The sequence below is a fragment of the Limanda limanda genome, chromosome 18 (genome assembly GCF_963576545.1).
Source record: "Limanda limanda chromosome 18, fLimLim1.1, whole genome shotgun sequence".
NCBI classification, from domain to species: domain Eukaryota; kingdom Metazoa; phylum Chordata; class Actinopteri; order Pleuronectiformes; family Pleuronectidae; genus Limanda; species Limanda limanda.
The window spans coordinates 13,165,674-13,285,573 of NC_083653.1; the positions used below are offsets into that span (position 1 = coordinate 13,165,674).

The 119,900-nt window shown below is 41.1% G+C and overlaps 4 protein-coding genes across 9 annotated transcripts; 3 read left to right on the forward strand and 1 right to left on the reverse strand.

Annotated features, from left to right (window-relative positions):
* The first annotated feature begins 1,090 nt into the window (after positions 1-1,090).
* Positions 1,091-37,089, forward strand: LOC133024025 (uncharacterized). Of its 4 annotated transcripts, none has more exons than XM_061090968.1 (26): positions 1,091-1,264; positions 1,921-1,989; positions 2,481-2,602; positions 2,739-2,796; positions 3,003-3,071; positions 3,691-3,812; positions 4,052-4,145; positions 5,088-5,156; positions 5,714-5,835; positions 5,975-6,032; positions 6,148-6,291; positions 15,489-15,557; positions 16,111-16,232; positions 26,835-26,928; positions 27,824-27,892; positions 28,449-28,570; positions 28,810-28,903; positions 29,800-29,868; positions 30,425-30,546; positions 30,786-30,879; positions 32,011-32,079; positions 32,750-32,842; positions 33,213-33,329; positions 35,442-35,483; positions 35,675-35,872; positions 36,076-37,089. In XM_061090968.1, exons 2-26 carry the CDS (start codon positions 1,929-1,931, stop codon positions 36,381-36,383), a joined length of 2,601 nt encoding a protein of 866 aa, XP_060946951.1. In that variant the 5' UTR covers positions 1,091-1,264; positions 1,921-1,928; the 3' UTR covers positions 36,384-37,089. The 4 variants fall into 4 exon arrangements, with proteins under 4 accessions (XP_060946951.1, XP_060946952.1, XP_060946955.1 ...); XM_061090969.1 differs by having other exon boundaries at positions 33,216-33,329; XM_061090972.1 differs by lacking the exon at positions 33,213-33,329.
* Positions 37,090-37,341: 252 nt separating this feature from the next.
* LOC133024398 (A-kinase anchor protein 7-like) lies at positions 37,342-76,439 on the forward strand. Of its 3 annotated transcripts, XM_061091486.1 has the most exons (11): positions 37,342-37,848; positions 38,633-38,791; positions 38,969-39,117; positions 39,484-39,620; positions 40,464-40,624; positions 43,871-43,983; positions 45,180-45,226; positions 45,585-45,685; positions 68,345-68,380; positions 70,425-70,463; positions 73,165-76,439. In XM_061091486.1, the coding sequence occupies exons 1-11, from the start codon at positions 37,647-37,649 to the stop codon at positions 73,383-73,385; spliced, it is 1,365 nt and encodes a 454-aa protein (XP_060947469.1). In that variant the 5' UTR covers positions 37,342-37,646; the 3' UTR covers positions 73,386-76,439. The 3 variants fall into 3 exon arrangements, with proteins under 3 accessions (XP_060947469.1, XP_060947470.1, XP_060947471.1); XM_061091487.1 differs by lacking the exon at positions 70,425-70,463; XM_061091488.1 differs by lacking the exons at positions 68,345-68,380; positions 70,425-70,463.
* Positions 76,440-95,297: 18,858 nt separating this feature from the next.
* Positions 95,298-111,530, reverse strand: med23 (mediator complex subunit 23). The gene is made up of 30 exons (XM_061091224.1): positions 111,367-111,530; positions 110,832-110,863; positions 110,565-110,652; positions 110,331-110,455; positions 109,957-110,068; positions 109,296-109,394; positions 109,066-109,167; positions 108,875-108,944; positions 108,642-108,754; positions 108,459-108,554; positions 104,056-104,262; positions 103,267-103,410; positions 102,928-103,073; positions 102,512-102,757; positions 102,225-102,367; positions 101,402-101,576; positions 100,845-101,008; positions 100,647-100,771; positions 100,354-100,559; positions 99,851-100,031; positions 99,579-99,749; positions 99,227-99,443; positions 98,946-99,055; positions 98,296-98,422; positions 97,631-97,796; positions 97,463-97,535; positions 97,154-97,368; positions 96,930-97,050; positions 96,337-96,468; positions 95,298-95,876 (listed from the first exon to the last, which is right to left on the reverse strand). The coding sequence occupies exons 1-30, from the start codon at positions 111,415-111,417 to the stop codon at positions 95,643-95,645; spliced, it is 4,191 nt and encodes a 1,396-aa protein (XP_060947207.1). The 5' UTR covers positions 111,418-111,530; the 3' UTR covers positions 95,298-95,642.
* Positions 111,531-112,532: 1,002 nt separating this feature from the next.
* il20ra (interleukin 20 receptor, alpha) lies at positions 112,533-118,890 on the forward strand. Its single transcript, XM_061090946.1, has 7 exons — positions 112,533-112,877; positions 114,352-114,475; positions 114,748-114,956; positions 115,037-115,212; positions 115,350-115,491; positions 116,175-116,311; positions 116,467-118,890. Exons 1-7 carry the CDS (start codon positions 112,829-112,831, stop codon positions 117,376-117,378), a joined length of 1,749 nt encoding a protein of 582 aa, XP_060946929.1. The 5' UTR covers positions 112,533-112,828; the 3' UTR covers positions 117,379-118,890.
* The last annotated feature ends 1,010 nt before the right edge of the window (positions 118,891-119,900 follow it).

Sequence of the window (119,900 nt, forward strand, 5' to 3'; positions counted from 1 at the left end):
AAACAGATAAATACACACAGTGCACACACAAGAGACAGGACGGACATATGAGACAAACTCAGATTCACACCTATGGGCAATTTTGGATCTCCAATCAATGGATGTTCTCCACATGTCTGCACTCCACACAGAAAGACCCTGATCGGCCAGCAGGTTTGGAACCAGAAGCTTTATTCTGTACTAACCAGTAAATCAGCATGTGATCCTTTTGCAGAAAATGTCTCCAACACACAGTTTGGTCTTTGTCATGCGCCCATTAATGATCTTGATTTTTTACAAGCAATCATATATGGTCACATTTTAAAGCAGCACAAAGTTAATAGAGTGGAGAGTAAGTCATTATATAATATGTTAAATGATATATAATATAAATATTAAGTCTTGCAGTAGTTTATCACTGCATCCACACATTGAGAGTCTGTATAGAGAAAGAAGGATATCATTTTTATAAAAGCCTGATAAAATGCAGCAGTGCAATAATATAAATATTACATTACTTCCCATTAGGTATTTTTTCAGTTTTGGCACTATTCCCTTTTGCACTTCTCTCATCCTATAATCCACCATGTGCCGTACGACTGCATACATTGTTGTACTTTGTACTAGCTTATATGTTCTGTACACCGGGGATCAGAGAGAGACAGTATATACATCATGTACATTTGGCAAAATTTACAGTAAAGTTGACTTTGCCTTTGACTTGAAAAGTTGTGCATTGCTGCCCTCTGCTGGTTACACTCAACATGGGAACAGAAACTTGTTACTGAAGATGATATATGATGCCACATTAACTCTTTGACGCACATCTAGGTAAACAATGACAGTGTTTATAATAATAATAATAATCATAATAATTAATTATAAGTAATAATGATAATATAGGTTCACTATGATATGATATATATATATATATACACACACATACACACACACACACACACACACACACACACACACACACACACATAGACATATGAATACAAAGATCGATGTCATAAAGCGAGTGAACGCAGCTGATCTCTGCCCCATTGACCAATGATCGTTTGCAGCGTCGTTAACACTTGACGCAAGTCGACATTCTAACTTTCACTTTCTCTTCTGTTTTGACTGTTACGGTCAGACTCACATTCTGCTGAAACACTTGATGGCCAACGAGACGAACCCTTGATGCCTTAAAGTTATTGGACAGTTATTGATTATTCTTATATTTTATATATATTGATTATTGAAGTCAATCATCTGTCGCGTGACTCGGATCAAAAAGGTCAGTGTTTCTTTTTCCTTTTCTTTTCCGTCCACCATTTTCTCCAGTGTAACGTTGTGAGGTCACAACTGGTTTATGTCTTGTATTTGACACTGAGAGTCTGCATAGAGAAAGAAGGATATAATTTCCAAAAGCCTAACAAAATGCAGCAGTGCCATATTACGAATAATACTACATTACTTCCCATTAGGTATTTTTTCAGTTTTGGCACTATTCCTTTTTGCACTTCTCTCATCGTATAATCCACCAAGTGCCGTAGGACTGCATACATTTTTGTACTATGTTTATATGTGCTATACACCGGGGATCAGAGGGGGGAGAAAGGCGTAGAGAGAGAAAGAGACAGGGGGAGAGAAAAAGAGAGGAAGAGGTTTGGAGAAGAGGGAAAGAGGGAGAAAGAGAAAGGGGGGGAGAGAGAGGGAGGATTAATGAAGGGAGGAAGAGGGGGAGAAAGTAAGGAGGGAGGAAGAGAGAGAGAAATGGAGGTGTGGGGTGGAGGGAGGAGGAGATGGGGAGGTGGAGATAGAAAGAGAAAATATGAGAGAAAGAGGGAGAGAGAAAGAGAGAGGGAGGAAGACGTGAACGGAGAGGTTCATTGTTCTAAAAGTCCCGTTCTTGATATTTATCTGTTTGTTTTTTGTTTGTTTTTTCTTCAGGTGCAGTCATGGGAGATTTACTGAAGGAAATACAGCTCATGTTCCCAAAGGCAGCTGAGGCCCTGACAAGTGAAGTGAAACACACGCACCACCACCATACTGACCGAAAATATATTATCAATATTTTGTTAATAAGTCCAAAAAATGTAGCAGATGCAAGTAACCCAATATATTTATTAAAAGTAAAAATAACATAGCACCATATAACAACACAGGTGCTAAATTAACATTTAAGAGTGTAGACTTGTCCTAATGCTGAAGACGATACATTAAATAGGCTGCTGCTTCTTCTGCCCATTTTTAATACACTAAATTAATACAGGTTGCCACGGCAATCCTGCTAATTAAAGGTAGAAAAGCTCCACCTTATAGTCAGAACTTGACCACAGTATATAGTGAAGCTGTTCCCTCGCTTTAGCTTTATTGTACAAGCACCAGTCAGGGTTTAGTCCTCCCTCAGAAACACTTGAACACCTGAAAGGGAAATTCAAATGGACTGATTTTGTAAAATTATCAACAAAACTACCTGCTCAACACCTGTGTACTGTATTTATTTATAGAAGCAGGTTTTGTAACCGACAGTGACATCCGGTCACTGACTCGAGAGGACCTGAACGAGCTGTTACCCGGATCCGGGGATTTCGATCTGAGAAAGGACGTGTTTGAGATGATTCAAAAATCGGTGAGTTTACAGATTATGAGAAGTTGTGATGAAGAACAGCTAAGTAGAGATACATGACTTGGGAACTAGTAACCAGGAATAATAATGAGTAGAATGCTCGATTAGTATTATTTCTGTTATATTGTTTGCATTTCAGAGCCCACCAAATATGCCGCAAAAAGAAGTGGGTGAGCTGCAAAATAAGTTGGCCAGCTGTAAGTATACGTTGCATTTCTAACACTCTCACTTTTGTTTTGCAGTCACAATTGAAAAGTTGTGAGATCCTCCCTAATGATAATGTTAACCCACTGAAGAACAACAACAGAGGGAGAGGGAGGAAGACTTGAACAGAGAGGTTCATTGTTCTAAAAGTCCCGTTCTTGTTAGTTATCTGTTTGTTTTTTGTTTGTTTTTTCTTCAGGTGCAGTCATGGGAGATTTACTGAAGGAAATATACCTCATGTTCCCAAAGGCAGCAGACGTCCTGACAAGTGAGTGACCTTTTCTAACATGCATATCCACAGGAAACACACGCACAACCACCATCCTGACCGAAATGATATTATCAATATTTTGTTAATAAGTCCAAAAAATTTAGCAGATGCAAGTAACCCAATATATTTATTAGAAGTAAAAATAACATAGCACCATATAACAACACAGGTGCTAAATTAACATTTAAGAGTTTAGACTTGAGCTTGCTAAGGAAGTCACTTCTGAAGACTATGCTAATGCTGAAGACGGTACATTAAATAGCCTGCTGCTTCTTCTGCCACATTTTTAAGACACAAAACTAATACAGGTTGCCACGGTAATCATGCTAATTAAAGGCTAGAAACGCTCCACCTTAAAAAAAGTAATACAGGTTGTCACGGCAATCATGCTAATTTATAGTAGAAAAGCTCCACCTTATAGTCAGAACTTGAACACAGTATATAGTGAAGCTGGAAGCAGGTCCCGCGCTGTAGCTTTATTGTACAAGCAACCGTCAGGGTTTAGTCCTCCCTCAGAAACACTTGAACACCTGAAAGGGAAATTCAAATGGACTGATTCTGTAACATTATCAACCAAACTACCTGCTCAACACCTGCGTACTGTATTTATATATAGAAGCAGGTTTGATAACCGACAGTGACATCCGGTCACTGACTCGAGAGGACCTGAACGAGCTGTTACCCGGAGCCGGGGATTTCAGACTGAGAAAGAACGTGTTTGAGACGATTCAAAAATCGGTGAGTTAACAGGTTATAAAAAGTTGTGATGAAGAAGTGCTAAGTAGAGATACATGACTTGGGAACTAGTAACCAGGAATAATATTGAGTAGAATGCTAGATTAGTATTATTTCTGTTATATTGTTTGCATTTCAGAGACCACCAAATATGCCGCTAAAAGAACTGGGAGAGCTGCAAAATAATTTGGCCAGCTATAAGTATACATGGCATTTCTAACACTTTCACTTTTGTTTTGCAGTCACAATTGACAAGTTCGGAGATCCCCCCTAATGATAATGTTGACCCACTGAAGAACAACAACACAAGGCAGCCGGACTCAAAAGATGACGAAGGTCATACTTCTGTTTTATTTTGGTGTCTTTGTATCTTAAGTGTGTGAGAAACCTCATCATTAACAGGAAGAAGTAATATTCATGTTTATAAACATTATGTTTTTATTATATAATTTGTATTATAGTTATTACTATATCACAATTAAGATTGTACCCAAAAGGATCTTTGTCAACAAGAGAAGGCCATCAACAAGGAGCAGAAGGTACATCTCTGTTTATTCCGTGACCCACTTTTGTGATGTGGTAAATGAGTCGTGCAGGCCCAACTAGTCGATGTGTGTCATTTGATTGATCACTGCAGTTGTCTGACTGACTTTTTGATACTATAAATTCATCCATCCATCCAATGTCTTTACCTTATGGGAGGTTGAGATGGAATTGAGGCATTCCAGACATCCCCCTCCCCAGCCATGGTCTCTAGCTCGTACTGGGGGGGGATCCCAAGGTGTTCCCAGCTCAGATGGGATTGCGTCACAACTGGTTTATGTTGTGTTTTTGTAATATGCTATCAAAACATCAAGTCAAAGAGAGAGGCAGAGGAGGAGGGGGGGCAGAAAAACAGGGAGGGACGGGGGGGGGGGTATAGGGGGGAGACGTAGAGAGATGACGTAGAGAGAGAAAGATACAGGGGGAGAGAAAAAGAGAGAGGAAGAGGGTTTGGGAAGTGGGAACGAGGGAGAAAGTGAAAGGGGGGGGAGAGAGAGGGGGGATTAATGAAGGGAGGAAGAGGGGGAGAAAGTAAGGAGGGAGGAAGAGGAAGAGAGAGAAGGAGGGAGGAAGAGAGGGAAAGGGAGGGGTGAGGGGAGGGAGGAAGAGATTGGGAGGTGGAGATAGAAAGACAGAGAAAGAGAGAGGGAGGAAGACGTGAACAGAGAGGTTCATTGTTCTAAAAGTTCTGTTCTTGTTATTTATCCGTTTTTTTTCTGTTTGTTTTTTCTTCAGGTGCAGTCATGGGAGATTTATGGAAGGAAATACACATCAAGTTCCAAAAGGCAGCAGACGCCCTGAAACGTTAGAGACCTTTTCTAACATGCGTATCCACAGGAAACACACGCACCACCACCATACTGATTAAAATGATATTATCAATATTTTGTTAATAAGTCCAGAAAATGTAGCAGATGCAAGTTACCCAAAATATTTATAAGAAGTAAAAATAACATAGCACCATATAACAACACACGTGCTAAATTAGCATTTAATAGGGTAGACTTGAGCTTGCTAAGGAAGTCACTTCTTAAGATTATGCTAATGCAGAAGACGGCACATTAAATAACCTGCTAGTTCTTCTGCCACATTTTTAAGACACAAAACTAATACAGGTTGCCACGGTAATCAGGCTAATTAAAGGCTAGAAACGCTCCACCTTATAGTCAGAACTTGACCACAGTATATAGTGAAGCTGGAAGCAGTTCCCTCGCTTTAGCTTTATTGTACAAGCACCAGTCAGGGTTTAGTCCTCCCTCAGAGACACTTGAACACCTGAAAGGGAAATTGAAATGGACTGATTTTGTAAAATTATCAACAAAACTACCTGCTCAACACCTGCGTACTGTATTTATATATAGAAGCAGGTTTTGAAACTGACAGTGACATCCGGTCACTGACTCGAGAGGACCTGAACGAGCTGTTACCCGGAGTCGAGGATCTCAGACTGAGAAAGGACGTGTATAATATGATTCACATTCCGGTGAGTTAACAGGTTATACGAAATTGTGATGAAGAAGAGCTAAGTAGAGATACATGACTTTGGAACTAGTAACCAGGAATAATAATGAAGAGTAGAATGCTCGATTAGTATTATTTCTGTTACATTGTTTGCGTTTCAGAGGCCAGCAAATATGCTGCTAAAAGAACTGGGAGAGCTGCGAAATAATCTGGCCAGCTGTAAGTATACATGGCATTTCTAACACTTATACTTTTGTTTTGGCCTGTTTGGTGTGTAAAGTAACTATATTGCCTTTCAAATTCTAACATCCTCAACCTATTACTCTCCCTCAAGCTGCCCAAATTGACTCTGGGGTCAGTATGGACCACATCCGTTTCATTACTGAACAATTGGTAATTGTGCAGGTCCTTCTTAATGATAATGTTGACCTACTGAAGAAGATCAACACATGGCAGCCGGACTCAAAAGCTGACAAAGGTCATACTTCTGTTTTATTTTGGTGTCATTGTATCTTAAGTGCGTGAGAAACCTCATCATTAACAGGAAGAAGCAATATTTCAGTTTCATGTTTATAAACATTATGTTTTTAATATATAATTTGTATTATAGTTATTACTATATCACAGTTATGTTTGTACCCAATATGATCCCACTCTTGTGATGTGGTAAATGAGTCGTGCAGGTCCAACAAGTCGATGTGTGTCATTTGATCGATCATTGCAGTTGTCTGATTGACTTTTTGATACTATGAATTTATCCATCCATCCAATGTCTTTACCTTGTAGATAGGGTCAAAATTGAGGCACCCCAGATGTCCCCATCCCCAGCCATGGACTCTAGCTCTGACTTGGATGGATCCCAAGATGCTTCCGGGTCAAATAGGAAATGCAATTCCTTCAGTGAGTTCTGGATCTACCCTATAGGTTATCCTCCCAGTTGGCTGTGCCCAGTAAACCTCCAGTGGAAGGTGCCCAGGAGGCCTCCTGACCAGATGTCTGAACCACCTCAACTGTCCCCTGCAGCTGGAGTTCTGCTCCAGATGTCTAAACTCTTCATCCTATATCTCTATGACTGAACTGCAGCTAACCTACCGGGGAAACTAATTTTGGCTTCTTGTATTTACAACCTAAATTTTTCAGTCACCGTTTTTGAGCGCAGTTGAAGGTTGGAAAGTAGATCAACTGGTAAATCAAAAGCTTTGCCCTGCGGCTCAGCTCCTTCTTCAACACAAACAGTTGCACTACTGCTGATGCTACACCGACCCACCTGTCATTCTCATGCCCCACCTTACCCTCACTCGTGAACGAGACCCTGAAATAATTAAACTTTTTCACTTGTGGCCAAATCCGGAGAGTTCAAGAAAGTAAATAGGCTCCAAAAATGTGTGTGTGTGTGTGTGTGTACTATGGTATTATTTCAGAACCTCAAAAAGTCAACATTTTGGGAGCATTTGTTTAATATAAACAATCCAATTGGTAAAAAGAATACAACCAACTGTGGTTCTGTCTTTCCGATTAGGAGTCTCAAACGCCAGGACGTCAGCATACAAGTCTCAGGAAGGTAAGTTGAATAATTATATAATCAGCAGTAGCAGCACAGTACTACTCGTAGTAGAAGCAGTAAAAAGGTCTGATTAACTGGGTCTTATTTATAAAAATGGAAGCTTACAATTTATACTTCACTCATAGCAAGATCCCTCGATTCTTGTAATTGCACACGTGTCAACTTCACAACCTTTTTTCTTCCTATAGTCACAGTGAAGTACAAGATGGTTGTTAGAGGTAAAACCTTTGACGCCCATACACAGCTGATGGATGAAGTGAAGCGCGCCACTAAGGGCGACGTTCGGCTTTTGGAAAACTCTCAGGAGAGCCAGATTATTATTGTCTTCTGTCCAATTACTTCACGCGTTGAGTCAGACGTGAAGGCAGTGATGAGTGGTGTCCCAGGTAAGGGCCTTTTTGCAGCAAAATTCATTTGAACAAGAAGCTCAATATAATTTGTTCGAAATGTGAGATGTACGCTATCAACATTTAGTTGCTAAGATATTGATATATTACTAACATAGTCTTTTTAATTCAGAATTCAAAGAAATATAAAAGTCTTGATTATATACTGTATACATAAAATATGTATCCTTTTTTCCCCCTCCACAGGTGACAAACCCGTCATTCTGGTGAAAATGCACCATGTATATGAGTCCAAGCCCTCACTGTGTTTAAATACATTGATTGATGACAGGAATAATGTGGTGCAGGTCAATGTTTTCTACCATGAGAACTTTCCTGGGTTACTGAAGTGCCAACTAAATGAAAAGGCTGTCTATGAGATCCAAAAAGAATTACTGAAGCACAGTGATCATAGAAGTAAAGAGGCCCGTGCAAGAACTTCTGGTCAGGATCCTGAAAATAAGGCAAAAAAAGGCAAAAAAAGCTAAAAAAACCACGATCCTGGACTGTTTTGGGCAAGGATAACAATCTTGTTCACAAACAAACAATAGGGTGAATACATAACCCCTTTGTCGGAAGAAAAAAAAACAAATTTGCAATGGATGGCATGAGCTCCAGCATCAGAAACCAAAACAAAAAATGTATTATTAATGGATCTTGAGCTAAATATATATTATAAGTTAAATATTGGTATAAGAGTTTTTTCCATGTCTGCTGTTCATTTTCTAAAGCTGCCATAATTGAATGTGTTGTGTCTTTGTACCAGTCATGGTTTTTAAGTAAGAGATTTAACAGTGCAGAGGCTACACATTCAGTTATCAGCCAACTTTGTGTATTGACCTACGAGAGACAAAACAATGAATAGATTCGCAAATAAAGTTTGTTTTAATGTATATTTTGCTGCAACTGCTACAATGGAATGCTTCAGAATGCATGATGTGTAATTACTCTACATGATAACACAAAATAAACTTCAAGTATGGGTATGACCATAATGGCCGAATGATTCTTTAGTGTTTATCTTCAGAATGTATTTGTTTCGTATTACGTGCATTTAAGGCTTTGAAGAAGTTCACCTCACATAATGCTTAATACATGTACTTAAATACATGCATACTTACATTAGTGTGTGGTAATATGCATATGTGTAGCTAATGTTTTTAAGAATTGGTGATTATTAGGGCCTACAATTGGATTTACACCACTAGGCTCCAAATTATATAAGATTATATAAGATAAGATTAAATAAGGATGGATGGATGCTTTGTTGATCCCGAAGGAAATGTAGTCATCCAGTAGCAAACACAAGAGCATAAGAATAATAAAAGTTCAAAATTAGTCAAGAATAGGTTCACTGAGGTGAGATGAAAGTCTCGCCACCAGAACTACTACAAAACTGTCACTGTAGAGAAGTAGGTGCTTATGGAGATACTGACAATACAAATATTTTATGTTAAAGGTGATTGAAAGACACAAGTAATCGAGGCAGAGTATTAAGTAAAATATAAATACAGATTTCAAGATAAATAACGACAGCTATACAAAGTTGTGCATTAGACTAACAGCCTCTACAATTATGGTACAGCAGATGGAAGTGTATTTTTTTTGAAAACAGTGAAAACAGTGCAAGAAAAATATAAATTGATCAGTTATTCGAGTATTTGGCGGAACAAGTGCAAAATAAAATATAATAACAGAACTATATTGGAGCAATTAGACACAAAAAAACAATGACACAGAAATGTACAGCATGGCCCTTAAATGAAGCCAATACATCAGAGTGCAGGATAGCTCGTTTTTGAAGTGTATAATGTTGAATTTCTTATTCACTAAATTTAAATAATTATAAATGTGACATTTGTACACGATTAATAAATCACCTTGAGCAGGTTGACAGTCCACAAACTACCAACACAATCACATTCACACCTTTGAACTGTGGGCTGAAGCTAGAGTACTGGGAGAAATTCCACTCAGACACAAGGAGAACATGCAATCTCCACAAAGTAAAAGACACTGGGATTCGGACCAGGAACCATCTAGCTGTGAGGCAACAGTGCCAGCCACCACTTCACCATGCTGCCCAACCAGGCATGTAATCCTGTCACTCATAAACAAGACCAGCAAGTAAGAATGACACATGTTTGTTTTAAATCCTGGCTCCAGCCTTAAATCTGCAGTGAACAGTTAGACTGGAGACCAAACCAGCCTGTTGAGATTCCTGCCTTCACTTGATCAAGCACACCGACTCCTGGTACCCAAAGATCATCTTCCAGCCAAAGATTGCCACTGCTTGTAAAAAAGAAACCACTCTGCTGAACAAGCTTTGCCGTTAAATGTTTTACTAAGTAACCTTATTTTTATGTATTCCCAAAAAGGACGGAGAATATCAAAGAGCTTCTGTTGTTCTCGTTGTAATCTCTTCTTTTGACATAATTAACGTTTGTATTTTCTTCTACTGTAGAGGGTTCAAAGACTGAAGCCAATATCAAAAGCATGTGAGCTGCACAGGGACAACGCTAAGCTGTTGAAGGAGCAGTCGCACATGTTCAGTGCTGCATGTCAACAGGTACAGAGCAAGCGACGCAGAGCGATCTGCACAAAACTGTCTCATATTCCATCACCATACATGACGGAGACTAAGAAGCACCACCGGGAGCTGTCTGGCCCCCTGGGGAAAGTCTGACACAGGAGAGAAAAGCCCTTCACTCACTGACAATGTCACAGCTGCAAGGAAAAAAACTTGGCTTCCAAAACTTGCAGACAAAATCACTGAGTGGCATTAGACTTGAATTCTACATCGCTCCTCGCTTTTCTTTATTCTTCGGCATCGTCATCTGCAATGCTGAGTGTTTCGAAAGAACAGAAAGATCGTCTGAGAAGAGGAACTGACTTAACTATAGACTCACTCATTTCAGGGAGAAACAGATAAATACACACAGTGCACACACAAGAGACAGGACAGACATATGAGACAAACTCAGATTCACACCTATGGGCAATTTTGGATCTCCAATCAATGGATGTTCTCCACATGTCTGCACTCCACACAGAAAGACCCTGATCGGCCAGCAGGTTTGGAACCAGAAGCTTTAATCTGTACTAACTAGTACACCAGCATGTGATCCTTTTGCAGAAAATGTCTCCAACACACAGTATGGTCTTTGTCATGCTCCCATTAATGATCTTGATTTTTACAAGCAACATATATGACCACATTTTAAAGAAGCACAAAGTTAATAAAGTGCAGAGTAAGTCATTAGATAATATGATAAATGATATATAATATAAATATGAAGTCTTGCAGTAGTTTATCACTGCATCCACACACTGAGAGTCTGTATAGTGAAAGAAGAATATAATTTTATAAAATCCTAACAAAATGCAGCAGTGCAATAATATAAATATTACATTACTTCCCATGAAGTCTTTTTTCAGTTTTGGCACTAATCCTTTTTGCACTTCTCTCATCCTATAATCCACCATGTGCCGTATGACTGCATACATTGTTGTACTATGTACTAGCTTATATGTTCTGTACACCCGGGATCAGAGAGAGACGGTATATACAACGTGTACATTTGGCAGAACTGACAATAAAGTTCACTTGGCCTTTGACTTGAAAAGTTGAGCAGTGCTGCCCTCTGCTGGTTACACTCGACATGGGAACATAAACTTGTTACTGAAGATGATATATATCTGGGTAAACAATGACAGTGTTTATAATAACAATAATCATAATAATCAAAATAATTAATTTTTAGTAATAATGATAATAATATGTCACCGGAGATTCACCATGAAGTGAACACTTGACGCAAGTCGACATTCTAACTTTCACTTTCTCTTCTGTTTTGACTGTCACGGTCAGACTCACATTCTGCTGAAACACTTGATCGCCAACGAGACGAACCCTTGATGCTTTAAAATTATTGGACAGTTATTGATTATTCTTATATTTTATATATATTGATTATTGAAGTCAATCATCTGTCGCGTGACTCGGATCAAAAAGGTCAGTGTTTCTTTTTCCTTTTCTTTTCCGTTCACCATTTTCTCCAGTGTAACGTCGTGAGGTTCATTCGGTCGTCACAACTGGTTTATGTCTTGTTTTTGACACTGAGAGTCTGCATAGAGAAAGAAGGATATCATTTCCAAAAGCCTAACAAAATGCAGCAGTGCAATATTACGAATAATACTACATTACTTCCCATTAAGTATTTTTGCAGTTATTGCACTATTCCTGTTTGCACTTCTCTCATCCTATAATCCACCATGTGCCGAATGACTGCATAGATTGTTGTACTATGTACTGGCTCATATGTTCTGTACACCGGGGATCAGAGAGAGACGGTATATACATCGTGTACATTTGGCAGAACTGACAATAAAGTTGACTTGGCCTTTAAATTGAAAAGTTGAGCAGTGCTGCCCTCTGCTGGTTACACTCGACATGGGAACATAAACTTGTTACTGAAGATGATATATGATGCCAAATGAAGTCTGTGACGCACATCTGGGTAAACAATGACAGTGTTGATAATAATAATAATAATAATAATAATAATAATAATAATAATAATAATAATAATAATAATAATAATAATAATTTATAAGTAGTAATAAGGATAATAATATGTCACCGGAGGTTCACCATATGACATATTTATACACACACACACACATAGACATACAAAGATCGAAGTCATAAAGAGAGTGAAGGCAGCTGATCTCTGCCCCGTTGACCAATGATCGTTCAAGTCGTCGTTAACACTTGACGCAAGACGACTTTCTAACTTTCACTTTCTCTTCTGTTTTGCTGTCACGGTCAGACTCACATTCTGCTGAAACACTTGATCGCCAATGTTAGGAATTTCAAACTTTTAACTATAGGTTGTGTCTGAAAGAACTCTTAATAATAAAGCTAGAGGTAGTTTTAGCTAGATATAATGCACATACAAATTAATTTAATAACCGTTGCTGTTTAGTGCCAATAATGTATCTTTTAGTTGTCCTCATAATTAACTGGTTGGATATTAAAGCATATTTTCATTAGCTGTATTCAACATCAGACAGAATTCAAGGAGCTGTCCTTTCTGGGGCAAAGTCAGTATGACATTGTTTAGTTTCGAGGATGCGAATGTTTACACATTCACAGTCAAGATTGTTTTGATGGAGCAGACACACACAATAATAGGTTCTCAAACCATAATGGCACAGACTCTTTTCATAAAGGCGGAAGGGGAGGTAGGAGCAGTGGGTCAATAACATTACCTTATACAAATCATTATTTTCAACCTTTCGCTTAACATATTTAATATTTGGAATTTGCTAATAATGTTTGTACGTCACAAGGATGGTCAGTCTAACAGCTGTCCTGATAGGAGAGTCGAAGAGAGGTTTGTTATGGTTAAGTTGGTGCAGCCAAGATGGCTAGAGCAAGACACTTTCTACTCAAGGCTGAATTACGAGACAACATCAGACTGTCAGGGTAGATAGAGTTGCCCTAGCAACCGGTAGAGTAGCGTAGGTGCATGACGGAGAGCTGCTCGCTGTCACTTCCTGGATTCCAAATATTCATAACCAATCACATCAATTCTACTGTTATAACTATACACGGCCCCTGCTGTTCGGGGCCATTTTCATCTTCCTACTGCTAACTTAATTAGCATAGGCTGTGATAATTGTCCATAGCTATGAATAACTTTTCATTGTATCTTTAAATAAAACATTTGATTGAACCAAAATCTTGGATCGGCTTCTCTCATTATATAGGATAAAAAAACACGCCTTAACACCATCGAGATGAACCCTTGACGCCTTAAAATTATTCGACAGTTATTGATTATTCTTATATTTTATATATATTGATTATTGAAGTCAATCATCTGTCGCGTGACTCGGTTAAAATAGGTCAGTGTTTCTTTTTCCTTTTCTTTTCCGTTCACCATAAACGTTGCGAGGTTCATTCGGTCGTCACAACTGGTTTATGTCTTGTTTTTGTAATATGTTATCAAAAAAATCCAGTCAAAGAGAGAGGCAGAGGGGGAAGGGGGTCAGAAAAACAGGGCGGAAGGGGGGGGGGGGGGGGTAGAGGGGCGAGAAAGGCGTAGAGAGAGAAAGATACAGGGGGAGAGAAAAAGAGAGGAAGAGGTTTGGAGAAGAGGGAAAGAGGGAAAAAGAGAAAGGGGGGGGGGGGAGAGGGAGGATTAATGAAGGGAGGAAGAGGAGGAGAAAGTTAGGAGGGAGGAAGACTCCAATTGGTAAAGAGAATGCAACCAACTGTGGTTCTGTCTTTCCAATTAGGAGACTCAATGGCCGGGACGTCAGCACACAACTCTCAGGAAGGTAAGTTGAATAATTAAACAATCAGCAGCATATAATATGATAATAATATATAATATAAATATTAAGTCTTGCAGTAGTTTATCACTGCATCCACACATTTAGAGTCTGTATAGAGAAAGGATATCATTTTATAAAAGCCTAACAAAATGCAGCAGTGCAATACTTCCAATGAAGTATTTTTTCAGTTTTGCCACTATTCCTTTTTGCACTTCTCTCATCCTATAATCCACCATGTGCCGTATGACTAGGGTTGGGTACCGAGAACCGGTTCCAATATGGAACCGGTTCCAATATGGAACCGGTTCTAATACAACCGATACCTACCCGGACCGAAATGCAACGGAGATTTCGGTGCCTCATTTCGGTACCTGAGCCAATCAAAGCCTGAGGTCTCCGCTCGTCCCGCCTCCTCACACTTCCGCTCCTTCCTTCACGGATGACGGCCGCGGCCGCCGGTGGACAGACTCTTGTCTCCGCTGCCCGCGCCCCGCGTGCGTCAGGGCTTCCGTGCAGGTGGTGGTGGTGGGGGGGGTCTCCTCGCGGGACCTCTCCCCTCCGCCGGGCGCATTTCCTCCGTGGCGGTGCGCCGCGACCGGATCCGGGTCGGCTTGGAAAGGCTTGGGGCGGGAGGAACGAAGGCCACGCCGAGAAATGTTTCAGAAAAGCGACCGCATTTTAGGTGGGCGAAGGCGGGCAGAAGCCTGCCTGCGACAGCCCCCACCGCGGAGACACGGGGGTCTCTGAGTGATGGAAAAGCGACCCTCAGTCTTCATTTGGCTCAGGCACCGGAGTCAGAGTCACGAGTCAGAGTGTGTGTGTTTTGTATTTATTTGTATTTATTTAAGTATAGTGTAAACTTTTGTTAACAGTTCGTATGTTATTCATAGTTTTAAGTTAAAAAGGGTTTTGTATTTATTTATATTTATAATCTACTTTAAACAGTTAACATATTTGGCAATAAAAAAAGCCTTTCTTGGTCAAGCATCGTTTTGTGCACTTTTTTGAAAAAAGTATCGGTTCAGGCACCGTTTAGGCACCGGTATCGTTTTAAAAGTATCGGTTAGGAACCGGTATCGGATAAAAACCAAACGATACCCATCCCTACGTATGACTGCATACATTGTTGTACTATGTACTAGCTTATATGGTCTGTACACCGGGGATCAGCTCTTCTGTTTTGACTGTCACGGTCAAGGAGGGAGAAAGAGAGAGAGAAAGGGAGGGGGGGGGGAAGAGATGGGGGAGGTGGAGATAGAAAGACAGAGTAAGAGGGAGAGAGAAAGAGAGAGGGAGGAAGACGTGAACAGAGAGGTTCATTGTTCTTAAAGTCCTGTTCTTGTTATTTAACCTTTTGTTTTTTGTTTGTCTTTTCTTCAGGTGCAGTCATGGGAGATTTACTGAAGGAAATACACCTCATGTTCCCAAAGGCAGCAGACGTCCTGAAACGTGAGTGAACTTTTCCAACATGCATATCCACAGGAAACACACGCAAAAGCACCCCACTGACCAAAATGATATCATTAATATTTTGTTAAGTCCAGAAAATGTAGCAGATGCAAGTAACCCAATATATTTATGAGAAGTAAAAATAACATAGCACCATATAACAACACACGTGCTGAATTAACATTTAAGAGTTTAGACTTGAGCTTGCTAAGGAAGTCACTTCTGAAGATTATTCTAATGCTGAAGACGGTACATTAAATAGCCTGCTGCTTCTTCTGCCACATTTCTAAGACACAAAACTAATACAGGTTGTCACGGAAATCATGGTAATTAAAGGTAGAAAAGCTCCACCTTATAGTCAGAACTTGACCACAGTATATAGTGAAGCTGGAAGCAGTTCCCTTGCTGTAGCTTTATTGTACAAGCACCCGTCAGGGTTTAGTCCTCCCTCAGAAACACTTGAACACCTGAAAGGGGAATTCAAATGGAATGATTTTGTAACATTATCAACAAAACTATCTGCTCAACACCTGTGTACTGTATTTATATATAGAAGCAGGATTGGAAACCGACAGTGACATCCGGTCATTGACTCGACTGGACCTGTATGAGCTGTTACCCGGAGTCGAGGATTTCAAACTGAGAAAGGACGTGTTTGAGACGATTCAAAAATCGGTGAGTTAACAGGTTATAAGAAGTTCAGTCAGACAACTCACGTTCAATTATTTATTCAACGGTAGAACAGGTTTAGTGTTTGGCGTCTATGCTCCAACTTAATCACTCCCCCTATGATTACACGGGAATGATGGGAGTGATGAGCTAATACTGTAACCCCCCCGTTGGAGCCTACAGGTGGATGCTGGGGTGGTGGAGGGGCTGAGGCAGTTGTCTATAGTAATGCGTAGCAGTTAGGAATCAGAGAGAGAGTGATGGGAATTCCCTCTGCTTAAATAGACCGCCTAATGAGGTGGATGAGGCTATGGCTGGTTGTGGCAAGTGAAGTATGTCACATGGTGTATGTCACGGGATGAATGTCACGGGATGTATGTCACATGATTGAAACGCGCAGCTCGAGTTACCTGCCAGAGCTAGCTCGCCGGCGTCGCTCCATTTGTGATGAAGAAGAGCTTATTAGAGATACATGACTTGGGAACTAGTAACCAGGAATAATAATGAGTAGAATGCTTGATTAGTATTATTTCTGTTATATTTTTTGCGTTTCAGAGGCCACCAAATATGCCACAAAAAGAACTGGAAGAGCTGCTAAATAATTGGGCCAGCTGTAAGTATACATGGCATTTCTAACACTTTCACTTTTGGTTTTGGCCTGTGTGGTATGTAAAGTCATTATGTTGCCTTTCAAATTTTAACATCCTCAACCTGTTACTCTCCCCCCAGCTGCCGAAATTAACCCTGGGGTCAGTATGGACCTCATCCATTTCCTTATTGCAATATTACTAAAAATGCAGAGCCTCCTTGATGATAAAGACCGACTGAAGAACATCAACAAAGGGCAGCAGGACTCAAAAACTGACAAAGGTCATACCTCTGTTTTATTTTGGCGTCATTGTATCTTAAGTGCTTGAGAAACCTCATCAATAACGGGAAGAAGCAATATTTCAGTATCACGTTTGTAAACACTATGCTTTTAAAATATAATGTGTATTATAGTTATTACTATATCACAGTTAAGTTTGTACCCAATATGATCTTTGTCAACAAGAGAAGACCATCCACAAGGAGAACAAGGTACATCTCTGTTTATTCCTTGACCCACTCTTGTGATGTGATAAATGATGATGTGATGTGAGTCGTGCAGGGCAACTAGTCGATGTGTGTCATTTGATTGATCACTGCAGTTGTCTGATTGACTTTTTGATACTATGAATTCATCCATCCATCCAATGTCTTTACCTTGTAGATTGGGTCAAAATTGAGAAAACCCAGATGTCCCCTTACCCAGCCATGAACTCTAAATCTGACTTGGATGGATCCCAATATTCTTCCAGGTCAAAAAGGAAATGCAATGCCTCCAGTGAGTTCTGGATCTACTATAGGTTATACTCCCAGTTGGCTGTGCCCAGTAAACCTCCAGTGGAAGGTGCCCAGGAGGCCTCCTGACCAGATGTCTGAACCACCTCAGCTGTCACCTGCAGCTGCAGTTCTACTCCGAGCTCCAGATGTCTTAACTCTTCACCCTATATCTCTATGGCTGAACCGCAGCTAACCTACCAGGGAAACTCATTTTGGCTTCTTGTATCCACAACCTAATTTGTTCAATCACCGCTCAGAGCTTGTGAGCGCAGGTGAAGGTTGGAATGTAGATCGACTGGTGAATCAAAAGCTTTGCCCTGCGGCTCAGCTCCTTCTTCTCCACAAACAGTCCGGTACACCAGCTGCACTACTGCTGATGCTACACCGACCCACCTGTCAATCTCATGCCCCACCTTACCCTCACTCGTGAACGAGACCCTGAGATACTTAAACTCCTTCACTTGTGGCCAAGTCCGGAGAATTCAAGAAAGTGAATAGGCGAAAAAATGGTGTTAAAGTGTGTGTGTGTGTGTATGTACTATGCATTTGTTTAATATAAACCAACCTGACTCCAATCGGTAAAAATAATACAACCAACTGTGGTTCTGTCTTTCCAATTAGGAGACTCAAACGCCGGGACGTCAGGACACTACTCTCAGGAAGGTAAGATGAATAATTAAACAATCAGCAGTAGCAGCACAGTACTACTCGTAGTAGAAGCAGTAAAAAGGTCTGATTAAATGGGTCTTATTTATAAAAATGGGAGCTTACAATTTATACTTCACTCATAGCAAGATCACCCGATTCTTGTAATTGTACACGTGTCAGCTTAACAACCTTTTTTCTTCCTATAGTCACAGTGAAGTACAAGATGGTTGTCGGAGGTCAAACCTTTGGCGCCCATCTACAGCTGATGGATGAAGTGAATCAAGCCACTATTGGCGTTCGGTTTTTGGAAAACTCTCAGGACAGCCAGATTATTATTGTCTTCTGTCCAATCACTTCACGCGTTGAGTCAGACGTGAAGGCAGTGATGAGTGGTGTCCCAGGTAAGGGCCTTTTTGCAGCCAAATTCATTTAAACAAGAAGCTAAATATAATTTGGATGAAATGTGAGATGTACGCAATCAACATTTAGTTGCTAAGATATTGATATATTAGTAACATAGTCTTTTTAATTCAGAATTCAAAGAAATAAAAATGTCTTGATTATATACTGTGAACATAAAATATATACCCACCCCACCCCCCCCCCACCCCCCCCCCCACAGGTGACAAGCCCATCATTCTGGTGAAAATGCACCATGTATGTGAGTCCAAGTCCTCACTGTGTTTAAATACATTGATTGATGACAGGAATAATGTGGTGCAGGTTAATGTTTTCTACCATGAGAACTTACGTGGGTTACTGAAGTGCGAACTAAATGAAACGGCTGTCTCTCAGATCCAACAAGAATTACTGAAGCACAGTTATCATAGAAGTGAAGAGACCAGTGCAAGTTATTCTCTTTGGAGTATTTTTCCAACAATTCCTTACCTGTTTGATTCGGGCGGGGAAGATGGGCGCGGAGGCACAAAAGGTGGTGCGCGTGACCAGGAGGGGGAAAAGTGAGGCGGAACTAATATTATAGCTGAACTAATGTGTTGACGTCCGCATCTCTTCAACGGCAGAGAAGTAACCAAATCACAGTCAATGCATTAGGACATGAGGAGAGACCAGTGTGTATTTTATGTCTGAAAACTCTATGAGACCCAACATACTAAGAAGAGACTTAGAAACATTACACCCCAGTCGCATGCATGTGTTATTTTTGGTTGAGCTTTATCATATTTTTTCTTTTTTAAAGCGACAAATGTCACAAAAAGTTGTTTGGAAAAGGTTTCTTATCTGCACATCAGAAATTTCTGAAAGTTATGTGGATTTAATGTTCATCTTATGTAAATACACATGTTAAACTTGGCCCATTTTGTCATAATTTTGTTGGGGCGGGTGGGGCATGAAAAATGTTGTAGCTCCAAAGTGGGGCATGACAGAAAAAGTTTGAGAACCACTGGGTTAGGATAGCAATCTTGTTTACAAACAAACAACAGGGTGAATACATAACTACTTTAATGGAGGTAAAAAAATAAATAATGCAATGAATGGTATCAGCTCCAACCTCAGAAACAGAGAAAATGTATAATTAATCTTGAGCTAAATATATATTATCAGTATGTTAAACATTGGTATAACTGTAAAATCACAGAGGAGAAGATGACACTAATTGATGAGTTTGTTTTCCATGTCTGCTGTTCATTTTCTAACCCTATTAATCAGCCAACTTTGTGTATTGACCTATACGAGAGACAAATCAATGAATAGATTCGCAAATAAAGTTTGTTTTAATGTATATTTTGCTGCAACTGCTACAATGTAATGCTTCAGAATGCATGATCTGTAATTACTGTACATGATAACACAAAATAAACTTCAAGTATGGGTATAACCATAATGGCCGAATGATTCTTTAGTGTTTATCTTCAGAATGTATTTGTTTCCTATTACGTGCAACTCATTTAAGGCTTTGAAGAAGTTCACCTCACATAATATTTAATAAATGTACTTAAATACATGCATACTTACATTACTTTGTGGCAATATGCATATGTGTAGCTAATGTTTTTAAGAATTGGTGATGATTAGGGCCTACAACTGGATTAACACCACTATGCTCCGAATTATATAAGATTAGATAAGATAAGATAAAATAAGGATGGATGCTGTGTTGATCCCGAGGATTTAGTCATCCAGTAGCACACACAAGAGCATAAGAATAATAAAACTTCAAAATTAGTGAAGAATAGGTTCACTGCGAGATGAAAGTCTCGCCACCAGAACTACTACAAAACTGTCACTGTAAAGAAGTACGTGCTAATGGAGATACTCACAATACAAATATTTTAAGTAAAAGGTGATTGAAAGACACAAGTAATAGGCTCAGTATTAAGTAAAATATAAATACAGATTGTGGCAGCACAAGTACTAAATAAAATATAATGACTGAACTATATTGGAGCAATTGGACACAAAAAAACAATGACACAGAAATTTACAGCAGTGGCCTTAAATGAAAGCCTCCAGTATGCTTCTACGTTCTCCGTTTCTCGGAGAGGCCTCCACGGGGGGCAATGAGTCTTTTTGATTTTTACTTCTCCAACCACTGTACGTCGAGAAAAATTCACCGCCAAACCCATAGGTGGCGCAACGGAAGACGAGCTCAGAGAAGCCTACCCCATTTGGGAAGAAGAAGTCCACGTGTTTCTGTTTACCTCTGTTAGCTTGCCTCCCACACACTGAACCATGGCAACTAACAGAACTAAATAAAGTGACACCCAGCGGGTCAAGATGCTGATGTTATTGTTTCTTAGCGCAGCGGTTCCCCGGTCTTGTTTCCGAACTGTGTTGCTGATTCCACAGCTTGAATCTGCTTGAGGCTACACGGAGCTAGCTAGCTCCCATCCGAGCTAGCTTTCTCCCCAGCTTCCACACACAGTCAGCAGGACTCCCGACACTAACTACTACTACCCAGTGTTTGCTTCTAACCTGACCGTATTATAGAAACAGTGTCATGATAGAAGTGGAATTAAAGTCGTGACAGCGGGTTTTTGCACTGTTACCACCGCAGTTAGCATGGTTGCTAGCCCGCTACCCTAGCCCGCTAGCGCCGTTTTGAAAGCTCGTTCTAACCATCTGTGACCGTGCACACATGCCGTCAGTGCTCTAAGGAGCCACCGTCAGCCGGACAACTCCGTTGGCTTAACACACACGTCACATTAATCGTAGAATCATAGTTGTGATTGGGTTTGATGTGACAGGGAAGGAAACAGGAAGTTTGAGGTCCGGAAATGACGTCGTAGGGAAATGATGTCGTTCGCGGACCAATCACAGCCAAGAGCTGTCCGTGGGCTCTCCGTCATGAAGACGGAGAGTTAGAAAAATCAGACGTGTACGAAAAGCTCTCCGAGGCGCTCGGAGAGGGCGTTCCACGACGGATAGGGCGGTCTTATCTATCAGTTTTACAAAATACGTAAAAGCATAAATTGGCCTTAAAGCCAATCAGTACATCAGAGTGCAGGATAGCTTGTTTTTTGAAGTGTATAATGTTGAATTTCTAATTCACTGAATTTAAATAATTATAAATGTGACATTTGTACACAATAAATGAATCACCTTGAGCAGGTTGCCACTCCAACAAACTACCATCACAATCACATTCACACCTTTGAACTGTGGGATTAAGCTAGAGTACTGGGAGAAATTCCACTCAGAGAATATCAAAGAGCTTCTGTTGTTCTCGTTGTAAATAAAGCATTCATTTCTTCTTTTGACATAATTAACTTTTGTGTTTTGTTCCACTGTAGAGGGTTCAAAGATTGAAGCGAATATCAAAAGCATGTGAGCTGCACAGGAACAACGCTAAACCGTTGAAGGAGCAGTCGCACATGTTCAGTGGTGCATGTCATCACGTACAGAGCAAGCGACACAGAGTGATCTGCACAAAACTCTCTCATATTCCATCACCATACATGACGGAGACTAAAGGCCGGCGCATGCTTCTGCGTTGTCAGGGGCCCGCAGGCACGCAGCTGTAACGCAGGACTCGTTGTCATTCATGGTTTTCCAACCGTTGCGCGGGTTGCCATGCAATTCCCCGCCAGAACACTAGGCGGAGTAATGTTTTTTGTCGAAGTCGGATCTTCTTCGCGTGTGGCACGAAGAAGAGCGATATATTTACATCGCCGCGGCGGCTCCTCAGAGCCTTTTTCTGGCGGAAAAATCCGCCGGTTAGTGACGGGTTATACTAGTGGACATAGTTTCGGATCTCTTCTGCCAAGTGCTCTTCTATTTGGTCCATATTCGTTCTTCTAAATCTTCCGTGGTTTCCGGGCATGAACCGGAAATGCGACTCCGGAAATGATGTAGTTAGCAGACCAATCACAGCCCTTGCAGGCGGGTGACGCTTGCGGGGCTTTGCCGTCTAGTTAGAAAAATTGGCCGACACACGTAAGGACGTAGGAAGGGGCGTGAGGGGCCCGGCGGGGCTCTTGCGTCTCCGGGCCCCTGAAAACGCAGAAGCATGCGCCGGCCTTAAGAAGCACCACCGGGAGCTGTCTGGCCCCCTGCGGAAAGTCTGACACAGGAGAGAAAAGCCCTTCACTCACTGACAGTGTCACAGCTTCGAGGAAACAAACTCAGCTTCCAACACTTGCAAACAAACCGCTGAGTGACATCAGACTTGGATTCTACATCGCTCCTCGCTTTTCTTTATTCTTCGGCATCGCCATCTGCGATGCTGAGTGTTTCCAAAGAACAGAAAGCTCGTCTGAGAAGAGGAACTGACTGAACTATAGACTCACTCATTTCAGGGAGAAACAGATAAATACACACAGTGCACACACAAGAGACAGGACGGACATATGAGACAAACTCAGATTCACACCTATGGGCAATTTTCGATCTCCAATTAATGGATGTTCTTCCCATGTCTGCACTCCACACAGAAAGACCCTGATCGGCAGTGTTGCCACAGTTACTTTGAAAAAGTAACTTAGTTACTTTACAGACTACTTGATTTTAAAAGTATTTTAGTTACTTTACAGACTACTTGATTTTAAAAGTAACTAAGTTAGATTACTAGTTACTTTCTTAGTTACATTCCGCAGCTGCCGACAACACCCCCGCCGGCTCAACATAAAAATGACAACCGGTTTTGCCAACAGTCACTTTATTAGTGGATTTTTAACAGTAATGTACACAACAACAATGTACAATGTAACTTAAAAACTAATTCTTGAAAAAATACATGTTTTTATAAAAACAAAAGTCTTCCTTGAATTAACTTAACTTAAATACTTATTTTTTTTATAAAACAATAAAAAATAAAATAAAGACAGCCTTTCTTGACTTCACTTGACATAAATACTTGTTTTTCTAAAATAAAATTAAGACAGTCTTTCTTGACCTGACATATTTAACTGTTAACACTGTAATGGCAAAACTTACTATTTATACATTGGTTATAAATGTAACTATTAAATTCTTTTCAACATTTTTCATGAACATTGTACCTGTTGTTCACAGCATTAGAGAAGCAAGGAGTGGTTTTACAAAACAAAACAAGAGTATAAAACCACATGTAGGCTGATAATATGTCTACATGTGTAACTTTGGACTAATCTTATGTTGTTATCGCATGTAATGAGTGAAACAGTGGAGTGGGGCGAGTGGTCCGCAACAGGTCTCAGTCAGCTGCTGGGCGCAGCCGAGGTGCACCGCCGGGGGGGGGGGGGGCGAGCGGAGCGGGCGACGTAGCTGAGGTGATCCGCGAGAAGGGCCCGGAACGCGGCCAGTGTCGCCGCCGCCGACCGGTCCCCTCCGACGGCCCGCCTTCCGCACCGGCGACGGACACAACCCCTCGGTCCAAGAGAAAGGAAGCCCCCGCACCAGAGACGCCGTGAGGCGCGGCGGACGAGGACCCCCCCCCCCAAAATACGTCGCGGCCGGCTGCACACCGAGCCTCCGGCTGCGCGGAGCGGAGGGCGGTTGCTCCCCCATCCGCGGCACGAAATCAAATATATATTTTACTATTAATGACAAAATAGTAATGCACAGTGACTTGGACAAGTAACTTTAATCTGATTACTGGTTTGGAAATAGTAACGCGTTACATTACTCGTTACTGAAAAAAGTAGTCAGATTAGAGTAACACGTTACTAAGTAGCGCGTTACCGGCATCACTGCTGATCGGCCAGCAGGTTTGGAACCAGAAGCTTTAATCTGTACTAACCAGTAAACCAGCATGTGATCCTTTTGCAGAAAATGTCTCCAACACACAGTTTGGTCTTCGTCATGCTCCCATTTATGATCTTGATGTTTACAAGCAATCATATATGATCACATTTTAAAGCAACACAAAGTTAATAGAGTGGAGAGTAAGTCATTATATAATATGATAAATTATATATAATATAAATATTAAGTCTTGCAGTAGTTTATCACTGCATCCACACATTGAGAGTCTGTATAGAGAAAGGATATCATTTTATAAAAGCCTGACAAACACACACACACACACATAAACATATGAATACAAAGGTCGAAGTCATAAAGAGAGTGAACGCAGCTTATCTCTGCCCTATTGACCAATGGTCAATCGCAGCGTTGTTAACAGTTGCTGCAAGTCGACATTCTAACATTCACTTTCTCCTCTGACTGTCACGGTCAGACTCACATTCTGCTGAAACACTTGATCGCCAACGAGACGAACCCTTGATGCCTTAAAGTTATTGGACAGTTATTGATTATTCTTATATTTTATATATATTGATTATTGAAGTCAATCATCTGTCGCGTGACTCGGATCAAAAAGGTCAGTGTTTCTTTTTCCTTTTCTTTGCCGTCCACCATTTTCTCCAGTGTAACTTTGTGAGGTCCATTCGGTCGTCACAACTGGTTTATGTCTTGTATTTGACACTGAGAGTCTGCATAGAGAAAGAAGGATATCATTTCCAAAAGCCTAACAAAATGCAGCAGTGCAATATTACGAATAATACTACATTACTTCCCATTAGGTCTTTTTTCAGTTTTGGCACTATTCCTTTTTGCACTTCTCTCATCCTATAATCCACCATGTGCCTTACGACTGCATACATTGTTGTACTATGTACTAGTTTATATGTGCTGTACACCGGGGATCAGAGAGAGAGACGGTATATACAACGTGTACATTTGGAAAAATTGACAGTAAAGGTGACTTTGCCTTTGACTTGAAAAGTTGTGCAGTGCTGCTCTCTGCTGGTTACACTCGACATGGGAACAGAAACTTGTTACTGAAGATGATATGTATCATCTGTCGCGTGACTTGGATCAAAAAGGTCAGTGTTCCTTTTCTTTTCAGTCCACCATAAAAGTCGCGAGGTTCATTCTGTCGTCACAAATTGTTTATGTCTGTTTTTTGTAATATGTTATCAAAAGCATCAAGTCAGGGGGAGAGAAAAAGAGAGGAAGAGGTTTGGAGAAGAGGGAAAGAGGGAGAAAGAGAAAGGGGGGGAGAGAGGGAGGATTAATGAAGGGAGGAAGAGGGGGAGAAAGTAAGGAGGGAGGAAGAGGGAGAGAGAGAAGGAGGGAGGAAGAGAGAGAGAAAGGGAGGGGTTGGGGGAAGGGAGGAGGAGATGGGGAGGTGGAGATAGAAAGAGAAAGGGAGAGAGAAAGAGGGAGAGAGAAAGAGAGAGGGAGGAATAAGTGAACAGAGAGGTTCATTGTTCTAAAAGTCCTGTTCTTGTTATTTATCTGTTTGTTTTTTGTTTGTTTTTTCTTCAGGTGCAGTCATGGGAGATTTATGGAAGGAAATACAGCTTATGTTCCCAACGGCAGCAGTCGTCCTGAAAAGTGAGAGACCTTTTCTAACATGCATATATATTTATAGAAGTAAAAATAACAAAGCACCATATAACAACACACGTGCTAAATTAACATTTCAGAGTGTAGACTTGAGCTTGCTAAGGAAGTCACTTCTGAAGATTATGCTAATGCTGAAGACGGTACATTAAATAGCCTGCTTCTTCTTCTGGCTATTTTTAATACACAAAACTAATACAGGTTGCCACGGCAATCATGGTAATTAAAGGTAAAAAAGCTCCACCTTATAGTCAGAGCGTGACCACAGTAAATAGTGAAGCTGGAAGCAGTTCCCTCGCTGTAGCTTTATTGTACAAGCACCAGTCAGGGTTTAGTCCTCCCTCAGAAACACTTGAACACCTGAAAGGGAAATTCAAATGGACTGATTTTGTAAAATTATCAACAAAACTACCTGCTCAACACCTGTGTACTGTATTTATTTATAGAAGCAGGTTTTGTAACCGACAGTGACATCCGGTCACTGACTCGAGAGGACCTGAAGGAGCTGTTACCCGGAGTCAGGGATCTCAAACTGAGAAAGAACGTGTTTGAGACAATTCAAAAATCGGTGAGTTAACAGGTTATAAGAAGTTGTGATGAAGAACAGCTAAGTAGAGATACTTGACTTGGGAACTAGTAACCAGGAATAATAATGAGTAGAATGCTTGATTAGTATTATTTCTGCTATATTGTTTGTGTTTCAGAGCCCACCAAATATGCCGCTAAAAGAACTGGGAGAGCTGCAAAATAATTTGGCCAGCTGTAAGTATACATGGCATTTCTAACACTCTCACTTTTGTTTTGCAGTCACAATTGACAAGTTCGGAGACCCCCCCTAATGATAATGTTGACCCACTGAAGAACAACAACACAAGGCAGCCGGACTCAAAAGCTGACGAAGGTCATACTTCTGTTTTATTTTGGTGTCTTTGTATCTTAAGTGCGTGAGAAACATCATCATTAACAGGAAGAAGCAATATTTCAGTTTCATGTTTATAAACATTATGTTTTTAATATATAATGTGTATTATAGTTATTACTATATCACAGTTAAGTTTATACCCAAAATGATCTTTGTCAGAAACAAGAGAAGGCCATCAACAAGGAGAACAAGGTACATCTCTGTTTATTCCGTGACCCACTCTTGTGATGTGGTAAATGAGTCGTGCAGGCCCAACTAGTCGATATGCATCATTTGATTGATCACTGCAGTTGTCTGATTGACTTTTTGATACTATGAATCCATCCATCCATCCAATGTCTTTACCTTATGGGAGATTGGGTCGCAAATGGGGCATTCCAGACGTCCCCCTCCCCAGCCATGGTCTCTAGCTCGTACGGGGCGGGGGGGGGGGGGGGGGGGGGGGAGGTGTTCCCAGGTCAGATTGGATGTCACAACTGGTTTATGTCTTGTTTTTGTAATATGTTATCAAAAACATCAAGTCAAAGAGAGAGGCAGAGGGGGAAGGGGGGCAGAGAAACAGGGAGGAACGGGGGGGGGGAGGGGGGACGTAGAAAAAAGATACAGGGGGAGAGAAAAAGAGAGAGGAAGAGGGTTGGAGAAGGGGGAAAGAGGGAGAAAGAGAGAGGGGGGGATTAATGAAGGGAGGAAGAGGGGGAGAAAGTAAGGAGGGAGGAAGAGGGAGAGAGAAGGAGGGAGAAAGAGAGAGAGAAAGGGAGGGGTTAGGGGGAGGGAGGAAGAGATGGGGGAGGAAGACGTGAACAGAGAGGTTCATTGTTCTAAAAGTCCTGTTCTTGTTATTTATCTGTTTGTTTTTTGTTTGTTTTTTCTTCAGGTGCAGTCATGGGAGATTTACGGAAGGAAATACAGCGCATGTCCGAAGAGGCAGCTGCAGTCCTGAAAAGTGAGAGACCTTTTCTAACATGCGTATCCACAGGAAACACACGCACCACCACCATACTGATCAAAATGATTTTATCAATATTTTGTTAATAAGTCCAGAAAATATAGCAGATGCAAGTAACCCAATATATTTATTAGAAGTAAAAATAACAAAGCACCATATAACAACACACGTGCTAAATTAACATTTAAGAGTGTAGACTTGAGCTTGCTAAGGAAGTCACTTCTGAAGATTATGCTAATGCTGAAGACGGTACATTAAATAGCCTGCTGCTTCTTCTGGCCATTTTTAATACACAAAACTAATACAGGTTGCCACGGCAATCATGGTAATTAAAGGTAGAAAAGCTCCACCTTATAGTCAGAACTTGCACCACGGTAAATAGTGAAGCTGGAAGCAGTTCCCTTGCTGTAGCTTTATTGTACAAGCACCAGTCAGGGTTTAGTCCTCCCTCAGAAACACTTGAACACCTGAAAGGGAAATTCAAATGGACTGATTTTGTAAAATTATCAACAAAACTACCTGCTCAACACCTGTGTACTGTATTTATTTATAGAAGCAGGTTTTGTAACCGACAGTGACATCCGGTCACTGACTCGAGAGGACCTGAACGAGCTGTTACCCAAAACCGGGGATTTCAAACTGAGAAAGAACGTGTTTCAGACGATTCAAAAATCGGTGAGTTAACAGGTTATGAGAAGTTGTGATGAAGAACAGCTAAGTAGAGATACATGACTTGGGAACTAGTAACCAGGAATAATAATGAGTAGAATGCTTGATTAGTATTATTTCTGCTATATTGTTTGTGTTTCAGAGCCCCCCAAATATGCCGCTAAAAGAACTGGGAGAGCTGCAAAATAATTTGGCCAGCTGTAAGTATACATGGCATTTCTAACACTCTCACTTTTGTTTTGCAGTCACAATTGACAAGTTCGGAGACCCCCCCTAATGATAATGTTGACCCACTGAAGAACAACAACACAAGGCAGCCGGACTCAAAAGCTGACGAAGGTCATACTTCTGTTTTATTTTGGTGTCTTTGTATCTTAAGTGCGTGAGAAACATCATCATTAACAGGAAGAAGTAATATTTCAGTTTCATGTTTATAAACATTATGTTTTTAATATATAATGTGTATTATAGTTATTACTATATCACAGTTAAGTTTATACCCAAAATGATCTTTGTCAGAAACAAGAGAAGGCCATCAACAAGGAGAACAAGGTACATCTCTGTTTATTCCGTGACCCACTCTTGTGATGTGGTAAATGAGTCGTGCAGGCCCAACTAGTCGATATGCATCATTTGATTGATCACTGCAGTTGTCTGATTGACTTTTTGATACTATGAATCCATCCATCCATCCAATGTCTTTACCTTATGGGAGATTGGGTCGCAAATGGGGCATTCCAGACGTCCCCCTCCCCAGCCATGGTCTCTAGCTCGTACGGGGCGGGGGGGGGGGGGGGGGGGGGGGAGGTGTTCCCAGGTCAGATTGGATGTCACAACTGGTTTATGTCTTGTTTTTGTAATATGTTATCAAAAACATCAAGTCAAAGAGAGAGGCAGAGGGGGAAGGGGGGCAGAGAAACAGGGAGGAACGGGGGGGGGGAGGGGGGGACGTAGAAAAAAGATACAGGGGGAGAGAAAAAGAGAGAGGAAGAGGGTTGGAGAAGGGGGAAAGAGGGAGAAAGAGAGAGGGGGGGATTAATGAAGGGAGGAAGAGGGGGAGAAAGTAAGGAGGGAGGAAGAGGGAGAGAGAAGGAGGGAGAAAGAGAGAGAGAAAGGGAGGGGTTAGGGGGAGGGAGGAAGAGATGGGGGAGGAAGACGTGAACAGAGAGGTTCATTGTTCTAAAAGTCCTGTTCTTGTTATTTATCTGTTTGTTTTTTGTTTGTTTTTTCTTCAGGTGCAGTCATGGGAGATTTACGGAAGGAAATACAGCGCATGTCCGAAGAGGCAGCTGCAGTCCTGAAAAGTGAGAGACCTTTTCTAACATGCGTATCCACAGGAAACACACGCACCACCACCATACTGATCAAAATGATTTTATCAATATTTTGTTAATAAGTCCAGAAAATATAGCAGATGCAAGTAACCCAATATATTTATTAGAAGTAAAAATAACAAAGCACCATATAACAACACACGTGCTAAATTAACATTTAAGAGTGTAGACTTGAGCTTGCTAAGGAAGTCACTTCTGAAGATTATGCTAATGCTGAAGACGGTACATTAAATAGCCTGCTGCTTCTTCTGGCCATTTTTAATACACAAAACTAATACAGGTTGCCACGGCAATCATGGTAATTAAAGGTAGAAAAGCTCCACCTTATAGTCAGAACTTGCACCACGGTAAATAGTGAAGCTGGAAGCAGTTCCCTTGCTGTAGCTTTATTGTACAAGCACCAGTCAGGGTTTAGTCCTCCCTCAGAAACACTTGAACACCTGAAAGGGAAATTCAAATGGACTGATTTTGTAAAATTATCAACAAAACTACCTGCTCAACACCTGTGTACTGTATTTATTTATAGAAGCAGGTTTTGTAACCGACAGTGACATCCGGTCACTGACTCGAGAGGACCTGAACGAGCTGTTACCCAAAACCGGGGATTTCAAACTGAGAAAGAACGTGTTTCAGACGATTCAAAAATCGGTGAGTTAACAGGTTATGAGAAGTTGTGATGAAGAACAGCTAAGTAGAGATACATGACTTGGGAACTAGTAACCAGGAATAATAATGAGTAGAATGCTTGATTAGTATTATTTCTGCTATATTGTTTGTGTTTCAGAGCCCCCCAAATATGCCGCTAAAAGAACTGGGAGAGCTGCAAAATAATTTGGCCAGCTGTAAGTATACATGGCATTTCTAACACTCTCACTTTTGTTTTGCAGTCACAATTGACAAGTTCGGAGACCCCCCCTAATGATAATGTTGACCCACTGAAGAACAACAACACAAGGCAGCCGGACTCAAAAGCTGACGAAGGTCATACTTCTGTTTTATTTTGGTGTCTTTGTATCTTAAGTGCGTGAGAAACATCATCATTAACAGGAAGAAGTAATATTTCAGTTTCATGTTTATAAACATTATGTTTTTAATATATCATTTGTATTATAGTTATAACTATATCATAGTTAAGTTTGTACCCAATAGTATCTTTGTCAACAAGAGGTCGCCATCAACAAGGAGAACAAGGTACATCTCTGTTAATTCCATGACCCACTCTTGTGATGTGGTAAATGAGTCGTGCAGGCCCAACTAGTCGATATGCGTCATTTGATTGATCACTGCAGTTGTCTGATTGACTTTTTGATACTATGAATTCATCCATCCATCCAATGTCTTTACCTTATGGGAGGTTGGGTCGCAAATGGGGCATTCCAGACGTCCCCCTCCCCAGCCATTGTCTCTATAGCTCGTACGGGGGGGGGGTCCCAAGGTGTTCCCAGGTCAGATGGGATGTCTTCACAACTGGTTTATGTCTTGTTTTTGTAATATGTTATCAAAAACATCAAGTCTAAGAAAGAGGCAGAGGGGGAAGGGGGGCAGAGAAACAGGGAGGAACGGGGGGGGGGGGGTGGGAAGACGTCGAAAAAAGATATGGGGGGAGAGAAAAAGAGAGAGGAAGAGGGTTGAGAAGGGGGAAAGATTGAGAAATAGAGAGGGGGGATTAATGAAGGGAGGAAGAGGGGGAGAAAGTAAGGAGGGAGGAAGAGGGAGAGAAAGAAGGAGGGAGGAAGAGAGAGAAAAAGGGAGGGGCTAGGGGGAGGGAGGAAGAGATGGGGAGGTGGAGATCAGGGCCGGGTCTAGACAGGCATGTATGAGGGGGCAGCCACAAATCTTGAGGGGGCATTGTGCTTTATTATATTATTATTATTATAAATTGGGATTTAGTTTGAGGGGGCACAACATTTATTTGAGGGGGCCAGGCCCCCTCTTGCCCCTGCCTAGACCCGGCCCTGGTGGAGATAGAACGAGAAAGGGAGAGAGAAACAGGAAGAGAGAAAGAGGGAGAGAGAAAGAGAGAGGGAGGAAGACGTGAACAAAGAGGTTCATTGTTCTAAAAGTCCTGTTCCTGTTATTTATCTGTTTGTTTTTTGTTTCTTTTTTCTTCAGGTGCAGTCATGGGAGATTTACTGAAGGAAATACAGCGCATGTCCGAAGAGGCAGCTGCAGTCCTGAAAAGTGAGAGACCTTTTCTAACATGCATAGCCACAGGAAACACACGCACCACCACCATACTGACCAAAATGATATTATCAATATTTTGTTAATAAGTCCAGAAAATGTAGCAGATGCAAGTAACCCAATATATTTATTAGTAGTAAAAATAACATAGCACCATATAACAACACACTTGCTAAATTAACATTTAAGAGTGTAGACTTGAGCTTGCTAAGGAAGTCACTTCTGAAGATTATGCTAATGCTGAAGACGGTACATTAAATAGCCTGCTTCTTCTTCTGGCCATTTTTAATACACAAAACTAATACAGGTTGCTACGGCAATCATGGTAATTAAAGGTAGAAAAGCACCACCTTATAGTCAGAGCTGGACCACAGTATATAGTGAAGCTGGAAGCAGTTCCCTCGCTTAAGCTTTATTGTACAAGCACCAGTCAGGGTTTAGTCCTCCCTCAGAAACACTTGAACACCTGAAAGGGAAATTCAAATGGACTGATTTTGTAAAATTATCAACAAAACTACCTGCTCAACACCTGCGTACTGTATTTATATATAGAAGCAGGTTTTGAAACCGACAGTGACTCTCACTTTTGTGTTGGCCTGTGTGTTGTGTAAAGTAACTATGTTACCTTTCAAATTCTAACACCCTCCACCTGTTACTCTCCCTCCAGCTGCCCAAATTGACCCTGAGGTCATTATGGAAAAAACTCGTCTCATTATTGACATATTGCTAAATATGCAGGATGACTCAAAAGCTGACAAAGGTAATACTTATGTTTTAATTTGGCGCATTGTATCTTAAGTGCTTTAGAAACCTCATCATTAACAGGAAGAAGCAATATTTCAGTTTCATGTTTATAAACATTATGTTTTTTAATATAGAATTTGTATTATAGTTATTACTATATCATATTTAAGTTTGTACCCAATAGTATCTTTGTCAACAAGAGGTCGCCATCAACAAGGAGAACAAGGTACATCTCTGTTAATTCCGTGACCCACTCTTGTGACGTGGTAAATGAGTCGTGTAGGCCCAACTAGTCGATATGCGTCATTTGATTGATCACTGCAGTTGTTTGATTGACTTTTTGATACTATGAATTCATCCATCCATCCGATGTCTTTACCTTATAGAAGATTGGGTCACACTTGAGGAACCCCAGAAGTCCCCCTCCCCAGCCATGGTCTCTAGCTCTTACTTGGATGGATCCCAAGATGCTTCCAGGTCAAAAAGGAAATGCAATGCCTCCAGTGAGTTCTGGATCTACTCTAGGTTATACTCCCAGTTGGCTGTGCCCAGTAAACCTCCAGTGGAAGGTGCCCAGTAGGCATCCTGACCAGATGTCTGAACCACCTCAGCTGTCACCTGCAGCTGCAGTTCTACTCCGAGCTCCAGATGTCTAAACTCTTCATCCTATATCTCTATGGCTGAACCGCCGCTAACCTACCGGGGAAACTAATTTTGGCTTCTTGTATTTACAACCTAAATTTTTCAATCACTGCGCAGAGCTTGTGAGCGCAGGTGAAGGTTGGAATGTAGATCGATTGGTAAATCAAAAGCTTTGCCCTGCGGCTCAGCTCCTTCTTCACCACAAACAGTCCGGTACACCGGGTGCACTACTGCTGATGCTACACTGACCCACCTGTCACTCTCATGCCCCACCTTACCCTCACTCGTGAATGAGACCCTGAGATACTTACGCCGGGTTTACACCGGACGCTGAAGCGACGCGTAAGCGCTAATCCCTAGCGCGCCGGCGCTTGGCTGGTCACACCGGACACTCTTAACTCCGCGGCGGTCATCCTGCTATTCCTCTCCGTAATCACACATACAGCTGATATTTGTCATTAACTGCAACGGTGTCCCAGCATTTGTCCTTTTTAATGTTGTCTTTATACAACATGTGCCGAGGATCATACAGCTCACTGTACTTTTCCACTTCAATTATTAATTTAATGTCATCCATCTTCAAGAACTTCTCTGCTGTTTGCTCCGTTCAATGTCGGGTGTCCAGGGTAAATTACGTATTCTCCACTCAAGCCTATGGGGAGAGTACGTAGAACCCCCCCTCTCTCTTTTTATCTGTATGACTGCTTGTGTGGCTGTAGTGGATGGGCAGAGGCGGACATTTAATAATGTGATCGGTAAAATTGGTCAAATTAAAACTCCAGGACAACAGAAGGGGAATACAAACTATGGGATGCATATTTTATCATTTATATCTAGGAATTTTGTGAATTTTGGAAAAAAAAAAAAAACGCAAATTTAACGCTGAGCAATAAAAACATCATTCAAAACTCTATTTTAAAGATGTATGGAATGCAGCACACGCTGCATGTTGAATTTCAACCCTCCTCTGTGCATTCTTCCATCACATGCACAGATAATTCCCAGCATCCTGCACACTACAGCAGGGCTATTGAGGCCTGCTGTAGTGTGCAGGACTAGTCAGGTAAGTTTCGATGATATTACTGGGGAAAATATATTAGCATGCTGATTGAGGATTGTTCATCAGTTCATCTAGCCTATTTTCATTAATTTATCCATCAATTGTAAAATATGTTTACAGACGATTCCAATTGTTTGGCTAACTTTTTATATCTCTGGCATTGCATTAGCGTTTTTTTACAAACTTTCTTCTCATCTTATTCTACAGAACAATGCCACGTGCACTATCTCATGTGTGGAGGCATTTCACCCCATCCAATGTAGAAAGAAAGGCTGTGTACATTTGCAAATACTGTGCAAAGACCTATGTTAAGAATGACACAAAGATGCAGACGCATATAGTCAAGTGCCCAAAGTTTCCCCAGGGCTCAAATCAGCCTATGACAAAACAAAATGTTTATATTTATGTCTGTATATGACAAGGTAAATACAGTTAGTATAAATTACCCACAACATTTCCAGTTTATTCCCGATAATTCCCGTATATTCCCGTTTATTCCCGTTAATTCCCATGGAAAGTTTCCAACTTTGAATATTCCCGGAATTTTTATATTTTTTAACATATAAAATGTGTATGTCATCAATATCGTTTAAAATAATTTTTCACTGTGTTTCCTGGAGTGATACGCTCGCGTCAAGCGCAAAAAATAGACTCAACGCCGAAACGATCGCTGCACGCCGCGAGGCAGCCTTGGTGCAGCGCGGCTCTTCAGCCTCCGGTGTAAACCCGGCATAAAACTCCTTCACTTGTGGCCAAATCTGGAGAATTCAAGAAAGTGAATAGGCGACAAAATGGTGCTAAAGTGTGTGTGAGTGTGTGTGTGTATGTACTATGCATTTGTTTAATATAAACCAACCTGACTCCAATGGGTAAAAATAATACAACCAAACTGTGGTTCTGTCTTTCCAATTAGGAGACTCAAACGCCAGAACGTCAGGACACAACTCTCAGGAAGGTAAGATGAATAATTCAACAATCAGCAGTAGCAGCACAGTACTACTTGTAGTAGAAGCAGTAAAAAGGTCTGATTACCTTGGTCTTATTTATGAAAATGGGAGCTTAAAATTTATACTTCACTCATAGCAAGATCACTCGATTCTTGTAATTGTACACGTGTCAGCTTCACAACCTTTTTTCTTCCTATAGTCACAGTGAATTACAAGATGGTTGTCGGAGGTCAAACCTTTGGCGCACATAAACAGCTGATGGATCAAGTGAATCAAGCCACTAAGTGCGACGTTCGCCTGTTGGAAAACTCTCAGGACAGCCAGATTATTATTGTCTTCTGTCCAATCACTTCACGCGTTGAGTCAGACGTGAAGGCAGTGATGAGTGGTGTCCCAGGTAAGGGCCTTTTTGCAGCAAAATTCATTTGAACAAGAAGCTCAATATAATTTGTTTGAAATGTGAGATGTACGCAATCAACATTTAGTTGCTGAGATATTGATATATAACTAACATAGTCTTTTTAATTCAGAATTCAATGAAATATAGATGTCTTGATTATAGACTGTGTAGATTAAATATATATCCTTTCCCCCCCACAGGTGACAACCCTGTCATTCTGGTGAAAATGCACCATGTATGTGAGCCCAAGTCCTCACTGTGTTTAAATACATCGATTGATGACAGGAATAATGTGCTGCAGGTCAACGTTTTCTACCATGAGACCTTTCCTGGGTTACTGAAGTGCGAACTAAATGACACGGCTGTCTCTCAGATCCAACACGAATTACTGAAGTACAGTGATCATAGAAGTAAAGATACCAGTCAAATTACTTCTAATGAAAGGTTTGTTGAAAACCCTGTAGGATGGTTTCAACAAAAATATTGCCAGGCTAAAAATTTAAAATAAGAATTGCTGAAACCTACAGGACTATAGACATGACTCAAAGCTTACATAAAATTCAGCATTTATTTATATGTTGGGAATGATATCACCACACACAATATGAAGTCAGAATGTGTGAATCCAGATCTGACCCCTAATTTGATCCACACCGGATTTTATTGGGTTAGGATAACAATCTTGTTAACAAACAAACAGGGTGAATACATAACCAATTTTATTGCAATGGATGGTCTCAGCTACAACATCAGAAACAAACAGAGTAAATGTATAATTAATGGATCTTGAGTTGTGTATTTTATTTAACATTTATTCTAACATTGATGTATGAGTATGAAATAAAGCTAAATATATAGTATCAGTATCTTAAACATTTGTATAACTGTAAAATCAAAGAGGAGATGATGACATCGATTGATGAGTTTTTTTTCCCATGTCTGCTGTTCATTTTCTAAAGCTGCCATAATTTAATGTGTTGTGTCTTTGTACCAGTCATGGTTTTTAAATAAGAGATTTAACAGCACAGAGGCTACACTTTCAGTAATCAGCCAACTTTGTGTATTGACCTACAAGAGGCAAAACATAGAATAGATTGGCAAATAAAGTTTGTTTTAATGTGCATTTTGCTGTAACTGCTTACAATGGAATGTATGATGTGTAATTACTGTACATGATGACACAAAATAAACTTCAAGTATGGGTATGACCATAATGGCTGAATGATTCTTTCTAAATCTGTCGTTCATTTCATCAAATCAAACCAGACTATATTTATCTGTCACATTTACTGCAAAGTTGCAATAGGAGATGCTTTACAAATGAGTCAGGGCCCGTGAAAACGCAGAAGGATGGTCCGGCCTTAAGTCAATAACTCCAGCGTCATGTGCTTTTATTGCGAAAAGAGAAACACTTTTTTTACACTGAAAAACCATACCGGAGGTTGACATTGTTTACTAACATGCTGCTTCCGGTTGGGATTCCAAATTAGCGCTGAACTCCTAAATGTGAAATTGAGTCGTTTGTTTGGACTTTTCTTTCTGAGAAATATGTCCACTAGCGAGCTTAAATCATCAGCAACATTCGGCTAAGTTATTTGATTATGTTCCGGTTGGTTTAGCTAATCGGCAGCAGAACTCCGTTAGCTTATAGTTAGCTAGCCCACCAGCGCTTCGTGTGCAGCATGGTAGTTTGACTCGTCTCAACAGGTGTCAGCCTCTGGTGAAGACCCCGCTGCCACACACCTGCCTGTGTCCGCTCACAGTGGGCGACATGCAGCCGGTGGTCGGTGTCTCCTGCGGCAAAGAGGCCCCTGCGATTGGCTCAAATGGTGGTGATGATGAGGAGGGAGGCGATGAAGAGGTGGTGGGACAGCAGAGTGGGAGAGGAGACGAGGGATCGATCAAAGTATCAATGACCGCAGGAGTCCAGGAGAAAGCAGGGACGACTTTCACCGGAGCCTCCACTGTGTCTGGTGAGGAGACGTGACTGTCTGAGCTAATAACAACAACAACAACAATACTTATTATTGGTGTATTTATAATGCTTTAAGCAAGGCTCAACAACACATTTCAAATGTTTAAAAACAATGAAACTAATGTGAGCAAACAACTAAAATATTCATATAATATAAGAATCTGTCATAATCCCATATTTGATTGATTAAAATATTTATTTAAGCCTCTGAAAACACATTGAGGGATAACACCCTCATTTACAATTGTGCCGAGGGTACAATAAAAAAGTTGATACATTGAAGAGTTAATACATTGAATAAATAAGAATGAAATAAATATGCATAGATACAGTAATACAAGGTATAAAGCAATTTTTCAGTATAAAATACTGTGGCCAAGTCAACTAGCAGATACAATCAATGCAGGAGAAGTCACCTGTACATGAGACCAGACTCGAGAACTCCGTCAATGAAACAAATGAGCACAACCTTAAAGATTTTTGGACCTCATTCCAAATGTAGGGTGCCTTATAACAGAAAGCTGTCTTCCCCAAATTAGTCTTAACACCAGGCAGATATAATGAAAGCCAGCTCTGGGAGCGGGTATTGTGGGTATTGCAATTCCAGCTGATGAGAGAGGAGAGATATAGTGGCAGTAGCCCAATGATTTAAAATGAAAAAATCACATCATGGTTGCCAAAGGTTGCCAGACAGCACCGATTAAACTAGTCTTTTTATATTCATGTTCATACATATACAGTAGTTGTGTTTGTCATATTGTTATTAAATGTTTTCTTGGCAGCTAGTACTAAATCAAATGAAAAGAATACAAAGAGGAAGGTAAAGAGGGAGAAGAAGAAGTTCATGAAGAAAACACTCACGCCCGCCCATACTGTGGGCAATCCAACGTCGGAGCTCCCATTTGCTTTGTCCAGTCCCGCCACGTGGAAAGAGCTAGAATGTATGTACATCATGAATATTATTTATTCATTTATCTTTGATTAAAAAGCAAAACATTTTAAAACCAGTACAAGGATAAAGGCTAGTAAGTCGGACTTACTGACTAACAAAAGTTGTGCTGCTTGCATTATTGACTCCCTGACTTTGTTCAGTTTCAATTCATGCACATCGTCTGTAGTCCCCAACCCAGAGTCAACCAAGAATAAGAGGAAGAGAGGAGGCACTGGAGGGCGAGTGGACAGTGAGGAGGATGGAGACAAGAAGAAAAAGAAGAAGGAGAATCAACGACCCAACTACTTTGTCTCCATCCCCATTACTAACACACAGGTAAGGATGTACTGTATTGTTTACATACTGCAGTGTTTAAAGATCATGTTGGAGTGTGTACGAGTTATTATTAAAAACCGATGAAGACTAAATTTGCTTAAACTTGTATAAATCATCATCTATTTCCTGCATTTTTCATGCAATAATATGAGTGAGAGATAATGTTTTTCTTTAAGCTAATGAAATCAATTTCTGTCCTTATCTCTTAGAAGCGAACGTTGCTCTCTCCTCATTGGTTAGCAGTAGTAGATAAGCTAAACAAGCTGGATCAGTGAGGAACATAGTGGGAATGAGTAATTATCATATGTGACAATATCCGCGTTTTTGTAACTGGTGACGATTGAAAGTTAATGTGTCCAATGACAGATAAGCTCGGCTGTGGCGGAGGTCCAAGAGGCAGTGCTTCAGCAGGAGCCCCTATTGGCCAAAGCCATGATCCCCGTCCCAACTCTGCACATCACGCTGTTGGTCACCCATCTCGCCAATCAGGAGCAAATAGACCTGTGAGTGGATGCACATGCAAGCACAAACATACAAACAAACCCAGCAGACATATAGTGTGTTATATACACAGGTCAGTAAAGTGAAGAAGGTTCAATAGCACAGGCACAAAACAATGAATGAGTGAAAAGCACACGTGTGACACCAATGATGGCTTCTTTCTTATATTGTGAAGTCATGTGAGCCCTTATCCACAACCTGATACTTAGTATTATCCAATAGGATGCAGATCATAACTGATGCACACTATAGCTGACGCATTCTATCCGTTAGCGTGTTTATGTTTGTCAATATATGCACAATAATGAAAACTTTTATTTTCCATGATAAACAATGTAGAAGAGATGCACATTTATGTTCAAATTTTACTCAAAAAACGTTTTATCATCTAAATTCATGTACTGGATATTTACACTTGTCCCACTTGAATTAATCAGAGTGTTGTGGTAAAATGACATTTCTAACCCACACATCTCTAGCAAAACTGGTGCCAGCAAAGTGGAAAAATCCATCTAATATCTGTGGTTTAGGGCAACTGAAATAAACAGTACCTCCACTGAGTGCTAATACATGCCGCAGTAAAACTCACATCTCAGTGAGTGCAGTTATTACATTTCCTAATGGAGTGCTGAAAATGACGCAGACATTATTGTGTGTTATTCATTGGATGATAGATGCTTAATCTACATGAAGTAAAAGATTGTATCATTCATTAATAATCACTTGATTCTCTCGTTATGTAATATGAGTGGGAGGGAGGAAGAGGATTAAGTTGTGACTTGGTGTGTGTGTGTGTGTGCCTGTGGATGTGTGTTGTGTATATTCATGTGTTTATATCCTTTCAGAGCCACAACCGTGCTGGCCCAGGTCAAGCCGTCATTGGCTGAGCTGCTGGGTGGGCGGGATCTGGTGCTGCCCTTCTCAGGCATCGGTCACTTCAGGAAGGAGGTGGTGTTTGTTGGGCTGGCCCCCGGACAACACAGACACACGCTGGAAAACCTGGCAGGTCAGTGACACATGTTTTGAACTCTGCTGGGATCCTCCACCGCATCTGTAAGTCTGTCAAATTCTATTTACAAGATTTAAATTCTAAATCTGATTTTGTTTAATTGGTTGTTATCAGGCTGTGTTTTGGTTTTAAGATAAATAGTATTATTTAAATTTGTTAATGTGCCGTATTTGTCTGTTTGAGGGAGTTTAAATTGAAGCTCAGGAGACCCACAGCTGATAGGAGTGTGTAGTATCTTTCTTTAGGACACTTGAACTGGGTGGATGGTCACTATTTGTGTGTGTGTGTGTGTGTGTGGGGGGGGGGGTGCTTTGCTACGGGTGGTCAAAGATTAGAAACCTTTAAACTATGAGGTGAACTTCCACACGCTTTCCCATTCATAGTCAATAGGTGACCTAAGCCTGACTCTTGTCCTGGAGTGACCTGGAGATCAGGTTTAACAGTAGAAGTCTTGAAACAAGCAACTAGAGAAAATGTTTACAGTCGAAGAGTTTATTTAAAAACACATTTATGTGAATAATTGTCGTAAAGTCAACCACATGCACTAATTTGTTATTCTGTGCGGATACACCTTCTTTTTTAAACCAGGTTAAGTGGATTTGCTGAAATAGTGTGATATATGCAGTCTCTCTCTCTGTCACTGTCTAAATTTCTTTTCACTTCATGTATTTGTGTGTGTGTGTGTGTGTGTCTGTCTGTGCGTGCATGTGTGCAAGAGAGAGATTTGTGTACTTCTTAGATTTGTCTCTTTACATCATACTTGGCTGGGTGGCAATACAGAAGCGTTTGCGTGTATGTTCTGGTGTTGTCCCCTCAGGCAACAACATTAAGCCAACGTTTCTAAGAGGATTCTCGCCCTCGTTGCTCTTGTGACACCAACACACACGCACAAACAAGCACACACACAAGCACACACACATTGACAGTAAATGAAGGTAAGTGAGGGGTATTCAGCTGCAGCATGCAAATTCACCTCTAAGTTCTACACAGTGAACCTTCAATATTGTCCATCTGCAGTTTAAAATGTTACTAAATCCGAATTATGCACCCGTGCAAACAACCACAACAGAAATTAAGGGGCTTCATTAATATGCTTTTGATCCGCAAGGTGTTGGAAAGTTTTTCATAAACATTAATTAAATTCTCAGAATTTGGAGCAGCAAGCTTGGTTTAGTGCGGATATCCTAGCTGCTCATCCACTGTATTAACCGTCCAGATCCAAGCAATACATTTGGCATATTAGTAACTGACAAGCTGAGACAAATCCCAAAACACATTTCATTCCTGTTTGACGCAACATGCAATGAATTAATCTTTCAGAGAAATTGAGATGTAAGGCCTGAGGTTATACACAAAGATGTCTGTAATCAGAGTTGGACGGTTTTGTTTTTAATCCCATCCGGTCTTTCTCTTGGAAATATCTTAAAGTCATCAGCGGCATGGAAATGTTCCGTCTGCTATCATGACTGTTATTAACTTTTCATTCCAAATTGCCAGAGAGGGTTGCAGTAGAGGTGGGTAGGTCCTCCCACTTAAAAACAAGGATTTTTGCAGAAACTGATTAGATTGCAATTCCAACATCGAACTTCCCATGCCCCTCAGCAGACGTAAGAGGCAGACCCTCCATAATTAGAGCAGTCAGACATAACAAAGCTTCATCCTGGAGTGATTAAGTGTGTGTAGCAGCGAGCCTGAAGTGTGCGGAGAGTATTAATAGAAACTGTTATTCGCTCAGGTGCTCATTTAAAAAAAAAAAACGGCAAACCAGCAAAAGAGGCCCCTTTGTTTGGTCTGAACACCTCTTTGAACTTCTGAACACATGCAACAGGGAACTGGCAATATGTGTGTTTGAAAAAATAAATGAAGCCAAGCCATTATCCAAACTACTACTTCAAACTACAAAATACGTCTCATGACAAATGATGTCTGTGTACTTACAGTATGAAATGTATTTACCTGCTCTTACAAAATAAAATATTTAATCAGACACATTTTTCTAATTGTGATGTTTAGTTTTGACCTTTTAATATGGCAAGATTTGAGGACTTTTACTTAAATTTATTACCTTATTTTTAATATTATATTTTCACCCCTGTCCATTCGTTAATTTGTTTGTTTGTTTTCAAGATTACACAAAAACAACTGAACGAATTTCCACAAAACTTGGTGGAAGTGTCTGGTATGGATCCGGGAGGAGTCTAATATAATTTGATCTGGATAAGGGAGCAGATCCGACAAATGTTATTAACAGATTGGCTTTTTTTGACATTTTCCTTTAATTTGTCAGATACAAATTCATTAATTTTGATCTAATATAAAAAGTCATGTGACTGTGTGAAATGAGGTGCAAATCCAAATAAAAATTGGAATCTAGTAGGGAATTAAAATGTTGCTTCAAAAAGGGAATGTTGTGTCTTGGCATAAGTATTCTCTCTACTGAGATACATTCTTGTTAAATGTATTGTTCTTAAACTCTTTGGAGGATTACCTACTCGTAATTATTTAATGATCTAAAATAAATGAAAATTTTTCAAGAAAAGCATATGAAGTCTTAACATTTCCAATATTAGTATCATAATCAAACTGCTGTTGTCAAGACAGTAAATCCTTCATCACTGATGATTCATCCGAATTATTATTATTCATCAATTTTCTTTCTACAATCCTAATCTTAAGATCACGAGGAAATCCACTTCTTGTTGTTGTTGTAAGAGCAAAAAAAGAAGAGGCCTGGAGTCCTACTCTCGTGTGCTCTCGTCTGCGCTCTCTGTCACTGTTATTGATTATCTTCTAACCTTTCCCTCCCTGTTCAGCTCCTCTTCTAAAAATACCTCCATTGTTTCCCACTGAACCTCATCGCTTGGTGTGTGCATCTCCGTCCGTGCGTGTCTGTCCTTGGAGCTCGGCTGTGTATTCGTTTTGTGTGTCAGTCTCTGTCTGCAGGGTCAAATGATACACAAGCAAAAAGCCTTTTTCCGTTACTCTGACGCAGATTCTCGTCCATCTGCGTCGAACTGTCTGTGTCGTCCATTACGGCTTTCAAGAAAAAGTGCATCAAGCAGATTGAGATGGTTGATTGGGAGGAAGTAGGGGTGGATTTACAGGATACTCATGCTGTTGTGGGTTTGAATCAATCTAATGTAGCCACTTCCTATGTATGATAGCACTTTACATTATGTCAACTTACAGCCTTCCTCTTTGGCCTTTTCCATTAGTGCTTATCATTGTGTATGTTTGTTGCAGGGTTGCTGCGCAGACACTTCGAAGAGCAGGGACTGCTGCAAGGAGACAGTCGTGGGTTTGAACCTCACCTCACCATTATGAAGCTGTCCAGAGCATCAAAACTACGAGCTCAGGTTTGAACACATTATCAGTACAGCTATGTTGTTAAAAGGTTTATAGAGAATGGTAGTATTTATCAGTTAGCCCATAATATCAGCCAATATGAGCCTTTCACAGACATATTAGTATCTGCATTTATGTTCGCTGATATGAAAACATTTCCTAATTAACATAGCAGAAAAGAACAAATATGTTTATGCTTTAACCGTAAAGTGTCGATCCACAATTGCATCTCTTTATCATACGGGTGTGATAATGACATCCTAGTTTAGGAGTCCAATTTTCTTATGTATATATGGGCGAAGATATAGTATCATTCTGCATCAGGCCCCAAAATATCCACATGAGTTGGTGCTCTAGTTTTATAAAATATCTTAACCCATGCATTACTGTCATTTGTACTAAGACTGCTGAGTGCTAACGTTCTGCAGAGCTCCAGATTTCCTGTGTAAAGAGAAATACAGTATGTGACTCCACACTGATTTCAGGAATATACACTAACATGAGGCCTCTGCATTGTACAGACACATGTATTAAGAAATGTCTCACACTGACATAATTTTCACCATTTGAGACTATCTAAAGTAGTTAATATGCATTTTGCTTTTAAAAAACAAAGTTTCAGTAGTTTCATTTTCTCAAATAAAGAAAACCTATTACAATTTTATTCTTTGCTGAAGTATATACATGGTGTATATTTTTGCTCTCATACACAGTCCCACTTTAGTTTGTGTTCTCATTACAAAATGACGAAATCCCAGAGAGCTGCAGTGTTGCTCCTCTGTCCCCAGCCATCATTTTTATTTCCCCTCACCTCTCACTGGCCGTTAAAAGCCAAATTATTGCTCCAGCCAGAAGTACTAGTGGGAATAACTCTCTTGCTGTGGTATTTTAAAAGACAAATGAGGGAATGTAATTTCAGAGGTGACAATGTTAAAGTTTTACAGCATATAATAAAGTATGAAGGAGCAAGAAAATAAGTAATAGTATAGAATATAGGAATTCGAGGGAAGTGGGGGTGAAGGGTGGAGAGACAGATAAGGAGAGACGAGTAGTGGTCAGGAGGGGAGAGTCAGAGGAAGGAGAGCATCTGTCTTTATTTTTTTCAACACCTGACAGCATCCTGCCTGGTGCCTGCTGGGCGGCATTCTTGTCCCCCAGTCTGTGTGTGTGACAGTGACATAAACAGTATCTTCCCTGTGTCTATTAGGGTATCAAGCGTGTGGACCCCACCCTTTACTCCAACTACAATAACAAGTAGGTGCTTGGTTTTTCATAAAGTATTTTAGCAACTGACTGACAGTGACAAATGTGTCAGTGTCAGTACTTTACAACAAGCGCAGTGACACATGCTGTAATGTGCATCCACGCTCCAGGCTTCATAAAGATGTAAGCACAAGACAAGCCAATATAATGTATGCATAATAATATTATAATACTACAAATCCGATTCTTTGTAATATTGTGCTTCACCTGTGTTTTAAAATTGCTCATGACCTTCTAGTTTTATAATTAAATCCATATTATTCCTCTAATTCCTCTCATCAACCATCTGTTTTCTGTCTTATACTTTTCCCATCCTCACTTACTTTGCCCGTGTCACTGCCACACTCAGGTTTTTTGGAGATCAGACGGTGGAACGGGTGGACCTTTGCTCCATGTTGAAAAAGAAGCAGCAAGACGGATATTACCACACTGAGACATCACTACAACTTGGTTAGTGCATACACAGACACACACAAGCAATATTGAGCCACTGGGGGGAGCTGTCTGCACACAGGATATTGAGTTTCACTGAGGCAGTAAAGCAAATGGGCAGCAGTCTTAATTTTAGGGAAATCAATTGAAATAAATGTATTTTTAGTCTTTGTTGTTGTATTGATTCCTTTGTTATGTTGAAGGATATCTGAAACCAATGTGGATTTACAAAGGACATCTGCTGGGTTGTTCCTTTCTTGTTTATTGGTATAAATGGTATATTTTATACCAGTTAAAAGAGATAGGAGTGCAGGTATTGTAACTGGAGGGCATTTTTTGAATGCAGGTTCATGTAACACCATCTAACTTAATGTGCTTCGCAGGAGCTAAAAGAGAAGCCTCATAAAACACTCTATGAACTCTCGAGAGCTCATTACCATTTTAGACCTCAACACTGTGGCAGCTCTCTGAAACACTGGAAAAGCAGCATGAATGGCTTCTGAATAAACACACTGCTGATAGATGACAGGTTACAGTAATGGGTTGACATGTTTAACCGTTGACTTAAGTGGAACACATGCATATATGTACACAGAATACATTTCCTGGCATGAGGTTGAGAAGTGTGTCGAAAATGGTTTGATACAGTAGATTTATTCTGACTGTATAGGCAGAAGGACAGACATGCTTGATGTGTAGTTTTTAAATGAACAGAGCAAGTGCTCAGTTTACTGTGGTTTAAAATGTGTCGTAGATCAGGTCAGTATATGTTGCATAATTCGATCAGCAGATTTCTGTGTTGTGTCTTTTGCGCTGCCTTGTCATTGAGCAGTTAACTGCAAGGCCCCATATGGACCATAGTTGAATATTGTCGGACTCGAGATGTAGCAATAAATGTGTCTACCTAAGGGTGGGGCCTCATAGCAACATGCCAAGAGCTAACAGGGAATTGGATTTCTAAATGCAAACAAACGTTTGGAGGATTATTTTATGATCGCATCCATTTTGTAGTCCACAGATACAACTAATTGTCGTAATCATATTTCTCTGTCTGTGATCTAATTCAGATATGCCACCACAAAAACAACATCCTACGCACAGATTATTAAGCTTCACCAGCCAAAATCGATTGGCAGTTATTATATAGAAACCATGCCGTCAATTTAAAATGAATGTAATGACGTGAATTCAGTAAATGTGTCTAGGCCCAAAACAAAACCTATTTTTTTCTGAATTCCTGCTTTGAACTACTAACTAGTGTAGTCTGTGGTTGTATTTAAACCAGTGATATAAAGATAACAACCATACAAACAGTCCATTTTTTTTTTAAATCAGTAAAAACCGTTATACTATTCAAAATAATAGGTGTTTTACTATCATGGCTTGACATTTATTTTATTTTAATTAAATTAAAAGCAAAAGTAAAAATGTGTTCATGATTACGTATTCAAGTGCAGGATAGCTCATGAAAATAGATACAAGTAAAAAAGTGACAATGACATTGTTACAATGACAGGATAACAATATATGGTATTCATAAGCACATTTACAGTATGCAGTATATAATGGATTGACAGGGACTCCCCAAGTGCGTGCGTGCGTGTGTGTGTGTGTGTGTGTGTGTGTGAGAGAGAGTGAGAGAGCTGTCAGCTCGAGTTGAACTCAACTGTCACAATGGTTTTTTTGTATCACTGAGTCCTCTGAGAGAGACAAAGAGTGACAGTGTGTATGTATGTGTGGGAGTCAGAGACGGAGCAGGGGGATGTTTACCTCACACTTCTCATCATCAAGAAGCTTATGTTTTCCTCAAGTGTTTTTCCACAACAATTGGTTGTGAGGGGTAGAAGTGATCCAGTTCAGTGTCGACATCAGGGATGCAGTACATGTCTGAGTCAGGAGGAGTAAAGTGTCTGTCACCTTCAAGCTTAGAGTTAAGGAGACTATGACTTAAACAAATTCATATGGTTTGAAAATGGCCAGCATTCACACTAGACCTTTAATGTTGGGCTCAGACATCAGGAATTGAATAAACCCGGGGCCATATTTATGTTGTATCACATATAAGGACAATCTTCAAAGATATTATTCTCTTCTTCTTGAAACCTTGTAGTTTAGATCACTTGCTCCAATGTTCGCGAACAGAAGCAAACAACTTAACCAGTCTGGGTGAGAAAATAGTCAGGTGAGATTTTAACAGTCAGCTCTAATAAACAGTCAGCTCTAATAACTGTCAACAGTGGCAGGCGAGCTGACCTTAACCGTTGCTTTGCAGCACCACCTGCTGCTCTGGCCGCTCTGTCTCTCTTATTAGCCGTTGTAGTTCCGCTCGGGGAAGTACTGAGGTTCAAGAATGGCTCTGTAACACCTCACACGCCCAGATCACCTGAATCAAACACTGATGCTAATCGAGGTTGAGGTAAAAAGGCCCGGAATTCCTGTCGTTGTAGACCCAGCTGTAGTTTCTGTAATTCGACCAGTGACTCCTCATCTCACAATCCAACAGATCTGACATGGGAATCAAATAAGTCATTGAAATTAGTAAGTGGTTTGATCACATGATGTTTAATTTCCATGTGTTCCGACACTTAATTCACATCACATGTCAGCCATTTTCTTTACCAGACCAATTGTGGTTGGAAAAGTCATATTTTTCACCTCTGATTTTTGATGCTGCTGTTCACATGACGTCATCCTGTCGTGCTGTGTAAATTACACCAGAGAAAACAGTGGCGGCTGGTTTATGATCCTCTTCACCCCTGTTACACACATGGTGCAGCTGAGCTAGTGTGCTCCTTGTGTTGGTCAGTGATTGTCTGGTTGTATACGTTAATCCCATAATCCAAAGCACAACATAATCCCCACTGATACACAACCCAATACGGGGGAGATTGTGTGTGAAGATGAGGAGGGAGGCCAGAAAATACAGACAGTGGGGGGTTGGGTAACAGGTTGTTTGCAATATATTGACATCATTATTATTAACAAGGAACCATACCTAGAAAGTTAAATTGTTACTCTCTTATAGCTTTATTTTTATGTCCCAGCCAACTCTAATGAAAAAGATCTATTTCTGTAGCTGATGAAAGCTCCATAATGTCTGCCAGCTCGTTGTTAACTGGGTCTGTGTGCTGCTGCGTGCTCAGCAGGGCTGAAAACAGCTGCCCCGGCGCTGACACAGTGAGAGCAGCTCGAATCTGCAAATGTAAAAAACTCACAAATCTCCATAAAGTCAAGGGGAGCGGCGGATTCAGGTGCAGGTGCACTATGTCTAACACATTTAGTTTGATGGTTATTGTCGTTTGATATCTTTCACTTAAACAATTGTTATTTGAGAGTTCAGTGATTCCAAAGCAGTTGTCAAACACACACATACACCCACATATATTTGAGTCTCTCTCAGCACTGTTGAAATCTGATATAGATGTATGCATAGGAATGTAGACAGTTCAAGATGTGTGCGTGATGGATGATCGTCATCACTCACGTCCTCACTTCAAAAGGTATTTGTTGGGAACATCGTGAGGAACGCTGAAATCTTTTTCCTTTTAGTTTGCCGGGTTGTTTGCATGGGTGAAATTCCAACCGTCTTGCTTTTAGAAACAGATCTTTACATGTTTACATTCCTATGTGCGCACACATATGCTTAGTGTGATGTGTCAAGTGAAAAATAATTCTTTCAGTAGACTTGTCTGCAGCTCCTGCATCGACCTGTTTGTGTTTACAGTATAAAAACTCCCGCCCACAGCTTTGCATCCAGAAACACATTTGCAGTATGTAAATACATCAATTTAGAGATGCCCTCGGACACAATTATGCGTAATCAAAAATGCAAAGCACTCAAAACAGCACACGCTCATGGACACATGACGGTGGATCATTGCTCTGTGACCTTCTGGCATTTCATTGAGATGAGGTACCTCACTCTCTAGTCTGTGCTGCTACTGTTTTCCAATAAAAGGAGCCACTGGCTGTGCTCATTTGCCAGCCATGTGTGCCAGATGATGGAGTTTGCTAATTTGCATGTAAGTGGGCTAATGTCTCTGCAGAATTACTGAATCAGGGAAGTGCAACATTTGAGTGATGCAGGTTTTTTGGAGTTAAGCATTTGTTAATATGTACTCTGGGATATTTCATGTCTTGAATCGGAACAGCAGTGTGCACCTTCTAGGCCACAACTGAATAGATTTGCTCAGTTCTTAATCATAGAAAAAATTATAATCCCTTTAATTTGAATGCATTTCACATATTTTCCCCCACAACAGCAGAACATTTAAATAAAAGTCAATTAAACAACCAGTGTGGAAAAAAATATTTTTATGAGGCCAATTTAACTCCAGGCACTTGCGGTGTCACAGTTAATTGTTTCTTGATACTCAGCAGCTCATACGGATTTTGTACCAATTTTTCTAGCAGCAGGAGGCTCATGCACATGGGAACATAACGAGTAAAAACAAAAACCCATGAACACGTTATCTATCATTGCTCTCTCACACACATCCCTCCCCTCTGTTTCATCAGAATGAGAAAGCATCTGAATAAGGTATTTTTGTTGAAGCGTTTTGTCTTTCCATCTCATTCCACAGGAGCATTGCCAAAGTTTGTTTGATGATAGCTGCGTGGCATTCTGACACGTCTGAGGCTCAAGTAATTTCTAGTACTGATAGGCACCACAGGACGCAATTATACACTTGACAAAATAGTATTTGTGGGGAGGTGATGATAATGGTTATTCGTCAGCAAGAAAGCTATTTTAAAATCCTTGATTAAATGTGCATTGTAACAAAAGGCCTCTCACCAGTGGTACGGTCATCAAATTTTGATCGAAATTACAAGCAACAGAGTCGCTAAAACGTTAACGTCATTGTCAGTGTTTTTAGAGTCGCAGATGTCTCCACATGGTGAAAAAGAGAAACGTCTCAACCATGAAGATTACTCAAATTCTTATGGACTGATTTTCATGACATTTTGTCAAGGGGTGGGAAATGAACCAAGGAAGAACCCAATAAATGTTGAAACAGGATTCGGCTAATCAGGGTATTTCTTTCCACCTTCTTTAACTTGGTGAGCTAGGGAGTCGGCCATGGGATAGGTATGCTAGTTCTAGTTTGCAGTGATTTTCTGGGAGTCGCAGGATGTTTGTGGAGAAAAAGGATTAAATATATTCAAAAGAAAATTAAATATTGTGGGAATTGTTTTTACATTGAATAGTCTGTTCCAATCTGCTAAAGTATGGATGTTGTAAAGTGTGTTTGAGAACTGAGGAATGGAGGGGCTGCATACCAGTGATTAAACTGGTAGGTGCTAACTTGAAAAGGTATGGCACCTCTGCACTATTGGATCGAGCAATTGCAAACAGCATATATAGGGTCTTAAAGATGCAAGAAGTAGCAGCAATACTCTGCTGGTGCTTTTCAAATCTTGCTATAGCCAGAACATAAAAGCTTGTACATAATATCTCACCTTGGTATCTAAATCTGGATTGAGTGCAGCAAACAATCAGGACCTGAAACCTAGAGCTTGCAGTAGTGAATGTTAAGAGGATAGAAGACGGGATTGAGTGAGATTAAGCAGAGATAGAGGTGGTCTGGAGACGGAGGAGAAAGGAGGCAAATAAAAGCAGTGAGTGAGTAGACAGGCGGACAGAAGGACAAGTGTAGCCGATAGAAGAGGATGAAGCAAGGAATAAAGGAGATTAAACCAGAATGATGAATGATGAGGACAAGAGGAAGAAGAAACAAGTCATGAAGGTGACACAGATGTGCAAGCTAGAGTTAGATATTAAAGGAGTCCCTTAAGATTTCTGCCTCAGATATGATCACATGTGATGGGTCAGCTACAACCAATTAAAATATTTCCATCTGTTTCTGTAACATACATTTTATTTCACATTTCATTTTAGTTCAGAAGGTTACTGCATCTTTAAAAAAATGTTGTTTTAGTCTTGCAAAGTAGTTAAAATGTCATAATAACAAACCAAACTGCCACCCTTGATGGCATCAAGTTTTAATAGCAAACAAAACTAACTAAGTTTTGTAAATTACGCAATGCAAAGAAAGTAACTGAAAAATCCCATCACTATTTAAGATGTGAGTGAGTCAGAAAAGCTTTGACAGCCTCAACAGCTTGGATGGGCTATTAAAAATACCACAGAGCAGCCATTTTCAACCCAAAGTGCCTGACTGGTCATTTTGTCTATTGGAGCGAGAGTAAATGCTAAAGTAGCATGAGTGCCTGTGACAAATGCAGCTTTACATTAACTTCACCGAACTGATTCGACACGTTAAGCTGGTGAGCCTGGGGTTTCAGCATGACACTTCACTGACAGCACACAGGCAATGCTTGTTAACATGTCTTAAGTTAATTATTCATAGACGCACTGTGATAGACAGCCATATCACAGAGTAATTTGTAGCATGCAGTTGTCTTCATCGCTTTGTTGGCTTTTGTGACTGTGGCAACGTGTCGACCTTGAGCGACACAAAGTCAACACTGTTGCTGTGTTTTCTTTTGCCGTCACATTCTCTCTCTTTAATCTGGTAGTTAAACAGGTTCTCACACACTAAATATATACTGCACCACACTACGTACCTACTTGTACAAAAACAAAGATAAAACATCCAGATATTGTTTCCGAAGTCTTGCCATTTTGACTTTATTTGGTTGAGAGTCTGTAAAGAAGTTATTATGATGTCGGGCTTTGAGGTCCCGCCAAAAACACATGCTCGACCAATTTTTTAAGCAGAATAAAATTAACTAATTAAATCCAAACTTTCTGGAAATTATTTCCTCATTAATGTACACTTTCTTTAAAACCGCCATTTGTGGCCCTTGGATTTAATGATATTGGCATAAATGACTGACATTTGTGTCCTCACATCTCTTGTAGTCTAATGGGGCATCTCCATGCAACCAGTAATACAGTCTAATGCTCATGAGCTCCTTTTATTCCTCTACGCTGCTATCTGTTACTCCTCGCTTGTTTTATTTACCTCACTGAGTATCTCCATTATGCCTCTGGAGTCCTCTTAGCTGGATGCCCACAGAACCAAATTGTCTCCATTTAGAGACGGATGGTCCAACTGTGGACTGATGAATATTAAAACTCTTTCACATGCTTTCAACTCTTTTCAGCTTTATGCAAATCAGCCTCGTAAATCCACTGAGATATTTTTTTTTGTATTGCGTGGTTGGTTTCTCTTGTGACTAATAAACCAAAAATGTTTGATTTTGATTTTTTCATAAATATAGCCCACACCTACAATCTTGTTTCATCGATTGGACTCCATGTTTACCAGCTCTTGACTCCACTTAGCTGTTGTTGATGTCATTAGCCAACATGTCCTACAAGGTATTTGGTTCAGGGGTATGGAACCACATGTACATTTGAGTATTATGTGATGCATGCAAAAACAATTTTTTCTTTGTCACTTCAATTAAATGTCCTGGAATTTATACGTTAAAAAACGAATCGGGTTTCTGCTCCGCGTTACAACAACTACTACTAGTCAGAACTCAGCTGACAACTGGGAGAGTCCATCCCTCTGCCAAGGCCAAAAAACAATCTCACGATGATTAAGTAAAAGAAAAACCCAGGATTCAGCCCTTTAATCAAATCTGCTGCAGTAGTTGACAGGTTCTTCTTCAGCCCTCATCCAACACTTCCACTGAAATATATGCCCAGATGTTGATAAAAGCGCTAAGTACATATTTAATGTAGCAAACATAACAGACGACCGTTGGACTTGCAGTACTCTGTGGCTACACCTGATTAAATTGGCCTTTGCACCATGTCATGTCTGAGGAGAATTTCTCGTGGAAACACTAAAATACCAGACATGTCACACACAAGCTTGACACTATTCTCAGTAGGTGCCTTTTTTGTAGTCGCACACCAGGGCGTGTAGTTGTTGCTGGATTTTATTTTTGTCTGTGCAAGTAAGCTTGTCTTCAGTTCATTATTCAAATAAGTGTTAAGATAAACAGTAAGCAGCCATTTCACAGAGTCCCTGTTATCTGCAGCAAGCAGTGGTTTTCTCTGTGTGTCTAACCCGTCTTGTGACTGAGCACTGAGGCACCATGAGCCAACCCTGAGCTAAACAAAGTCAGCACTGTTGCTGTGTGTTCTTTTGCACTCTCTCTCTCTCTGCACTGGAAGGCATAATGGGAAGCATATTTATTGTGGCATTTAAACAGGTACTCAGATAATCCCAAAGCTGTTGTATAGTTGAACTCTCCGCGAACAAATTCTGAACCTGACCCAGGGCTCGACATTGAGAGCTCTCACTTGCCTTTGCGACTTAAAATAGATGTGTGCAAAATGTAACATGTACTTAGGAGCTTGTGTGCCAATAACTTGTATTCAAAATTTAAGACGCTACTTTTTTCCTCAGGTATTTTTGAGCGTTTTGCCTTTTGGACAATAAATGTGAAATGGGGCAGGAGAGCAGGGGAGAGCCACAGAAAAGCTCTGGGTCGGAGCCGAACCTGTGGCTGCTGCAGGAGTGCTTAAGCCTCCATATGTGCTGCGCCGCTACCTCACCTGGCAGCACGGCTGACTAAGCACTGAGGCACCACATCTTTTTACTTTTTAGCAGAAAGGTTGATAACACGGTGTTGATGATGACACAGTCACTGCAATCTACCATTATCCGTTGAACCCACAATCATTTGATTTCACGTGGACTCTGGCTGAGCTCAAAACAAACCAGATGACCTTCTGTCTGAGCAGACTTTTTGGTGTTAAGAAACAAGAATGACTTATTATAGAGCTGTTCATACTGTTAATACAGAATAGTCTGCATAATCCACTGAAAATGAGCGTAACCGTGAAATATTGTTTCGGCACAGTGGTGTTTGACTGATTTCAGAGCCCGAGGTTGGAAAGATTCACAAGTTCAACGAGTTCCAATGAAAATGTCTCGGGTTAAAATAACAAATGTTGCCGGCGGTACTTCATATCAGCTCTCACTAAATGAACTTGGCTGTTGTCAGTACTTGTCAAAGATAGTTTGTGAGAGAAGAGCTGCCACTCTGTGACACTGGTGGACAACCACGCGTGAGCTGAGTGTTTCTGCACTTCCAACAGAGTGAGACACCTTTTCTTCTAGTCAGTCGTGTAACATCACTGCCGGAGGTCGTATTCTCCTGACTGAACTTTCATTCATATTTTATGAGCAGTTTCCCTTAACTTCTAACTAATGGACGTGGATCTCAAATATTAGTAGATGCCTAATATTAAATAATTGATTAATTAATACTCGATCAGGATATCCTGGTAAAATAAGACCAGGATATCCATAATTTGAAGCAGAAGTTAGATTTTGTGTGCGTGCGTGCGTGCGTGCGTGTGTGGTGTGTTAAGTGGCAGCTGTGAGCTGAATGCTACTGTTAAAGACTGGGTTCCTCTGTCTATTCACACAGCTGAGCTCAGTGCACCATGCACTACAATGCGTTAGTATGCATGTGTGTGAGTGTGTTTGGTTATTTAACATCCTCCTCGCTCTTCACAATCCCATACTCTTGTTTGTAATCCCATTGTTAATCCTTCAGAGTGGAGATGTGCTTTTGACTTGACCCTCCGTGTGGGTTTTTGCTCGGGGAGCAACAAAAAGAAGCAGCCCTGAGACTGGTTGAGATTCATTGTTCTAATCAAGGACTCATCAGCAGAGCTGATGGAGGGGATGTTGAAAGGGCTTGAACTGAGGCCTTGTGGTTGAAAGGCAGCGCCTCTTATTACCTCACTACCTGCGTCCTCAAACCTGCTACACATTGGACATGGATAAATGCTCAGATACATGGTTAGGTTACTTTTCTTTCCTTTAGATTTATCTAGCTAAGTTTTAAATCAATCTTTAATGAGTACAGAGGCTGATTGTCTGCCGCTCATCAATTGAACAACAACAACTGAATCTTAATTTCACCAATAGAGAATAATGGTGAAGGCAGCAGCAGAACCAAGATTTCTGCATATATATTAGCTTCAAATTCCTCAGCTAGTTTTAGAATTATGCAACTATTCAGGCAGTGCAAATCTTGTGCAGTGGGATTACGTAGTAAACATAGCATTTGTTGAGAAAGTGCTGCCAGAGTCGGCTGCTGCTGGACATGACCCCTCCTCTCTGTGTTGAGGGAGTCGGACAGTAAGGGGGTTTTCGGTCAAATTCAACACTGGGAACTGGACTGACCACATTTAGTATGTATACCAGAGTTTGAGCTGCAGATGACGACTTGCTGGTTTTTTGGAGGATGACCAGCAGGCTTTGTGCAGCCAGTACAAGTCATTCTACTTCTCTTTGCACCACTGTGTGGCCAAGAAACTTAATCTTTTTTCTTCTTTTTGTTTGGCTTTGAATGCTCTAGTCTGGTTGCAATGCGGAAAAACCAACATGGTTACTGTTTTTTTGGATGATTTGGGACCCCTATGAGGGCTTTCTGTGGGCAAACCCGTAGTTGGGATAGCCAATAGAAAACCCTCAGGGACTTGTATGGATTAGCCCTTTGGGGCTTATGGTAAAATGTACTACAGGCCATCAAGATATCAAGGACAGACCATAATACAAAGTACAAACCGATAGAGAGGGACTCTCTCACTCTCCCTTATAAAGCTCACTCTCTATTAGTGTGTCGCAGTGTGTCAGACCCACCCTTGTTCTGGGCCACCTTAAGCTTGGTTGAGTTCACTTTGCTGCACTGCCATGTTTCTACAGTTGCCCCGAACAGAAAAAAACAAACACTGACTCTAGAGACGACCTCTGTGCAGGGATGGGCAGTATTTATGATACAAATTAGCATTTGGTGTATTTGATAGGTTTGATTATAATTTATGCCTATTTTTCTATCAAAATACGTGTTTTTTGTATTTAGTAGTAAAAAAAAACTGTGAAACACTTTCTGTGAGACATCTGTTTGACATTATAAAAAAGAAAATTGATGCATACAGCCTCTGATAGATATAGATATATGTATACATTTGCAATGTGATTTCATGCTCCTTGAATTCAGTTTCAGTAGTTTAAAAAGCCCAGTGAGAAAGTGAGTAAAACGATGCATTAGCTCATCTTAGGCAAGTGGTATTAAAGAAATAACTTCACATGACTCCATCAGGTCCTGCTCAGATTGGTTCAAAGAAATCCAGGCTCTTGTACGTCACATGTGCCTCATTTTTGAAGGACTGCAGCAAAGATGATATGAAATAAATTTAATATATATGGGAGATAACTGATAATCTCCTCATGCCTTTCCCATTTTCCCGTGACCCTGTCTTTGCTACTGACCATTGACTGTAATCCATTCTTGACCTTGGAACTGACCTATTTTTAAACAATGATGAAAAAAAAATGTTTCCTTTTTTTGGGAGATGTTTAGCCCCTTGAAAAACCATTAGGTCCCATAAATAACACAGATGCATGCAGTAGGAGGCTGCAGCGGCCGTCTATTCAACAACCATTATTCAAGCTACAGTGGCAAGTGTAGGTGGAGCCTGTAGCCCCCTCCCCCTACACACACACACACACACACACACACACACACACACACACACACACACACACACACACACACACACACACACACACACACACACACACACACATGCACCGTAGAGTCTGCTGTCTCCTTATGTGCACCGCTGGCTTTTCCCCATCAGTACACTTGCCACACTTCTAAGGGGGCTTACTGTCTGTTCTCCTGAACATATATATTTGCTAAAGCTCGCTCACAGACCCCTCCTCCTGGGTCTGCATCTGATCTCACACACACACTTTTTATCTTACACACATGCAGTCCTCCACTCTGCACACATTTACACGTGTTAAAAATTCTCTTATTGTCTCCTGCATGCACACACCCTCCCATTCTCTCTTTCCTCCCTCCCTCTCCCACTCTTCTCCCTCTCCCTCTGTCCCTCTCTGCTACACACACTCACACACCCCTCCTCCCTGTGTCAGTGCAAAGTAGAGCGAGAGCAAGGAGCCACTCGTTCATTTTTTTTCCCATCGTCTCCTGCCTTGCTCCGTCTTCACCGGGGCGGCACAGAGGGAAAGGGAGGGTGTCTCTTTTTTTTTTGTTACCTCCATCCTCACCGAGTACGTCTGAACGTTCGAGGGGGGATAAAGAGTGACACAGAAGGGAACAGCCAGGGAGATAAAGAGTGGGGAAAGACGGGAAGAAGCAGGACCCTCGTTCCATCTATCTGTCTCAGAACAAGGGAGAAAGAGAGAAAGAGGGATAACTGCAGGGAGAGGGGAACAGGAGGAGAGGGAAGGAGGCGCCATGGGTCAACTGTGCTGCTTCCCTTTCTCCCATGCCGAGGAGAAAATCAGTAAGTGTCTCCTGGCTCCATGCGTGGGTGTGTGTTGTGGCAGAGACTGTGTGCCTGTAGTGTTTAAATATCATATACACTGTGTGAGTGTTTGTGTCTGTGCACACGGTTACATCCATTGTGTTTAACCTAGAGATGGACAGGGAGTACATGTGTGTGTAAGAGAGCGTGACCGTGCAATTCCCATTGTGTGCAGTCTGGTATTATGTGTTAGTAGAGTAATGGTCTGGAGATTTAAAGGCTTCTGCAACAAGATTATACAGTTAAGCTTTACTGATAAGAAAGTACAACGTGCAAACATCAACTGAGAGCAACAAAGTTACAGTATGTTCTTACACTTTGCACTGATCAGATTTGGTTTATTCCTGCACAGAATAGAAACTTAAAGGTGCTGTGTGGAGTTTTCTTGGGTGTCATTATTCAGTGTTAATCACTAAAACACACTGGGTAGCCTGGAAGTCTAAAGACCCTGATGGTTCCTCATGAGACATTTGCAAAGCCAATCATTTTGGATTTTCTTAACCAATGTATGCTAGCTCTGCAGTTTTCTTCTTCTGCTGTTTTGGATACATCGCTGTGCCTCTGTGTGCATTACTGCCACCAACTGACGCGGGTTGGCACCATGTCCCGTGTGCACGATACAAAGTCGCTCGTGAATGTAATCACTTTTGCAGAACCACTAGTGGCCGAAAAATCCAGATGGTAACTAAATCACGCGGATCAGTGGACACAGTGGACATGGCAAATTGGTTTCAAGGGACGTTGACAAGCAGCTTTCTATCCAGTGTTGTGCATTTCCTTAGTCCAACTGTGTGTATGATAGTAGTAGTTTCCACATTTTATTTGTCACCATCATTAGCATTCCTCTGTTCATCTTTTGGAAAACATTTCTTCTGTTTTCGTGAGTTCTTGCTTTACTGCTTCAACTCAAAGGCCTTAAAGCTGAAAAAGTGGGAGAGACATTATTTTCCCCTTCAATTTACACATTCTCCTTCATTGAAAAGTCTGAGAAAAGCTCAACTCCTGTAGTCAAAATATTTTCTGAAAAGTCAGCGTGTGAAATAAAATCCCAACATTTCCCTGAACATCTGTCTGACGCCTCCTGAGTCACAGCTGCAACCTTTAGGGCAGGTTACACATGATCTCAGGTGAAAGGTCATCATGTGGCATAAACAGACTGGTAAAAGTCAGCTATTTATAACTAAAAGATTTTGCATACAATCAAAATGAATACATCTTGAAATAGGGATTGACTAAAGGAGCTTTGGATAACGAGAGCGTTAATTTGGATTAGTTACTTATTTGTTCTCGTTTTCATTCTAGTGCAAGAAATTGATTATTTCGATTCTTATTTAAAAGATTCTGTCATCAAACAAACAGCACTTTTTTTAAGCTAAAAACTAGAGTGTACCTTGCCTCTCGCCCAGCTACGATTGGCTCCAGATCCCCACGTAAACCTCATTGTATAGATAACAGATGGATAGTGGAAATTACAAAATTAATATTGCTGCCAACATGTTGGTTGGATTAATGATTATATAAATTGCGGTACAAAGTCATAAACTGTGTGTGTGTGAACCTTGTATAAAATCCTGATCCTGCTGATGATCCTGTCATAAACACAGACTTTGACACTGTGTAGCAATATTCATAAAGATAATGTGTGTGCGTGTGTGTGTGTATGCATACATATTTTTCAGCACAGATAACGAATATTGGGGCGTCATCTACACACTTTACTGCATGCTCTCTATTCCAGCTTCTCTTTCTCCTCCACCCCTGTGTTTCCCTCCTGTGTCCTCTCTCTCTCTCTCTCTCTCTCTCTCTCTCTCTCTCTCTCTCTCTCTCTCTCTCTCACTCCCTCTCTCTCTCTCTCTCTCTCTCTCTCTCTCTCTCTCTCTCTCTCTCTCTCTCTCTCTCTCTCTCTCTCTCTCTCTCTCTCTCTCTCCCTTGCAGCTGCTTTGCTATAAACAGTCGAGGCCACTGTGCCCTACTTCTGAGCAGAGAGAGAGGGATGCTGGGAGAAGGGGAAAGAGTGATGCGGGGAATGAAGACTAATGAGGGGAAAAGCGCGGAACGGACTTTAAGAGAAATCGTGATATTGAGACAAAGGCAGAGGGGGTGTGTGCACTGCAGGTCAGATGCTACCCCTGTGATGTGGTGACAGTCGCCCTCGTGAGCACAGCAAGACACGCGCATGCCCTGTGCGTGTACTGTGTGTGTGTGCGTGTGCCCGAGCGTGTGCGTGTGAGCTTGCAGTACGCCTACATGTGAATCAACCTTGACTAATACGACAAGGCATCACAAAGTGTTGTTAAAATATCATCATTACATCATATTAACACCAAATGTTTTAAATAATAAGCTCATTAATTCTTCGTGACAGGGAGAGCGACTTTTGATCTTAGACCATCAAAATCTGATCAGTTCATCTTTGACTTCAAATACGTTACAGTTACGTTACCTTTTATTGAAACTATGAGAAAAGTTGTCAAGTCAACCAGAATGTGTTAAAGAGAAAATAAATGAATTCAGAAATAAATAATTAGCTGTTGGAAATATCTATAGATATTTCGCAGTTTAGATGACAGCGGTGTTTGACCAAGTAATAAACTAACCCTAAAGGAAGTAGCACCTATTTCCATTATTGATTATTTTGTGTTGATTGTTCCAGGTATTAGTACATCTGTAAAAGGCCAAAAATATTGTCTGTGAAGTTGATCAAAGGAGGACAAGATTCTGTCTTCAGTTGTCTTCTTTTGTCCCACCAAGAGCTGAAAAACCCACAAACATTCAATTATTGTTAAATAAAGAGCCAGTTAAGGCAACATTTCTCATACCAAAGGGGATATTTGCTGTTTTGATTGATCAATCAACTGTAATGATTGATCCACTTAAAAACTTTATCCTGATTGATTTTCTGTCAGCCAAGTCAAGCAGTTAAATAGGAGACTATACCCTACTTTCCAAATGGCCACATGGGGGTGTGATCTGCATCGATCCAGTTCTCCCTATAGGCATTGGTCCAAGTTTCCACCAGATTCCATTGAAGTGATTAAATGTTTTTTTAAGATTTCCTGGCAACCGTCGGACAAAGTGACAAACAGAACTCAACACATGATAGTTACTCTGTTTCAGCATGAAGCTGCATTAGAAAGTGGAGTCTCTAAATGGTACAGTAATAAGTATTGGTCTTTTCACTCCCTCACTGCTGCTCTTTTCGAGGTGATGCTTGTTTTTGCCGCCTCTCTTTTCTTGTTAAGCACTCCTCATATTAACTAAGTCTTTTTTCTTAAGTTTGCAAACATGTGATCTTTTAAGCACAAACAGCACCACTGCCCTTATAGCTTTGGTTTGGTTTGTACTTCACAGCCAGACTTGAATGGCAGCCAGAGCGTGTAGGCCCAACAAACCCCTTATGAAACCACATTTAAATTCACTAGATCTGGATTTTAATTGCATTTGCACAAAATCGCACACACATAAATATAAGTGTCCTAAACATGCAGACAATGAAACTGGATGAAAAAGTCTGTGTATCTTTCTCGCATTAACTTTGATAACCTCTGAGATACAGTAATTAACCATTTAGTTATATACCTGTAGACATATTGCTGAAAGTCAGACAAATATATAAAATGGCTCAAATGGCAAACTTCCTTCAGGTTTATTTCTGTTATCACACTTCTTCTGATTCAGCATTAGTGGGGAAATGAACATTATGTTGAACAAGAATGGCATGACCTCGGCGAACGCCCATATTCAATCAAGCTACATCAAGTTGTACACACTCACACATATCAGTGCCTGATTCTTTTTTTAATCAAGATCCATGAATTATTCTCTGAGAAATCAATGTAGCTTTTAAAAAATTCCCTATCTTTCAATTTTAAAGAAAGTGAAAACAAATCCTGTCATCGCACCAAATTGAATACGTTCTTTTCTCACCCATTCACCCAATCTGAATTCTAGCAATGCTGCTCACTGACATACAAACACAGATCAACATGTAACCTCCTAGGTGGAGGTGATAAAGGCAGCATTCCTCCTCACAGAGGGGCACAGATCGGGTGAAATAATGAGGGGTGACTAAGCCTCTAGTCTGCCACTGCATGAGCTGGTCACCTGCATCCTTTCTGCTCTTGATAGCTGTCAAGGTTTGCAAACACAAAATGGTTACAAATTCTGCCATGCGGTTGTTGTCATGAGCCTCTCACAGAGAGGAAAGGGAGTGCTGCTGAAGACAGCACAGACCACATGTGAGGAAGAGGGGGAGCAAGATGAGAGGAGAACGGGGCGGGGGATTAGAAGGCGCAGGGAGAGAGAGCGGAAGGGATGCATGCAGCACTGCTTGATTCATTCTTTATTTTTTCGGTCCCCCATTCATTACTCTCTGCCAAGTTTGCTCCTTTTCCTTCCAGTGCCTCTCCGTGTAAACTCTTTCTCGCTCCGCTACCGTGCACCTTCTTTGCATCAGAATGAGTCTGACAGCCAACGACAGCTCAGTGAGCCGGGTCAGCGAGCAGAAAAAGACATCCCTGACGACTGACTGATTTTTGCGCGAACCCGGGTTGTGACACAGCGGAGGGGAAGGCACAGCTGGGTTTACGTTTCAACGCACTCATGCTCTGAAGCTTCGCCAGAGGGAATAAGCCACTGAGCTTTTGTTCTGTGAAGGCAAATAGAAACAGATCAGTGCCTGCTTTTTGTAAGGTGCAATCAATAAGAGATGTTAACATCCTCATTGCTCTGTCTCCCCGCTGTCTGGTTGTGATCAGGTCTCACTGGGTCACAGCCAGTCTGTTTAAGCAGAAACAGGCTAAATCTGTCACTGCACTTTAAGGCGTTATTAAGCACATAATAAAAGCTGCGGTCGGCAAAATTTATGGATTTAAGTGCTAAAAATCCATCACGTTGCTGTCACAGCCAATGTGCTGACACAGGGTGTGATGCCAAGAGGCAGAGGCATATGATTCCTTGTGACGTTTTCATCTGAAACGATTACGATTACTGTTATGATTTATAAACCACCAACCCCCCCGTCCCTGCAGGAACCACACTACATCACATTCGGTCATGATGGGGCCGTGCTGAGCTGACAGAGCCCCGTCACGGTGTGTTTATGATGTGGTGAGTTGGGCGAACAGAGCGGGTTGTGATCAGTAGTGCTGTGACACCAGGCTGCAGAACTGAAAGGTGTTTTATCAAAGCCATGAACCTTCTCGCTAGAAAGGCCAGGCTGTTTGTTTGATCTACGGTCGAGCAGCGTTCACAGGGCGCCACACGCGCACGTCCAGCTGTACGGCTTTAATGTCTGCATCCCCTTTCACACCTGTGAACCAAATCTAAGTGATGCTGAACCACTGTTTGCTATGTAAATCAATAATGACATATTTTTAGCCATTCCAGTCACTTGGCTGTCTGGATGTCAATGGCAGTCAGTCCAGACTGAACCAGAATGACAATTAGTAGAATATGTACCTTCACCAAAGTCCCCCTTGAAATTCAATCGAGCTGCACCAAATTGGACACAATCTGGCCCTATGCTGTTTCTCTATGCCTGAAATGTTCTGCTTTTTGTCATCATGTTCAATTCAGGGAGAGAAAATGAAAATGAACTCTTTCCATCAGCAGTTTTCATTATTGTCAAATTAGTTTAGCCTGTTGTTGTTGTCAGTCTGTGGAGTCACAGCGTCAGGGTCACATTGCCACCGCTCGCTATTTCACATCCAGCCTCCGTCCGTCCTCACTGTGTCGTTTTGAAAAGGTGTGAAAACAGAGCTCTGATGGCGTTCCCCCGTCTCACTGGAGGGAATTTATCAGCCATGAAATTGTCACTCAGTGCACTGGAAGAGAGGAGGAGACTCTCACACTTCTGGGCACCAACATGCTGTGTTTCATTGCTGTGGCACATGGGAGAGCTTGTCAGAGATGTAATTATTCTTCATTTATTGCTGAATTAACTGGAATGCAGGTGAATTAAGCCACACTTTGGGAAATGTTGAGAACCGGAGATGACAGAGCTGCAGGATTTTAATCCTAGAATCTTCGTTGAGTGTTTATCTTATGCTTAAAATGTCTTATTTTACATTAAATACAGTTCAATGCAGTGTTTAAGTGAATTTATGGCAGAAGTGCTTTACTCAAAGGCTGTTTGATGAGGACATGAGGCACTTTAGTGTCTCTCGGCCGATCTTCAAGAATAAACAGCTTTGGTTTATTGATCTGACTTTCTACTTCCAGCCGAATGTTTAATTTACTGGAATAATCTTCGTTGAGTTCACTTTTCAGCACAAAACCCTAATGTTCTGCATTTATTCATGGAGTGCATATATGTAAGCATTGTCTATGTGGTGTTGAACATTAATAATACATAAACAGGTCCATCAATAGGTCAAATACAGGAGTATGTATTGTCCTGTAAAGTGAATTTATAAAGTTGTTAAAGTGCGCTGCAGTCAGTCTCTCATGTCTGAGAGAGTCTCTGGTATTTCCTGAGGAAACCACTCCACCATCAGAGTTTTACTCCCACCTACCCCGCAGCTCCACAGCCTCGAATTTACCCCCGCTGTCCTCGTCCGCTTCTCCTTTTTCAAGGCCTGTCCTTCCCTAGTCCCCACTCCTCCTCCTCCTCTCCTGTCCTTGAATGCACCCGCTCCCCTCTTTTTTCGCTCCTTTCTTTGTGTTTTCGTTCCTCATTCGCATTACCATTAAGGAGGTTCTTGCGAAACACAAACATCCTCAACCCTCTTCTTCCTCACATCACGTACTGTAGTCCTCCTCCTCTTTGTCCTTCCTTTTCCCTCCTCCTCCTCATCTGCCCGTTGCTCTCTCTTCATTTATCCTCTTCCTCTCACCAGATACGCTGCAGTGAATTCCTGCTCAGGCCTCTCTTGAGGGCTTTCATGGAATCATTTGATTTGGAGCAAGAAAAAATTAGTCATAGCAGCAGATTATTAGGCTGGATTTAAACATAATCAGTTAGGCTGCTCTATCCAGTGAATTTGATTCAGGCCTTTTAATGGGATTATTTTGAGACCCTTTGATACAGCATGAAGATGTGAAACGCTTGTGAAGGGGTCATATCACCAGAGAAGCTGCCATCAGCATGTAACAGAAAGTCCTCTCTCAATCAAAGAAAGTGCGATGTATACCAAAAGTGCCTGAGTTATTTGGAGGAAGGAGTTGTGACAGAACAAGATGAATCGCTGAGCAGGGAAGTTTGAAGTTATGGTGTTTAGAGGTTCTCACGCAGCACAAAAGTAATCACAGCAGAGCGGCGCCCGGGAGAAACAAGAGAAAACACAGGGCACAGCGGTGATGCTGGGAATGAAATGAAAGCAAAGCAGACACGCGGTAGCTGTCACTTGAAGTTGTGCAGACTCGCAGCTCGGTAACAGCGTAAAGTCATCATTCAAAACACAGCACATGTTCACCGACAGCCTTTTAACATTTCTGAAAGACTACAAACCAGCAAGAAGGAAAGTGTGAAACAGGAACAAAGCAGCTGTTGCACTTTGGGCTAAACTCTTATGTCTCATTGCAGCGTCTCTTTTAGATATAGTGAACTATGGGAAATTATTGGTAAATGTAACTCTCTAGAATTAGAGCTTTGACTTACGATTATTAACTTGCAGTCTGAGTCTATTTTCAAAATTAGGCCACAGCTGTGCTTTGAGTTATAGCAACATCAATATCATCGTCACAATTACAACGCTTATGTGCTGACTTTAATGTTTGCCATCTTTGTTTAGCAGATAGCATGCCAACATTTGCTAATCATTAACCAAAGCACAGGAAAAAGTCAAATGTTCAGCGATAGATAAAAAGCTAAAGTAAAAAATGTTCATGCTATTTTAATAATAGATCACTTAGGTAACTCTCAACTGGTCTCTTGTTCCAGCTTCAGTTTCACATATGGGAGTTGCTGCTTTTTTCAGTTTTCATTAATAATGTAATGTCTTCAATTCTTGGATTAGATTACATCCCCTCGATTTCAAGAGATTCGAGTACAAAGCAATCTGATAAATCTAGAAAGTAATTGCACGGAACAATCCTAAACCTCTTTACAGAAATCCAGAGAGTGTCCGCACAATATGAAGAAAGCCTCAAACAGAAATCTCCAGTGTTCAGGAGGGCGGTGGCACAGCATGCGAGAGGCAGGACCTAAAGTATTCATTCCACTGTGGAGATCATGTGTTTTTCTTAGTTATCACCAAATGCTTTCCAATCTCGTTGTCTTTCTAAGTTAAAATCTTCTGTGACATCCTCTACATGTATGCCGCCTCTTTTTAATGCTAAAATATTTGTATTCGTTTTATGTTTTTTCAGATTTGTTAGAAACTTCATCAAAGCGCCCAACTGCTAGCGGTGAATCTTCCAGATAATCTCCTTGTGTTTTCTCACATAGGATCACATAGGCTTAGGACAGTTGCATTCTGTTATAAAGCCCCCCAGGATAGTTTCAGGAGATTATCTGGAGTTCAGTGCATGTCTGAAAGCAGAAGAAATGTAAAAGGAAAAGGCAGTTTGATAACCGTAATGATGAAAACTCCTGGTTCCACACCTAAATCTTGTGGGTTGTTCAGAGGCCCAGATGCCATCCCTCAATCAAGTTTCAGGGAAATTTCTTCAGCATGGCCACAAATGTAAGAAAGTCATGTCAACACAACCTGGCCGGCATTTCCCGTCCGACGGACAACAGCGTTTCCTGAACTAATCTCATTTCGTTACAGGTTTAACCAGAATCTCCCGGGCAAGATAACAATTTCCACGTTAAGCTTTCCTCATTACCACTACTTACCAGTTAGAGAGACTTATTGGCTTGGTTTACTGCAAATAGGCTCAGAGATTTAATCTGGCTGTTTATGATTTATCATCACACTGAAATAGGCAGAAACTGGGGAACGAATGAAGGAATTCTGCATTTTCAAAACTCTTTTTGTCAAAGGTTTTCAGATAACTAAATTTGTTTCATTGTTGTTGTTTTTTGTGCTACAACTCTTAGAGGCAAAATAAACACGTCAGTCGACAGACAAACTTCACAAACCGTGTTTGGTAACCGGTCCAAAGACGTGACATTCGATAAATCAGGGTAAACATGAGCTACAAAGAGAGAAAAGGATGAAAAAAGGGGAAAGAAGAGGACACTCGGAGGCCAGAGAGCGAAACCTGCCAAAAATCAGATGGAATTCGGCTCAGCCTTCTGTGTTGGTAAAAGTTGATGTGGTTCTCGTCCTGTCACCATGACAACACCAGTCAGCAAAAAGAAAAAAGGTAGAAAGAGATAGACGGAAAGGAGAAAAATATTTAGATAAAGAGAGTGAGAGAGGTTTGGAAAAGTAAAGAGTAGAAGAGAGTGGTAGAGATGGAAGGAGTATGAAGGAGGAACAGAGGAGAGAGAAATGAGTGTGAGGATATTAGCTTTGAAAAATGTGTGCTTGCATGAAAGTGTTTGTAAGATTGCAGATTTGTGTGTGTGTGACAGAGATAAATTGAGTGTGAGATATCTTTGTGTCTGTCAACCTTGCTGCTGTGGATTCTGTCTATCCACAGTGAGAACGGCTTATCAGTGTGTGTGTGTGTGTGTGTGTGTGTGTGTGTGTGTGTGTGTGTGTGTGTGTGTGTGTGTGTGTGTGTGTGTGTGTGTGTGTGTGTGTGTGTGTGTGTGTGTGTGTGTGTGTGTGTGTGTGTGTGTGTGTGTGTGTGTGTGTGTGTGTGTGTAGTTACAGAGGGCAGCTTTACTGCCATCATAAAGGCATCAAACAGGCGGATAAAAAGGCTTTTCTCACAGTCAGAAACACACATGGTTATATACCGAGGAGAAGTCTGTTGATGTTGGCCTGGAATTACATGTTAATAATTTTCTAGGCAGGAACTGATCTGATGAAGAGAGGAGATGAGAGGAGGGATTTAATTTAGTCCACATATGCCATTAATCTTCCCATTTTAAAATCAACTGACAGCTTACTCTCTGCTGCCTCATCTGAAAAACACACACTGGTTGGTTTTTTCCCCTTTAGTTTCTTACCCTCCCTGAAATAAAAGGTTCTTGTACCCTATTTTTACCCCCCACGGGGTCTTGCAGCTCCTGGCAGCATGAGAGTCAGTGAGTGCGGACAACAATATTTCTTCAGAATATTTGCGGATCCATTTAAGCCGTCACAAAGCCCGGGGGTCGAAACTAATCTTTTAAAATCAAAATGCAAAAAAAGTATCTCCCTTGTGTTAGCAAGACAAGGAGGCTTTCATGGACTTTACTGCTTCATTAGTGTGTGAAATCCACGAGACACTAAAGTAAGGAGGTGTGTGTGTTTGTGTGTTTTTGTTTATCTGTAATATTTGTGTTTGTCTTGCAGATTTGGTTCAGAGTCCGCTCCATGCCAAACGCTCAAGTATGTATGAGTGTCAGGAAGGTTCATTTGACACCTAATCTCCATCTGATTATGGGCTGAAATTGCTCTCCATAATGTGAGCCCCGCCTTGACCAATCAGGTTCAGGATGAGTCATGATGTGATTGAGTTCAGGAACTTCCGCAACTACCTCTAATCATACTGAAAACACAACCGAATGTAATCTCCTTTTTAATGATCTCTTGGAGCATGTATAATTGTAGTAGACTCATTGTCAATTTTTTTACTCATACAGTACATGTTTATTCGTGAATCCATGAATTGTTAATCAACACTCGGAGAAAAGCAACATTTAAATCACTAAAATAGCATCTGCTTTTATTTTCTTTCTGCCGATATCAGGTTTCTCATGTGCGATCGTTTCATGTACCTCAGTTCAAATTCATCTATCAAATCTATCTAGTAGTTTCATAATTTGTCTGTCTGTCTATATGTGGTTTGCATATCTCGAGAACCATTCTTCTTATCAGCTTCACACTTTGCATGTATAGTGTTTGCGGTCCAAGTAAGTGCAGTGTCGGATTCGGAACCTAAGATTGATTCAATATTAACAATGTGAGTGACATTGTCGATCAGGACAACAGCAACAGCAACTGATTCTCGAGTTCGGGGTTTAGTCCAGCAGCAGGTCTTTACTCACCGTGGATATTTTATTGGCATAATTCTTGTTTTGTTTAATCACATTTTATTCATGCTTTTAATTTCTGTGTTCATTTCCATCTGTGTCTTATGTTTATCTTTACACCTTCCACATATACTGCATGCGTCGTTACAACTGCTACGGTAGCTCGTGCTTCGTGCAGCACATTGTGCTTCCATCTGCATAAAATGTGCTTTACAAATTAAGCTTTGCTTGCTTGACAAAAATCAGCTTCTGTCCGGTTAAAGGCATGAGAGCAGGAAGTGATGAACAAGAGTGTCCATTAGCCGCACTGCCTGGATGCATGGTGCCCTTGTGTAACCAACCAGCCCCCCCCGCTGCTGTAGACTTCTTACGCAAGGCACACCATAGGGGGCTTTTTCAGTAGCTGATTATTTACTGTGAATTACAAGCAGTTTATTACAAACATTAAATATCTCCTTTATACATTTTATGGTGAACTATTGAGCATCTGACCACAGCCCTAAAAGTTGTACTTGCTTTTATTTACCTTTTAGTATTTGCACAACAAAGTTTTATTACAGATGGTGTGATAACTTCCCTCACCACACAGTCTTTATTTCAGCTGCTGTTGCACTGAGGCGTTTTGCTGTAGATGAAAGTACTTATTTTACAGTTGATTCATAATGTGAAATCTAGTCTGCACATACATCCCCGCAGGTGTGGAAAAAATGCCTCTGCAAGTATTGAAGTTAGTTAATGGGAGGATTATGTTTGCATAGAAGAACAGTCACCAGTTAGGAGCCGGTATGAAGGTTAGTGCCTGCAGACGAGACAGCGTTTTTTTATTATCGGTGCACAAACAATACAAAGCCTGTATAATGGTCTGCTCACTTGATTTAAATCATGTGACCGAACATCTGATCATTACCGCCAGTTACTCAGAAATGGCCAGCGTGTGTCTGCAGCACTTTACTGAGAAACGCAGATTGAGAATAAATTCGGTCTGAACCTGAAGTGGTGAGGGTAAAATACTTTATCAGAAAGCCTAAACTGACACACGCCATGGCTAATGGACTAGCACAGCAGGGCTTCACAGGCAGAGCAACTCAATAAACCACCTACAACAGAACATTATTTGAGGTACAAATCAATTTATCAAAAAATAAGATGATGTGAGCACATGGTGAACATCACTGAATGAGTGTTCATATGTGCCCTGGTCGGGTGAGGGCTGATTCCTGTTTGTCAAGCTGTGGTTGCAGGCGGATTATTTGGCATAAACAACACAAATCCATTGATGAATAATGCATCACAGCACACAACAAGCTGGGAGCGGTGGGGAAACGTTGCAGCGACACGCATACGACAGTGATTTTGATTAATAATGATGATAATGATGAAGCCTGTGGTCTGCTCAGCAGGTGTCAGCCCAGCAGAACAACCCCAGGAGGAAGACAAGGGTAGGTTGGTTAGAGAAGAGCAAGTCATCAGGGACTGAGACACCTGCAGAACAATTTCATTTCAGCCTATTAAATTCAGAGAGAGAGCATACTTCTGCGAAGGCTAACTGGACAATTTACCACCATATTGTGAAAAATAACCTGTGAATGGGTTCATCCGTGGGTCATGTCCCACAGCTCCACAAGGTTTCATGTAAATCAGTTGAGTTGCTGTTGGGTGATCCTTCTAACGGAGGCAAAAAAACGGCAAAGAAAATATAATGTCCTTGGCTGACGTAAATACAAATGCATACAGTGAAGAATTAACCTAAGCTTTATTTTTTTTACCTTAATAACCATGGGGATTCTAATTACCTTCGACAAGTAGGTTTTCACCCCTGTTTGTTTGTTTGTCAGCAGGATGACACAAAAACTACTCAACAACTGGTGAAAAGACGGGGTAGGGGGCTAACAAATGTTGTCATGGATCCAGACAAACAGAATTTTTTTTTTTCACATTGTTTCTTAATTTTTTGGGACATTTTTATTGATTTCTTAGGGAATAACTCATGGATCTTAAAACATTAAGGGGACAGATATCTATCTGTCTTGATCGAATTTAATGGACATGTTGGGCCAGGGACTGTTGTATGTGCTCTATATTCTAGTTTAATAGTTAGTTTGCCAAAATGCCATCAATACTTGTGTCTTAAAGTTGTTGAAGTTTTCTGATCATCAAAGTTGCTGTTTATTCTCGGTGTTACTCACCAAATCACAAAGTGTGTGTTGCTGCAGGAATGTCTGTGCTTTTCCCGTGTGCTTGTGCAAGTCAAACATAGACCCAGCGCTGACACATCGCTGTGGAGTGCTACGTGGGGTTATGCAAAAGCAGTATAGAAATAAAGGGCAAACATTTGCAGTCGCACTAGGTTGGAAGAGGATTTACAAGAGAACGGAATACTCAATCTACATATTCACGTATGGGTTAGATTCTGACCGTCGTCTCAAGTCACTCCTAAAGCGACTTGTTTCTGTAATGAATATATAATGAGCACCGCAATGTTTTCAAATACAAACAAACCATTGAGACCAAGTGGGACAGTGTGGTATAGAAGATTAGCTCTGGGGATTTTATGTTTGCCTTCGAATTCAAACATATAGGTGGTTACTGTATGTTTTCACTTTGTGTGTGTGTGTCTGTTTGTTTGTCAGACTGGATGCTTCAGTGAGTTTCTATTACTCTCTGAATGGCTTGGTGCGGGCTGTCCATCTTACAGCTTGCCTGCCCGCCCGTCTTCCTACATGAATTATTGACTTTCTGCCTGTCTTTCATTTTTTTCTTTTCTTTATCTATCTGGCTCTATGTCTGTCCGTTTTTTGTCTTCCATCTTGTCCACAGCACAAGCAGAATCAGCAGCTCGCTAAAGAGCTTTACTCGTTGATGAATTATCATTTCATAACGCCTCAGGAGGAGGATTAAATATCATCATGCATATGGAAGAGTTGATAGATCACAGTTTTGCAGCAGTCCATCAAAAATGCCACTTATCCTTGAAGGTCGATTGGGAGCTGGAGCTAATCCAGGCAGACACTGGGCGGGAGGCGGGGACAGGACCCCGGGCAGGTCGCCATAGAGACAAATAACCATCTATGCTCCGTTCACACCCACAGGCTTTGTAGAGGCTCCATTTAACCTGCGCTGCACGTCTGTGGCCGGTGGGAGCAAAGTAGAGTATAAACACATGCAGACATCCTGAGAACATGCAAACTCCAAACAGAAAAACACAGCAGGTGCTCATCACTGCTCCAATATGCTACTTGGTCCCCTGCCTGCCTGCAGTTTACCTCCTCTGTTATTATCCACACTGTTTTCTATTGTTGTCATATCCAATATACTTTGGCTGTCTTCACCCCAGAATGAGTGATTGTATAGTCTATTACTATTGTCAGCTTAATACTCTCTTCTTTCACTTTGAGCACAGTGGAATGGAAATGAAATTGTCCCCGTTATATGAAAAGACACTCAACGCCACAGGAAGCAGATTAGAGTTGGAATCAAATCTAGTGTAGAGTTCATACCGTTAAATGTCACTGTAGCTAAGTATCTGGATATGTCATTTCTGTCACATACAGTAGAGTAGACTACTAGCGAGAGGCACGGACTTCAGTAGATAAAGCAGTTAGATGATGGCTCTCAAAATGAAAATGTATATTGTTGTATTTTAAGTACAACTTTAAAAGATCAACACTCAAAATTGCTTTTTTAGTAAGTGTTTGGTATATCTGCAGTTTATATGACCGTTTTTTCAATTTTTTAAACCATAGGTCCAAATTAAATTTTTTTTTATTTACTATTGAGGTAGAATGTTACATACAGTGAGTATTATTCAAAGGGCATCCTTCTTTTTTTTTACTTTAAAGCTGCACTGATCAATATAGACCATAAACTCATCTCAAATTAAAAACATTGCTCTACGTCTGCTGGATGTGTTTGTTATATTGTTTTTAAATGGGATAATATGTCAATGTTGAGTTTAAACATTTCACTGGCTCCAAGCTGTGGAAAATGCAAAGGATGCAGGTTTAAGGACAACATTGTGTTTGTGAGAAAGCAAGATCTAATAGAAAGTGACTCATCTCCCGCAATAAGATTGTTTTGGCTTAGTGACTGAATGAAAAAACTGGATATAATATGTGCTTTTGTCGTGCTTGTTCTACCCAGGTGGGCGTCGCCGGTCTGAGCCGGACGAGGCAGAGCTTCTGAGGGTCAGCAGGAAGTTGGTCGAGGACGCCGTCAATCGCGCCTTGCAACAGTACAAACAGGAAACACTTCAAAATGGGGGCGGGCCTAATGCCACGGCCACGCAGGTCCCTGGGAACACTGAGGAAGCTGCTACAAAGACGGACACTACATCCAACTCCACCGCAGACAACAGGAAGTGACATCCTCGGGGCCGAGGTACACAGACTGAAAAACCAGCCGCCCACAAAACATTAGCCGGGTCTGGCTAACGAGGAGAAGCGTCAGTAAGCCCTGGGGGGGAATGCCTGAACCAGCCAACCAGTCAGCCCAGTTTGCTGACTAACCAAACCAGCTAGACAACCACGATGGCTAGCCAGTCATGCTAGCTACCTGCCCACCTGATCTAGCTGAACACAGTGCTAGTTAAATAGATAATGTAGCGTAAGATCAGTGCTACTAGGTGACCATCACAACAGGTCATCTAGCTAAGCCTGGTAATGAACTCTATCTCTGGTGTCCTACTATCTATTTATGTGTTTAGACCAAACATGGGGCAAATATTGCAATGTGATTACATACAAAATCAATGAAAGGATGCAAGTACCAACAAATTTGCACTACGCAACACAAATAGACGAGAATATGAGTCCATGCAAGTTCAAAACGTTTGATTTTGAATCAGAAATAGAGCACAAACTAACTATCGCCCTCTACGGTCACCTGCTAATTAGTTAGTTATCCAGTTACTCCAAAACATTCCAGTGGCCATAATCGCACACTAGGCTAAACTTTGCTCCACGTTTGGTCTGATCACACCATAGCGGTGAGGATGCCGCCCCTCGACCCTCACTCATCTGTGGGTCTGCGTTTGCGCGTCAACACAAATGTGAAGCACTCCTCCTCTAGAGAGACACCTGTTGGGTTCACGGTGACCTCTCGCTCACAAACTGCCCTTTTAGAAGAAGATGGATCGCACCTACACTTAGAAAAAAATTTAAAACACTCCTCACGGTTACTCCCCACTGACGACAACCTGTTTTTCTCCTTCACTGGATCGCTTCAGGTGGAGAAAAAGGATTTTATTTTTCTTTGAGCATAATTTCTTTAAAAAAATCGGCGATGGACGGTGTTGTGAGTGGTTGGATCTTTCCAGCATTAAGTGTGAGATGTATGTTGGACCGTGCGAGTTCCTTTTGTAGTGTTCTGCAGCGAGCCTCGGCTCAAAGCACTTTCTCTGTATCCACTTCAGGAACGGATCTCCTTTAAACTTCCAGCATCTTATTTTACGTTTCACTTCAGGAGTGTATCTGCAAACCAGAGTGCAGTTCTGTCTTCACTCTAAGTTGTTTACGGAAAGTGGCCCCAGCTCAGCTCCAAGTTTTACACACGACTGCTCTCCTGCCGAGGCGACTAAGACAATCATTTGGTTGAGATAAATTCCGCTGGAAAGTTGCATTCGTTTTTTTCAAAACAGAAACTAAAGTGATAGCGGCTCGTTGAAAATCCCCAATGTGGATCGGTCCGTTTACAGTCTGCACAAACAGAACTAATCTGTGATCTCTCAATCACGATAATCTCCTCTAATGATGCTACCTTTTCAAATCATGTCTAGTCCAGAGGGACACACTAAATTGGGGATTTGCTTAGAATATAATGTAATAATAATATACCACTACGTAAAGACACACTACAAGCTGCCAAGAATGCATTTGTAGTCATTAAATTAATGACCGCTATGTTACAGGCTGTCATTATTCCTACTAGAAACAGGCATTCATTTCATAGCACCACTTCTTTTCTCATCATCATATATAAATGTTAATTATTTTTTCTTCTGTCGAATGAATCTGACAAAAGAGCGTACAGATGATTTGTTTTCGGTTTAGACTTTTAAATCCATCTTTAAATTGTTTGTGCTAAACTCTGCACCACAGACGGACTCTGGGCTCCTTGAGTCTCGGTGGAGTTGCTCTGATCTGAGGAGCTTTTGTCCTCGATTGCAGCCAAACAGTTTTAGGCGGTGGTTACCTCCGACAATCGCTGCTGTCAGCTGGAAACCCTCCGGCTCTTAATTCCAGTGTCTTCCATCCGTACATATATATATACTCATATATTTGCCTTTCGTGTTATGCGGTCCACCCCACAGCTCATGAAATCCATTAAGAAACTCTCAAAGGAGATGGTTTTCCACTGACAGCAGGATGGTGCTGATGCAGACACGATAACATCGATAAAAGGTGGTTTACTAAAACGTTAAATGTTATTTTATCCTTCTTTTTTTTTTTAAATGTTTTATTTATTTTCTTTGCTGTTAGAAGAATGATTCTCAAGTGAGTAAATGAAAAGAGCTGATTCGAAAAAATTGGCGCCCAGTTTGCATTTGAAGGTTTAAAAGAAGTTAACAAAAAAAAGCACAAAATTTATACTGATTTTCTGTTTTCGTTTTTCATCGTCTCGTTTCCAGAGAGGGAGCGAATATAGAGATGCTGTTCAAAGTGGCCTTTAGTCACTGAAACTAATCAATGTGAATTTTTGTTTGACTGTAAGTGCTTAAGGTGATAACGCGTCGGTAACATCTCATCTAACACAATGAGGATAAGTGTTTACCGGCGGCTAAAGAGTCAGATGCTTGAGTTAAATGTAAAAAATGTAAAAAAATATCAGCCAAAAGACAGAATTCATGTTGTTTCTATTGTCGGATTTATCACTTTGTGTGTGTGTGAAGACAGAGGGACACACAGACCGAGAGAGTCAGCGTTTCAGCCGTCTGAGGTTTAGTTCCCTCCAGCGCAAACAGGTGTTCTCTCATCCCTGAAATCCACTTCAATCCTGTCACCACTGAACCATCGATGAAGAAGGTGAATTCTGTCTTAAGGTGGACTTTGATCGTTCTCGTTTTGATCTTATTATTGTCACCAGATCCTTAATCTCCTTAAAAATCCCCTTTAATACACAACTTGTCCTGTTTGTCTGTGTGATTACACTGTTCATCTGTCTCTGAGCACATGTGTGTGTTTGTGTGTGTGTGGCTGTGGGTTGTTTGATCAGTGGTTCCCCAGAGAAAAACCTTGTCACTATAAGTCATGACAACTCGGAGCCGAGTGTGTGAACGCCTCTACAAATTTGTCTTCTCTGTTTGTCTTCCCCTTTCGTCCGCGTGTGCGTCTGAGTGCGTGGGCGTGTTGTTTGTGCCGTGTGGTTTATCATGTTCTGCCACATTGAACAATAAAACAGGATATGAGATTCAAAACCAATATCCTTGTCTCTGTCTGTTGATTTCAGCCCCGATGTGGACATTCACAGTGGTTACAGATTAGATAAGTACAGTATGTGTGTAGTATATCCACAGTGTGTTTACATCGACACACAAATCAAGGCTGCCATATATTAAAAGGACTGTGTTGCCTCCATACGCCTCCTAACACAGCATTGTAGACTGAGTGACTCATGCTGTAAAGTGGCCATGTCTTCTGCAAATAGACATTTTCCAGGAAGCGCTTGTTTCCTAAATGTCAGATCCATTTTGAGGCTACAGCAGTACATTGAATTGACGAGGCAGTATTTGAAAAAATAAATGATTTTTCCTTGGCTGTATGAATGTTTTTATACCTGCACCACTAAGCAACAATGTGAAGTAGTTTATTGACAATTATTTATTCGATGCGATAAAAACGGGGGGGGAAATGACTCTTGATTGGTTAAGAGCGTCTTTCGGTGGGACTTTCATATCGTGGCTTCACTAGCGCCCACGCTCTGCAAGATGGCTGCACCTGGTATAATGAGCCATTTTTCAAACAGTAATGACCTGCATCGTCCTTCTGTTTGACATTTGGCAGATAACCAGAGGAAGTGAAGACCGCAGCCTCATACGTGTTGCACTGATAAGTAAACAAACAGCGGTGGAGGGCACAGTCTTTGTATCATTTTTTCCCCCTTTGTTTCTTACACCTAGATTATTCTTTAATGAAAAGGCAGCTCTGTGAAACGGGGTCACTGGGGAGTTAACCAGCTCTTTTATTTCACAGCTCTCCTCCTAATGGGGGAAGCTATTGAATCACACGGAGCAATGCTGCATGTCTGATGCTGGGATTCAGTCACAGGCCGACCCGTTTGTGACTCAGCGCTGCGAAGGCTTCATGACAAACCCTCGGCTCGGGTTGGAATCTCAAATCCTGACAGGAATCATCTGCATGTTAATCTCATCAACAGGAGACTAAAGCCGTTTTCAGACATGAACTCAATTGACAATTTGGTCGGGGACAGTTTTCTGGAGTTTATCTCACACGTGGGATCATCAGTGCTTGTCTGAAAGCAGCTTAACGGAGACAGAGGACATCAAACCAACTCAGAGAATTATTCCCGGCCTCCGGAATCAATCATGTTACATTTTCACCATATGATCCATGATTTCACAACAACTCATGAGGTTTGTTCTATAGGTTTGTTTGTTTCTATAGGCTGTTGGTCTTATGTTTCACAGTATGACTCATCACCACAGACAAGGTCAAGTAGAGCATCTTATGCAAGCTGTCATCCCTTCACATAAAAACTGTGAATTAGAATCTGCTCATATTTATGGAAGTAGAATATATCAGTTGTTTGTATAATATCAGTTATAATAAGACCGTAGTGATCTTGAAGCTTTGTGGTGATGACTGGCAATAGTTTAGGGTTTCATTACCCTAGTTCTAACTAAGTATGCCTGTATTAAAGTTGTTTTTTAATAAATTGTTTTCATTTATGTATTTATGTCACATGAACACACAGGAAATCTCAGGTGGGGCACTAGTATTTCCTTACAGGGGTATCTCTCTCAATATATCTGACTCTGAATTATTTTCTTAAATAAAGTGACTGTTCAGAAAATGTCAAAAAGGAAAGAAAGTAGCTTGTCGTTATTTTCTAAATCCAAAGTATCTCCAATTGCTTTTATTTGTCTGACGTAGTCGAAAACCCCAAATATATAAAACTGCTAAAAATAACGTAATAATATGATAAATAATATATGAAAGCATCTGCGACCTTTTAACATTTTGCTAAAAAGACACAATATATGAATCAATAATCAGAATTGTTGCCAGCTATTTTTCTGTCACTCAACCTTTCAGTTGCCTGGGGAAATAATTTAAGGGCCATGTGTCGTGGGGGGTCAGTAGGGGACCAACAACAAATATTTGCCCCTGGGCCCTCGAGCAGTTACATGAAGGTCACTGTTCAGTCGGTTAAAGCAGTGCTACAGTATCATGTCTAACCTTTCTGATGTCTTCAGGGTCCTCTCTCTCTTTCTTCCAGGCAGGGAGACACTAAGGAGTTGCATTGTGGGAGGTTTGGGCACGTGACCCATAAAAGGACACTTTTTATTTTGCACACAGTCACATGTTCAGGCATTGCCAGAACTTACTTCTTCGTCTTTAGTTTACCAGGTTTACACGTCTTTATTTTTGTATTCTTCGGTAAGGAAGGACACACTCATGGCAGCTGAAAACAACACTACCACGCAATATCAAACACACACTTTCATCTGACAGAAAATAGACAGACATGAATACACACTGGCTTGTTGTCAAGATTCAAAACCAACTGATGGGATTATTTTAAACATTGTGGGAGTTCTAACATAAAAGAATGACCAAAACAAAACTTGGCCAGCGTCCAAACACAACAGTGTGTTTCTGATGTGTTTGTGTGTGTGTGTGTGTGTGTGTGTGTGTGTGTGTGTTTGTGTGTGTGTGTCTGTGTGTGTATGTGTGTGTGTCTGTGTGTTTGTGTGTGTGTGCGCTCTGAAGCCCACAGGGTTGTTCTTTGCTTTAGCTCTCATAGAAAAAAAATACCATCTTTTTCTATTTTAATCTTAGTTCATACCTCCATCTGCCTTAAACACATGCATTTGTGTGTGTGTGTGTGTGTGTGTGTGTGTGTGTGTGTGTGTGTGTGTGCGCGTGTGTGTTTGTGTGTGTGATCCAGGTATTACTCTTTTTGTGAGGACATAATTCCATTGACAATACACAAACACACACAGACACACACAAAACACAGAACACAAATCATCATTCACCATTCATGACGCCTCCGGTCAAGATGGTAATTTGAATAAACAATTGATATGCACATGTACATACTAACAAATTTAAACATATATTTATATTGTTTGTTTGTTATAACAGATAATTTAATAAGCTCCACATCCAAATCACTGCAGTCCCAGCCAGACATCATAATAGGAGCATTCTCCGTTTAAATCAACCAATTTATGTTTACCAGTAACAGATTATTAATTTACATTATAGTCATTCATAGGAAATGAAAGACCTTCAATGTGTTAAGGTTTAGATAAAGTTAGGTTTAGGTTTATGCTGGGGTTAGACAGACAGTAGTTATGTAAGTTACAGAAGAGTTTCAATGTTAGACGATATCATGTGCCCTGAAGTCTGAAGAGTGCAGAAAGAGTGTTTGCATAAGTTGACTCTACTGTATGTTCCAGCTTCACAATACACATAAACCCACAGGGCACAGCGAGAGCTAAATCCACTCACACACTCACAGACTCACACATAAATATATAAATAATAGAATAATGAGAATAGAAAAACCCTCTCTCAGGGGCAGTGGGCTGAAAGAGACCAATTAGCACAACAATAATTTGAAGAAAGCGAAGAGCAGGTGGAGGGAGGGAGGAGGAGCAGCGTTTTTGTGATGAAGAGCCTCGACTGCCAGGTGACTCAAACACCACTGGAATATGAGCAAGCTACCCCCCCCCCCCCCTTTTCTCACTCTGACTCACACACATACAGCTACACAATCTATGAGGGATAATCATGCACACACACTCACTCTCCCTCTCCCTGTCATACACCAAGAAAAATACAAATTACAGCTCGTTTTAACACCAGCAGGAACACAATATTTCCTCCTCTCACGACACCTGCACACACGGCTGGTATAATAATATAACGAGGTAATCACTGCTTGAGTGAGACTCACATTTTTGTTGATGTATTCTGGCCTTAAAACCATTTATCTGAGTAATGAGTTTTTCTCCCAGGAGGAAAGTTTATATAAAAGAGTGGTTCTGAAAATCCCATTCGAACACTGAAGTGAACACAAAGAAGCGGTAATAGACCAGACAGACATAAATAGTTATAAATAGATAATAGACAAACTTTACTTCAATGTGTTACATCGTCTTGTTTCATCATTTCTTCAGCCCACTGTTTTTAAAGATGAATATACATATATATTTAATGTTCAGTCTACCAGTGCTTAAATCTGAATAAGCTCTTTCCTGTGTTATTAATATTTTTTTAGATTTATTTGCATTTGAGTATTTCCATGTTATGCCACTACTCAATTTCAGAGGTTATTTGTATACTTATCTTAATCATTAATTTCTAACATCTATAGTTACAAGTTCATTAGTTATTATCTTTGATTCGCAGAAAGACTTTGTTCTAAGACAGTGAATATGTCAATATGCAACTTATTGGTTTAAGAGTATGCAGTGTTGGTAGTTGATAATATTGATCATCATAATTAAAACACCGCTCACACATGAATGTAATGGTCCATATGTATTTACCTCACCAGGACTCACCAGCACCCTGCATACATTGAATAAAGGTCAGTTCTTATGTATTTGGACCTGACTGACATTTTAAATGCAGGATGTTTACATGTGTTAAACATTTTTTTTATACACTTTAACAGTTGGTTTGCGGCCGAGTGGTTTTCCCACAGCCTGTGATACACTGCTGTCAGCTCCATCCGTAATAACACTCTGTAAATGACCTCACATGCCATGTTCTCCTGACTCGCCGTGATAAACACCTGCTGTCAGTGGGCGTAACGCACCGACGCTGATTCATGGTTTGGAGTTCATGCTTCGGGTGATGTTTTGGGAACAAAGCAAAAAAAATGACTGTATGTGGACGGTGAGCGTGCAGCTGCTCCGGTTGGAAAACATTAATCTCTGTGTACGTCCACGTGAGCTCTGCAACTCCGGCTGCTTTACACTCTGTGGTTTTCTCATCACAGCCAAGAAGTTTTATTTTTTTAGCTACGAATGTTCCCCTCGGATGCAGGTAAACATTTTATAATCCAGACCTCAATGTTCCTTTTTTTTGCAATCAGCATCACAGTCTACGTTCGGGTTTTGTAAGTGGTATGTTATGCAGCACTTTACCATTCGTCCATTTGTGCAGTGCATCATACCGCCTAAGTGCAGCACTTTCTCTCTCTTTCTTTCTTCAAGGGGATCAGTATCTTGCCCAAGGACACTTCCACCCTTAGGGAACAAACCACTGACCTTCTGGTTAGGGGACAAACCACAGTCGCAGCATTTTGTGTCCACGCACAGCAGCTGGTGCCGTTTTCTGGTGCTCAACTTCCATCACACAAACACATGATACACACCAGCAGTCCAACACACACAGACACACACAGACACACACACACACACACACACACACACACACACACACACACACACGCACACACACACACACACACACACACAAACACACACACAAACACACACGCACACACACACACACACGCACCACACACACACTATCAATTAAGTGTCCCTGTGGGTATTGACAGGCAGCTTTTGTTTGAATGAACTGTGGTGAGGGCTGGTTGTGTGGAGGAGGTTGTGTGAGTGGGCTGAGGGAGCTGCACATGAAGGTGTGAGCAGGAGGACAGGGGTCAGGGGTCAGGAGGAGTCAGGAGTGAGTTTGGGTTTATATGTGCACAATTGAAATAGTTGCGCAGACACAGTTGCTCTTGCGTTGCACATTTTTTATTAAAGCCTCTCAGGGAGTGTCTTTATTTCCCCCAGTTGCAACAAACAGTTAATTAGCAACTGAACTTTACAACCTGTAATGATTAAAACACCATTTAATACCAGTAACCACAAGAGGAACTGAATCAACCAGCACGGTAATCTTAAGATTTATAACGCCAAAACTGAAAAGAGAAAAACACCTGTCATCCATAGACTCTGCATGTAAAGATGAAAGACATGACGGCTCCCAAAAGTGAAGCCAAATTGTCTTGATGGCCCCCTGGTGGCTCGCTGAAGTATAGCTCATAAACCCTGCCTCTTCCATGTTAGAAGATTGGACATGGGCCAAACTTAAAAGTGAATGTACACGTCAACACATCATTTGAGGTATTTCTGACGTATGTTCAAGGTTTGGTTTTATTTGATGTTTAAACCAGTGAAGTGTCTTGATTTACAGCTGAGACTGACTCGCCGTAGGTCAAGGGTGTGTATGGCAATTGACGCATTACACATTGCCAGTGTAAGTGAGTTTGCCTTTCTGCTTCTTTTCCCCTGGTGAGTCACGTTCAACGTCATGAATGTGCCGAAAACAACAGTGTTGCACAATGTGAAGAAAAAAAATACTGTTGCACGTTTTCCCATAGTGTAAAAAACAAGAAGTCCTCAAACGTTCATGTCGGTTTATGCACCAACGCCCAGAAGTTTAATACACATCATAACGTCAGTGAGGAAAAGTGCAGCATGAGGATCTACTGCCAAAATAAAGAAGAAATGATTGCATTCCCCTGGGTGTCATAATTCAATCACTGTCAAATGAAAACCTGAGGTGACTGGAGAGTCATTGGCCTCGGGAATGAATTGTATTGCTTCCCATTGCAGACCAATGGATGTTAGTGGGTTTTTGTCCAGTGCAGAAGGAGCTGATGTGATGGAGCTGGATGTAAAAAGCTCATTCACTTATTTCATTAACCCTAACCTGCATGCACTCTGCCTGTGAACTCATCACAATCATCACACTCGTCTACGCCGTCAAAATGTGATTAGCAACAAGACAAATATTCATTGTTTCTATTCACTATAATAACGTTTGGTGGTTTCTTACAGGAGAAGTTTTCTCCAGCTCTGTCGACTGAACTTTGGAATAGAAGCAGAGATGCTTTTTGTCTGTTCCTGAAAGCATGTGCTCATGCAGCTGCTGTTAATAAATAATCTGAGTCAGCCTGACCTTTGTGGAAGTGCTCTCTGAAAGCAGAATGAAACCAGGACAGAGTCACCTGAATCACTGCCTCAGCTCCACCAACCACACCGAGTTTAGCCGTTTCCAACTAAGACAATAGGCAAATACCACCATTACGGCTTTTATTAGCTTTTTCCAATGAAGACTGGTTAATTAGAGCATATGTGAACACACCGAGACAGATTAAAGGCCCATCATGGAGCTATTGTTTTTAGTCCATTACCTACAAATGGAGAACACTTAACATCACTTAATTGCTCTTCTATCCTTAGGGCAGCGTCAGCTTAAGTTCACGGCAGCAAAATATTCATATCAACTTGCAGACACTTGAGTCGTGTTCGGGGTCATCCATTTAAGAGAATACTTGCAGGAACTCCTTTTAATTTGTCAAAATGATAGTTTTATTGCAAAAAAATACTTCCCTGGTGCTGTGTTCAGGCTGCTCTGACATTCATGTTTCAAGAGGTAGGTGGCTAATCCCTTTGTCGTCAGAAAATAACAATAACAACTCAACTAAAATAGTTTCAACCATACAACTACCGTAGATAAGAATACAAGATTCAAAAAAGAAAAGGAAGATATCTGAAAGAAGATGCTTAATTAACCCGATCGGGCTCACAGGGGGTTTGCAGATCCCAGATACTGTATAGGCAGGAGCCTCAGGCCTGGCAGCAGATTTTGTATGTGGGATGCAATATTTGTATGTGTCCCTCGCTAATACCAAAGTAAAGTGCATTGCAGAAAGGAGGTCAAAGCTCGGGTGACCTATTCTAAGTCTGTAAAAGAAAGGAATGATCTAACTTTGGTTAATTTCCTCAGGAGGGCAGAGCAGGACAACAGCTAGGATTCTAAAATAACCCATTGGTCATGGGCCTCTTTACAGACATTAGTTTATAAAGCACCTGACTAGACGAGACATTGTTTATAAAGATATCAAACAAACCTAAAAACGTGTTGGGCCGACGTCCAAGTGAATCCAACCACAACCAAGTTTGGAAACAGTCCCTGCAGCTACGTCATCTAATCACAATTATGCAACACTGCCAGAATACTTAAGATGATATATGTTAATATTTGAAGAAGGTTGTAAATGGTAATTTTCAATGCTGGTGCCCTGAAGGTAGAAAACTCATTAAAAAGCTGCTGCATGCTTTGGAAAATAATTGTCAGAAATGTATAGTAAAAGTGTTTTTTAATTTTGAACTATTCAAAGCGAATGGGTGCAGACGACAGCAGCATTTTGTTGTGTGTGTTTTTTTTTAAATGGGGACGTGCACAGAGACATTCAAAGATTTATCGACGATGCACTTTGGACTGTTGTTGTGTGTGTGTCTACCTCAAACTCCCATTCATGTCCTGTCTGTGTGTTAATAACCACCGCTATTTACAAAGCAGGGAAATGTCACCAGCAAATTGCTCCGTGAACGTCCTCAGAGTGCATCGTGTTATTGACCAGGCCCGTCTGTGAGTGTGTGTGTGTGTGGGTACATGAGTGAGCTCATACCTCCCACAGCGCCCAACAAGCCTCTTATGAAACCACATGAACCAGTATGGACCACACCACTGTATCGTTTGAATGGAAATTCAGGGTGGATAGTATTTTTGCGGAGGGATGAATGGATGTGAAGGGAAAGGATGAAAATAGATGAAGAAAGTCTCTGTCAGGCTGGTCTGGGAGGATATGTCATGGATTGGGCGGATGGCGACTCAGTGTGGGGCTGATGTCCGACACCACCCCCCCACCCCACCCCCCCCAGAACCTAGGGAGAGACATATGCGCCAGATTGAGTTGGTAGGGATGAGGATATAGTAGGGAGGTGAGGGATATAGGTAGGGATGAGGTTGTAGGTAGTGGTGAGGATGAAGGGATGTAGGTATAGGGAGAGGGGGTAGGTAGGGGTGAGGATATAGGTAGGGGAGGATGAAGGGATGTAGGTAGGGGAGGATGAGGTATGGATGTAATTGGATGAGGGGAAGGGAGGGTGGGTCGAGAGATCTGAGACAAACAGAGCAGGATGGGTTGACCAGGTATAGGAAGGGTTGATGGGTAATTAGAGGAGTGGTCAAGGCGTGGTCCTGCTCCTAAGTTAAATTATTAACTTCATTTCAATTCACTAGATGCAGAGCTTTATTTGGATCTTGACCAAATTGCTCACAATCATAAAGTCAACTTAAGTATCACTCATTCATCATTTCATTATTTTTTCAGGGAAATTGGTGAGAATGACAAAAAAATGCCCCATCTTGATTCCCCTAGTTGTTCAATCCAATGTGCAATGTTTTTTTTTAGGTGAATCGTGAAACTGTTTACAGTTTTTCTCGGTTGTTAACACACAAAAAGCAAAAATTCGGCACAATTTGCACAACGTTCACTTCATGTACCAATAGCTTGACCCAATTTGGCACTACTTCACACTCCCTTATCTCATTAGACTCTGACTTTCCTTCTTTACACTCTGATTTCAATTACACATCACCTTGTTGTCAAAACACTACACACAATGTTCAGTTGTTGCACACACTTCTCAACTAAAATATCAAAGCATCAACCTACAACACACAAATACTCAAATCTCTAAACATTCAGGTCTGTTGAGCAATTTGCTATCAGGACTGCAGCATAAAAGTGCCTTCAGCCTCTGTTTTGTTTGATGAACAATAGAATAGAATAGAATACAGTGTGCTCACAGAACTTATATTTTGCAAGACTGAAAGAGAACCACACCGTGGAGGAAGAACACGCATGTTCACAGCCGAACAGGAGACTGAAATTGTAGATATGGTTCATGAGAACAACGCTATCACACTCAGACAAATAAAAACTAGGATCCTGGCTGACCATGCTACATTTAGAAACGTCCAGACCGTCATCCTCTCTACATTGGAACGTATTCTTCACAGGAATGCCATGCGGAGGAAACAAGTGAACAGGGTTCCATTCGAACTGAACACAGACTCAAGGAGTTACGGCGAGAGTTTGTGCTTGTAAGTACGATACATTCAGCACTTACACATGCATATATTGTACCTGTAATCCAATATTGTTACTTTTCTACAGTGTCTCACTGTAGCCCACTGTGTTGACCTCTTTGTGTCCATACTGTAACTTGCATTTTCAGGCTGTCTGTGTCAGTACTGTACTGTTCTCTGTGTGTACCAAAATAAACCTTTTTTTGCTGCATATTTGTGTGCTGTTTTATGTTTGACTATGAAAAAAGTAGGCCTACACTGAGACAGTTTACAAAAGGAGAAATGGCTAATTCTCCAGAGTCATTGTCATTCATATGGTGTGTTCCATTTCGATGATTGTGTTTTCAATTTTGCACTTCAGTGTGCTGTAAATGCTTGGAAGTGTGCAAGCAAATGCTTAGTTGTGTGTACTCAATAAATGGTATGTGTGTGTCATTTGAAAATATGGCTGTGTGTACCAAATGAAAACACGAGTTCCATTTTGTGAACAGTGAAGAGATTTGATGGCAAAGAGCCATCTTGCAAAGGGAGTGTCAGGTTTAGGATTTTGTGTGTTAGGTTTTGAGTTTTCTGTGTGCAGTTTTGAGAAAGCCGTTATTGTTTTGAAAAACGTGTGTTAACAATTGTGAAAAACTGTATTAGTATGGTCCCTATGTTGTTGTTGATTCTGCACTTTTTCTGTATCTGATTTAATTGAAAAATAAACACAGGAAATCTCTGCCCTGCAATTCAGCAAAAACAAAAACAAATCACTGGGACTAGATTTAATAGATTGATAAAAGCTGCTCAAAGATTTTGTTTTGACTACCGAGACACACACTTGTAAATGTACGCAAACATTTCCACCCACACACACAAAGTAACAGCAAATGTAAGCTGCCGTCTAACTGTTGGCACTGTGGAAGAGAGGGGGACCACTGCTGACTTCTGTTGATCCTTATGTACAACTTGTCCTTCGGCAGCTTTCAGCCTCTACACCTAGGATGAGTGAGGACAGGGCTGTTTTCCACTCCTCAGCAATGAAGATGAGGATGACGTCCACTCCCTCCGTCGTCACAATCCAGATTACCATATGTCCACACACAAACACACACACACACACACAAACACGCACACTCACACACGCTGCAGGAGACTTCAAAGTGAATTTAAAATGCTTTACAGTCACGGAAATTGTTCGGCAGCTCTGACATGATGGAGCCCTGACTGACTCTCTTTCATCCTCTAGTGAGCAGCGTGTTGAAGATGGTGCCCATTCAAAACTAAGCCTCACTTTCCTTCTCAAATATCATTTTATTTGAATTTTAGCCGCAAAGCAGGAGACGGATTCAGGACCCATTTTAAATCCAGGTATGAACAGACGACTTCACGCTCACCACTTGTTATCCGGGGCCTGAACTACGAAGCACCGTTTGACGGTTATTCGGGTAATTGCAGGTTTAGCCGAGTCAAACACAAAGACACTTATCCAAATCTATTCAATGCAAAATTGAACGTTCAACAGATGCGTATGATATAAACTATTCACATTCACAACATCTGTTCGATGTAGCTTCTCAGTTCAGCTAAATGTTCTGCAGCGGAGATGCTACTGCCAGCGCTGTGGTTTTCCATAGGGTAATCCTAATTACTGTGCACTGAACGGTAATTATGTCAGTAATTGCTTCCTCTTTAGCACCACTGTACTCCCCCCCCCCCCCCCCCCAACCACACAAACACACGCTTATCTTCATATTGGAGGTGGGGGCCGATACTTGTTCAGCCGATCTGAAAAAAAGCAGCCCAACTCAACCTGATTGCGAGTCTTGACTGCCAGGGAGGACAACAATCAGCATCCGGCGCAGAGGAAGTACCCCCACCCCACCCCCTGTCACTTCTATCACTCCTCTTTTCCTCTCATTTCCCCTTCTCCTTTCACCTCTGCTCCCATCATCCGTCCATCCTCTCCTCTGTCTCTCCTTCTTGTCAAAGAAATAAGATCGGAGACAAAATCCACAGTGATAGGGTCAGGAGATCATCACACACACAGACACGCACAGACACACATATGCGTGCACAATGCAAAGTATGCCCCCCCCCCCCCAGATGCACTCGATCACCATGGCAACCCTGGATGAGGAAATGGAGTGCTCTGTGTTTGTGCTTGTGTGTTTGGCTCGGAGCTTCTCATTTAGAAATAATTGAATGTGAAGGAGGAAGAATGGAGAGGAAACTTGAGCGTGCATATTGTTTGTGAGTCTGGCACTGAGGCTGCAAGTGTGTATGTGTGTGTGTGTGTTCCTGTATCTTTGTGAGGACCATTTTAAGCATAGACCCTACAGAGTGGGGACATTTCTGGTAAACTGACCGCTCCTCAATTTTTTCAATGGGGTGTTAGAATTAAGTGTAGGTTATGGTTAGGCTAAAGTTTAGGGTTAGGCATTTAGTATGGAAGGTTAAGGTTAGGGTCTGGGGGGGTAGGGAATGTATTATGTCAAACATGTGTGTGTGTGTGTGTGCAGACTACCTTGGGGGATACATTTGAGACTAAAGACCAGTGAATCAGGGACAGCTCAACTAATGGAGGACGGAGGAACAAGATACAGTCTCTTTGTGCAGAGAACAATTGTATCTTTGGTATCTACCTAATTCCACAAATATCTGTCTGTCCATCTATAAATATAGGTTGTATAGGTATTATTCGCGGTCGCAGGAAGTGCAGGGTTGAACTCAACACGTTCAAAAATTTAGTAAAGGGGCAATCAGCACCCTGCAGTCATTAAGGCCCTCACTTCCTATGTCCGTCATGATAAAATAATGAACTGAATTAAATACTGGTTGACTGAAAGGATCTGACCATGGTGCTGTAGCTAAAAGAGGCTCAGATAATTTACCCTCTAGAGATCTTGACAATCTGTTCCAAATGTCATGTTCATCTGCTTTATCTCTCAAATGTCAACCTCATGATGGGGAGGATGTCAGAGAAACACCAAAGTGACAAACATCCTCTGGGGAACATCAATGTCTGCATTTATTTATTGAAGACCAATAGGTTGAGATGTTTCAGTCTTAAGTGAAACAAGCCGCCACTGCCCATAGACTTTATAAAGATGGACGATACGACAGCTCCCCAAAAAGGAAGCAAAAAGCTATAGTTATTTAACAATATAAAAACAAGGTGAAACGTAATGATGAACAGCTGAGATTTACTCACGATGGGTTGAACATGTATTTATATAGAGCAGACACACCAATGTTTATCAACATTGATTAATTCAATTAATCTTACAGTACTTTATCCACTAATGAACTAAAGTAAAGTAGGAAGCAGTTCAATTCACCGTATTCACTGGAGATAGAGATTCAGTTGAGCAAGCATTTCCTCAAAATAATCCATTTCCCTTCTTTTTAAAGTTCATTATTTTTTGAACAAGCACAGTTGAATCAGGTAGTAGATCCTGCCCGGAATCAAAGCTAACACATTCCCACTGTACACCAGCCCATCCTCAGCTCGTGACCCTCACTGCTGCACTATATTTAAACCGGACTTCCCACGCGCAGAACACACATATGCGGCGACAGCTTCACACGACCATGCTGTGATATCAAACTCCCCGTGTGTCGACATCCCGCAGATCCTGCATGTTGCCGCGTTACATTCGAGGCCAGAGTTTAATGGTTAAGCCAAAGGCCCGACAGCACGAGCCCCTGACCTACATCTCAGACCCTACACTGTGATCATGTGATGACGCACACAGAAACAATGGGTTAATGCCCAGCGTACATGTTGATGTGATTAAGTCACAGTTGACCTTTTAAACGTGAAACTTTAATGAAGAGGAATAATCACATCAGGCTTCACGTCTTGAAAAATGAAATTATTTCATCAACATGAAGCCACTTTCCACGAGGAGGGAGTCATCACAACTGGAGTCAGGAGAGATGCTCAGGTCTCTAATGTAATTAAGTGTCAGCTTACGTAACGCTCATGTAACTCAGTTACAGCTGACCCCGTGAAGACGTAATGTAATTGAGCGAGGATGAGCAGCAATGATTGATTGTCAGTCTCAACCTTTTTTTTTCTCTTCGTGAAACACGAGGGTCTCATCAGGATTCAGACGCGGTGCTGAGGAAGAGGAGGAGGCTGATGGACTCAGACACTTCAGACAGTTTTTGCAGGTAACAGCTGATCAGGAAAGTGTTCACTCTGGTGGGAAACTGTCAAATTGGTCTCATCCTGCCCTGGCACCAAGGTGTAGTAAACACACATTCTTCCCTCTTCCTGCCCACCTCTTCTCTCAGCCCAGTTTTGGAGTCTGGTGGGATTTTTTTCTCTTCACAGTTGTGGGAACTCTAGGATTTCTCTCAATTAATTGTAAGATGTCGCCCTTAGTATGATTAGTGTCTTGAGAAATGTCACTCAGAGCACCTGCCTCCACCGAGACCCAACAGTCAATTCAAACAAGCTGCACTAAATTTCACACACTCACACATCAGTTCCTTAAATGCACCGGATTTTTTTATCAAGATCCATGAATTATTTCCTGTGAAAACTGAAAGTAAAAAAACAAAAAGCCCCATTAAAGAAAACCCTATTAAAGTAAAATGTATTCAAAGATCTCGGCCTAAATGTAATGGCTTCTTTGTTGGCCCAGGCCCAATCCTTCCACCAGGTCGTGTTTAACTCTGTTTAGTAGTTTGTGTGTAATCCTGTTGACAAACCCACACAAGCTGCTCAGAGTTAATACCTTGACTAAGGCCAAACATTAAAATTCATTTTTTTAGGATCTGTACAAAATTTCACACATAAATATCAGTATCCTAAACAGGTCTGATGTTTCTTCATCACGATCCATCAATTATTCAATTCATAATCAATACAAATGCTGTAAAACTCCATATATAACAATGTTACAGAAAAATAATTTCTGCAAAAATCTTTTAGGGTTTCTTTCCTGACCCAGCGCACATCCTTCTAAGTTTAGCAGTGATCTCTCTCCAGTAGTTTTTGTATAGTCTTGCTTCCAAACAAAAAGACAGGGGTGAAAAACATAACCTTAGAGGTAATAACACACCATTATCTTATTTCTTCAGAAAACAATGTAAAAATGGTAACACCAGCTGGACATGTTTTTTTGCTGCCTTCTAGTGGTGCAGCACTTCACCTGCTGCAGTGCTGTACTTTGGGGTGAGTCAGTAAATCAATCTTAAAATAACTCAAAATATATAAAATGATACTACAGAGTGTGCATCATATGGGCCTGTGCTCAATACAGATAATAAAATAATATCAACGATATTAGCCAACGACTAAAAGGAATGATTTCAGATAATTCCTAGACCAGAAAGGCTACTGGCAGATAACAGGCGAACAATAAATCTAATTGTGTTCAAAAGCAAAAGTCTTTGCTTAGACAAGAAATGTACCCTGTGGTTAGCGACAACAGAATATTCACAATGCAAAAAGGAACCCGGCAGTGACACCCCCTCTTATTGTATATATTGAAATGTTAGAAGCAGCAGCAAAAATATAAAAGGAATAGAGCTGGGGAGGAAAACTGCCACTCCAAGTATTATATTACAGCATCAGAGAATTCAGTACAAAAGGAAAACATACAGTTAAAATCTCAGGATATGAAGAATACGTGTGAAGCAACAATAGGAATACAAATGAAACAATCTTTAAAAGACAATTAAACAGGACACAGAACATTACATATTTGGGAATAATATTAAGAATCCAGCAGAACTGTTTGAAAAATGACTGTTTAGAAAAAACAGTAAGACAAGATTTGAACAGATGGAGTCCAATACTTAGCAGAGTGGAAACTATTAAAATGATGGTTCTTCAGCAATTTTCATTTCTATTTCGAGCCTCAAACAACATAAGACAATGGTAAATTTAAAGTCTTAATAAAACAGAAAGGAGGCTTAGGGGTTTCAATCTGGAGAGCTACGGTTATGCAACCCGAATACTTACAATAATGAAACAGAAGTCAAGTGGATCGACAGAAAAAGAAATGGCAACAATATCAATGAGGTATTTTTCTTAGGAAAGTAAGCATTAAAAAAACATTGAGATATTCTTAATATTTGCATAATGTAAACATCTGAAAATCAACATGGAATCATTGTTTCTTAGAAAAATGGCACATGATCTGGATTTGATCCAAACAGATCTGACCAAGTCTTAGAATGCTGAGCTGACAAGGGCTTAGTAGCTTCTCGCGCATACACAACACTGAAGTCTTCCCTCCAAATAAGAATTAGACCAACAGCATTTATTACGGAAGAGAAGTCACCTCATGAATCATCAAACCTCAAACAATTCAATATCTTATGCAAAACAGAAGTAAAGCTGACGAAAAGCTTTCAAATATCCATCAAGTACCTCAACTCTCCAGGACAGATAAAAGTTAACGGAATGAAAAGATTAAGAAACTAATACATCAGGATAGGATTGGAAGGACCTCGTGGAAATTTGAAGACATCACAATCAAAATACTGGAGGGAGTTTGTGTGGAAGGCGGTATAGATAATAAATGGATGGATGATGGATGACTCTCTTAAGGTTCTTTTCAATTTAACTTCACGATACACTCTTAATTCTAGCTGCTACTTGAGCAAACATTTACAACTGAAGCCTGACTCTAAATGTCAGAACCCTAGATCATCATCAATGCTCCGGCTCAAACACCCGAAGGCTCCACCTTCATTAGGGATCCTATAAGGATTTTTTTTTTTTTTTCAGGCAAATGGATTGGCTTTTTGAGGGCTTTAACATGATCGAATTCTTACCAAAATTTGCAGAAAATTAGAAACTGGTGAAAATTTACTTTTCATTTATTTTCTGTTATTTGATTTATTTTTTAATTTGGGGTTTTGTTTTTAATTTAATAATTTTTTTTAATTACCTCCTGGATTCATTTAATTTAATTTAATTTAATTTAATTAATTTTTTTTTAAAGGTGGTTGAAGTCCTGCCACTTTTAGGGGTTCAGTATCTTGCCAAGGACACTTCGGCATGCAGATGGGGATTGAACCGCCAACCTTCTTGTTGGAGAATGGCCACTCTACCACACAGGCCACATTACCTGCTCACTCCCATTAAAAATACGCACAGGAAGAAGATGGACAAATTATTGTGTGTGTGTGTGTCTGTGTCATTCTATGCTGCTTTTGATACACATTTCAGATATTGTATTTTCTACTTTACTACATATATTTGACAGCCTTACTTAAAACTTACTTTTATATTTTTGGATTTTAGATACTGGATGATTTAACATGCTTTAAAAACCTATTGTTAGAGAATAACCCAGCAGTTTCCGGCTTTGGCTTCTGACGCCTTACAAGAATCACAGTGTGGGACACACCTTCTAGTTTATATTCGGTGATCAAATAAATGACATATTGTTCCCATCAACTAGCACAAGGAGTAAGGGTCTCTCAATACTCATTAATCAAATCAAACCTCCGGCCTCCTGAACTTTTACTTTGAAGTAGGGCTGGGCAACGATTAAAAGTTTTAATCGCGATTAATCGCATGATTTCCCTGATTAATCACGATTAATCGCATTTGTATACGCAAAATCCAATAATGAATTAAAAAGTAGTGTATAGCGCAATTTTATTTTCAATGTTCTGCCATATGAACGAAAGTGCCATAACATTTGTTGTGCAAACACTTTTAACATCAGCATTTAATACAGTAGCAGTTAAATAAAATATTCAGTGTAAATCTCAACTTAACAATGTTATCAAAGCAAATACAAAATTAAAGCTCAATGCCACTGCCAGGGCATTAATGTTATCCTCTTCGTTATGAAAAATGTATACTCCTCCCAGCGTCTAACGTAGTCTGCCGAAGCCTCGCTCCGCTCGCTGTTTCGTTGAATGATTTGCTGATATCAACTGTGTGTTTTGCATTCAGGTGATATTTTAGACTGGAAGTACTCCGGTGATAAGAAAATTCACCTTGGCAGTGGCTACAAATAACTTTGGTTATGTCGACTCCGCCGTCTGGAAGAACTTTAAAATGAAAATGGCCATGTAAAAGCTCCGTAGCCTTATCCATGGTTGTTTATCCGCCAATTATTTTCTTTTTTCCGGTTCCGCAGCAGTCAGCAACAGACTTTCACAAAATAAAAGCCTGACTTTCACAATAAAACAATAAATAATCAAACCTGAGTTAATGCGAGATAAAATAATTAGTTGAGTTAAATAAGTGATGAGTTAACTCGTAATTAACTAGTTAACTTGCCCAGCCCTACTTTGAAGGTGAGCTGCCTCTCTGTCCCCCTCTGGATGTCCTCGTTCAAGTTTAGCTTCTCAGGTTGACTTCCACTTCATGCACAGACCAGGTGAGGCCTCACTACTGCACGAATCTACATCAACAACAAATCCCTGGTTATAATTTGATTTGCTGGCCCCGACAAACGCATCCAGATGATTTGGAATCAAGTCTTTCTCTCACATTTCCTTTATTGCCAATTTTCATATGGCAACAATCCCAGATTCAACTCTGTGCCAAAGTCTTAAGTATTCTTGGCAGGAGCCGGGGGCCCCTCTCTGAGTCGAATGTGTATTTGTTCAGATGGTTTTGAGAGATTCCTCTGGCCGACAAAGGAGAAATATAATAAAGCCAACAAGGTCTCTTATGTCTCTCTATCTCCGTCTCTCTCTAGGCTTTGGAAATAAAACGCATGACTGAGAGGAGGTAACTGAAGGGAACTGCAAATGTCAGGGCAGTGTTGCTGTACTGTATTTTGAATGGTACGGTGTTTTCAGAAACTGGGTCAAGGTCGTGACCTGCCTCAGTTGGATCTAGTTTGTTTGTATAATTTTTCTCCTTCAACTTAGTTTGACATTTTCATACAGGTTTATCCTTTTTATTTCTTTCCCCTCTGTCATTCTACTCGTTTAATCTTCTGATCAGAACTTACTAATTGACCCTTCACTAAAAATAAAAGATGATCGTGGACGACTTCAAAAAGAAACTAAAAAATGTTCCTGTTCTTTACAAGTGCAAAATTATTAAAATATCAAATATCAAAATATATTTTTATACTTCAAGATGCTTTATTAAACAACTTTAATTACAACTAAACCTCACATGAGGTGTACAAAAAGCAGACATTAGAATACCAAAATGTTTTTTTTAATGAGGCAACAAGATTACATACAATATAAAAATGAAATAAAAAATTCTGCCATGATTATAACAAGAGCTGCTGTTTCCTTGTGAGGCTCCAAAACCAGCCGGGGGGGGGATTATCCTAATACCTCTGAATTCATTATTGAGTGTTTTCTGGGCTTCAGCTTCTTTTACACTGCGTATTTAGAAAAAGGATGGATCTCGTTCATTTCACGTACAATATACAAATGGGATCCTTTCTACAAAAAAAAAACGTAAAAAAAAAAAAATTCAGCCAAAACTATTTGGGACAAGTGTCCATCCATGTTCCTGATCGCAACTGTCTTTTGCGCCTACATGGACGCGTGTGTGTGCTGCGTGGAGGAGGGCGAGGCCACGGCGGCGGCGACTGACGACGAGAGCGAGGAGGGCTGGGGCTGAGGGGTGGAGGAGGAAGAGGGGGCGGAGGAGGAGGCGGCGGTGACGGCGGCGGCAGCTGACGACGCGGTCTCGACGATGCTGCTGTGCGTGATGAAGCGCAGTCGCAGCTTCATGGCCGGACGCAGGGTCATGATGATTTTCTCCACCTAGAGACAGATGGACACAGACAGACAGAGGTTGAAAGAAATGACAGCAGTAACATTCATTCAAAGAACGTCACTGGTTTCGGATCACAGCCCAGATAAATACACGTATGGTTTGAGTAAAGGCTTTGTCCGTTTAATTAATGATGTGTAAAGTCTATATAAAGCCTAAGCCGCAAGCACCCAGAGAATCTACTGCTTCATCTCCTCTAATTAGCTCGGTGTCAGAGCTGGACACAGCTGGAGCAGTGTTGTTGCACAGGGGGATGACACATTCAAACTAAATTGAAAAATGGAAGCAGACCCCTGAGGAGCAGCGAGATCACAGATGTCATCTTACTTGAAAGGCAGGTGAGGACGACCTCCCTTTGTCATCTTTGTTATTTTTGATCACTTATTTTCATCCCCGTCTCCAGTTCAGTGCTGAAGCTTTAATGACAACGTGTCAAAGTAAGAAACTCACCTGCTCTTTCACACTGTCTCCAGTGTACATGTATTTAATGTGGTAGAGGAAGTCACAGATTGGGTCCATGTAGCTGAGATGTTGGCAGTGTTGGTCGACCGCCTGGAGCATCTCATAGAAGGCCACGCCGATCTGAAACATGCAGAGGGACACATTTAAAGGAGAAAAAAATAATATCTCCAAGTCGAAGGACAAAACTGAGACAATGTCTTTAAACGCAAGAAAAAAGGGGAAATTACGAAGCACATTTTCAGACATGAATTCGTGAGGATCTCCGCACAATTTGGGTCTGAACTTTCGCAGCAGGAGATTCCTGTCTAAGATGCATTCACAACAAACCTCTGCTGCAGAGATCACGTTTTGTTTACAGCACATCCATACTGGCGTTGGCTCCTATCACCACAAACTCTCTAGACATCTTCTGTGACATCTGTGTTCTTACATTCTGCTGAGTTTTAATTAATGGGCGGAGCTTTTCACTCTGACCTTGGTATGTTCTCACATGCAGCTTCTCCAGAGAATGTCAGGAGATTATCCGGAGTTCAGTGCATTATACTTATTCAGTCATATTTAGTCAAAGTGTGTGTGTGTACCTCCAACATGCATCGTGTCCTCTCCTGCTGGAAGCGCTGCAGGAACGGACCCACCAGGTGATACACGTAGAGTAACTGGAACTCAGTCTGGACGACGGGTTTCAGAGTCTCTGACAGGAATCTAAACACGCACACAAGTTAATAATGATACGACAATCAGAAATGAAACATTGAGAGTAGGAGCAACAAAGCAACCAGCCTGAGACCGAGGAAGACTTCCTTACTTGGGAATCAGAGACAACTGTCCGATGGATGAGTGGTGCCACACGGCGTGCGCCAACGCGAGCACATAGCTACAGTTCATCTCGCTGTAGCTCTGGTGGCAGGCTGTGAAGTCCAGCAGGGCGAAGGGATACCCCGCCCACTCGGTCTCCGTGGTCAGACACGGGGAGCTGATCACGGACACGATGCGGTCGTGGAGAACGATCCAGTACGGCTCCTGAGATGGGGGAGCAGAGGGTCACGGTGAAGGAACTCAAAGCGACTTCATCACACAGTAAATGACAGTGAAGATCTTTGTGAGAGTTTCTTACAGGAAGTGCAGTGATCACCAGGCCGATGGCGTTCATCCAGGCTGTGACGCTCTCTCTGGGAACCAGGGGTTGGCTAAAAGGTAAAAGAAGAACTCACACTGTCATGAACAATTCAGAGACGACGCAATAACACTCAGAGATGTTACTGTTTAAAAATGGCAATCATACCTCTTCAACACAACGTTGAGCAGAGCGTTGCCGACCTCTTTCCCCGGCACGGCCAACGCCATCAGCTCCACGCAGGTGACGTGCAGGGCGTGGGCGGCTGGGTTGGGGAACTCATTAAACCGCCAGTCGCAGTTAGGGAAAGGACCCGGTGACTTTCCCGCCATGGGTGAGAAGGAGTTAAGGGCAGTTGAAAGGCAACGAGGTTTAGCAGCGACACTGTTTTAATTAAAGGCCTCTTCTCTGGATGAACTTAGATTAAAGTAACTGCAGATGCACCAACAATTACTGTCTCAAATTAAAACAAAGAGGCTCTGAGGGAGAGGAGACGTATCAGCAGTAATATAAATATATTATTCAGGTACAAGTGAGGCCTGGGATTTCCTGTTTGCCAGAAGTAGAGCGCGAACTGTGAGAAAAGTAACCCAAAGCCAACAGTCATTTAGTTTGTTATGTCCAAACACAATCTTAACTGTTACTTTGTCCCTGACATGTGAAGTGTGTAGGAACATTTCTATAAATAAACCTAAGAAAAATAAATAAAATCAGCCAAGCCAATGTGAAAGATCCAATTTCTTTTTTGCAAAACCCGGCTTGGTGATCCACAGTCTGCCCAGCATCAGGGTGATGTTGTCATTCTCTAATAGGACGAGATTAATCAAGGATATTGTCCACCAGGCGTCCAATCAGCTTGCAGTAGTAGGTGTCATCAGGGATCCACACGTTGTCCTCTCTGGGGTTCATGCCGAACTTCAGATAGGTTTCACTCAGGCACCAACCTGGTGTCCGGTTGTCCTGTGAAAACAGCACACGAGTGAAAAAACTGCTGCTGATAACAATTAATAAAGATGATCTACATGTAAAATTATGTGTGTGACTTCCCTCTATAGATGAAACAGTATGAAAAATCAATATCAGGATAAGTGTCTAAAAACACTGTGATAGATCATATAACTGTATTCTTTTTAAAGTGTGCATAAACATTCAGAGCTCAAGTTATTCATATATATAAATACATATATATGCAGTCTAAGTGCCCCCTTTCAAATAGATTTTCTTTCTGTATATTCTGCACACATGGTGACTTTCAGCTCTTATAGAACCAACATACAACCTCTCAGACTCAGTCCTCAGGAGGCGCCTGCACTGTCATGTTTTCATTGATGTGAAACAAACCCACTTTGCACGCTGTGTCTGGCAGACGGTTGCTAACAGTTTTAATCATGTAAATTTGAAATGGTAATATGACCCTTGGGGATTTTGACTGTGGTTTTCAGTGAAACCAGGAGCCGTTTCCTCCCCAGTTCCCTCTACATACCTTCAGTGAAGACATGATGGCGTGCACCAGTTTCCTCTTCAGGTTGGTTCGGTCTCTCAGGTGTCGCTCATAGTAGTGAAGTGTGTTGTACAGGTAGGTAACAGGGCGGTCTGCACACAAACACAGCAGTAAACACAAAGACTTAAAAAAAAATTAAAATCCCAGGAGATTGCCCTTCTTCCTTTTGTCATGCTTTATCCATGTATTTATGCTACTGCTCTTTTCTTGAACAAAATCATCTGTACTACTTAGCTTTTTATTTGCTGACAGCCTGTACTCACCATGGAACTTGTACAGTCCTCCCAGATGGTCCAGCAGCGTTTCCAGAGACTTGGAGACGGGAAGAAGCTCCAGGAAGCGGTGGATCACGATGTCAAAGACGGGCAGGAAGCGTAGACACACGTTGCCAAAGTAGATTGGCAGGTACTGAGGCTGCAGCTGCATGGGGGGGTTGACTTGGTCTGCAAGGCCCTCAAAGTACAACTTCTCTGGGTATTTCTGGAAGGAAAACAACAAGTACATAATTTAATTGAGCTATAATAACATTACATTTTAATCAGACTTGTCCTTGCTGTCATTTTGTATCATTCCATATCAATTTGTCAAAGAGTGAGATTTTTGTAACGTGCATACCTTGTGGTAGGTCATGTGTTTGTTGTGCCAGTCGCTCTGCAGCCAGTGCTCGGGAGCGTTCTCCTTGACAAAATCGTTGACCCGGTTCCTGAAGTCGTTGGGCTTCAGCAGCAGCAGCTGGATTATGAAATAGCAGACCTGAGCCTCGTTGCCCTCGTGGCTACGCATCGCCTGGAAGGAGAAGAGCAGAACGACACACAGATCTCGTCATGTTCACCGGAAATTCAGGTCTTATATGTCTGTCTTGTACCAATTGACGTGTGTGTTCTCACCAAACACAGAATGAGTCTGTCCAGTGTGACGATGTTGTATTTCCAGACCATGTCATTGAGTATTTCGATGCACTTGTTGAGCTGCTGTCCGCCGGCTGAGGTCGAGAACTCGTAGACGAGGAAGTCCGCAAACGTGCGCACGTGAGCCACGAGCGCCCGAGCCCCGATTCGCTCCAAGACCCTGAGGGACACAAAGTCAGGAGATACCGTCACGCCATCCTCCCATGGCACAACATCTGTATCCGATCGATTAGATACAGATGTCACGTCGTGAACAGGCCAATTAGTGTGAAATTAAAAATGCCTCAAACATCCTTAGTGAGATGCATCATTAACAAATGGAGTTATGATCAGTATCAACCCTCATTACTTTCACTGGTGTTCAATGGTGTGTAATAAAATACCGTAGTGACTGTACACAATAAGTATATGTTGGGTGAATGTGTATCTGATGGGTCTTATCAAAGGAACCAGAGATGTGACACCAAATAGTGACAGCCCACCTGAAGCCTATCTGGTTTATGTGGTCCGTCTCCAACAGCATCTTCCACAGCAGACAGAGGAAGAGGGGGGGCGAGCCCTGCATGGAGAAGTGAGTGATAATGTCGTTCTCGTTGGCCATGGATTTCCACTTCCTGTACTCCTCTTCCACGTTCTTCTTCAGGTTGAAACGGGATTCCTGAGGCACGTTGTTCTGCTTGAAGAACGCCTGGAGGGAAGAGACAGGATTAAGTTTCATTTGGGGGGAAATAAATTAGTCTGGGTGGCATTAACGCCAAAGTGAACATATCTGCACCTGTAGTGGAGCCGGGAAGCAGGACAGAGTGTGTGAGGCCCAGTTATGAGGCGTGAAGGTCATGATGGTCTGGAGAATATCTTTACACCAAGTGCCATGGATGGAGTCGGACCCTGTGAAAAAATCTACATACAGACACAAAATGTAAGACAAGTCCACCGACACTGTAATAAAAGAAACGTCCAGAGTGAGCGCTACCAGTGACGTGTGTGGCTCTGGCCAAGGTGAGGATCAGGGCTCGGTTCAGTTCCTCAGACTCGGCCGACAAAACCGTCTTGGGGTCATTCAGGAAGCGTGTGAACTGGGGCTGTACCTCGGAGCTTCCCAGCGCCGTGATCAGCCGCAGCGCTGTGCTCTCGACACTAAAGACAGAGGCATAAAAACAGGGAAATAAAGCAAGTAGAGACACTATCAATCTTTCTATTCTTTCAACAATCTTCAAATTTACTGGAGGGGTTGCATCAATTCATTCCTAATGAAAGTGTTATTTGTAATTGGACGACAGGGAAATATTAGTAGCTGGAATAAATATAGCTAATTGTACTAACAGCTAAATCTTAAAGGAGACATAGATTGAGGAATCTAGAGGAAATAATAATCACATCCCAGTCCGTTACATACAGGATTAAACCTATTTCTAGCTGTCAGAGAAAACATTGCTTCTTGGGTTTCAGAGGTGACGTTAGATCAACAGCTATTCACTCAGTCTGAGTAAGTATGCTGTATATATGAGAATGTATGCGTGTGCACATTACCATAGATGCAGCTGATTCTGGTTGGTCTGGGGTACGGCAGCCAGACTGTGCAGATGACTCAGCAGCTGGACTCGGTAGTGCGGCTGGATGTGGTGCATCCTGTAGCTGAACATCTCCAGCAGAGTGTGAAGGATTCCCCACGCGTGACACTTAAACACGTTGGGCAACAACTGGCCTGAGCAGACGAGAGAGAGAGTCACGTTATTCAGCTCATGTCGGTTCCCCCCCCGAAGACACAAATCGATGTTGAATATAAATGTCCTGAGGTAGGCTGTTCACAGCAGTACTGACTGAAGACAGACTGGGTTGGGACACGCTGGAGATTATCTACAAATTCTGAAATTATAGTGGACGCATTAAGATGGATGTCTATTCTTTATTGTCATTCATCCTAATGTTCACAAGAGACTATTGTGCAATTATGGGATACTAGACACTTGGTTGAGACTTTAACTTGCTGCTTTTTCTCAAGTCACACTCGCACACAGTCCTGCTATTAAATATATTGAAATGTTCAAATTCAAGATATACATTCTAAAAGCCTATCAGATCATTTGAGGTAGCCTGCCTTGTGATCCAGCAGAGGGCGCTCAGTATCAGTTTGACCCATTCACTGTTTATGAGGATGGATGACTGCTCCCTAAGAGGGTCTTTATCGCTACCTGGTGGCTGGCTGCGGTATAACTCATAAATCCCATTATGGGGGGCAGATTTAGTGATTTGGGGGCTGCAGGTAAACAACAACACAGTAAAAGTCAATCATATTGATCTGTTCAAAAAAGTACAGTTTCTTACTCGTCACAGTGGATTTAAATGTACTCACTGATGAACCCTTTGATGCCCAATGACTCGATCTCCATATAGACCAGGAGTCTGCTGTATGTCTCCACCAGTGCAGGGGCCAAGGCAAGTATGGATTTGGCATGAGCCAATTTTATCACCCGTGTGGCGATGCTGTGGATCAGACTGGAGACGGCAACACTCAGAATCAAAAAGAGGCGATGGGGAAGTGAAACATATTCATGAAACAATCAGAAAAGCTTCCTCCCAAATCCAGCGTCTTTCTTAACAGTGTTTTACTACTTCAGTACTTTGTAGAAATCTTCCTACCTCATTTTTGCGTGTACTGTGAGTGAATCCAGCAGGTTCATGGGCAGCGGTGTGACTGATCCTGATGCTGTACAGTTGGTGCCGGGCAGGTTGATCTTCATAGATCCGTTTCCATAGATGGTCTCCACTAGGACGCCCATCGGTAGAGTGAAGCAGTCGGAGTTAGTGCTGTAGGCGTTGCACAGCAGGGCGATCTTATAGTCGGACATGCCCAAAGTCTTGTTACGCAGAGACTGCTGGAGAAACCTAACAGAAAAGACCGATTACAGAGACATTACACAGCCGGTCTAGATGAAGTGTCATTGTTAGTTTGGGTTAAATTGGAATAATGATGGGTAAATTTGTGGTACAGCACACACTCATGGTAGAGCACAGTGATAAAGACACTGAGGTCAGAGTACTTTAAAGATACATACTCATGGTGTAGTTTCAGAGAGTGGGGGATGGGAATCTGCAGTTTGGAGTTGTCATTCTGAGCTTTGCGGTTGAGGTGGATCCAGATGCAGGTCATGGCAAAGGAATGAGTCGACTGTGGCTTGTTGATGTCAGGAACTGGGATGCACTGAGGCGGGAGAAAACATACAGGGATAAGAGAAGAGATCACTGGCACTACTACACACTACTACTTCTACAACTGAAGCTATACTACTGCCAATACACGCTTCTGACAGCACTATAAAATTATTTAAGCAAATGTATAAATTGAACAATTATGATCGTGTTGAAATCAAAAGAGCTTCTTGGTAGACGTGTACCTCTTTTTCTGGGTAAAGCAGGTCGAACAACTTCATGACGGGCAGGAAGTCAGCCAAGGCGTTCTTCTGAATACTTCCTGATATGAACTGTAGCAAGACCCACATCAGGTGATCTCTCCCTTTAATAAGACCTCTGCCTGCAAGCTGTAGGAGAAAAGGAGCGAGTTACAGAAATACAGAAAGCATTTAATCATTTTAAGAAAATATGCAAATATTATTCCACGTTTTTGTTCTGCTTCTTGTATGCTATTATTCGATATGTTTTAGTTCCCTATATTATATATATGATCATGTTGTCTATGTTATCAGGGTAATCTGAAAGCACATGCAGCTGGAGATGTTTTATATATATATAGATATATACATATACTCTGCTTAAAAGTTTAGTTTGCATTGCCCATTTTTGTTTTAGAGAATTTATCTTTTTCCTTTAAGACTTGTTCCCTCTCGGTTGAGTTCAGCCAGCAAGGTATGTTTATGAGTCATGCATATTTATCTGCGTGCTTATTCTGTGCATTGTCAAGTATTTAAATAGTTTGACTGTGGATTGAATGATTGTGATGTCGACAGGAGTTGAACTGAATAAATCCATTAGTAACATAAGAACTATGGTGTGGTGTATTTCCTAAAGAGATTGGGCTTAATTTTGTATTTATCAACATTTCCTAGAAGTTTAAGGGGCTGTAGAGCTGATTCAGTGTTGATTTTACATGGGTTGTATGTGTGTGACTGGTGCAAACTATAAACCGAGCTTCCTGCAAACTTCTCCATTCCTATCTCCTCCCTCACCTTCTGATGTAACGACAGCACCATGTGCGGGAAGCTTGCGAACTGAAACAGCACAAAGAAGATGAGCTGGGAGGAGAGGTGCTGCCACAGCAGCTGGCTGGTTCCTCCGATGTCGGCGTCAAAGTGTTCCTCAGTCTCGGAGCGCTCCATGGCGTACACAACCAGGTCCACCAGCTGCTCCTCGAGCACCGGGCAACGCTGCTTATGCTGGCAGGGGGAGGAGGGGAGTGTTAAGGGATAAAGAAAAAAACAGTGGGCAGGAGAGGAGACAGTTGGAGTTAAATAGGGAATAGAAAAGAACAACATCCAAGACAAGAAATAGGGGGGAAGGAAACATGAAAAGACAGAGGGGAAAGAGAGGGCAGAAGAAAGAAAGATGGGGGAGGAAGAGAGGATGGTTATCATCAATATACTTTATCACACAACACAACACTATATTTTCTCCAAGCAGCAGATATTGATGCATTAAACCCTCCCACCCCTTGCATGCTGGACTGCATCTCCCTCCTGCTCCTGTCAGCTGGACAATCCTCCTGTGGCCGTACTTTCACATTTACCTTTACCTCCAGATCCCCTTCTAATGTACCTGTGGTGTAACTATGTCAGAGAAAGAGTTTTGCTACAGCTTAGGCTCCAGTGCACACAAGAGGTTGCAGAAATGTTACTCTATGTCTTATATAGAACTAGAGAACCAATCACAAGCGACTGTTCTGTTGTTTATGGATAATTGTGACATTTGAAACTCAAGCTTCAGCTGCTGATCAACATTAAACTCATGGTTTATGTGAGTTAAATCCACATGAGATACATGAGTTAACATGGACATATCTGTCATTTCACCAAAAGACCGCAGTTGAACTGGCTGACTGAAACATGGATCATCCTAGAGACAATCTGAGTATATTGAAGTAAATAAACAGATGCAAATATGTTTTATCACAGCTGAAGTCTTGAAGAAGTACAACATGTTTTTCCGGGATCATCGTGTAGTTTTCCATATGCAGAATAACTGCTGATGTTTGGTTTATCTGAGCAAGATTTATAACTGGGACTTTCAGTGAAAGACAGGAGGAAAAGTAAAGAGTGGAGGGGATTGAACGGCTGGAGACAGGGGAGGTAGATAGTGAGGGAAAGGCAGGTTAATTATGAGATATTAACGCCTCAGGGGCCATGTAGTAGAGTGGGGTTGAGTGCTTTCTTCCACGTGAGCTATAGTTGGCATGTGGAAGACTGGGTAGACATGTTTTTTATCTATTGCAGCATTATGCACCTCAATTGTTGAATTGAAAGTAGATACTCTAACTTGCTATTGACAGAGCAGGAGTGAGGATCTCTGCACTGCAGGACTCAACAGAGGCTGTCATCATATTACTGGGACACACAGCACGGACTGAACAGCACAGCACGGCACGGCACAGCACAGAACCAAACACCAAACCAAACAGTGCAACGCATTCCTGCATGCAGGCTAACGGGTTTGAGAAGGTGGGGAGAAGGTGGGGAGCTGGTGCAATTGGAAGGAAGAAGAGGAGTGGTGAGGGTGTCACTGCTCATCTCCTGCCCCAAAACACACATACGCACACACTCACACAGAAAGAGAGGGAAGGCAGGAGAGAGACGGAGAGAAATAGAGAGGGGTCCACATCAACAAAAGAAATCAACCAAACACCTTACCTAGTTACTTCCAAACCCCAGTGTCCTACCAACATTAAAACCCCCCGACCAGTGGCTGGTCAATAATCTCACCTATCACCTCCTAACATCCCAACCACTGGGAGGATGTCTTCTATTTATTCTAGTCCCAAACAAACCATAAAAAACATCTATGAAAAATAAAAGTGTCCTGTGTCTGCCATGAACAGTCAATGTCTGACTCTGTGCTTAAAAGAATTTCACAGCCCAAATCCTCGATATAAGACTCGACATTAGAGTGTCTAGTCGGTGGCAACTGATGAACCACAGATTATGTGTGATTGCATTTTGGAATTATGCCAGGATATTTAAAATAATAGTAATAATGATAATAAACCAAAAGTCTGCAATTTCAATAAACAATTGTGACCATAGGCAGTCGGTAGACTGTAAGTTGATTTTTCTATAGAGGTTTTTGGTGGCGTTAGTATTCAGGATATTTTGTCTTTATTTCAAGATGCGTCATCCATCTTTTCAAAAAGTCTATGGCCACAATATGTGAGACAAATATTCCTGGTTAATAAACGGGAGTTTGATTTTTTTTCATTGGCATTTGTGTCATTATATTATCTTATTTATTACTTTATAATGAGCTTCTGAGACAAAAATAAAAGTCTCCCTCGTATCAATCGTTGAAAACAAAAACAGCCCTAACAACCCTTTGTCGTCTTTCATTAATGCGCATCATTAACCAGTGAACATCATGCAACACAAGTCAGAGTTCACTCATCGAGTCAGACAGCCAATCAGAATCACTCACCAGAGGACCTGGGCAAAACACTGAACACAATACAACTGACTGGCACAGTTGATATTTGAAGAAATAAGGTTTGCAAACGACTGAATTGCGTCAACAAAGCATTAAAAGAGAGTTTAGACTGGAAGTTGAAAAGTAGAAGATCCACAGCCCCACAGTGCAGATTATTAATGAATCTCATTATAGTTCACTGCATTGTAAAACCCAGCCAGCTTTCATAAAAATATTAATAATTAGATGATAATAAATTCCACTGTGGACTTTCTGATCATTTTTACTGTAAGTGGTGCACAATCTCCGTGCTACTGTTGACTAGCTTTTGCACTATAGTTGTTCAGGTTAGTCATGTGGTAGTCTGTCAGGATCTTTGCCATGAAGCTAGAAGTCTCTTGATTTTCAAGACGCGATTACATGATATTGCAGCTCAAGTCAATACCAATAGTTTTTGCCCAGGTCACTGCAACATAAAGCAGCAGCATGAGGTCAGACGTGAGAGGACCTGGCTAACAACAGGCACGGACCAGACTACATCCATACATGCAGTGCAGCAGGACTTGAAATGTCAGCAGCAGGGTTTAATGTGGTAAATGCTGTCAGTTTATCAGATGGAACCACAGACTGTGAACAACAGCTGGGATTTAATAAACTGAGACTAGATGAACATAATCAGCAGCTCAGAGCTGCCTCAGTCATCATCAGGCAGCTAGATGCTGTATGGGTGTCTTTATATGTTGATCTTATATATAACAGATATCACAATAAGTCGCAGAAGTCGAAATTGAAAAAAATGTCCCAGATTTCCCGAAGTCACCCTACTCCTTATTAACCTTATAAATTTATCAATTAACAGTGTGTATGGTCAACACTGTACCTGTTGCAACCTGTTCATCATACACTATCAACCTGCCTGTCTATTTGTGTTCATACTCAGTCCATCAGTATATCAAAGCCCTGCTGTGACATTTCAAGCTCTGTTGGCATTTCTCCTTTTACTCCATTTAAGAATGTCTTTTCTTTTTTCTTTTGTTTGATCAACTTTCCAGTTTCTAGGCCATGATCTGTGCGCCTCTTAAGCTAAGCGACCAAGGGGCAGGTTAGTTGGTAGGTCAGGTGACCTGGAAGAGGAACAACGACATACCTGGGCAATGTTCAGAGTCTAGAGAGCGCATGGCAGAGAGACAGACAAAGACAACACACAACCAGAGGACAAAAGAAAGAGAGAGAGAGAGAGAAACAAAGACAGAAGGAAGAAGAGACAGAGAAGGGAGAGAAAAAAAGGAGAGACAGAGAGAAAAGTGGTGACTAAGGAGCTAGATTGTTTACTGTCCGCACGGCTGGTGTCAACTCAGCTGATTCAAACATGCAAAGTGGATTCTGGGTTATTTGCTCAGGGTTAAAATATAAAGGAAAAAGTCAATTTACTGTATTGATTATGGTTTTGTGTTAGCAACAGACTTTCTGTAAAACAGTAGCTGTTCAAACGATGGCTGTGCACGGTGAGATGAGCTGAGTTGAGACTGCATGAACCAAACAGGGCAAACTAACACCAGTGCATATGGGTCAAGCATTGGTTTGCTTTACATATAGTCTTGTAAACAGTAGCTGTGTTACCAGGGCAACAAGTGATGAGAGGGGTTTATGGGAGTAACAAGGAAAAAGAGGAGAGACATGAAGAACAGACGTGGGTATAGATGAACAGAAACAGAAGCTGTGAGATAACTAGGGTGACAAACTAAGGTATAAACAGGATGGGAAAATTAGGGACAAGGAGCAGATATGAGGAGACGAATGAAAACAGAGGAACAAGAGGAAGAGGAGGAGCACAGAGAGTTTGGGACTGCAACAAAAGAAAGGGTTGAGTCTATGAAGAACGTTAAAGGGACAGGACACGATAAAGGGAGGAGTGCCTGGTACTGTGAAAGCGAAAGTGTAATGGGGAGCGAGGTTGTTTTACCTGTTTGTTGAGTCCTAACATGTTGCACACCATCTCTCTTGAGTACGGCTGTTCTAGCACATACCGCAGCAAGCCTGTCTGGGGCTCAAACAGGTCCTAGATTAAAAAGAAAACATAAATACAAATATTGTTTTTCTGAGGATGTGTGTAGGTGTGTGGTGTGTGTGAATGAACGGATGTTACCTTGTCAAAAGGCAGCATGCCTTTCAGGGGGAAGCAAAGAGTAGTGGGGTCTAATTTCCAGGAGTTACAGATGGCCCCACTATTATTCACTACTGGCAACAGGCTGCATCGTCCTGTGGGCACACACATTCACACATCAACAGAAAGTGAGGTGAAGCAGCCTAAATCTATATTTGTGTGTCCTTATAGTTGTTAACATGTATTATGTATTTTGTAAGCTGCCTGTCTCGTACCACAGATGGAGTTGATTCTGGCAGTGGGTCTGAAACTGTCCACAAAGTCTGATATCAGACTGCCAAGTAGCTACAAGAGAGACACACCCAGAGATACAAAGAAGGTATGGACAGACGATGAAATAAGAGCGTTAGCTACACACATATGTAACTGCACACATGCACACAATCAACAAGAAACACACACTTACCCAGTGAGAGAGCTGTCCCTCTGGATACAGTTTTCTGATTTCTGTTATAGAGAAATAGGCTGGCAGGAGGCAGGCGTTTCTGTCCAGGATATACTCTACTACCTTAAAGAATAAAACGTTAACGTGATGTAGTTGGCCTGCTTACGAAAACTATTCCAATGGGTCATTAAAAAAAAAAAAAAATTACAATGAATTATATGTTAAAAAGTAAAAGATGGAATGACAGGTACCTCTCTGGCAGCCAGAAGCTGCTGGACTATAGCTGAGCTGACAGTAGTTGGAATGGTCTGAATCTTTTCCAAAAAAGTTTTCAGCAGGTCGCGAACACCCTAAAACCCACAAACACCTTGGATTATATTCAGTGATTTAAGACTTCAATTTTTTGCGGCTGTCTGTTTGGAAAGCCTGACACCCAAACAGAAGATTTGCATTTTGCAAGATGCTGGTTAAAAGCCACTGAGTCTCAAGAGACATTGGTTTACATCAAGGAAGTTTTGGATTAATTTATAACAGCTTTAAACAATAAGAACATGTTTGACATAGACTGGAATTTCCAGCTGGGGCAGTCTCAATTAGGAACAGTCTCCAAATAGAGTCAATAAACTCTATTGAATTTGGCGCATGAGTTGTAAAACTGGGAGTATGACCTCCAGTTGACAGCAGCATATGGTTTCTAGGAGAAACATTCACTACAGCTACACAAAAACTGAAAACAAGTGATGAGACTGATGCTGTAATAATGTCATAATAAACACGTCATAATAAAAAGAAAAATGCAGAGATTACAAAAGGAACATTTTATTGAAGGACGTCATCACTGAGCCTGCTGATGATGACTTGTCTAAACTCTGCTTGTGTATGTGTGTGTGTGTGTGTGTGTGTGTCAGAGACCTTGTAGTCCACCCCTCCGATGATCTTGCGGATTAGTTTGAAAGTTAGCGCCCACAACTGAGTCCTCTCCCACTCCAAGCTTTCTGAGCTGATCAGAGCGACACACACCATCCTGGAGACAGAGGAGGAGATTCATTAATTGGAGGATTAGTAACAATGGAACAGGATAACAAAAAGAGCTCCAACACACAATGAACCCGTTTAGATCTGGCATCAGCTGCAAAAAGCAAATGTGTCCTGGACCTACCTGTATGAATATGAAGGACCTGCTATTCAGCTGACGTCCTCTGACCCACTACAGTTTCACAATGAATCAGACCTATTTTTTTCCCTCGTGTCCGTAAGGTGACATGCATTTCTAAGTGTGTCTGTACCTTGGTGTTAACAGGCTGGTCTCCACAGCCATTGCAAGACAGTCATAGAGGAAGGAGATTCTTTTGGGGCTGTGCTGGCTGTGAATAAACCGCACTATCCACTGTACACACTGTTCATGAGACTCCTGCAGAGAGACAAAACAAATAAATTATCTAATCTTTAAACGTGTGCGTGCAGGTGTGTGAGTGTGTGTGAGTGAGTGTGTGTGTGTGTGTGAGTGTGTGTGCACTGACCTGTGGTAGTGTTCCCCAGTATTGTCTGAAGGCTCCAAGACAACTGATCAGTTTAGTCCTCTCATCCTCTGGAGAGTCCATACACATCCTTAACCACAACACAGTTCTTATTATTATATGTATTTGTTATAGAAGCAAAGAAACAATAAAATGCACTATACACATATAGTGCATTTTTGTACATTTCATTCAGGATAACACAGACTAACATCATCACAAAAACCCTATTTAAACTAAATGATGAGAGCAGATCAGGAGTCATCTTACCCAGCGAAGGCCTCTTCGATCATCTCAGTTTTCTGAGAGGAGAAGAAAAAAAAACAGGTAAAATATTATGCAGAGTCTTTGGAGCTCTCTCCATCTTTCTTTCTGAAAACAATAACCTCGTGATTTAACACGCTGCACTATCAGATCAGTGTAGCATGCAACCCTACCTGCTGCAACACAACTGATATTTGCAGAGTATTGTCTTATTCAAAGGGAGGGGAATATCTGTTGGCAGTAAAATGTGTAATGGATGAATGATAAGAAGTTGAAATTAGGTGCTAATTAGAGTTATTAAACACGAGTCTGGAGCCTCCATTGTTTTTAAATTATGAGCCCAGAATGATGAACACGTTATATTTCCGGCTGTTACAGTTTAAGCTAGCTGGAAAACGTAACTGTACAAAAAAAAACGTTGGAAAGTACGTATTGATTGAAATATTTATAAGCAAACCCATCATACGTCAATTGGGCTGACGCTGAATGGGATGCTAACAACTAGCTCGCTTTACAACCCGTTCATGAACGTGCACGTTACCACAACATCTTCAAAGATGCTCTGGAGCTGCGTCTCCATCGACAGCGCCATGTTTGCGTCCAAATGAGCAAATATCCTGTTTACTTTAGCGAACCATTACACATGTGACCGGCTAAATTGTCCGGTTGAATCCTCTGGACCAGCTAAAGGCTAACATGATGCACCAGGATGAGAGCGCCGTGACGTGCGCAACAGCAAAAACAATCCGGAGAGACAACAAGGCCAGAAACTACTCTGTTCCGCTTCATCAGACGATCATTATGTGTAACCCTGTAGTTATGTTAAATATTGATACCTATAAAATGAATACAGATTAAATATACATCACATAGTTTACAACTGAACGTCTTAAAAATCTAAAGTTAGACCCAGTTGTGAATTTGCAAGCATCGCCACATGTCGAACACTAGGTGTCGCTATAATAAGATGTTTTCACGTTTTATTGTCGCTCCCTCTTTTCTACCTGGTCCCCTATCGTCTTGTGGAGGTGGATTCTAATATTGAAATTATTTGTTCTGAAGATGTGAACTAGTTTTCATATGTTGACAAATGCAATAAGTTTTTTGTGAATCCAGTGTCTGCAGCTACACACTGTATTACACATTAATGCAAACAATTTAAAATGGATAAATTCTTCTTCTTATTATAGTAATAAAAGATTTGGTGACAAAAAATGTCAGCGTAAAGAACCTGAAATTATAAGCCAAGTATTCTATAAACACTATATTTACACTTTTATAAATTACATGTAAGGTCCCTTTATTTACTCTGTTTGGTTATTTAACACTTGTACTTACACGACCATATATTTTGTAAGACGTGTACATTTTCTTGTACTACAATCAGCAGTTTTTTGGGAAATAAAGCATTAATTTCAAAACATGTGATCAATGGAAAAATCCTATGCACCTTTATCGAAAGATTAAATAAAACAAAGTAATGGAAGGTGTATTTTATATGAAAGAGGCTATAGTTCACCTTAACTTGCTATTGAATAGCTATTGATATAAAGTGAAACATTTTGAGTTTTTGCATTTCGAATGTGGAAGGATCAGATTCTTTCAACTGTGTTAACCTCACTCTTGTTGGCAAGAGGGAGGAGTTGTTGTTTCTGTCATTGATCAAGTCACCCCCCCCCCTCTCTCTGACACACACTGACACACACACACACACACACACTGAGCACAAACAGGTGGGATCACATTTCTTCCTCATTCACGGAAACCTGTTGCGGTGGTTGAGCAGTTTAACAGTAAATTATCGAGGCTTGGCTGCTCACAGTCATCCAACCACTTGACTTAAACCTGCACCTTTATTTATTTCCTCTTGTCTTGTTTGGACACCTTGTCCATCAAACTTTCATCTCAACGAACTCCCTGTCGTCGTGTGAAGAAGGAAACAACAGGGCTACAGGACCATAAGGACGGTGTGCTGAACATGTTGGCCTCTCCTTGGACAGATAATGTGGAAACTGTTGTTTCTTCTCTACCTGGGGACTCTGGACTTCACAGGTATGGACACAAGAGTCATTGTTGCCTTTGGTAACTTATTATTTTAATGTTTACTTATTGGGGACTGAAGGTCTAGTCCCATTCCAACAACTGTTACATTATACACGTGTCACTGTAGGGTGGGTTTTTCTAGGCTGGTCTAAAACAACCTTGAGCTTGTGTGATAAAAATAAAAAAGTCATGCACTTTAACACCACAGTGTTTCTACATTGGAAACTCAGAATACAGGGGCGGATCTAAATTATTGTTGATTCAGTAAGGTTCATTGTTTGCTCTATTGTTTTGACCAAAGTCACACACCATTGAAAATATTCTGAAAATTGTTTCTTGTTCAAGCATATTGTGGACTTCATAAGAAGCTTAGAAAATACAACTTCTCCAAAAGTTGTCATAGTTATTAAGTGACTACTTTATTTTTGAAAAAGATCACTGACAGGACTGGTGTACTTCACGGGCAAATCAGATTTCCGTTCAATACACCCCTGCAGTGCAATAGGCCTTATATGCACTGTTTGTGTGAATATTAGTTTTAATTTTGTTTATTTATTTGATAGGGACACCTCTCATGAATCAACTGACTAAAAATGTAAACTAGCCAGAGTCAGATGTACAGGCTAATTTTCATCAGTTATCTCTGTAGCCAATTCTTACGAGGCAACCTGAAGTAAGAAAAACATAATAAATCCTATAAAACTACAAATATCTATGGATAATTCACATGCATAAAACAAAGCATCTAAATAACTGTATAACAAACTCATGGTTAAAACATCACGGCCGATAAAAAAAAAAAGTGGTGTAGATTGATCAAAGCATGACAAGTTTGAGATTCAAATCAGAAACTGGAGCGGATATTATTTAACGATCTGATTTTATTCACAAATTAAAATCACAATCATCTATTTTATCTCTTGTCCAATAAGTTTTATGACATTTATACTATTCAAGTAGGTCATCATAAAAACTGTTTGATAACTGAAGCTTCCACTTCAACTTTTTGCAAAGATCGTACACAAACAAATTATTTTCCGGGTGTTCTCTGAGCCCAATTTTATGGCTCTATAATACATTTTTCATTTATACATATTAAGTAATTATAAAAAGTGAAAACAGCAAACATGTACACAGTTGTCAAAGGTCTGTAACTTAAAAAATCACTCTCACAATCAGTGTGTCCTCTAGAAACATAGTTTAATGTGTTCTGGTTCTCTTATTGTTATGTTTTGTTTATATAGAACTTGTTAATTTCATTTGTTTCGATTTTTTTGTGTCGAACTGTCCATTGTGGATCTTTGATATTTAGCTCAAAGTATCAAAGTACAACAGATTTGTCTATGATCTATGTGTCGGGCCAAAAGTAGGTCACAGCAACCGCTGTCACTTTTTATGAGGTTTTATTACATTCTATTGACAAACGTGAGCTCATATTAATCGTATGCCTCTTATCTCTCTTTCTCAATCTGTTCCTCCTCAGTGTCCTCCTCTCCTCCCAGCCCTGTTAACGTCGTCTTCTCCTCGGTGAATCTCAGGAATGTTCTGCACTGGTCTCCAGGAAACAGCACATCAGAGGACACACTCTTCACAGTGCAGTATGCCATGTAAGTTCACACGTTACATTAGACCTCACCTCGATAAAGCAGAAAACATTGTCTTTATGTAGGCTTTCTTCTGCAAGTCTCGAGAGACTTTACAGACAAAAAGAAGCCATGAAAAGAGATATGTGCAGACAAAAAAAGAAAAGAGTAATCTGAACAAACAGCCCATATAACCTCAAGTTCCTTGCTCGAGGCTACATTGAACTAGCTGGCTTGTGATTATCCCAGCTCGTGCAGTCATCCTCTGTATCTGTGTGGGCATACGTCTCTCCCAGCTACGGGGATAGCGTGGAGGGAAGTAAAGGAAGACGGGCGAACTGGAGGGCTGTGCGGCAGTGTACTGACACAGTGCGGAGCTGGTGTGACCTGAGCAATGAGACGCGGGATGAGGAGCAAGGATACTACGCCAGAGTCCGAGCTGTGGGCAGGAGAGCACCTTCCAAATGGACCATGACCCTGAGGAGATTTGATCCAAAGTTGGACAGTGAGTCAAAGCGCTGTTCAAACCGTTAGTTTGAATATTTGAAATGTACCCAAATTCAATATATTTGTCTGTCCGTGCAGCTAGTCTGGGTCCTCCGCTGGTTTCTGTGGAAACAGAGGGCAATAACGCCATCATCGATCTGAAAGGACCAATGAGATATCAACCTAACAACCACACACCAGTGATCTCCATGGCAACAATATACCCCCACATGACTTACAACCTCTCCATCCGCAATGGCCATCACGGGCAGACAGTGAGTAAAATCTTCTCCCACCCTCCTGGCATGGATAGGGTGTCAAATCAAGCAGTCCCAAAAGTTATTGAACCAGTTATATACTAACCTGTTATCTGTGTGTGTGTGTGTGTGTGTGTGTGTGTGTGTGTGTGTAGCATTATTTCCCATTGCTGTCTCGTCTGTACAATCATCATGTGAAGCACCAAATGGAGTACTGCTTCTCTGCCAAGACAAGATTGGTCTCCATACCGATGCAGTGCGAGTCCTCGGCCTGGCTCTGCATCACCACGCCTCCAGGTACAACCTCCTTTCTTGAGAGTGAGACAAAGGGAATATTATTCTCTCTGTTTGACTGGTTGAAAGGAATGTGACGGAACACGATACAGACAAGAAAGAGGCATCGATGATTGTTCCTGCATTGTGTTGGAATCTCGCCAAGGAGGTCATGTTTTTATTTTTTTGTTTGTGGGTGCACATCACTCTCATGCGTAGCAGATTCTGCAGCTGAAACTATGAGTCCTGTCTCTCGTGAATGGTAAAACCTTTACGGACGATAGAGCAGGCGTGCGAGCGAGCACAAGGCAAATAGCTGCACACAGCTTAACAATACAGCAACAGAGCATACACCAAGTTAGAAATCTCCTATGTAAGTGCCAAATAAAGTTTTGGTACATAACAGTGTGGCAGGAAAAATAAGAGTAAGGTGGGCCGCCTCAGTCGAGATGGTTATTGACAAACACGGCTTTGGTGTGGAAAGACAGGACATTAGCATTAGCAGGGGTGTCCTCTCTCAGAGCACCCTTGGACAATTCCAAAATGTCAATCAAGAAAAATTGTCTACAGTTAGAAAATAGTGATTTGCACACTTTCCACAGTGAGTCCGTATATGGTTTAGAAGCAGTTCATATAATCTTTCCTATATTTACACACATGTATGCATGTATATGTCTGACATGTTCCTGCTTCCTGTCTCCCTCCAGACCCTGTGACTTACCATCTGCTGAGGCTGATTTGGGGTATCACTGTTCCATCTCTGTGCCTTTGTGGGCTAATGGTGGTTGGTTACTTCCTTCATAACTACCTGATGGGGAAAGGACAGAAGAAACCTGATACACTGGTAATGCAGGAACACACACGTGATAAAAGAAACACGCTCACACATTCTGAAACGTTTTTTAACCTTTGGTCACCCACAGCAGCATTGCAATGTTAATTTCGTAAATGTTTTGGTAAATCTCTTGAACGCCATGTCACTTCTCTTTCACCCTTCAGAACACATCTTTTCACCCTCCACCACCGACTATACCTCCTGAGAATGCCAACTTCGCTATCATCAGTGTCATCAAATATGTGTCAGACATGGATAGCGACAATTTCAAGAAAAGGATAGCAGATCCTCCAACAAGTTACTCCCTTCAGGGGCCCGGACCACTACCAGAGTACAATGATCTTTCGGTCGCCTATGGATTTGTTGGGGCGTCTCCTCAAATCGATGTTGGGGGAGAAGAGGAGGCAAGAGAGCCGTGGCAGGACAGAGAAGATGGGATTAATCTGATCGGTGAACACCAGAAAGGCACAGCAGGAGAGAGTCACGATAAGAAAGAGTGGAGAGAGTGTCAAGGTTCCGGCCGCTTCAATGTTCCTTTAAATCTTCAATCTACAATCAGCACTATGAGCGGGAAGATGGGAGAAAAAGCCAGAGTGAGAACCAATGGAAAGATAGATGGAGCTGCAGAGGAAGCTAGTAAGAGTGAGACAGTGCCCCTTCTTTCTGCTAATGCGTCCCAGAACACCAAGCATGTGCCCACTTCCCTCGCCGACCAATCAGATTTCATACAAAATGAATGGGGTTTTTTGAGTGTTGCTACATCTAACAATATAGTGGAGGAGGAGGAGGAGGGAAATATTTGTATAAACTGGGACCCTAAAACTAGGAAACTTGTGTTTCCAGAGATGGTGTTGGATGGGTTGATATGGGCAGAGGAAGGGAGCGAGAACCGTGTGGGGGGAGAGGAGGTGCACGCAGCGAAGGGGGGGCTGAAGTTGGAGAATGTGTTTGTCAGACAAGGGTCCGAAGAAGAGGCGGAGGCTCTGAGAGAGAAGGAGCGAGGTGGGGGACCAGGGTCAGATAGCTTGGATGGTGTTCTGTCCAAATGGAACTTGGTAATCTCAATGGATCAGTAGATGATATTCATCACTATATTTACACCGTTGTTAGAAAAAAACATATTCTGCTGCACTTATCCAGTTCAATTTTATATGATAGAAAATAAGTCATAATCCAAAAACATCACCTATCACTTTTACTTTGAATAGTAGCTTTTATATGTGGCTGCGTTATGATCATGAAATGAAGTTTATTGATTTACAAGTCACACTTATCACTTTTAATACTTATGAAGTAACTTCACTGTGATCACCTCGATTTTGAGCAAACTATTATTTGTTTACTTGTTTAATTGATCATCTACTACACGAGTCGCCATTTCCTCCCACTATCCGGAAATGAAGTTAAAATAGAAATGAGCTGAAATAGAGCCAGAGTCTGCGCCGTAGCGCTTGGGTGGGATCTAGGTCACATGGTCAACCAGTTGCGAGTCAATTTGACGATCTCAAAGTTTTCAGCTAATTTTTATCTAAAACAAACTTGACATAAAAATAAGCACTTGACTGTTCAGTGCTGGTGTCCTGTTTCTCCAACATCAAACTACCTGGAGCACAACAACCCTATGAAGAAACTCACGTGTTTTCTTTTAGTTTTACATTTTTATTCTATGTGACCACGGTTTACCAGGACAATACTGATAAGAAGTAGTACAGTTCAGCATTAGTCCGCCCCTGGTTTAGTTTCAGGTAACTCACCTAAAGCGTTCTTGATGGAACAGCTTGTTTGCATGCTGGTGGTATAATGGGCTGAATCCATTTATTATCATGTATTTTGTTATTTTTTTAAGGAAATCCTGATGATCAGAGGAAGATGAAGTTTTGTCTCTGTTATTAACGCGTTGATGTACTTTAACTTGATGAAGAACAGATTTATAGCACTTTTATCGAATGTAGGTTTTATAGGAAAATGAAGCTCCCTGACCCACACCATGTGACGATATTTTCTATACTGGAAAAAATATTGATAGCATCACTGTATCACTTGTCGAATTTCTGTTTTATATATTTTAATACCCTCACATTGACACGTTTCTGATTTCATTATTTGCTTCTGTCACTTCTGCATTCACCATTGTCATAGGCTTATATTGGCTTATAATGACACTTAAAACTATGTATAAAATACTTGTACTCCACTATTGTATCTACAGATATTATGTTAATCGTTGTAGGCTTTTGTCAATGCTGTTCCTCTTCCTTGCTGATACATGAAGTATGTTGTAAACATTGACGCTGAACTCGAACCACATCCACTCAGCGATTGTTTGTGTTACATATTTGTAATGTAAAACCTCCTTTGTAGAGTGGAGACCTGCCAGTTGACGGAAAGGGGGAATTCTGAGGCAACACAGGTCATCTGCAATGTGATGGTTAGTATGATGCCGTGCATTAAGTCGTATCTGTACCATTTCTTAAATGGCTCTACTCTGGGAAATCAATCAGGGATGTTTTCTGTCATAATTCTGTATGTTGTTGACCATGTATTTTGGAAATTCAAAATAAATAATAATAAAGTGAACTAGTAACATATTCTCTGGTTTGTTGTGGGTTTAAGGTTTGTCTCGTGGCCTTTGTATTGTCTCAGGATAAATCTACAGTTTGAAAATTAAGGAAATGTTCCTATGTGCTGTCGGCCATGACCGACTTCCGTTCTGAACTTACTTGTATTCCTGACACCAGCCTCAAAAGCTTGAAACAAGTGAGTAAATAGCAAGATCTGCTGGTCAAATGGGAGCCACCATGAAATAGCTGTACAAGCAAAGATATAAGTAAGTAGAAATATTAATGCTCTGAATATCTAGTAATTCCTGTGATTGTCTTTTTTTTATTGCTATATAAATATAAACATTATAAAAACAAATTCAGAACCTTTTCTTACTTATATTATTGTGATGTAGCCTGTGATTATTTATAATGCAAAGTCTTAGCGACAAAACCGAGTGTCACGAAGGTTCCTTACATGAAGTCTCTTGCAAAATAAAAGTTCAGACTTTATTTTCCCCTCCCATGACACTACATGCAGTGGATCACCCATTCAGTCTAATTCCTGTACAGAGAGCTGTGTAGGGCAGCCAGTAGCTATTTAAAGACGGGATCCACACTTCATCAATATACAACAAGGACAATGGCAAAGCCAATATTGGAATTGACTTTTAACTGAATATTATACTCAAATTATCAACAGTAATCCATGTATAGTGTTACAAGGACATACATCACATTATAAGCTACTGTCTATGCATGGTATACAATGCATGGTAATTCATTTAAAACAAAACATATTTTCTAGATCATGTTTTCTAGGTGGAGTCTTCATGTTAAAAGACACGAACTTAACTGAATTGCAGAATTGAAAAACAGAAAAGTATTTCAGAAAATGAAAATGTTCTTGTTAATTCAGAAGAACAAAGCAGAAAAGTACACAATATTTTTACCATCACAATTTGTTACACTTTTCTTATAAATACAAAAAGTCAAATCTTACAAGCAAAAACAGAGTTCGGACTGTTTCTTTAAATAAATAAAGTGCAAAGGAAACA

Coding starts and splice junctions, on each gene's coding strand:
- LOC133024025 (XM_061090968.1), top strand. CDS start 1,929: ATGGGAGATTTACTGAAGGAAATACAGCTCATGTTCCCAAAGGCAGCT. Junction 2,603..2,738: donor TTGAGATGATTCAAAAATCG/GTGAGTTTACAG, acceptor TTTGCATTTCAG/AGCCCACCAAATATGCCGCA. Junction 16,233..26,834: donor TTGAGACGATTCAAAAATCG/GTGAGTTAACAG, acceptor TTTGTTTTGCAG/TCACAATTGACAAGTTCGGA.
- LOC133024398 (XM_061091486.1), top strand. CDS start 37,647: ATGCAGCCGGTGGTCGGTGTCTCCTGCGGCAAAGAGGCCCCTGCGATT. Junction 37,849..38,632: donor CGGAGCCTCCACTGTGTCTG/GTGAGGAGACGT, acceptor TTTTCTTGGCAG/CTAGTACTAAATCAAATGAA. Junction 68,381..70,424: donor GCTCCATGCCAAACGCTCAA/GTATGTATGAGT, acceptor TCTGCTCAGCAG/GTGTCAGCCCAGCAGAACAA.
- med23 (XM_061091224.1), bottom strand. CDS start 111,417: ATGGCGCTGTCGATGGAGACGCAGCTCCAGAGCATCTTTGAAGATGTT. Junction 108,945..109,065: donor AGGGACAGCTCTCTCACTGG/GTAAGTGTGTGT, acceptor TCTCTCTTGTAG/CTACTTGGCAGTCTGATATC. Junction 97,369..97,462: donor TGGTGATCACTGCACTTCCT/GTAAGAAACTCT, acceptor CCCCCATCTCAG/GAGCCGTACTGGATCGTTCT.
- il20ra (XM_061090946.1), top strand. CDS start 112,829: ATGTGGAAACTGTTGTTTCTTCTCTACCTGGGGACTCTGGACTTCACA. Junction 114,957..115,036: donor ATTTGATCCAAAGTTGGACA/GTGAGTCAAAGC, acceptor CTGTCCGTGCAG/CTAGTCTGGGTCCTCCGCTG. Junction 115,492..116,174: donor CTGCATCACCACGCCTCCAG/GTACAACCTCCT, acceptor GTCTCCCTCCAG/ACCCTGTGACTTACCATCTG.